Raw genomic sequence first — 128,699 nt, forward strand, 5'->3', positions numbered from 1 at the left:
ATAACATATATAATGATTATCTATATTTCATTTTACTTTTCAAGAATATCCCAAGAAATATTTTATTTCTATAGGAATAAGAATATTCTTAGTATCTTTTGTAATCTTTAATATAGTAATCTTCCTAAATTTTAAAATAATTATAAATAAATAGTTTTAAGGATATCTCAGTAATTTTAATATATAAAAGAGTACTTTCAATTTGTTTTGTCTTTATTTTGGTTTCTAATTAGTTTAATAAAAATGTTTCTTTTCTTATTTTAACAATTTTAAAATCTATTTTTTCGTTTTTATATATAAACCTTTAGTTTATGATTTTATGATGTTAAAATTTTTTCTTTATTTTTTTAAATTTACTTCAACTCAGTACTATCAATTTAAATATGTTTGGCTAATACAAATATCGAAAAATAAGTTTTACTATAGAAGTTTCATATAATTTTCGTCATTTTTCAAAATGTATTTTTTTAAAAATATTTGTCTTCGTGTGTCATTATTCTCCTTCTATATCTTGGGATTTTTTATATTTATTTTTGGAGTGCTTAGCTTTTTTTATATTCTTCTTTCTATAGTCTATATAAGATAAAATTTTATAAAACCGTATTAATTTGTAGTATCAAAATTATAAAAAAAATAATATTATTTTCATTGATCGAAGAATAATTAACGTGGACGGTTTATTTTTGCTTATATATATATATAAAATTTCAAATCAATAAATAAATACAAAATATGTGTTTTTCATATATACACTTACCACTTCAACTATGGTTCAATGACATGACTGTATATCTTAACTTTTAAATGTCAAAGTAAGATAGGTCGATTTGATATAATTGTTAAGTGTGGGTCAATATTTTTAAATAGATGTTGATGCGGATAAGAAATTTCGATCTTAATAATACGTGTTAGAGTTCTATATAGGCTGTTAAGCGGAGTCTTTAATTTGTATATGGTTTTAGATTATTTTTGAATTGACTTAGTTTTAACTATTTTCTTATTATGATATTAAAGTCAGACTCGTCTTCATTTTTAATATACATGATATTTGAGCCCTAATTATATTGTTTATGCTTCACGTGTTCAGTCCTTAGCGTTTATGTCAGAGGGTGTCAAAATCTCACATCGATTGCGAAAGAGCAATCGCTTGATGTCTCGTTATATGGTTTAAGCAATCACACCTTATATATCACCTTTTGAGATTGAATTAAATTTAAACTCTATTTTCTCGTTATAATATTAATTTGATTCAAAATAATTTTAACTTTTGATTTTTTAATATTCGACTTTCATATTATACTACTCACGCTGCTAATAATGGATCCAATAATTTGAGAAAAAGGGGTATCCATAGAGAAATTTCCTAGAAGATGCATGAGTATAGGCTCTATCTAGTGCCACCCTCAAATCATTTTAAAGTAACATTCAACTTTCCAATTGTAGTGGGAATTGAAAATTCTTTTTGATGATTCAATTTTTTTTAGTAAAACGCGGCGTGTTTGAATTTTGATGTCTCATCCTTCCTACGTACTAATTTCTAAATTTGTGTCCCAAATTTTTCTACACAAGAAAACAAATAAACTCACATCATTAAGAGGTAAAAATAAAAATCAAATATATCAAAGTAACATAGAAAAAAAGGAACCACACAACAAAAAATTTTCATATTCTTTTTTGATCATAAAAGGCTAAAATATAAGAAATAAGACAAATTAAAATGTTTTTTCTTCCTTCAGACAAAGCGTTTTTTTTTCTTCTTACATTATAATTTCATAGTAGTATATACGGTTTATTTTCATTGTCCTTTTCGACTTTTATTACTATATGTTATTTTATATATTTTGGTTATCGCATTATTTTATTTGTCATTTTTTTGTGTTATTTTTGGATGTTATGTAATGATTTCTTTATTATTTTTCTCTGTTATTGTTGAGTTATTCCTTTGATACTTATGTTATTGAAGTCGAATTTTTAAAAAAAATATATCTTTACGCGAGATGAATTAAGTCTGATAGCACTCTATTAATCTTTCCAAATCTCGATGGTAAAACTTAACTAGATATATTATTATCATTATTATCTAATATTTGAACTCTCAAATCAATTCTTCTTTCACAATTTGATCGATTCCTAACCAAAAAAAAAAGTTAATAAATAGAATTTGAGAAGGATGGTATGTATAGATATTTATTTAAATAAAATATTTTTGAAAGACTCTATTCAAGTATTAAAAAGTAAGTAAAGTAAACACAATAGAAAAAAAGTCATGTTGAAAATAATTTTTAAAAAATGTGACAATTACAAATGATACGATAACTAAAGAAAAATAGTAACTATATTATGGGAAATTAATATAATCTAAAAAATAATAATAACATAAGAAAAGATTAAGCAGGAAAAAACCATTCTAATTTATATAAGAATCACATAATTAATTAATTAGTCTCTTTTTTTCCTTCTATTAATAAAAAAATTCGTAATTGGTCAAAAAGGTGAAAGTTGTATTATTTTTTGTTTGTTTGTTTCATCAATTTACTAATAAAATAAGGCTGAACAAGTCAAAGAAAAAACAAGTAACTAAATGATTTAAAAAAATTTTACAATAATAAATACATTTTTTATAAAATATTGGTATACTTCATTATCAATTAATTAATATGGTGTATGTAGCAGGTAAAATTCTTTTTTTTTTTAAGTTATTCATCTCATTCTCATAATTAACTTTTGGGTGGCATGATAATTTAATATTATTTTAATTAAATCCCAACCACTTTGCTAAAATAAATCTTTCATAAATCCAAAAGGTCATATTGAGTAGTATTAGTTAATCACTAAAAAGTAACTAGTGTCCAACTTTTCTAATTCACTTTTTGTGATTGACTTTGATTAAACATAATTAATTGACATACATTAATGTGTATTATATCTTTTTTGAAACTAATTAAATTCTTTGAATTTGAAAAAAAATTAATACCACTAATAATTATTGGTTCAATTGAAGATGCAAAAGAGTTAAATCCTTAGTCAACCCAAGGGTCATACATTTTAATAATTTGATACACCACTTGCACTTGCTTCTTGTTAAATAAGCTACTAGATGTCCTCCCCTTGTTCATCTTTTCTTTTTACTCTTATTTAATAATTAGAGGTTTCAGATTTGAGTCTCCTTAAATACAGAGTCATTTTTATGAGACAGTATTTTATTCTCTAATATCAAACTTTAAAATAATTTAAATTTAATTTGACTCTTATACGAATAGAAAATACCGAATCATGTACAATCCTCTCTCAAGCCCCTTCATTCTCTTTTGTATTTTCATTATTCGGTGTTTTCTATTCGTATAAGAGTCAAATTAAATTTAAATTATTTTGAAGTTTGATATGAGAGAATAAAATACTTTCTCATAAAGATGACTTTGTATTTAAGAAGACTCTATTTTTTTAAAAAAAGTTTTGAATAAGCACATTTTTACTTGGTGAAAGGGGTAAATTATGATTCTAAAAAAATGTTTCGCAGAGTCGTAAGACTTTTATTTAAGTATGTAACTGGCAATTTTGTTTTAGATGTGTTTTGATGCTTTATTTCTCTCTTTTTCTCTTCAATTATCAAATATGAAACTTTGTTTACACACCAATTAAAACTTATAAGGAGTTTACCTACATTAACTTGATCATATGATAAAATAAGGAGTTTACCTACATAAACTTGATCATATAATAAAATACAAAATTTTGATTATTCCATAATTAAAAATTCTTTTATAAGGAGTTCATTTACTAGTTTTTCTACCATCTTCATGATGTTGATGCCAAGTTGTTGAGATCTAAGGTTGCCACTTGCCCAATAATCTTTTGTCTTTGAAATAGATAACATCTCAATCATTAGTGCACCTAATTATTACATCCTAATTAGTAATTATCAAAAATAAATTAGGGTTTTGTTTTAGTATTTATTTACTTCACCACTTGGCTATTGTTTGACATATCAACAACATTAATCATCAGTATTTGATTATTTACTAGTTTTCTCTTCGCCTTTTTGAACTTTAATTAGTCATTAACTAATTAATTTTATATTCATTTTTTAAAAAAATTAATTAACTAGTCATTAATTAACTAATTTTTCTCTTTCACTTTTTTGAACTTTACTCATATATGGATAAGAAGAATTGCGTATGTTTGATGTGAACTTTTCATTTTCTTATAAGTGGGGCATGAAATTAATCTCAATTGCTAACCTACTTATTCTTTTAAATAATAATTGAGTTCGCGTTGCTATCCTTCGAGGAGACACATGATAAATCTTGCTTTAACGTAATAGTTCATTAATGGACATGAAAGATACAAATCGTTCACTAGACGATCAAGCTCCGTATGATAAGCTTAGTAAAAAAAAATATTCAGTATATTTTTAATCTATGTCCCTTGTATCTTTTTATTATATCTCTTATGAAATCAGATCTCTTGCTCAATCAATTTGATCGCTGATCGCATATTCAAAGTCATATATCTAAAAAATAATAACAAAACATATTTCCCACCCTTTTGTTGAATTGAGAAGCCAATATGAATAGGGTACGTAAGAAGGAAAAATGGCCCTTTCATATAACTCAATCTCATATTAATATGGATAATGATGTATATACTTATACTATATAAAAATAAATTAAATGTTCTAGTTGTACAAAATTTAAGATTCTTTTGCTTCACTTTTTGGATACATTAAATATGTAAATATGTCCCTACTTGAGAGTTTTATTGTAATTATATATCTCAAAGGATTAAACTAAAATTTACGTGGCATATAGGCTCCATGAAATCTATTTTAAGTTTCTTAATTATGTAAAATAATATATACCTAATATGTTAGCTACCAAAGTATATAATAATGTTTTTTTCTCCTTTTTTTGGGAAATAAAATATGATTTTGGCCATATATATGTTTATTCCTCCTTCATATCGTGGCATGGTCAACAAAATTAGTTATATTGAGTTTATTATTTCCACTTTATTAATTGAATTTTTGCTTTATTTTTTTCAAACTTATAATATATATATATACACACACATTAGTAATATATAAGTATGAATTATATTCTATATATTTATTATTATTATTATTATTATTATTATTATTATTGTTGTTGTTATTATTATTATCCTTGCTTAATCTGCTAGCATTTTTTTCCTTCAAGTTCAAGCAATATATCACATATGGCTTGCAAGTTTCCTTTGGCTTCTTAGTTTGTTAATGCATGCTTAGCAATACATATTACATAAATAATTATTTAATGTACTTTATTATGTAATAATTTAATATGATTGTGACCAGATTAATTCGTATACTGATCACACTCTTCTTTTGATATGCTAAGGGAGGTTATAAAGTCAACTTATTGGTTAATTTGAAAGAAAATGCATAAATATCCTGATTTATATTTGAAATCTTAGACACATTTATATTATACTAAGGTCCTATTATATTCTGAACTTATTTTATAAATAATTTTCTACTCTTTTTCGGCCTACGTGACACTATTTTGTGGGCCCAGCGCATGTTGACATTTTTTCTAAAGCTAGTGTCACGTAGATCGAAAGGGGTAGAAAATTATTTATAAAATAAGTTCAGACGGTAATAGAACGTTAGTATAGTATAAGTGTGTATCTGAAATTTCGGACATAAATTAGAGATACTTATGTATTTTTTCTAATTTGAATATGCACGAAAAGAATAATTGAGTCGATATTCATCCACGAGAACACCCTTTTTATTCAATAATTATGATTATATATAAAATTAAAATAACATTAAACAAGTTATATAAGATATTTTCTTCCACCCTCAACCCACCCACCCACCCTCCCTTTGTACAAGTTTGTTTTGATTATATATTTAGGCTTTTAGAACAATTATATTTTATATTCGATTCTCAATTAATATTTTAAAAAAATACAAGATTACTTACTTTTCAAAAGATTTTATTTCGTAAAAAAACATGATCCATCATAACAAACACCCCTTAAGTAAATACTTGATTCCAAGAAAAAGAATATTCTCTTTGTTTCAATTTATTTAATATTTCATTTTTCGAGAATCAAACAGTTTAAATTTAATTAAAAAAATCACACTACATCTCATTTAAAAAAAATAACGTATATACACATACACAATAAAAAATAACGTATATACACATATATACTACGTAAAAAATACTATAAGTAACCATAATTATCGAACTAAAATATTTAAAAGATATATAAAAAATTTATGATCAAAAATAAATTTATTTAAATCTTGAAATTCAAAATATGTTACATAAAATTAAAACTCAAAATAATTATAAAATATTTAATTGTAAAATTAGTATTATTATTATCATGTCCAATATTAAAACTATTAATTCCTTGCACTTTTTGCCTAATGTATGGACGATGTTGATCCCCTATTGATTGGATGTTAAAGAAAATAAAATATAACATCACTTTTTAAAAGTTTATTTTATGTGGTTTTCTATTTTTCAACACTTAACTTTTTTTTCCCTTTTTTTTTTTTTTTACCTAAAAGGTAATGCTCTTTCTTTTTCTTTGTCTAATTATATTGTCATCATGTTTTAAACACTATGGTGGTCTGGAAAGTGACATTTTTCCACATAAAAATAAAACAAAATGTATATTTATATGGTGTTTTTGTCACCATATTAAAAATGAACTTTGAGAAAATATAGACTTCACACTTGGCATCATGATTACGAGTTATCTTCTAGTCTGATTCTTTTTTTCATTTTGAATGGTTTAAATTCGTGCCTAGATATGATTCCATTGAAATTGTAAAGAGAAAAAAATGGAGTTGAAATTTACGAGTTATTGTTTAGTCTAATTTTTTTTATTTTAAGTAATTTAAATTTGTGTCTAGATATTATTCAGTTGAGATTGTGACGGAGAAGAAAATGTGATTCGAATTGAAACTATATATACCGTTAAAGTCATCTTCTAGTCTGATTTTTTATTTTTCATTTGAGTGGTCTAAATTTGTAATTAACAAAAACAATTATAATCACACAAGTATAAATATAAAATAATTAACAAACTACATCCTCAAAATAAAATAAAAGAAATATAAAATAATTAACAAACTACATTCTCAAAATAAAATAAAAGATCCTACAATATGATTTTTTAATAACCTCTTGCATGTGTGGAGAAGGTTGTGTTATAAGTAAAAAACAAAAATAGATTTTTTTCCTTCTCATATCAACCATCCATGTCATTTTCTAATTAATGAAATATCAACTTTTGTTTTTAATTAGAAATTTCGAGTCTGAGATATGATAATGAAAAAAAGCGTTAAGAAAAAAATTCTTCCTCCTTAATAGCTAGCTAGATAAATTTAAATTAATCGAAATTACAATACGAATCCTAAATAATTGATGACGAAAAACACACGCACAAGGAGTTGTCACTAAAGTAGTTGTTTCCTCCTCAATTTGGTGTATGGTCCATGTTTCTTTGCATGTGTATGCATGACATTTGTCTTGTGAAGAAAATTACCAATAGGGAAATAGATTTAATTTAGGTACACATATATTGATGAGATATTTTTAGATGTCATAATACATAAATATGCCTTTTAACTTTGTTTCGAATCACATATATGTCTTTCAATTTTGAGTTTGCACAAGTAGACATTTAAACTTGTATAAAATTGAATAAATAGACACACACGTCCTACATGTCATCCTTCATGTCATTTTTTGTCCTATGTGGTGTCTACGTGTATTTTGTCATGTAGGACTCATGTGTTTATTTGTTTAAAAGTTGGATAGTTAAAGTGTCTGTCTGTGCATTATGAAAGTTAGAGATCAAAGTTAAAATTTGAAGCCAAGTTTTAGAGTCAAATATATGTATTATGCCTTTTTATATTATTGATGTGTCTACTAGTTTACATGTTACTCGAATCTGGATATGATTCGTTTTGTATGACAGTATTTGAGTACGTATTTAGAGTTTATGAAAGAAATAAAGATCGATTCAACTTTTAAACATGTGACAACATTTTTATGAAAATAAGAACATGTTATTATGGGTGTCTTTTTTTAACTAATTATAAATATATATATATATATATATATATATATATATATATATATATATATATATATTATGGGTGTGATTGATATAAAGAAAAACATTAAAAAAAATTTAAAGTATTTGGTTGTTGAGTAAATGATTTTGCTCTAATTTTGTTGTATGGAGAAAAAAAAAACAATTCGATAAAATATTACAATCACAAGAATATTTTCATGTATATAAGTCACTTGAAAAGTCATTTTTCACAAATTGAAAGAACATATTATAATTAAATTAAATTTGAAAAAATAAGAATAGCGTGAAAAATAAAGAGTATCACGAATGTTACATCAGTCAAATTTTGTGAGTTCCAAAATTTTAAGGAACGAAATTACTTTTTTTCATCTCAAAAATACGTGTCTTATTTCATTTTATGAAAATCAAACTATATTAAATTTAATTGATATCATCATGCGAATGATTTTTTATGAAAGATCATAATAATATTTCATGTACAATTTTTTTATAAAATTTAAATTATTAAATTAATTAACTCCAAAGATTAATTAAACTAACTCACGCAAAGTGAATTATGACCACGAATTATATGAAACAAATGAAGCAGGTATTGATAGTCAAGTTCTAAATATAAATTTTTCTACGTATTTATAATAATTTTTTTAACACAAATAACATAAAATAAACTATATTCACATAATTTAACTAAATTTATATGTCGATTTCTAACTCCCCCAGACCCGTGGTCTATGTGGCTCATGAATGATGTATCAAATTATGAATCATCAAGACAATTTGACTAATAAGACAGCCTTTATCCTCCAAATTAATTGAATTTATTTCGACCATAACATGTTTCTAGGGTTGTCAATTTGTCTATTCACTTCTTTCCTAGTCATTTCTTTAACTTATTAATTGGCCTGAAAATTTCTTTTAGTGGACATGTCACATTATTACTTTTCACTTTTTAAAAAAAAAAAAAATTGGAAGGAAAAAAATGAATTAGATTAATGATTAAGATGTTATTTTTAGATATATACAAACACTAAACAACATTTGCTTGCGTTTAAATTAGATTAAGACATTTATATTTGAGTAAAATATTAATTTTTTTTTAGATTTAATAGCTAAGATTGTTTGATTTTAATATACGAATATGTATATTTATTCATTTTAAAAAATAATAATGTATAATTTAAACAAAAACAATGTAACTAAATATAGGAAAAAATTATAAATTTGATAAAATAAGACGAAACATTTTTGTGGAGATGGTCTTGTACATAGTGGTGGTATATAATTGTGAATTGTGATAGTTGGTGTTAGTGGTTAGAAATGTTACGGGGATAGTTGAGGTGGTTGGTGTTAGTAGATTGTGATGGTGGTGGTGATAACCGTAATGATAGGGTTGTTGATATTGTAATAGACACTGGAATCCGTCGAAAAGATGTTGTGGTGATTGTTGATAGTGATGATTGTTATGATAGAGCGTTAATGGCTAGTAGTTAATTAAGTTGATGTTGGTGGCGGCTAAAGTGTGTGGTGGTTGATAATGATGTTGGTACGATAATTGTTGAAGGAATGGGCATGATGATGAAATGGTTAGTAGTAGGGATTAGTTGTGGTGATGGTAAATATGGTTGATTGTAATGACGACGATAATAATGACGGTGGTGGTAGCACCAATAGATTTAATTATAATGATGAAGATGATAAGTGTGATAACGATAAACAGTAATAGTAATTCATAACAATGATGGTTGACAGTAGTATATTGACTGTGATAACATGGGTGATTAATAATGATAGTTATGGTCGGCGGCAACGGTGATGGTTGATGTAGTGGTGGTAGTATTTGTGATGACACTATTGAATAAGAAAGAACCTGATGATTGAAACATGATAAAAGAATATGTCCAATGAAGCTGACGACTAGAACATGTCCAATGAAGTTTATTAAAGTGTCTACGACAAATGTTGAGTTACAAGCTCCTTATATAGAAGAGAATTGTAGAGCCTAATTAAACTATACTTAGAGTCCTACTACAATACTTATTACTACTGTAATAACAATTATAATGCAATTATAAATAATCTAAATCCTAATTGTACAATAATTCTAATAGTAAGCCTAGTCGCAATATAATTCTAATCAACTTCAACTAGTACAATAAGTAGCAGCCTAGTCGATATAATAGCCAAATCCTGGTGTGACTCAAATTCTATAGCAGTGCTGCAAAATCTTCCGTCAGCTTCCTTCTTCATCAACACTTGTTGTAGACACGTCAGTCAGCTTCGTTGAACTTCAACAGACACTGATACTTAAGTGAAAATTCTTCACACAAAATATATTTTATTGATATCAAGACGTTGCTTAAGATCGTAATAATTAAAATTTGTTCAAATAAAATAAGTGTTTAATCTTAGTATAATTTAAAATTTGAACCATTCTAATCCAAACCTCCTTAAAACGCAAGCAAAATGACAGACAACCACTAATTTTGGGATTGATAAATTATACATATTATTAATTCCCGTATAAAAATAGAATTTGAGCCAAAGTTATTATATAGTAACAAATCCAAAACGTTTGGCATAGAAAAACCCCTCTCAATAACTAGTTTATTAAAATTAATTAATCGTAATAATATTTTATTCTTTCATTCGAAAATTTTCATTGTGAACTCTACAAATAAAACAAAAACTTACAAAGTGCACTTCCACTTTGAGTAGACCTTACACCGCTAACTTTTTATTAATCACATTAAATTCTTGAAAATGATTTGAATATCGAATAAAAAAATAATAATCAAATCTTTCGATGAATAATTGATTGCATTTACACGTCTCAAATTTACATCTACTACACAAAACGATGCACATTTATTTTTCAACTTAACATATATATATATATATATATATATATATATATATAATATTTTTAAAATGCTACCAGCTGGCTAAAATTATATCGCAATCATCACAATGCCCCATCGTGCAATTTAAATTGAGTGTGATAATTAAAAAATTAATTACATTTACCTTTTATATAAATTTCTTCTAAAATTACACAATAATTTAAAAGAATGAATACTTCGATATGACTCACTTAGTCTGGAGGATGTTTATCTATACGGATGACTCGGAATTGATCCCTTTCTATGCATTCTGAGTCAAACTTATCGCACAGAGCTTACCTAATACAATTCACATTTCGTATGTAATTCGCGTGCTATTATACATAGTAAAATTTTATTCTAATACATACAAAATGCTCACCACTTAATACGAAACTTCTTGAATAATTTATTATAATATTAATTTTTTATTGAAAAAGGTTAGAAAAGGAAACTAAAACGAGATCCAAATACATTGGAAGAAAATGGGGATACACATGTGTGTGTTTTCATGCCTTAGACATATCATATGATATATAATTAATAACACAATATATAATTAAATATTACTCTATATGATATCACGTCTGTATGAATAAATTAATTAAAAAAACTATATTGTAATAAGATTTTTACTATTATTAAATTTGGTGAAGAAATCCAGGAACACGTCGCCGAAATCTTTTTCATATTTTCACATCTCTTTTTATTTTTATAATATGAAGCACGACTTTATCATTAAGCAATAAATAAATAACGGAAGTATTTACCTTCTTCGTTGGTCATATTTTTATTATAAATTTAATTTTTGATATAATTTAAATTTAATTAAATTTTTTAATATATATTGAATGAGAATTGAAAGATATTAGATATTTGAAAGAATGAATTTAGATTTTTTATATATATATTCAAACAACATTATATTTTATCCTCTTCAGATTTTATTTGTAAATCTCATTAATATGTTGTTATTGTTATTTTCCACGCCTCTTTTTCAATATTCATTCCATAATTACTAAACAAACCTAACTCCAAGTGGTTCTTTGATTTAATAGAGAAAAAGATAGGATAATGTGAAAGGTATGGTATATATATAAGAGTTCGATATTTTTATTAAAAAATTCAGATATTTAAAGAGAATAATTTATTATAATATAGATTGTAGTTTAAGTGTGAAATTGTTTCATCATTAATTAAAATTGCGAGTTTGAGATGTCTTATTGGAAGCGTTACCTTCAAATGAGCCTTGTAATACATGAATCAGATTTAATCAGTGTTTCAATATAAATTTTGGGTAACATATGGTGCGAAATTTAATTAAAGCCAAAATAATTTAACTACTCAATCATTTAAAAGAATAATAATTAAGCTAGATACCAATATATGAATACTACTACTAGATTATTATAATTTTCAATGCAAATATAATAATCTCTTCTTTTTTTTTCCTACAAATATATCTATCAATACAAGCAATTATTTCCACTCAAAAAATCCTACAATTATAAGTATTTGCTTATAGGCAAAATAAACCAACCACACAAATCATGATTTTTCCAAATGAAACTGAAAACATAAATTTGACAAAAGGATATTATTTTATTATTAATATTACAAAAGTATGGTAGGTGGGGATATTTTCTACATTACAATTTCTAATTTTTTTTTTTACAACGGATACCAAAATCATAACATAAATCTAATTCTAAATATATAGCATGCCAATAACAAAGTAGATACTAGTACTATTTTTTCATTGAAAAATATTCAATAGTTAAATTCGTAGATATTTTAATTGAATTGGTAAAAAAAAATTACATTGTTTTCATAGGAAAAAAAGAAGAAGAAATCTTCCACTATTTCGAATGATAATCTATTTTTAATTAATTCTTATATTTTTCAATCAACCTGATTCAATTGAAAATGAGTGAAATTTTATAGCATAAATTTCTCATTGTTAATGACGAAAAAAAACATTGTTTTTAATAGTGAAAGGTAAATCACACTATCGAAACTCGCTGTAACAAGCTCGATGAAGAAAACATGTACTCGCTCTGTTAAACAGTTTATCTTTGACCGGACATTTACGTATGGAATTTTCAAATTTTTTGAAATGAAATTTACATATTTATAAACTACGTAAAGAGTACTATAAGTTATAAAAGTTGATAATTCAAAATGTTAAAAACATCTATAAAAAGCTTACAATTTGAATTTCGAAATGCGAAAATTATCACATAAAATGAAACAGAAGACGTAGAACATTTTAAACTTAAAATCCGTTATTAAAAGATTATTTATTCAACGAACCCACATTGTTTATTATATAAATTTTTATTTTTGGGGAAGAAAAGGGTGTGGACGGCAGAAAATGAATAGTAGATATTTATATTTTTTAAATAATTTACAAAAAATATTACGCGGAAAAAAGGGCTTGAATAAATCTCAGGCTCGTGATTCACGTGGTAGGGCCAATTAACAGTTGAATAATACCAAAAAAAAGTTTTATATAATTAATTATATATATTTTCTGTTTTATATTATTTGAATAAAAAAAAATATTATGTGTAAAAATATTATTAGAACGAAACAAAATGGCTTCTGAAAATAAATAGTAACAACACATTAATAAAGACATAGAAATTAATGAACAATACATCGAAAGTATTATTTTTAAATATTTTAACACCACAATAATTTCAGTGAAATTTATAAATAGAATATGTAGATAATAAAATAAACATAGTTATTACGATTATCTTATGGAGATAGACAATTATTTTCTAAAGATCCTCGATTTAATTGTTTAAGTGAAACAAATTCACGAAAAATATCAATAAACCTAAACTCAAAAAAAAAAGAGCAAGACTATATTTCACTTTTAAATATTAACCAAAAATTATTGTCAATCATCTAAAAGGTTAGGCAAAGTATTAATCAAGATCTTAAAAAGAGCAAACTTCATATTCTGTTACAATGACATTAAATTTTATCGATATAAATTTTGATGGCATGACTGTCTTTTCTTTTATCTTAATTAAAAAAATTGAATTATAATTTTTTAAAATTAAAATAATTAGTTAAAAAAATTATTTTTAAAATTAAGTCAGATTATTTATAAATAAATTTAATTAATTTTTATACGAATATCAAATATCGAACTCGACCACAATATCAACCACCCCATGTGCCTTCCATTTTTTTTGTGTGGGCAACCATTTCTTCATTAATGTGCTACCTAACATCATTACTTTTTTTCAAGGTACCTGAAAAATATAGATCATTATGTGTAAAATTGTACATATAATTAAAGTAATTTCATTTTTTTACTCATAATTATCAAAATTAGTCCTCGTGTTATCTAACTTAGCATTATTAATTTTTAATTATATCAAGTAAGGGATATTAGTCCTTAAACTTACAGATTCATAAAAAAATTAGCAGAGAGTTCACTGCTAAAAGGGGTAGTTCGGATATTTCCTTTTTAATTCTCTCTCTTTGAAGAACAATCTAAGTCTTCTCTATCTCAATCTAGAAGAACAAGCCCGTCGATTTGAGATACAATTTCAAAAACCAACTTGATAGGCATCAAAAAATTTCTGTTTTCTCAAGCAATTACTTTAAAATATCCGAATTATTCCTTTTAACAATAAACTCTCTGTTAATTTTTTTTTATTCTGTAAATTGAAGGAATAAAATCACTGATGATATAAGAAGTTGATATACTAATTGTGCACAAAACGTGATATCTTAAATTTGATCTATTTTAGATAATTATATTTCATGATAAAAAATATTAAAAGCAAGTTCGAATTTTAATTATATAGGCAATCACAATTATTGTTTTTTCTAGTTATTTATTACTCATGAATATTAATTTTATCATAATACTCCTATAGCTCTTATGCATATATGATTAATGAATATTTGATATTACTAATTATGCACAAAACGTGATATTTTAAATTTACCTGTTTTAGATAATAATATTTTATGATAAAACAAAAGCATTAAAAGCAAATTCTATCCTAATAGTATATTTCATTTAGAGAAAAAACAAAAACATCAAGAATCCTAATTGTAAATCAAAATTATTTCTTTTTTCCAAATTTCAAATTCTTATCCATATTTTTTTTTATCTTCTAGCTAGCTATCATTATAAACGGGAGCGATAATTCATAAATCGATAAATAATTTGAGTTTGAATAAATATTTATCTCCTTTTAATAATTTGCGAGTTATGTATGATTTAATATTTTTATAACTACTAAAAATAGTAGTTCATTTGTGAGAATGATTTTGATTAATTTATTCTTTTTAGTTACAATTAATTATTTTTTTTAATGATTAACATAAATATCTTACTATTATAATCAATATTGAAAAATATTTATAGTTATCCTGCTTATTTAATTGGTGTAACATAATTTTATGTAGAATTTAGGATAATATTTATCATCCATTTGATTGATCAACAGTAAATTATTTTACTAACTTATTTTATTGTTATTTTGAAATATATAATCTTTTAATTTTCGTTGAATTTTTAATTTTCTATATATATAAAACCTGTATATATTCTATTCTATCTTTAATACTATTTAGATTTTTCAAGAGTTATATGCTTCTATCGAAACCAAAATTTAGTAATAAACAGCAAAAAATTGAAAAGAAGTTAATGATTTAAGGATTTTTAATAGTTATATGTTTCCATCTAAGCTAAAATTTAGGTTAATAAATTGTAAAACTGAAATGATGAAAATGATTTAAAATACAATACAAACTTTTAACAATATAATTAAGATACTTTAAAATATGAACAAATTACATAAATCTCATTAGTTTATATATCTATATATAGCTAACGTATTTATAAACACAATTATTTTAATTTATATACCTATCGTATTTACAAACTTCTCGAAAAACATACCAACATAATTATTTTTTCTTGATACCAAACTTATAGAGAGGTTGGTTAATTTAGAAATAATTTTTTTTTTTATACTTCTTCTAAAAGTAAACCAACCAAATAATCTGATGCAAATATAGCTTAAAAACGTGTGATTTTTCTGAATCTCATATTTCTAGCGTAAATTATAATAAAATTAGATTTTTAATTTATAATTTTAAAATTATATCTGACTCAATATCAAAATGTTAAATTGATAAAGATTATGATAAAATTTATTTAAAGATTCAAAATCAATCCCATATAGAAATACCACAACCTATCACATATTTTTCTTTATTTATCAAATAATTTATAGAGTTTAAATTTTAAATTTACGCTAACCGTTAATATAAACAACAAAAATATACTTAAAAGTGGGTTGTGGGGTACAGCCTCCGCGTTTCGTTTGTGTTCACAAATTTGCAAATTGCCAAATAATGTTAATATTAGTAAATTTATCTTAACTTTTTCAATATTAATTATATTTAAAAAAGTTAAATTTAATTATTTATTTCAATTAGTTTGGAAAATAACTACTCAATGATTAAAAATGTCAAAATAAAAAAATAATTTTTTTAATTTAATTTTTGGTGGCAATTAATGAAGTTCATTTAAGGGAGAAAAAACGGAGTAATTAGTGGATAAACAGGGTGGTCCAGACAAAAAGGTGGCCCACTTTATTATTTTTCATTTTATACATAATTTTCTGTCCATTTTAATAATTTGTGCAATATTTATTTTATTATAATTTTATTAAATAATTTAAAATTATTATATCATTCTTCAATTTCCATAAAATCATTATAATGTTTTATTACTTCAAATTATCACATTATTTCACTATCTTTAGTGTTCTTTCTTTTTCTTTATTACTATTTTTTATGAAATTATGAGATAAAATTAAAGTTTTATTTGGACATGTCACATAAAAAATTTTATTTTGTGTATTTTGTTATTAACATAAAAATCTCATAAGTTGTAAAACAATTAAAATAACCTCAATTGTTTATTCAATGTTATCAAATAAATAAAAAATTATAAAATTGCATGATAAATTATTACAGAGTTATTTATTCTCCACTTAAATAATTGTTTCATCTAACTTTAATTCAATTAAAAAAAAATTAAACATAAATTATAATGTACTAATCTTTAATATTAGTCAACAACAGATTGATGTGAATTAATGTGATTATATGTTAGTGAGAATAATAAATTTTAAAAAGTAATCATGTCATCATAAATTTTATTTACGTATAAAATAAAAGTTAATAGATATATTATATTGAGTTGTTTTAACAAAATGTGAAACAATTAATATATTAAAATATCATATCGTGATTCTTGAAGAATATTCAGCGTAAAGTAAAATTACATATTCAAACGTTAATTTCATTTTACGATTTTATATCGTAATATGATATCGCATGACTAAACATCTGCCGAAAGAGCAAGAGAAAGCATATTTGACAGGTGTAAGAGACTATTTTCGATAAATAATATTTTATATTTTATAATATGGTTTATATAATTGTAATTAATTTAAGATGAAGCCAAACAAAATTTGGAAAGTGAGAGATTATGTATCTTCACTTATATATATTAACACAAAACACAGAAGAAGAGGAAACACAAAACCTGCTAATCTTCTTCATCATTCATACTAAAACCAAAAAAAAAAAAAAAAACTCAGAATTTAACAATCTTTTTATTCTCTGTTGAAATTTCAAATTATCATATACCCATTTTCACTAAAAAATTTTTGGTGTCATTTTTGGTAATGGTGTTGGTACAACAGGAAGACGAAATAAGGGTGGGTGCAGGGAAGAAGGGAATGAGGCTAGGGAAATATGAAGTGGGGAAGACACTTGGTGAAGGAAATTTTGGTAAAGTGAAGTATGCTAGACATGTAGAGACTGGTCAATCTTTCGCCATTAAAATTTTGGAGAAGAGTCGGATCCTTGACCTCAAGTCTACTGATCAGGTTTTTTTTTTTTTTTTAAAAAAAATCTCTGTTTCTGTTGTGTTCATGGATGAGTTTTTTTTTTTCAATTTGGGGTTTTTGGGTTCTTCAGAAATGGAAAGAGTTTATCAAAAATAATGTGAATCTCTTCTTCCCCATTTTTCTGGAAAAAAAAAAAAGTGGATCAGTTTTTTCTCTCTACTGTAATTCTAGTTTTGTAACTTCATTTCCATGGTGAAAGTTGATTTTCAGTACCAATTTCCTCTTGAAGGTTTTTTCCATTTGGTGTTTTCGTTATAAAAAAATCTTCTTCCTAATTTCTCCGACCAAGTCCCGTTTCCGGCGAGTTGGACGGAACTACTGTTTAACAACGTATCCGGTATAATTTCACTAGGAAAAGACATTATGTATCTCAATTTGTTCGAGAAGTTTAGATACGTTATTTTCGATAAATCTTAACTCAAAGTAAAATGGGTAGGGATTTTTTTATTTTTTTTTTGGTATTGTGGTATCCAGGTAATTGAGTTGTATCTATTGGGATATAGTTCGGTAGAGATAAAAGATGTGCGTATATTTTATTTTTCTAATAAAATTACTTTAATATGATATTGTTGCTCATCGATAGCTCGAACAAATAAGAAGAAATAACCTAGTAATTTTGTTTTCACTCTACTGATTTTAACATTGAGGCTGGAGCCACCATGATTTTTGGGTTTCTTAATCATGTTATTTTTCACAAATATTATTTTCTGAGCTCATAAAAATTTAGAGATATGGCTAAAAAGTCTTAAAAGTTTGAATCTTCAATTTTATAATTATAGTTGCTTGGTGGTTACTGCTTTTTGGTGAGAATTCGCATCTTCCACTATATTTCCTACTAAATCCTGCAGCTAAAAGTTAAAAGGGTTAGCTAAATTTGGTGGTTCAAATCCTTATTGGATAATGAATCAGTCCAACTTGACAACAACTATTAAATTGTATAGTTGTAAACTGTTTAATAGCACTTTTTTTTCCGAGCGAAGAGTCTAGAGTCTATCGGAAACTACCTCTCTACCCCGCTCGTAGAATTAGAATGAGTATGTTGTTGTTGTTTATCGTTTGATTGAACCGTTGCTACTTTTGTGGAAAGTATTTGTGTTGAAGCTCTTAGTAGATAATCATATAAAAAATTATACTTTTGAAGTTGAAAATTGAAATAACTTAAATAAGCTTATGCAGTTCTTGTGTAATTTCAGATCAAGAGGGAGATTGGAACTTTAAAACTCCTCAAACATCCTAACGTTGTCCGATTATACGAGGTATATACCATCCTTCTCCTTTTCCTTTTGCCTTCTTTCAATAAACTCGGAATATTATCACTTTAATAATATTATTATCTTTTGAACATAAAAAACTCCTAATATACACAAGTTGAGGTATTGAAATGTTTTCCGGATACAAGTTGTGTTTGTAGTGGTGATAAAGTATTTCCACCTAAAGATTCAGTATATAAAGTGGATTATATTATATAATTCGTATTATTCTTCGAAAACAATGAGTAAAAAACATCCTGGAATCTGATTTGGTTTGTGTATAGACAATTAGCCAATTCATTTTTGGTTGAAGTAAAGAACAACAAATGCTCACTCTTTCATGGCTAAAGATTCGTTTTTTTTTTTCTTCCAATTTTCTTGTCTTTATTGTTCAACTAGGCATAAATACATTGCACAGAAAAGTCTACTGAATTTTAAGAATACTTTTCAAAGTATGAACTTAAGGGGATTGTGATGATTCATCTAGTGGTTGTTGAAAAATAATAATTGGTGAGCCATCTCGACCCCCCACATAATTGGATCTTTTTCCCAACTTTTTAAGTTAACAAATGCTGGATAAACCATAAGTTTCATATCATTAATTTTTGTGGTTATGTATTGTATATGAGAAGGGGTCCATTTTGTCTGGGACCATGGAGGAGGAAAGATGGATCTATCCAAAGACTTAAAAACTTAGGTGACAACTTTGTTTTGTCTTTTTTCTTGGACTTATTGGTGCAGCATAAGGAATAGTCTTTTGCTGGAATATTAAGTCATTCTGGCCTGGTAGATCAAGATTTAATTGGTCTTAGTTCAAAATCAGGGATTAACAACTTTAAACCTACTGACGTACTAACTACTCAATCTAAATAAATTACGTTCCCGTCTCAAAAAAGTTGTTTGTTTTCTTCCTTGAGAAGTTTGTCAAGATGTAACGTCCACGATGGCTTCTGTTGCTTGTCAAATGCTGCTTCATGGTGGCAACTGAGTGAATAATATTAATAATAATATTTATCAAACATTTAGATATCCATACATGGGTTTCCTCATTTTAGTAGTATTTCGTTATGATGCATTTCTAACGAGACGATACAATTAAGCAGGTCTTAGCGAGCAAAAGCAAGATTTTCATGGTGCTAGAATACGTGAATGGGGGTGAATTATTCGACAGAATCGTAAGTTGCTTTGACTGTATATTCTGTTTTGTGAATAATAGTATGTCAAATCTTGAATTTTGCCTTGACTATAATCCTTATCCATAGGTTTCCAAAGGAAAACTCTCAGAGGCCCAAGGTAGGAAGCTCTTCCAACAATTGGTTGATGGCGTAAGTTACTGTCACGACAAAGGTGTCTTCCACAGAGATCTCAAGGTAACTAATTATATAGTGTGTAGCATAAATATTATAAGCTGTTATTCAGTCATGTAACATGTGTGGTGTTGAAAATGCAGCTAGAAAACGTCCTCATTGATTTGAGGGGAAACATAAAAATAACGGACTTTGGGCTCAGTGCGTTACCCCAACACTTTAGGGTACGGAATATACCAGCTTCTCTTTGTTGCATATGTGAATTAGTTTCCTAAATCTTATTGAGCTTTTCTGTCTTAACTATAGGATGACGGATTGTTGCACACCACTTGCGGTAGTCCAAACTATGTCGCTCCAGAAATTCTTTCTAACAGAGGATATGATGGCGCGGCATCTGATACCTGGTCATGTGGTGTTATCTTATATGTTATTCTCACTGGTTATTTACCCTTTGATGATAGAAATCTTGCCGTACTTTATCAAAAGGTAAGACAATTTCTTCTTCTGTTTTATGCGTGCGTGCTCATTTTATATGACATTTGGTAAAGCTAATACTTTTAATATTATTTTTGATGAATATAAATCAGATACTTAAGGGGGAAGTTCATATACCAAAATGGCTATCTGCAGGAGCAAAGAACCTCATAAAGAGGATTCTTGATCCCAACCCGCATACTCGTATAACAATGGCACAAATCAAAGAAGATGCATGGTTTAAACAAGACTATACACCTGTAAACACTGATGATGAAGACTTGGAAAGTGATGATCACGTCTGCACCGTGCATGAAACGGATGATCACGTCTGTACCGTGCATGAATTGGTATGGACGTTGGACCCTAGAGTAATTGGTTCATTTCAAGCATTTTAATCCTTTCATCCTTAATGACTGATTGTTTGCTATATCCTTGTCACAGCCACTTGATGCTCAAAGAGATCCCGAATCGCCTTGCCTTATCAATGCCTTTGAACTTATAGGAATGTCATCATGTCTGGATCTTTCTGGATTTTTTGAGAAAGAGGTAACCTTCAATTCAAATTTGTACTGTATTATGCAAGGAACATATCATAAAACATAGACTTATTTCTTCTTGAATAATTCTAGGATGTTTCCGAGAGGAAGATCAGATTTACATCCAGTCTCTCTCCAAAACAGTTGTTGGAGAGGATTGAGAATATGGTGACACAGATGGGATTTCATGTCCAGAAAAGACACGGAAGGGTTAGTATAACTGTTGGCGCATCAATCTGTATATGCGCTGTCACACAAGGAAAATTTAATCTTAAACTAAGTTCCGTATTATGTCTTTGTACATTGCAGTTGAAAGTGATGCAAGAGCAGAAAGGCCACAAAAACCCGGCTAGTCTATTGGTAGTTGCTGAGGTAAGCAATGTTCGCGGCATATGACTCCCTTATTTTCCATAACAAGAAAAAAAAACAAAAGTAATTTTCCCTATGCATCATTTTCAGGTCTTCGAGATTAGCCCATCCTTGTATGTTGTAGAGTTACAAAAGTCTTCAGGGGATTCAACAGTATATAGACAGGTATAGCTCAACATCCTCGTCTACGTTGTTACAACTTAACACATGTTAAACTAACTCAATCACTTTAATCCCACAGATGTGTAATAGGTTATCGAATGATTTGGGAGTCCACCGTAATGAGGAGCTCCTACCTACTGTTTGTTGTGATAGCTAGACCATTTGCAGCGGTGACTGGATACATTCTTTCGTTCTTTTTGTTCCTATTCTCCTGCTCTTGTTGAGTAGTAGCAGGAGTTGTGAGCAGTAAGCACACCCTTCAAGTTGGTTGGTTGATTCATCAGTTTCGCGAGATTAAAGTGTACAGTAAGGAACAACATGGCGGAAATCGCCTTTTAAGTTAGTACATTCAAGTAAATCTGTATCTTATAGTGTCTATTATTTAGTCTCTAGGCAAATATTTTCTTTGGAACATGGCTATAGTAGCCTAGTTGATTTGTAAATTTAGCAAAATTTGTATTCTGTAGTATCAATTATTTGTAACTTGGTCTTTACTTTGAAAGACTCCAAGCAAGATGTCCTTTTTTGAAAAAAAAAAATAATAATAATAATGCTTCATGCAGCTTTATGTAATTAAGAGAAAGTTACTTTTGCACATGGCCTTTACTGACTTGTGAGTTTTGCACTATCTCATATTTTTTATTTAACAATGATTGAGCTCATTGAACTATATAAAAGAAAAAAGTAAAAGATTCCCTTGTTTATATTGAGGCAAAGAGTGTATCGGAAATTCTCTATGAAATAGTGATAAGGTTGTTATTTTTGTTTATATAAAAATCATGCCAGTAATTCTACAGGTGAGATATAGAAAGGACGAAATGTAGGTAGATTTTACCCTATCTTTGTGGGATAGAGAGGCTCCCGTTATAATATTTATTTTTAAGAAATTAATTGTGTTGCAACAGAAAAATACCAACATGGAGGATCATGTGAATTGTGCAGCATCTCTACCAATAATTAACACTGCAAGTTGACAAATTCAACTTTATGATGGGTAGAGAACAATAGTCTTTTTTATCAGAGAAATCGAGCCCTTATCAATAAAATAAAATTTTGAAGAGTCAATCAATTAAACTAATAAAATTTTTATTGAGAAAGTTATATCATTCTTAAATCAATTAAACTAATAAAATTTTTATTGAGAAAGTTATATCATTCTTAAAGTGTCTTTTTTTCAAAATTCAAATTGTTATCCATCTATATTTTTTTTATCTTCTAGCTAGCTACCATTATATATGTGAGCAATAATACATAAATCAATAAATAATTGGAGTTTGACTTAACTTATCTCCCTTAAATAATTTACGAGTTATGTCTTGATTTTCAAGTATTTCTATAATTATTAAAAAATTGTAATTCTTTTGTGAGATTGGTTTTGATTTTTTGTAAGTTATAATTGATTCTTTAAAAAGATTAACATGAACTAATTACTATTATGATCAATATTGAATAAATATCTACATAATTTATTTTCATCTTGCTTATTTAACTGTTGCAACATAATTTTATGTAGAATTTAAGATTAATTTATCATCATAACAGATAAAAAAATCTTTTTTTTTGCAATTGTTGTGTAAATATTGGCACACATAATATAACAATGTATCAAGATTTGGGGAGGATAGGATATGTAGATTTTACGTCTATCTTTATAGTTGCAGAGAGACATATATAATATTATTTGAATTGCTTTAGAATTGAAGCGTAATTGTTGTGGTACAATGTCATTTTTATACAAAAAGGAAATAGAAAATTTGATGCGTAATTATTGTGGTACAATTGTCAAAGTTTGCACAATATTGTATAACAATGTAAATGTATTTATAAATACATTTTTTTACCCATATCATAAACTTTTATGTTGTGTACTATTAATATATAATGTTATATAATCTTTCATATTTCATATTACAAAAACAATTAATCAATATAAATTAATAAAATAATCACGTAATTTTAAAGTTTTGTATTGAATTGTAATAAATTAATTATTAAATTATGATTCATATAGAAATTTGATAATTCAATTCTATATTGTTTAATACGGTTGCAATTACATAGATATATGTTTTGTTTGATTTTGCCATTTCATTTTAGCAATGGTTGCTCCAAGTCCAATTCTATGTTCCATATCTGGTGCCGACGAGCCATATTTCTGGTAAGGATATTCTCTTTTCTTTTCGCGTCTTCTTTCTTTCTCATACTATATTGAGTATTTAAATTTGCATGTCAATTGTTTTTGAGTTAAGGTTAAATCATTTAAAACACCATCAATCTTATCTGGACACTAAATTCACAGTAACTTTTCAGTAAATCAGTAGTTTATACGTAGAATTTGATGTTTAATTTAGTTATTGGAATAGATAATATAATATATCATATTTATTGAATTTTTTTTATATTTTTTCCAATAAATTCTAAATATTGCAATTTATTATAGTTTAATAATTATTTTTCTTTTTCAATTGACAGTATAACACATCTTGTACTATTTGGCAAGACAAAAATAAACATAGATAAATTATTGTACATGTTATTTAAACACAAATATTTAAATCCCTCTTATTGATTATAATTTAGAAAACTTTTTCAGTAGAGCCAATTGTTATATAAACTATCAAGTTATTCTAAAAGTCTTTAAAAATAAAATTAAGACTTCACTTCATTGAATATGTCAAATAAAGTATATTTTTTTTACTGATATAATATTTTGTAATAATTTTAATTACAGAATCCAATATTATAATGATAGTTACTTTTAGAAGACATTCAAACTTAAAAGACAACATTTATTTAAATTTAATTACTTGATAATCTAATTAATTTGATCTTGAAATGTTAAACAAAACATCTTAAAAAATTGAAGACAGACTTAAGAGTCAATATTAAAACATGATAGATACAAAATGAACTAAATTAGAATAATTAAGAAATAGAAAATATCTATAAAATTAATTGTGTACGACTTTCAATTGTAGTTACATCAATAATAAAATTTCAAAACTACTGTTCATTTAGTTGAAAACATATTATCTCAAAATTAGTTATCCTGAAATAATTTATCCAACTATGTAGATGGGATAATCTATCGCATCACTATGATATAAATGGTGAGATAAATTATCCCAAACAAGACAATATTTTCTTATTCAGAGACTATTTATTCTTATAACTCACCCTAGACAATACATTTATCTTATATTAGACTGTCTTACTAAAACACTTGTTACATATTACTATTTACTTGATCACTAGGATTGAATTTACCAAACATTTTTTCCTATATTACCCTACCATTGAAATAACCTTTTGAAAGTTTAAACACAATTTAAAAATATTTGTTATTTAAGAGACTATTTATTATAAAAAAAAAAAAGGACAATATAGTAAAATTAATGGAGAAAATTTTAATTAATAGTAACAATAAATACATATTTTTAAAAAAAAATTCTAGTTAGGGTTTTTTTTTCTTCTTCTTGTTGCTTTAAGTGTGCTTCTCTTTTACATCGCCTTCATCAGGTCTGGTTTTCTCAGGTATGTATCTTCTTCATATTTTGTCTGCTAAGTGCTTTGCTTCTTCGTTTAATCTTGCCCCTTGCTCGAATTTTTCTGCATTTTCGGTATGTTTTCGTGTATTTAAGCTTCTTTTTTGGACTGAATTTTTTTTTTTGCTTTTTTGGAGGATTTTTGGGGCTTTAGGGTTGAGCCACCCGTGGATAGAAATAGGTAGAAAATAAGGAGGTTGTAAAACTCTGCCAGAGGAACTGGATAGTTATAATTTCATAGTTTTTTTTTGCATATAGACTGAATTTAGTTAGGCAGGTTTGTTTTTAGTTATTATGTACTGTGTATGATTGTCGATGATATGACTCTAGATAGGAGGTTGCGTAGAAGGTTAGTAGGTAGTTGAGTATACTTCTATGTATTGTTATTATTAGTTTCCTGTTATCTTACTCTTTTTAGATTTTGGTGTTACTCATTGTGTCCTTTGCTCTGATTATCATATTATCCATTATTTGATATACTTTACTTAAGCCGAGAGTTTATTACTTTCATAAGGTAGGGGTAAGACGGTGGGATTACACTAGGTATCTTGTTGTTGTACTGTGTACGAATTATTTTAGGCCGAAAGTTGTTTATTTATGGAACTATTACAGGTTAGGTTGAAACTTGTGGGTCTGTAGCAATTCAATATGCCTGAAAACAAGCCTGTAATTGGGCTTTCATGGGAACCAAAGTTACCTCAATTATCATTTGGGACCAAAAAGAGCTCCAATGAGGTGCCTGGGGCAAGTGCAGTATACAAACCTAGTTCGGAACTCATGGACGGCCTATTTGTTCCGCCCAATGATCCCAAAAAGGTGAACAAGCTTCTACGAAAACAAATCAAGGATACAACTGGCAAAAATTGGTAATCTCAATTGTAGTTTTTCAAATTCTTGTGTTTTTATTGTAAATTTGTTCCTTTTATGAATATTATTTACTGTTTCTGAAATTTAAATAGGTTTGATATGCCTGCCCCAACGATTACTCCAGAGCTGAAAAGAGATCTCCAGCTGTTAAAGGTGATTCTTTGAATGACAATGTCTCTCACTTTACTTGAACATTTTTACTACGCGATGATCGGCTAATGTGTTTCGTTACGTATGAGAGGTTGCGACTTAGCTAAGCTTTTCTTCACATTATTGTTAAAAGGATACATGGAGGGCCATCTTTTGTTACTATTCCGCTGCTAAAAGTAGATCCCTTGTCTAGGATTTGATCTTGATACTAGTCCATAACAATCACAGTCTGATTTCTAAGATTCTTGGCTCGTCTACCTTAAGAGCCATAGCTTTGTAAGATGTTGAAAATCAATGAATGCCTTTCTTTGAGGAAGAGCAACGAGAGAGAGAACGTAAGAGATAGAACATTTTACACTGCTGCTGATAAATGATCTATTCATCTGAAGATTGTGTCCATGATCAGTAAGATAGGTAGAATTGAAATGTGTATAAGCTTCCTACAAATATTTCTGAAAAATGCAACTCTTCTCATGCTCCACTCTCTAGGTCGTGTTCCCTGGAGTAACTTGCTTATGGTCTTAAAGGAGGGTATAAGGCCTCAATGGTTTCCCTGTTACAAATTCTAGACAAGCTTAGAGTAAAGTGACATATTAATTGAAATTTCTCATTCGTTTGTTATTGTTCGATCTCACTAGTTATAAACAAAAAAATTTAAATTCCATCCAGTGTACACAAATAATAGAATTCTTCAGCACAGTTTGACGTCCCTAGTGAAGATGAACTTTTGAAGACTTAATCATGTCTAATGATCACCTTTTCCTATGATATATTGTTGAGTTTCCTGTATGTATGCCTAATTAAATTGCAATCGTTTCTCTTATGAGTAAGTTCGCAGTTCTAAAAATCTGATTGTTTCAGCTAAGGGGTGCCATGGATCCGAAAAGGCATTACAAGAAGAGTGGCTCAAAATCAAAAACATTACCTAAATATTTCCAGGTAAATATTATTTCTAAATTATTGATGTAGTGGCTGTTTCTTTTTAGTATGATTTGCCATGTTTTCTATAGCATTTTGTCTTGGCTACTTTACTCCTGTTGTTTTCTTTTTTTGAACTGCTTTGTAATGCTTTTACTTGAGCCGAGGTCTATTGGGAACCTCTCTACCTCCCAAGGTAGACGTAAGGTTTGCATACACACTAACCTCTCCAGACCCCAGCTTATGCCTGATAATAACCACTAGCAGGGTTATGCATGATTACCCTGATGATAAGCTTCCCCTATCTCACATGATTAAGCAAAGGAACAGAAAGATTTAAAATCGAAGGAAGATAGAATTGAACAACCGTACAGGCATCTGTTGTTCTGTTGTTGTCATGCACTCTCTTTTATTAACATCTTGTTATCCTGTTGGTTAGAGGTAACATGTAGACGTTTTCGAAATTTGAGCAGGTCGGCACAGTAATAGAGCCAGCATCTGAATACTACTCTGGTAGACTGACTAAGAAGGAGAGAAAGACAACACTTACTGAGGAGCTACTTTCTGACCGTAAACTTGGGGAGTACAGGTACGCCACAAACATGAATAGAAGTAAAGGAACTTTGCAACTACTTTTAACAGGTCTGTTAAGGATCATTCTAAACCTCATATGCTACACAGGAAACGCAAAGTTCGCGAGATTGAAGAACGCAATCGGCCAGGTGGAGTTGACAAGTGGAAGAACAGAGGTCCACAGTCAAGGAAGCGTGCAAAGCAAAGGAGGCATTGAAGCTATAGTGTTCACGAAACGTTTCTTACCAGTTTCCCGTCTGACCAGTCGAAGAGCATTGGAATCTTTAATGAGAGGTGTACCTGCCATTCTGGAAAAACTATTAGGATGTGCCGTAAACAAGGCAAGTTTCACAAAACATCTACAAATCCTTGATGCTAATTACACCGGCATACTTCTAATACGTGTTTCTAGCACTCCAACAGAAATAGTCGTCATCAATTTTGAACTGTGTTACTGATGTTCGTCGTGTATATTTGCCTTCTCATGGCTTATTCTATTCTTATTGTTCTGGTATCAGAATGTTAAGTTGTATTGTTGTTTGTCGATACTTCTAAAAAAATATCACCATCTGAAAATTGATTGGACGTTTGAATGCTAATCTGTGTACACTACATATTTTAGTCAAGATTAAGCTTCAAATTATGAGTAAATCCCACATGAATTATTATTAAAGGACATTTGTTTTTTCCATTTCTCTTCTGCTTCTTGCTGGGGAATACATTACTCTGCATAATTTATGAAGAAAATTAGTTGTAAGCAACTTTACAAGATTTACAAGGATAATATGTATTTATGTTGTGATCATTGAATTACAGCCATTTTCCGTGGGAGCGCTTCCTATCAAGGCATAGTTAAAGGTTGAGGAATAGAGTAAAAAAGTATCTTAAAATTATATAAATTGTACTCAATTTTGAAGTCAAATATGTGGCGTCTGAAGCTTGGCTTATCAAATCTGAGATGATTAAACTTCATTCATGTGTGTGCATGAGCTTTAGGCAGAATGATTGGATTTTTATGTGTCAAAAGTCCAATCATATGAACTTCACACCATATGTTTAAAGTTGTTCCAAAATGAATAGACCTACAAAAATTATACAACTTTGGACAAAACTTAGATAGTGACACCAAAATTGGACATATGTACACTTCCCAGTGATAGATGTCAACACTGTACCCAACTTGTTGATAGCATTTAGTTTTGAGAGGGTAGTTTGTGGGGACTTCCACAATTGCCTAAACTTTGCTTGACCTTGAAAATGAAAACAGCTAATATAACTATATTCTCATCTCATTGACTAATTGCTAGCTACTCTACAAATATTTGAGATATATGTACAAGTTGGCCATTCATTGCCTCCCACCATTCAATATTACACAGATGGGACAATAGAGACAACTTGAAGGAAATCTGAGAATTATCTCTGTATGACCTATATGGTAGGAAAACACAATTGTTGTTGTAAGTTCAATCATGATAGGTCAGTAGCCAAACACAATTCTTGACCTAATCAGCAAAAGAATCATGCCAATGGTGGGAAAAGCCGATTTGTTTTCGACTTATAAACTCAATAGTCTCAGCTTTTATCATAGTGATCATCTCCACTTAACTGATACAAGGATATTCAAGACCTCAAGAATAATATCCATTAAAAGAATAGGCAAAGGCTACTTTCATTAGTACATGTATAAATTTATTCACATTCAATTGAGACCAGTAAAAGAAGGGGGGAAAGCACATTATGTCTGCTATTTACCCAGATAACTACTAGTATAATATCATTTTCAACTCAACAAAACAAATCTCAATCACTGTCATTCCATTTGGTAGCGGCTGCGGCAAAGGAGAGAATCACAAGTTTGATGTTTCACTAGGTGCAGGTCGAGCGTGCAAAAGAGGTTGTAGAGCTTTTACCACAATGCTCATATTTGGCCGAAAATCAGCTTCGTATTGCACACACAAAGCAGCAACAGCAGCCATCTGTTTCAGCAACACAAAATTTGAGAAATAGGAATTGATGAAAAATCAAGAAGAGATGTAAGAAGATGCAGGATTATGATTTTAGTAGTCAAGAATTTTCTGCTCTAGTGACATACCTTTGCAATGGCCTTAGGAGGGTAATCTGTACCGAGTCTAGCGTCAACACATTGCTTCACTTTATCTTCACTAAGTCTCGGTGTTGCCTGATTACACATGGTGCAGAAAGTCAATTCAGAATCAAAATAATCAACTAAAAAATTGGTGCATCAGTTATAGTAATGTCAGTATCTTGAGGGTTATACCCATGTCACAAGACTCTGTTGGCCACGTGGTAATGTATGATCAACAGGTTTACGACCAGTGAGTAGTTCAAGGAGGACAACACCAAAGCTGTAAACATCACTCTTTGAACTCAGCTGACCAGTCATTGCATATCTGCAACATGAGCAAAGTCCATTCAGCATAAAAATGAAGGACCTTTGGGCCCTGAGCTAAAATTGCTTCATTTAAGTGAGTTAACCAAGTTTACAGTCTATTTGTATCAAATATTAAGAAGTGAACTCACTCAGGAGCATGATAACCAAAGGTTCCAAGAACACGTGTGGAGTGAAGGCGTGCTGCCATATCAGGAGCTTGATTTGATAAATCAAAATCCGCAATCTTAGCAACATCATCATCAAAGAGTAGGACATTGCTAGACTTAATATCACGATGGATAATATGTGGTTGTGCTTTTTCATGCAAGTACTCTAGCCCTTTTGCAGCTCCAACGGCAATTTTAACCCGTTGGGCCCATGATAATACTGGACCTGGCTGTGCACCTTTCACACCTTTTCGTCCTGTAATTACAAATTGAAAAGTTATTTGCATTTTACAGATTGGATTAGCAAGATTATGGAATATGAGAAACCCAATTTGACTAACTATTTCAAGAATTACAAATTGATTGTAGCAGCCCCAGGCTACGTGGAATATATTTTTTTATATTTCTTTTGTCATCAAAAAAATAATTTATAATCCAGGTAGCTTGAGGCTGCTACAACCAATTTGAAAAAATAGGTAGTCGGATCAGTTTTCAGCATTAGTATGAGATGACACATTAACTTGGCTGAGACAACCATCACAATCAATAGTTGTTCCAGAAAAGTAAAAAAAATGAGAATGATCAGCCATACATAAAGAAGGAAAACACAACAAAAACTTCCAAATAAAACAGGAATATGTATACACACGCATATGTACAGAGATAGATACCCTCGTAGTCAGAAAATAGTTCAAATAAGGAAAATTGTAAGAGAAAACAAAGGCTTGTTACGGAATTTGCTCTGTTAAATAGAAATACAACATGCTGTCAGCAAATGACAACAATTTTCATTAAACAGCAATTGCACGGCAGAAGTTTTATTTTGCTTAACATAGTGGAAATGGATAGGTAAATACAACCCCAAAACATCACTTTTTGGAGCTGTTCCCATATATTAGAATTTACATATAAGGGAGAGAGAGAGAGGAAGGATGCAATTGATTTGGCAGGATAATGATGGACTTCCAAGATACTAGGATTTTATCCTTTTCTTTTACCTACTAACGGAGCAGTGCCAATCGCTGAAATTAACATGAGAAAAAGGTGGGTTAGACTAAATTTTGAAGAAAAAGAAGAGCATCTTACGCGACTGCAATCAAATTCAATTACATTGGGTCAAAATATATAGGAACAACCATCTCCGTATAAAGCTTCATCAGTATGATGTAGAAACCCACTTCAAGCTCTCTTCCTCTCCCTACTTCCTTGATAGATTATCCTTCCGATATCTGATAAATGAGGTGGGCCAATCGCAATGACCTTAGTGACAGCAGTCTTTCCAAGTTTGGACTATCAAAAGGCTACTAGGGGAATGGAAGCACACTAAAAATAATAATATTCTACCTTCAGATATCCCGTAAACCCTATATCTTAACCCAGTGCACACTTCCTGTCCAATTTTACACGTCCAAAATGTTTAACACAGTCTTGAACCAGATTGGACAGAATTATACATTGAAACCCAATATACCAAAATCTGGATCCAAGTAGGTTAGGTTAAAGCAAGCATGAGTTCAAACCCCTATTGTCATTAGGATTAATAGCTACTCAATCTGAGGAACTTAAAACTTATATGTAGACATTTTCCATTTTAACAACTTATCATTTTCAGAAGTCTGTCCAGTCACCACCAATATAATATGTAGAAAACTTTTTCACTATATGCACAGTCAAGTACGTAACAAATGGAACTTATGAATGAAATATATATTTGAGAAGAGGACAAGAGAAAGAAATGTATATGCACAACAGAGAAGAAAAGGATAAAATCTGAAATTAAGAAGGAGATACTTAAGGGTTTGTCCAATTAGTAGCATAAAATCTGAGGAAGTGTTGGTGCAAGTCTACTCTTGATTAGAGCAACTTTACATGACACTTCCATGACACATGTCAAAAAAGACCCTGGTGAGGTACTTCAAGAAAGGGGATATATTGGGGGAGGAGCTTTGACAACTTCTTGAGGGTGCAGTAGTCAAGTACTTAAAGTGCACACTATAGGGAAGGCGCATGACCGAGTTGGATTTGGATTGCGCAATCATTTCCAAACTCAACGTACCAAGATGGATATAAATTAGAACAACCAAATCTGAATTTCACCGGTATATATAGATTAGAACAACCAAATCATTAATTGGTCAACATGCATAGAATGGATACACAAAGGCTTATAGAAACTAACCATGAAGAATGTCATGGAGAGATCCATTGGGGGCATACTCATAAGCCAGCACACGAAGACCGCCATCCACACTATAACCGAGTAACTCAACCACGTTTTCATGTTTTAGTCTTGATACCATGGAAACCTGAAATGGTAACATCATATCCAAGCAAGGTAAGAGGTTTATGTATAATATAGAATAGTTCAAAGTAGGACAATCCAAACGACCTGACCTGTGCTGAAAATTCTCGATCAGGTTGCTTGCTCGAGTCTAACTTTTTAATGGCTGCAGCCCGCCCACTTTTCAGGACACCATGGTATACCCTTCCATACGATCCCTCACCTATCAAGGCTTTTGTACCAAAGTTGTCTGTGATGTCTTTTAACTCATCAACAGTTATAGAAGGAACAGCAATGGGCAGGATGTTAACATTCTGCGTCTCCCTTTGCGCACTTTCTGTTACACGCTGCCCTGCATTGTAGCCTAAAAAAAGATTTCCAGTTAGTGAAAACCATAAATCGTACAGGTAAAAAAAAGAATTAATAGAATCTCAGCGAGTAAAATCATGACACTATCTAAAGAAAGCATATATTTAGGATAGGCGTAAAGCCAAAGCAATGTACTAAACACTACAACTTTCACCTGACTGTTTCAAAATTTACCAAGGTTAAACTGTAAGATTGAGGTGAAAGACATGTTTGCAGAGCAGGCATATCTCCCATACCAGGTCACAACGACACTAGATTCAAACATCATGATCTCTTAACTTCCAAGATACTTGCACTAATTTACTTATAGACCTGATAGGAAGATTTGCCTATTAGTTCCCAACTCTACTGAGTACTGATAATGTATTATACATCAGTATTCAGTGGTTAAGGTTGAGCTTTAATCCAGGAGATACTAGGATTGAAACCCACTACCCTCTTGCTCCTCTACTGCAGCTGAATTTATTATTTCAAAGAGTCTGAAAATATTATTAATAGCAAATAGTACAAGGAGGAAATTAACCTGCTGCATTGTTGGTCATGAATGGTCCATGATCAGCAGGTTTATGCATGTCATCATCGTCACAACAACCGAAGCAGCTCATAGTTATCCTTCTTATAACCGTGAGATATTCTGAAAAATACTAGTCAAGAAGTTAATAAATTATATTTGGTGTCTCTAGAACAAGGAAACAGGAGCGTCATCAGTGCTATAATACACAATTCAAAAGGATTCTGAAACCAATCCCTTTCCACATCGAAAGTGTTTATCCATTGTCATCATTAATTATCAAAAGGGCTAGGTGAAATATCAATAACAAGAGAAAATGTTTATCTTATGCTTCTACTGACATATATTCAATGTTTGTATGACAAGCATGCAAGAGGGAAGAAATTAAGCACATCAACATCTCATAGAGAAACAGAAGGCCAACATCATAGACTAACCAAGACAAAAATGGAAAATGTTAATAGTTGACCAACAGTATGACTGAACCTAACATGACATGATATATTATATACTCAATTGAACCAGGGTTGTTAAAGAGTTGGCATCGAGAAAGACACGCAACATTCCCATTACTCGATTTTGCCATAGTTATATTTCTTTATTGTGTTCTATAACCAATAGTCACCATATCATTGGATTTCACAAATCACAGTTGCTACCTGAAATAGTCTCACACTCGTGATAAGCATAGATCAAAGACCAAATCTTTGGTATCTTCACTTCAGAAGATATGAAAAAAGAGTCACTTTAGAAGCCTAATGCACCACAAAGATGACTACTTTGAACCCTCCATACAATATTTAGACATATGAAAACAATAGAAAACTCCATAATCGAGTTGCTTTTCATTTCCACAAAGACCTTTTCTTCCTCTCTTTAAGTGACTTCATTATCTATTCACGTTACACCAAAACAATCCTCCTTCCAGAATCTAAAGTGATCCACTTCACATTTCACTAGTCCAGTACAATCTAACCACCCTCAAACCAAAACACAACAACAATAACATCAACCCAAACTGAAAATACAGCAAACTCCTCAGTAATCAAAAAAATCAACCCCTCAAAACTAAGACAGGAAACTAAAATCACAGTAAAACTGCTACACAAATATCAAAAAAATCAAGAACCAAACTTGCTCACAAATCTATTCAACAGATTGAACAACAAAACAGACTAAAACCAGCTACTCAACTCGATTTGCCCTTTTTCAAGCATTTAAACAGAACCCCACAAAACCAAACAACAATAGTATCAAATCCAATACAAAAAACCATGCTAAAAGTCCAAAATCAACACCGATCCCTCAGATTCCCCAACAAAAATAAACTCAAAAAGGGGGCAAAATCAAACCTTGGAAGCAAAAATCGGCAGGAAAAGTAAATACTTTGATGGGGTTTGTTCAGAAAGTTCGTCAAGTGTAAAACAAATGGTGATCTGAAGAAGACTATAAAGGGAGTCAAAATATTGTATTGAATTGAATGAATCAGAGTTTATTGTACAGAGAAAAGTCTTGTTATACTGTAAAGAAATGGAAACAGTATAATACTAGTTGCTTTGTCTTTGTCGCCCACCCAATTGACTTCGTCTTCTTCTTCTTCTTCTTCTTCTCACACACACACAAATACACACAGTAACAAGAACAAATCAAGAATACTCTCATTCACACCTTTCTTCTTATGTACATATATTTTTTTTTTCCCTCTTTTTTCTTACATATATATATATATATATTTGGGTCAATTTACGTACACCTAGACTAACGTCTTATTCAATTAGTAACGGAGTTAGAATACTTAAAATTCTTTGACGGAAAATTTATTCGTGTATATATAGATGTTAAACCTTATTAGATTAGTTTATATATTTATTTCTTCAGATTTTAAATTCAGTCATTGATATTGATGGTCATTACGTATTTTATTAAGTATTTGTTTGAAATATTACGTTTATTTTAATTGTTACTTAAATTGTATTGTATAATTCTATTTAGATTGATCGAGTTATGATAAAAAAAATTATGTAAAAGAATTGATTTAATGGAACTCGTTGTTATTTTAGTATTTTCTTTTCTTTTTATTTTTACTTATTACTTAATATTTCTATTTTGTTTTGTTTTTATGGTAATTTTATTTTGTATCATACTTTTCTAAAGTTTTGTTATTAAAAATTATTGATTTGTGACATGCTATAACAACAATAATAATAATAATAATATTTTAATTTAAATATTATATTTATTGTAATAATGTAATATGATATAATGTTAAATGATATAATAGGATATATAAATTGTTATGACTACATGTATAAAACTTTACTAAGAAAATAAAATTAATTTGATAGTAAGCCTTAAAATATAAAAGTAAAAATTAAGAGTCACTTATTTTTTGTTTTTAAAATAAATGGAAGTCCAAGATAGGTGAGCTATCAAACTACAAAATAAATGTACCTTCTTGTATTGTTTAATCTAAATTCATATTAAAATTATTAATAGTAATTTAAATGAATCCTGAGAGAAAAAAAATTGATATGAAGATAAGATTTTAAAAAATTATGTATAATTTTATAATAAAATATATATAATAAAGTATAAAAGGAAGCTTAGAATATCTTTAATATAGCCTAAAGTATATAATGTATGAAAAAAGATATGGAGGAGCTAATTTTTTTATTTTGATAGCAAAAGCAACAATAGTCTTTATTTGTAGGGTTTAAGATCAAATCGATCACTTTATGCAATATATTAAGTGATTATTTACATTAATTTATATATCAAGGATCAAATAGGATTAAAACTTATATATTAAAGATCATTCATATTATTTTTTGAAATTCTATAAATCGATATTTATTTATTTATATATAAATATATATATATATATATATATATATATAAATATAAAACTAATAATATATGACATGTTAGGTATATGAACTATCACTTACTATACTCAATATTTGTTTATGTTAAGTTTTTATTTTATAAAAAGAAATTATTCTTAGTCAAAAAGTCTTAGATAGTTTTTAAAATAAAATAAATTTTTAATAAATAATGTATTTCCTTTTCAATAAATCTTATTAAACACAAATTCAGATTAATCGCGACTTTAAAATTAATATTCATACTTAGTGAAAAAAATAAAAATTTAGGTGCTAACCTGTAAAAGGCTAAACATGTGTGTCAAAACGAGTTGATTCATGTCTAACCTAGTTTGTTATCAAACCCAACTTTATCAACGAGCTCAATTAAATTTCTATAATCTTGAGCGTAGTTTGTTTCTCATCACTTTCTTATATTATATCGTTTTATATTACACTTACATGATCAAATTGAGTCGAGTTACTCAAAGTTTTTGTCTAATCAAGTTTGATCAAAGCGTTAATCAAATAATTTTAAATCGAGACGGATCAGGCGAGCTCAATATTCAGGCATTTCTTGATCCATTAAAAATTGAAAGTAGAAAGATCACACAAAACATGAAATTTTATTATTTTGTTTCTTATTCGATATCTAGTATTCAATTAGAGATAGTCCTAATTAATCATATAATTTATATTAGGTAAAGCTCGTTTGAGATCAAATTAACTACTCTCCAATAAGTTTTTTTTTATCATATTCAAAAAAAATTATTAACGTTAGAAAAAATTTATATATCCCATTATAAATATTTTAACTATAAACAAAATAAATTGTTTCATAATTATAGGACTAGGTTCAAGAAATGATTACAGACACATAATAATAATAATAATAATTGTGTAGACAGCTAAGTGTAAATAAGATTTTTTTTCTTTTTAATTATTTAATTTTATGTTTTTTCTAATTCATAATATTCCAAGTGAGGCATCACATGGGTGTTTGTTAGCCATAACTCATTTAAATGCTAAACAAATGGAAACACCAATTATTAAAATAAAAACAATATAATAAGTAGTTCTTGTTTTATTAGTTTTGTTTTCTAATAAAATTATTATTATTTTGGTATCTTTACATTTGACTATCTATGATTTATGATTATAATAAAAATAAAGTTATATCTATTTTTTAAAGCAATCTATGCAAAAATATTCCTCTATCATGTGGTTTTTGGCGCTTAGTTAATTTTGGTTATGAATATAAACGGCTGTTAGTCCTCTAATTATTTTTAAAAATAAATCTACCAAATTTCTCCTAATTATTTGAGTTCTTCCTCCGTCTTAAATGAATAACAAATAAAATAATATTGATATCTGTATTAGAATTCGATGAAATTAGAATTCATTATGAAAAGTCCCTCATTAGGGATAAAGCATTCCGAACAAAGATAATTTTATACTCAAAAAATTCTAACTCGAGAATCTAATTAAGATTTAAAAATAATAATTGAGATGAATATTTTATCGAAATATTTATATAAATTGATATTTATTGTTAAGTTTTGAAAAAAAAAATTGATTAATAAGCAATTAACTTGAGGGTAAAACATGAAAAATTATATGTCTTCATCTTTGATATGCTAATAATGAAAATGTATAATTAGTATAATGGATAAGTAAAAGTGCATCGCGAAAAATAAATTTTTATTAAGACTTAATCTCTATTTTAGAAAATGTACAAGTACAACTTCAATGTTAAACTCTAACTTACTTTTTACTCAAATATTTCTCAAATCTCTCTGACAAAACATTTGACTATCGTCTAACATTTATAATAATATGTAGAATTTAAATTGTACAATATAAGGTTTTCTTGAGTTTATAAATTGTAAAGTAACAATAATAACAATATATCCGGTGAAATTCCACAAGTAAATTTGAGAATGTTAGAATGTATGCAGACCTTATCTCTATTGATGGAGGTAGACAGGCTGTCTTCGAAAGATCCTCGATACGTGTGCAAATCAAAGTAGGCATGAAAAAGGAAACACATCAATAAAGAAAATATAGCAACTAATTAACGGAAACAACAACCACCTAAAAATAAGGTGATAACTAAAATACGATATATCAAAAATAGTATGTTGCACGAAAAGGGGTAATACTTATGACAAGCGACATTCAATTGCCTCTAACCTTCCACCTTAATTCGTGACTTCCTCATATTCCTACAATAGCATGATAAATAAAAATATAATAATTTACCAAACAAAAATGTTCCAAAGGTGGATAATCAACGAAAAAATTATGAGCAAACTATATTTTTTTCTCTTCAATTAACATTACAAAATATGGGGAAAATTGTGTATTATATCAAACATTTAGAATATATTAGGTACAATAGCTACGGTTTAAGAAAATATTAATTCGCAACTACAATTTTCTCAATTTTTATTATTTACCTGATTTGTTTAAATCCTAAATTTGTATAATTCAGTTCTTGATCATATAAATACATATCTTTTGTATATGCTTGACCTAGTTATACGATTTATGAAAAAATCATAATAAATTATCTGATTTGTATATTTGTAAGAGAAACATACAAATCGAGCTCTGAAAATTTTCTAAATGTATAAATATAAAATTTCTATATACATACCTTATTTGTATATTTCCAAGCGAAATATATATAAATGGGTAGAAATATACAAGTCGCAGCCTCCATGGCAAATAAAACGATATCTATGGAGCGAAATATTGAAACTATAGCTATATGTTTATTATGTTTTCTATTTCGGAAATTTTCTCATAAATATGGATCCCTATCTAAATAAATAAGTGGGCCAGCGTCCAGTAATAGATCAGTTCAAAGAAGAAAAGGCCCAGTTCCCACAGCAGGCCCATTTTGATAAGAGATCCAGTCCAACGAAGAAAGAAAAAGAATTTTTTAGCCCAGCCTGAATAAACCTGTTGATTTGAGGGGCATTGAGAAATATCGGTAGGTTCACCCTGTGTGCCAATAAAATTTAATTAAAAAATGTGCAACTTTCACATATAGCAAACAAAAAAATCATATCTGTATAATATAGCAAACTTTGCATAATTGCGCTCCATAGCAAACATAAAAACTGTATAATTCGCTATACATATAAAAGTGTATAATTCGCTGGCCTATTTCGCTGCAATTGTATAATTAGCTTTGCATACAGTTGAATCGAATTAAAATGTATGTATATTGCATAATTATAAGTGTATAGCAAGAAGATATATATTTTTCTCGCTTTATACAAAAACAGAAACACAATATATACACTTCTGTTGTATAAAGCTAGAAAAAATTATATTTCACTGCAATTGTATAATTCACAATTATATAATTCTTTGGCCTTTTTCTCTGCAATATTTGAAGTAAAATGTTTGTAAATTATATAATTAAGTGTATAACACGAAGATATACATTTTTGCATGTGTATATACAATTTTCTCTCGCTTTATACAAAACAGAAACAAAAATTATACACTTCTGTGTATAAAGCGAGAGAGGCGAGAATGGGAGAGTGGCGAGCGAGACTTCTGGGAAAGAGACGCCTGGCAAATTTTTGTCAATGTTTGTTATGGAGCACAATTAAATCAAACCCTAGCTATTCAATTTAATTTAGGTTATTAGTTTGCTATTTTATACAATTTTTCCTTAAAAAATATAATATAATATTAAAATTTAAAATTAAAGAGAGTCCAAACTCAAAACAATTAGGTTAATATTTCTATTTAGATATTTATACTTAAAAAACTTAATAATTTTTTTTTAAAAAAAGATGGTAACTTAACTTAATAAATATTTTATAAAGACAATTTTATTTGCAAATTTGATTAACAGGTAGTAACATTAACATCATAAAATATTGTTTTGTCGATATTTATGATAATATTTTTAAATTATAATTTATAATTTCAATAGTAATTAAAAAATATATATAATTTTTTTTAAAAAGTGAGCTGGCCCGGCAAGCCAGTAACCCATGTACTTGTGGGTTGGGCCGACCATTTTCCGACCCACATAAAAAATGAACTAGCCCGGCATGACCCGTAAAATGTCAAAGTCTTTATGGATTAGCCCGGATGGGGTATGCTAGCTCATATTGACAGCTCTATGTATAAGATATACATATTTTTATATCTAAAAACTTTAATAGTGAACACTTTCTCAAATAGAGACAACAAAAAAATATACATTTGACATATACACACCATATTTCAATTATTATTATATGTATACACACGCTAATACTGCTACTTGTGAATTTTTCTTTGTATAATATGACCACATTATTATAATAAAAGTCATTAGTCAAATAATAATTATAATTAATTTATTATAATGTCGAAGATTCTTTCCAATTTCTACTTTGACGTCTATATTTCTATAATTCTATAATATATTAGATAAGACTCAACTGGAACAAAATATAACTGGCCCAACACAATTTGTTCAGGTTACAATTGTTGAATAAATGACATTTAATATGCAAATAAATATTTTTTAAATAACTTAAAATCGTGCTATACACAGTACAACAAAAATAACTTTTAACGGTGTTAACTATTGATATTAATAAAAAGTGCTAAAGCCTTTACCAGCAATAATTAAGTGTCATTTGAATCAATGTCGCTAAAAACTTTAGGGACATATACAAAGAGTGTTAATTGTCGCTAAATATATATATTTAGCTGTCATTAATTTTTAATTACCGCTAATAATTATTTTTGACGTAGTGATAATATTTGATTGTAATTGTATGCGTATATATGTGTGGTTAACTCTTTCTTCATATATATATATGATTTTTTTCATATGTGGTCTCATATCTTTAATTCGAGTAATTTTTTCATAGAAAAAAAGGAGGAATAACGAACCATAGTAAAAGCAAGAATGATAGTCTTTTTATTTTTTTTAATGCTTGCAAGATGAAGGAAGTGTTTATTCGAGAGTATTTTACCTTTTATGTGAAATTTTTATTACATATTTGAATTCAAATTCAATTGAGTCTCAATAAACATATCAAATATCTGAACGTCGATATTTTAATTCAATAATTTGAATTGAGATATTAGAAATAAATAAAAACAAAGAGGCCCATATTTCATTATTGGATCCTTGTCGTGGATCCCTTATGATGTTTGACTAGAATACACTAACATAAAGGATGTCCATGTCCATTTCCATGTGCAACCTCAACCTAAGTCCTCTCATTTTTTAATTATTTTTTAGATCGTGTTAGTTACGAATTTAGATAAATTCAAATTTTTTTATATATATATATGAGATTTATCAAATAGTTATCATGATATCAATATATTGATAAATTTGAGACCGTTATAAGAATTCATAAAGTTTAAATCTTGTTTTTCTCTTTAGACTTCAGATGAATCGAATTGTGAACTTAAGAAATCTAATAAGAAGATCTAGCATAACAGAAATGTAACGCTTGAGATTTGAACCTGCTAAAATAGTTTTAGTTAGCGACCTATACTCGAAAATGTGAAATCTTAAATTGAAACAAAACAAAGAGAGGAGTTCAGATAAATTCGAGTTTATTATATTTTTTTAATCTCGTCTTAATATTTGATGAAGTATAAGATGGAAGGAAATATATTTGTATTCATACACTAAATATAGAATAAAAAGATAGGGTTTAATTGCAATTTTATGAAAACTGTCAATTATATTATTTGATCAGACTCAAAATTAAAATATTAATTATTTTTTAAAATTATTATACAAACTAATTAATCGTACTCCTCTTCACACATAAAGTTCCTTAATAAAAATATTAATAATGAATTGAACTTTTTATTTGTCTCCTCTTTTTATATCTTTCATTTACTATTTAATTATTTATATTTCAAAATACGATCCAACCGTTTTGAGTCACATGTAATTTGTCCATATTAGAAACTTTTCTTTGTATATATAATATATATATACAAACAAGAAAAGAACAAAAAAAAAAAGAAAAACATATTATTATAACACTATAATTTTCAAATAAAACATTTTTCAATTGAAGGGAGATAATTCATGTGGTGAGACCATAAAAGATTATAATTAAAAATCAGAAATTCTATTTAAGTTATATATGAAGTTTTATTTGGTAGAAAATATTTTATTTGTTTAAATAAAAACACGTTACGTGAAAAAAATAAATGAAAAAATTGAAGAATATAAATTTAATTATTTTTAATAAAAATCTACTATATACTATACCAAAATATTTTTTTTTATTCTTGTGGCCTTGAACATATCAGGTAAAAGTTAAATTTAAAATTTGACAAAAAAAAGAAAGAAATATTATTTAATGTTTCGAAAAGAACTAAAAAAAATGAAAAATAAATGAAAAGATAATAATACATATTTATTATTTAAAAAAGCTTACAATAATTTTATTATTACTAAAAAAATTGGGTCTTTTAAATTTGGAAGCTTTAGGTAGATATCTCATTTCAATAACTTAAAGAAAAATGAAGTGAATGAAGTTACTTCTCTTTTAATCGGAGATGATTCGAGCTACGTATATAAATCTTTTTCATTAAGCAGAAAGTACTTTTTAATAAGATGTTATGCTTCAACGCAAATGTTAGATATTAAAAAAATGAAAAAAGAAATAGCACATGGGAATCGCTATCATAGTAAATGTTTGAAATTAATTTTGTTTGGAGAAATAGAACAACTTGTTCTATTATATTATTTTAAGCTATTGTTGCTTTTGTATTTCTTATTCACTTACGCGTTTTACTTTTGAAAATAAAACAATTTTGAATCTTAAATTAAATCACCTTTTTTTTTTAATTACCCAAAAAAATCACCTTTTTTCCCCCTTGTGTACGCATTTGAACATATTTTTAGGTCCGATTTATTTTTAAATTTGTGTCATAAAGTTATATTCTGAAAATAAAACATTCTTTATTAAAGACGATTTTTTTTTCAGTTCGAACCTGAAATCTTTATTTTTTAATAAAATAAATGAGCATAACACTTACTTGTTAGTTATGGATAACTGTGTTGTCTGGAAAACAATATTACTGTTTTTTTTTAAAATTAATATTATAAAAATCATTTTCTTCGTATCAAACACACCCCACGAGATTGGATTTGTGAGCATAGATTATTTTTTTTGGACTATATATTCTACCTAACCACGGGACGCAACTGTAGAGATCGAGCACTGAAAATCTTCTTCTTACAATCAAGTGACTTTCAACTCCTCATTTCTTTAATTCATAGACATAAGGAGGTTAAATTTCACTTATTGTGAGAGTTACTGAATCAATCTATCTTATTTCGATTCAATATCAAAAACAAAAAGTCAAGCTATATAGAATTTAAACTTAAGAGATTAGATTTTAGAGACCCACGTTCTACCAAACTATATATTTTATTACTTTTTTTTAAAAAAAAACAATAAAATAAAATAATTATTATCATTCAAAGTGTTCTAACTTCTATGGAGATGTGTATGTAGATTAGATGTAAGCAAAATGGAAACAATGGAGGGAGCACAAACTTTTGTTCTCCACTCATCCACTTGATAGTACTTGTACTAGTTATTATAATTGATGGCAATTGGTACTACTTCTTTTGATGTACTACTCCTATAATGACTCAACCGTGCGATCGATGAAATTGTTTCTTTTTTAATTAGATTAGAAGTCTTCATAATGATACATCAGATAAAACTGCTTAAATATATTAGAAGTCTTAATTTCGAGCCTTATGTATAAAATATCTTTGATATGAATCATGCATTTTTCTGAATGAATTATATGTAGCACGAATTTACATTAATGAAACTTCAATATCAGTCCGAGTCAATCAAGGAAACACAACAAAAATAAGGGTATTACTTCAATGTCATTTCTACTATTGTCAAGTTGCCATTCAAATGACAATTGGTATTAATTCTTTTGGTTTTAACTATCCAAGTGTACCTAAAGAAAAAAAAAATATACCAAAAAAAAGAGAAAAGAATTATTTGGATGTTCAACTCACTTATTTATTATAATTTCCCCAGTATAATTTAATTTTCAATTTTATTATTAGTGGTAATTGTAATCGCTCAAATTCTTAGTGGTATTGTTCACGTTTAATATAGTTCTGAACGATTTTAAAAGTTATTACACAATTTTAAAACATATTACTAAGGTTTAAAAAAAAATTTATTTCTGAATGTGTCAATTATCCATGTGTTGCCGATGTGATTAATTATTTGGGTTGCCTCATCGACCGTCTTTAAAGAATTTCGGCTAAATTCATTTGAACGCTAAATTTTGCTTTATCACCATTCAAGAATATTGTATATAAAATAACTCTAATATCAGTTATAATAGCTCAACCCATCAATAATATTATATATCTTAAACTTTAGGATCACGCGATTTAAAGTACGTTACTATAAGTTTAAAACTTATTTTCTTATATGAACAAACACTTTTATACTTTATATATGTGCAATTTGCCAATAATATCACAATAACATATATGTAAACAAAAACTTTTTTATAAATACAAATTAGGAATTAAACCTTACACTTGTGTAGGCACACATCCCCTGATATGGAACCTCTTTTACTTTGTTCGCATGTCTTCATCTTAAAGTCTTTAAAAAAAATTATTTATGATAAATATGAAAAAAATATTATTTATGTAAAATGTTTATACTAAATCGATAACAATATGACATTATTCTTTCATATGTATTAATTTTCATTACTTAACCACTATTTAGTGATGTTTTTTTAACTTTAATTATATAATTGTTTTGATCAAATTTTCAAAATATATTTGTTTTTGAAAAATATGTTTTCTTATTTTTTGAGACTTAAAGAGTAAGAAATAGTAAAATATGCTTAATTAATCTATTTGAAAAATACTTTTATTAATGTTAAAATAATACTCTGTGCTTGATCAACATTTCAAAATATTTTTTAAAAAAATTATTTTTTTCTAGCTTTTAAAAGTCGCTTCTACTATTACTTAAAAACACTTTTACTTTTTTCCTTGAAAAGTTGGCCAAATAACTTTTATTTAAAAAATAAATAATATTTTTTGAAATAAAAAACACTTTCAACTTTAGCCAAAATACACTATTGGTCACTTTTAAAGTCAAACAAATTATTGTTCAATTTAATAACTCATTATTAGTACTATATTATCCAAATGTCCTTTCACTCATATCCCACCATTGAGTCTGCAATTTTCTCAAAAAATAATAATAAAAAAATTCAAATATTTCATCTTAAAATAAATATCATTGAAATAAAAAATATTATCCAAAAATAAATAACGTTAGAAATTCAAGATGAAAAATTAGGAGTATATTTTTTTTATTATTCTCCATCTTCTTAAAAATAGTGTTTAATTTTTCATAAACTATATAAACATTTATTAAGATAACACTTATAACAAAAACGAACGAACAACACAATAAATATAAAGACAAATATGTATAACACCAAAAAAAATATCATAATATCATTATGGAGTAAACTTTTCCATCATTTTGGGGGCCTTTTTGTTGAAAAACTTTATCCATAATAATTCATAACAATATTTTGTGGTGCATATTGTGTTATACCCCATCAAACGTACGTAATTTGAAAAAAATTTACAGATGATTTGACAATATCATTACATCTATTCCAATAAGGATCGAACTCGTTTTGATCGATGAATAAGTTATATCAAGATTACACTTTCGTAGATATTTAGTTCAAATATATAAAGTCTGGTATATATAAATAAACTTGACTAAAGAAAATATATCATTTTGTAATTTTAGTTATTAACATTTATAATTATAGTATAAGTAATTTTGAGATTGTTAATTAATAACGAGATAAATAAATGTGGATGACTTGATTTATAGAAAAGATGTGAGCAAATTATAACATTTATTCAAATTACGACATGTTGATTGTGAGATAGACGTAAGTGATAAATTAGGAAAACTTAATATCATATATGGTTTTGAGTATTATTAGATCATATATGTGCGATTCTATCCGATTTAATTTTTATTTTTAACTCTCGAAAAATTTGTTATCGTTATATTTTGAGTGGGTACATATACAGTATCTTGCAAATTACATAGAAAATATAAATCGCACTATGCAAATTAAATTCAAAGTAACGAGCTCGATTGAGAAGCCGTTGACAACGGAAATCAATCACTATTCCATATTAATAACTAAATATAAAATAAAATAATTTAAATATTTTCGATCGAAATTATTATTCTTATTCCATTAATTAAACGATCGAAGTATATACAACAATAATAATGGTCTACCCACGAGTCCAAAGGTATAGGACCAACTCTACTTTTAACTTCATTGTCCTATTGTCCATGGATGGCCTTTGCCATCAATGTGTTTAACTCTTAATTGATGACAATTATTGTACTAATTCATGTGGTTGTAGATAGGGAAATTTACCTTAATCATATGAATTTTATTAATTTTAACGTGTTCAGATATGTCTAAATATATGAGATTAAAATTATATATAATTTTTTTTAGATACACTATATTCAAATGTGTGTCTGATATGGTTCTCATACATTTTATATAAATATAATACATGAATATGTCCTTTAACTTGACTTCAAATTATATTTATGTTCTTCAACTTTTGGTGTACACAAATAGACACTTAAATTTGTATAAAATTTAAATAAATAGATACACGGGTCCTACATGTCATTTTTTATCCTACATGTATTATGCTATGTAAGGACTCATCTGTCTACTTGTTCAACTTTATACAAGTTTAAGCGTCTTTTGTGCATACGAAACATTGAAGGACATAAATATAAAATAAGATAAAATTAAAGAACGTATATATATATAAATATTATATATATATATATATATTTCTTGTTTAAAAGTAAATTTGAAATAGTAATGTTTGTTAGGAAATTGTTTCTTTGCACAAAACCTTTTTGTGAAAAAAAGTATTCACAACAAACACTTTTCAAAAAGTTGGGCAAAAGTTTGTTAGAAGTCCAAATACAAACCAATATGTGAGAGCAAAGGACAATTGATGAGTTTGAGTTTTAGCAATAGAATTACTTTTTAACAGAATATTTTATCTTTAAGTAAGATATTTTCGCATAAAATTTAAATTAATCAGATTTGAACAACACTATTGAATTTGACATAAAAATACATATTAATAGAAAGACGATAGAAGCAAGTCACTAGCTAATGTATGCCACGTTTAAATTGCTCCGCGAATTTCCTTTAAGCTTTGTATTATTAGTTTAGATTTTTTATTTGGTGTTTGATATTTATATCGAAATAAATTATTTTATCACATGTGGTTACCAATTTAAATTCAATAAATAATGTTGGTGCTTAGTTTAAACACATTGTGCATGATTAATGAATAATGCATATATATTTGGACTTAGCATGATGAGGTAACTTTAATGTATCATTTAAGGATGTGATATAGCTGATAATGTTACTTTTTTTTAAAAATTAAATATTTCGATTTTTAGTTATAAATATAATGAATTTCGTTGTAGGGAGTGTTACTCCTAAATGATTCTTATCCGATGTAAATTCAAAATAATTGAACTGTAGTATAAATATCAAACACCTAATAAGAAATAAATTAATTAAAAAGTAAGTTTTAATGAAGGACCAGTTAAATCTTTTTATCACAATTTTTTTATTGTGTAAATGAGATAATATATATATTGTTTTTTTATAAAAGAAAATTTTAGTATAGTGACAAAATGAATTAAAAAAAGAAGAAGATGAACTCTCGTAAATAATCACTATAATAAATTTAATTATGTTTTATAGATATAATTTGTATATTTACGTGCTGTAGCTATCGTTTAAGTTGTCTCGTTTATATAATTTGCAGATTTGTATAAATCACAGGTTTATATGATTCATGGGTACATTTGTATAATTCAATCATTTTTGTATAAATTCGAAACAACGAATTTATGCAATTACAAACATTAAAAGCGTAAAGAGTTATACAAATTACGAATTATACAAAAGTTCTGCAAATTATGTCATACAAATTCTGAAATATACAAACGTGCGAATTGTAAAAAATAAAAAAGGTGAGTCGCATAATTATAACTAAAAGTAGACCACAAATTATAATTAAGACAAATTATAAATATATTAACTAATTAACTAGTATATATTTTCTTATGACATAATTTTTTAAGAAAAAATTACACTAGATAATTGGTCCTATTTAGGTGTGACATTCTCGTACTTTTTTGTTTATAAAAAAAAATCTCATTAAACTACGATAATAATAATTACTAAGTGACACTAGCCTTGTGGAATAAACTTTATTGGTAATTAATAAAGTAAATAACAAGTAAAATCAAATCGAAATGTAAAAGTGAAATTCATATTATAGGAATAATATAAAAATGAAATTGACTTGAAAAAGAGTTACGGAATACAAAGGACATATAACACAAGTTTAGCTTATTGAAAATATGATTTTAGATAGAAGGTTATGGAAATCACATATTAGGATAGTTAATATGTTAAACATCATCTCGTTTGTTCATCTTTACTAATTATGTAGTTTCTTTGTCCTTTTAGTTAAACGGTTGGTTAAGATGAGTTATCCGATTGTCGGTGAATCGGTGATGATTGTCTTCACTTATGCTATTGTCATATCACTGTTTTTTCTTGAGTCGAGGGTCTATCAGAAACAACCTCTACACGTTTAAGACAGTGATAAGATATGCGTATATCCTACTCTTTCAGATCCTATTTCGTGAGATTATAATGTTGGTTTTATTCATATTAAGGATGAATAACATTTTTTAGATAATTAATTTTAAGATAACTTATTTCGAATTTTAATTTTTTAATTTGAAATCATATATATGTAAAGTTATATTTTAAAATATTAATTAAAATACGAAACATGACAAATATTATGTAACGAAGAAAGAAAGAGTATATGACTTGTTCAATTTTACTTTTGTTTTATTGTTACTAAAAATTCACGTGACAAAACAAACAAGCCCTTCATCTCCTCTCACACTATATTTCTATATTTTTTTTAATAATAATAAATCATCTATATTGCCGGCGAAATTTGCCCGGAGATTTTACTGTTTTCCGATCACATCTTCTCAGAGAGATTGTACTGTCAACAGTCTTCTTAATTAGCTCTCTCTTACTTCAAAGTTTTTTGCTGTATACTTGAATTCATCAACAACCCTTTTTACCTTTCAGTTTTTCCGGCTTTTTTTTGGTTTTGGTTTTGTGCTGAAATGAAAATAGTTGATTGGGTGAATTGTAAGAAATGTAGTTGAGCTGAAAAAGGGTGTTTTTTGGTGTGGGGTTTGGTTATTTTTCTGGGTTGTTTTGTTTGCTGTTAATTTAAGCTAAAATATAGCTTGATTTCACTTTTCTGAGTGGAATTTTTGAATAATTTTTGTTCTTGATGTATATTTCATCTTTAATTTGTGAAGGGTGTTTATGAGGGGAGAGTTTTCTGTCGATGGAGGCTCGTAATTTTCATGGTCCAGTTGTGTCAAATATGGAGGTTAGTGGGAAGAAGAGTAGGGAGTGGGATTCGAATGATTGGGTGTGGGATGGTGATAGATTTACTGCTGAACCGTTGAATTCTCTGCCATCAGATTGCAGAAGTAAACAGCTGTTTCCTATAGGATCAGAGATTCCAGAAACTGCTACTGGAATCTTCAATGGTTTTTCATCTGGTGCAGGTGAATTGACATTAGGAAATGATAAAGGGAGGAAGGAACTGGAGAAAAGGAGGCGGACGATTGTAATTGATGATGATGATGAGCAGAATGGTGAAGCTGGATCCCTCAATTTGAAGCTTGGTGAACAGTTGTATCCTGTGATGGAAGAGGAAGTGGAAAAGTGGGAAGGGAAGAATGGTAAAAAGACGAAAATTAGTGGGGTTTCATCGAATCGTGCTGTTTGTCAAGTGCAGGACTGTCGAGCTGATTTGAGCAGTGCTAAAGATTACCATCGACGACATAAAGTGTGTGAGGTGCATTCTAAAGCAGCAAAAGCTTTGGTTGGGAATGTTATGCAGCGTTTCTGTCAGCAGTGTAGTAGGTTAGTTTTCTAGTAAGCATTTTGCATTTTCATGAACTATTTGTGTTGTTATCTCTAGTTTATGAACCAGTTTAAATATACTAATAAAATTAGAACCTTTAGAAACTGGATATATTGCTTTTTCATATGGCGGAAGATTTAGTTAGTTCCTTGTACTCAATTATTGTTATTGTAGTATTGTGAGTAGTTTCTTTTCTGTTACTATCTGTGTTTAGTTCCTTTCTTTTTTATGGATTATTTTTCCTTGAGCCAAGGGTCTCTAGAAACAACCTCTCTACTTCTAAGATAGGGGTGACCTCACCTTGTGAGACTACATTGAGTATAATATTTTAAAATTTTGTGTCCATCTTATCTAATAGGTTAATCTTTTAGAGAGGAGATAAATTTAGTAACATATTCCTGGACAATGATCATGGTTTGGTTGTTATGATTACTTTCGGCAGGTTTCATGTTCTAGAAGAGTTTGATGAGGGGAAGCGGAGCTGTCGTAGGCGTTTAGCTGGTCATAACAAACGAAGAAGGAAAACACATCCAGAAAATGTAGCTAATGGAGCCTCCGTGAATGATGAGGGGGGTAGCAACTACTTATTAATTAGTCTGCTGAGGATACTGGCCAATGTACAGTGTAAGTCCTTATATGTATTCCATGGTTTTCCTGCGATATATTCATTTTGTATGACAAAAGATGTTGGGAAAATTAATAAGGTGGTATCATTTACATAATGATGTGAGTTCTTTCACTGTACGGTAATTGGCTAGAGTGTTATTCTTTATGTGGTGCAAGATGGCTAGAGTGCCATTCTTTATGTGGTGCAAGAGGCTGAGAAAGAAAAGAATGTATAGTTTTCCTTTGCCTGGTATAACTTCGACTTGATGAATACAACGATGTCTATTCCATAACAGCAGTTCGTCTCTGGGAATAACAGTTGTTAAATCTAACTGATATTGGGTATTGCTTTTGGTGGCAGGAGAATTGTTTGCATAAGTTATATTAAGTTTGAATGGCTGAAACATTAGCAAAGGTTCTTACTACCTAGTTTAGCTGTTCTGTTTTATCTAAAGGTTACAGATGACATTGGGCGTTGAGTCATGGACTATGTTGCTCGGACTCTTCAAAAATATTGATGGGTGCGTGTCAGATACACCAAAGTGGTGCATATTTGGAGTATCCAACACAGGTGCAGCAACATTTTTGGAGAGTCCTAGCAACATAGGTCAGGGATTAACAGCTGAGTAATTGATGGCCATTAAAATAATCTTGGTGGAAATTATCTATTGATGCTTCTCTACTGGAACTTTAGCCATCAATACTTTTGGACTAAAACAACTGTTTAGGCATGTTTATTCTCCAACAAGCTTTTGGGCTCCACAAGAATCATGATCATGTATAGGCACATAGATACTTATTTAGAGATTTTGGTTTAAATGAATTGGATGAGTTACTTTATGGCTTTTTCTCATTGTGAAATGCAGTCAATAGCTCGGATCAAACTAAAGACCAGGATCTGTTGTCACATCTGCTAAGAAACTTAGCTAGTCTGGCTGGTGCAGCTAATGAGAGGAACGCATCGGGCTTGTTGCCTGCACCTTCAGATCTGCAAAACCCAGGGACATCTATGGAGGCTCCAAAAGAGGTATCCACTAGATCCAAACATTGAGATTGAACCATTTCTCCCTTCAGCTTCTGATTGGATTAATTTGCAGGACTCTCTTAGGCCTAATGCGAATTGTTTGACTATACCTGCATCAGAAGTGAAAGAGAAGAGAATGGACAGGGGCACGAGCGATGCTGAACGTGGAATTTCACAAAATCTTTGTGCTTTACGGCCTGAGACTCTGTGTTGTAGAAAAGAGAGCTTACCTATCAATGCAAATGCCTCAGTCACCACATCTGCACCGTTGAAGCTAAATATCGATTTGAATAACATCTATGATGATTCTCAAGGTGGCATTCAAAAGTTGCAGAATTCTGATGTCTTTGTAAACCCAGGGGCTGCATCTTCTGGCTGTCCTCTATGGATAAGTCATGACCCTCATAAGTCAAGCTCCACAAGAACAAGTTTGAACTCAGGATCCACCTCATCCCTTTCACCATCTAGTTCAAGTGGAGAGGCTCAGGTATGTGTTTTTTTGTTTTTCTATTGGTGTTTACCATTGTGCTTGTATGCATTTGTTTAGCTAATAGACATGTTTATTTGGAGTGCTGATCTTTAACATCTAATTTGTTCTGGTAGTTCTCAGAATTTTCTCCTGTTTTCTCTCCTTTCTTTATGAAGTATATTTGCAGCTGTAATATCCACATTATTCGTTTTTGTCTGTTGCATGTTTTTTTCTTTGGGTAGGAGAAATGATTTGTTATCTTACTGCACTTAGATAAGTTTTTAGGATTGATTTGTTAACAGAAGGGCCTATGGTGCTATGTCTGAAATTTCTGAGTATCACAATGCTATAAACAAAATTAGTCCAAGGAGGATGTTCTAACATGGTCCAGAATTGAGGGCTGTCACACCCCAAATTTGAAGGAAGGTACCGACACCTGATACCTTAATCTTAGTATTAACCGACTTACCACATTCTATGCATGGACAGAAATCATAACAATATGAACACATTTCACACATCTTGGCACCAATGGCCTAAATGTTTGAAATATCATGGAACACCATAGTCATTCATACATAAGATCTGAGACTTAAATAAAAGACACTAAGCATAAGTTGAACCCACTGCGACTAAACATAAGTTGATTCCACTATGTCTATCGAGCTTCTATGACATCACGTATGAAAGAATGCTCCAAACCCTCCCTCCCCTCCCTCCCAAAGAGATGATAAAAAACTAGCCACCACGATCATGAAGTAGGCCTCACCCAAACACTTACCTGAACTGAACAACCGCCATATGTACATCATGGTGTTCAATCTATGCCTGACCAGCTAAGCCGTCTCACCATAATGCCATATGGTTTCTATGTGGGGGTTTGCTAGCAATACAAAGTAGACACCATTCCATAATGACCATTAGACTACATAACTACACCAGTCAATGTAGTTTCTAGGCATTGAATCCGTATGTTCTAATACCCTGTTTGAATCTTTGGCCCCTTGGTAGCTTTCCTATTTTCTTGTTCCGTAGGTTCCATTAACTCTGATTGCTTTAGACTTCATACAAATAATCTACAAATAATCTACCAATCATATTTCCACCATTTCAATACACTGAACCATTTATATAACAGACAATTTAAGCACAACTTGAGCTTAAGCGTATTCTAAATTTTCTGGAGCGCTACACTCCATATATTCGTACAAAAGGTGGACAACATGTTATAGAATGATAAGTATTTGTGATAGATTCATTTCTTTTTGTTTTGACAGAAAGGTTAGTTTTATTGATGAACCAGCAGTAATATGGTGCTGCAATGTTACATCCAAAAACCAAAAACCAAAGATTCGCTTCGAATTTGCTTTCAAGAAGCCCAAGACATAAATAAGACAAGTTTTGATAAAATATCTTGAAATTGAAAACCATGACTCTAGCAGGCTTCTGTCATTGTTGTTTCCAGTAAGTAAAGTAGTCTAATAAGACTTTCAGCGATCAGCACTTGCACTGTGTCTTCAAAATTGGCTGCCTGTAATCCTAACTAGGATTCATTACTTCCATGAAATATGGTAAGATTGGATGTTGACTTATCCAATCTGACCTGCTGTATAGACACATTCCATAAGATCCTCCAGTGTTGAGCAAACTTTAATCTGTATTTTCCCACCACTACAATGTTCCGTAAGTTTGCTCTTCCGAGCTCTATCAGTCGTCTGTCATACAGGCTGCTAAATTTACCTGTAAGATATACAATTGTCCCGTTTCTTTGTCACGTGAACTGCTGGCAATGAGATATCTGTTTTGCAGTAAAATCCTTTCTCTTTGAGAAATAAATGGCTTGGTTGTATTTTTGGTAAAACTAAAAAGGGGAAAGACTCAAATATGCCTTTGAGAAAAGGTTCATCTATGCCATCTGTTTAAAGTTTGGCTCGTCTATGCAATTTCCGTTTGGGAAAAAGACTCATCCATGCCATTATTTATAAACTAAAAAAAGTTTCAGTTTTGCAAAACCAATGTTTACACGTGGTCAATTATGATTTGGTCACATCATTGATTAAATCATTTATTATAAAGAAAAAGGCTCAAATATGCCATCGAATCTAAAGTTTGGCTCAACTATGCCATTTCAGTGAACAAATAATGTTTTAATGGCATGGATGAGCCTTTACTCAAAACGGAAATGGCATATATGAGCAAACTTTTAACGGATGACATAAATGAGCCTTTTCTCAATGTTAAATGGCATATTTGAGCTTGGAGTTTGAATCAATGTGTTTTTATCATTAGGTTGCTCTAGGCTGTTTGTGTCTGTAGGGCTAGTCAGATACAGAGAAGAAATGTTCAGTGAGTTTGATTGCTAACACTTGATACATCAATGTATATAGATTATTTGTCTCTTAACTACAAGATTGTGACTAATTTTCAGAGTCGAACGGATCGTATTGTCTTTAAACTTTTTGGGAAAGATCCTGGTGAAATTCCCACAGGCTTGCGGAAGCAGGTATTTTTGTACTCTTGCTGTAATATGCTTCTATGGAAGTGTTCTCATATTTCTTTCATCTCAATATTAAATCCAACCTTCTCTATTCCTGGACAATTTGCAGGTTCTTGATTGGCTATCACACAGTCCTACAGATATTGAAAGCTATATTAGACCTGGTTGTATCATACTAACAATATATCTTCGGATGGATAAACCCATATGGGAGGAGGTAGCTTTTTTTTTTCTTAGAAGTCTATCACTTCATTTCCTGAGAGGAAGAATGGAGCAACAAAAGTTCTATCTGGGTTTGTTGTTTCAAAATAAAAGGAAAGGAAAGAGAAATCATGTTGGTCAGAGTGGACAATATTTTGGCTAAATGGAAGCTAAAAATGAGTGTGAGATTAACTTTTATGATACTTGAAATGAGGGTATCGCTTTAGTTGTCCCGTAAAGTTGTGTTTTCTGTAAGCTATCCCTAGTACCTTTTAATGAAATGAAACTAGCAAATTAAACTTACTTAGGCCACACATCTGCTCTTTCCTTTTCCTTATTTGTTTCCTTTACCATTTCCTTGTGTTCTGTTATGCTCTTATTTTAACAAGTGGTGCACCTAATTGTTTTCCCTTTTGCAGCTTTATTCTGATCTTAACTCTAGTTTGAGGAAACTTCTTAATGCATCCGCTGGTTCATTTTGGCGAACTGGATGGGTTTATTCTAGGGTGAAGGATCGAGTGGCATTTTTGTTTAATGGTATATTTGCTTCTGTCATTGTAACCTTTCCTGATCCATGTTCTCTCCTGTCATGTCTTTTATCCACAGTTGCACATCTGATATGAACATCAAGTCTTTGTTTCTGTACCACAGGGCAGGTTGTTCTGGACACTCCCTTGCCAAGCCATAGAAGCTGTGGGATATCAATCATCAAACCTATTGCAGTTTGTGCCTCTGAAAGAGTTCAATTTTTGGTCAAAGGCTTCAACCTATCTCGTCCCACTACAAGGTACCTTTGGTATTCGTATGATCCTAAAGGCATTCTCCTTTTCCTATTGTTCTATGCTTAGCTGGTTGGAGTATCTTGAGCTAGTTAATTGATTCTTGGTTTTTCTCTACCTCTCGTTTAGGTTTCTATGTGCCATGGAAGGAAAATATCTAGTTCAGGGGAATTGTACTGATGTGATGGTAGGAGCTGATTCTTGTATGGACTATAATGAGATCCAGTCTCTTAGTTTTCCTTGTACTGTGCCAAATGCTACTGGAAGAGGATTCATTGAGGTGATTTTTTTTCTTCTTAATGCTTATTTTCCCCCCTATCCCGGAGCAATCCTGTTCGGTTTATTGTGAATGGAATTTGATGCTCGTTGGCTTGCTGATGACTCTCAGTTTTATGTTATACGTAATTCATTGAAGACTCAAGGAGAAGGATCAGCTTTTGGTCTCTATGTGCACAGTAAACCTAGGCTTGGGTTGATAAAATATGAATGTATTTGCCTATCAGGAAAAAAGAAAAAGGAAATCTATTTGTTTTTACCTCATTGCAACATGCAAACTATTATATACTCATTTTTGGTTGGACCCCCTGTTACTACCATGTGTTGCTTTTCATAAGATCACAGATTCTGGTTCATACTTCAGATCACGTCTGTAGTTACCTGATAAAGTAGATTGTCTGAGTAAACGTTATATCTCAATCTCCTTTTTCTGCATAAAATTGACTATATTGGATACACTTTATTCTATTTCTGAAATGTAGGTTCATTATCTTTGACAGATTGAGGACCATGGTCTTAGCAGCAACTTCTTCCCATTTATAGTTGCAGAGAAAGATGTTTGTTCTGAGATTCGTACATTGGAGAGCATTATTGAGGCTGCTAAAATGGACGATGGTTTTCTGCGAGGAACTGAAGAATTTCAAGCCAGAGACCAAGCGCTGGACTTTTTACATGAACTGGGTTGGCTGCTTCATAGATGTCATTTGAAATTTAGAGTGGGTTCTGGTGCCAGCTTGAATCTCTTCCCTTTTCAGAGATTCCATCGGCTTATAGATTTCTCCATTGACCATGACTGGTGTGCTGTAGTAAAGAAACTGTTGGATGTCTTCTTCAATGGCGTTGTAGATGTAGGACAACAGTCATCGCTTGACATTCCATTGCAGGAGGTTGGCATCCTTCATCGAGCTGTGAGGAGAAAGTGCAGATCTATGATAGATGTCCTCTTGAAATATCGTCATCATGGAGCTTTTGACAAATCAGGACTACAAACTCAACAAGATGATCGTGGCTATTTATTTAGACCTGACACAGTGGGTCCTGGGGGTTTGACTCCACTTCATGTTGTTGCTAGTCTTGCTGGCTATGAGAATATTTTGGATGCATTAATTGATGATCCAGGAGAGGTATATTTTTCTTTTTCTATTATGTGCATTTGGCTTTTTTGCAATGGAAACAGACAGTCCTCTCAATCCACCGAAAGGAGGTGTGGTTTTGTGTGTGTGTGGGACTGTGGAGCATGATAAGATCAGCAATAGCCTTCACTCTTTTCCTTGTTATCAGGGTTGGTATATTGGCACTCCCATCCGGGGTGGCCCCTCCCTGACAATATGTACTTTGGTAACTGTAGCGAGACTTGACCACCTGAACCAAGAAACCGCTGCGAAATTCACTGCTTGATGCACCTTTTGGTATGTTTCAACCTCTAAGAAGAAGTATGCATGGCCTTTTATGCTCTTCACTAGCTAATTAGGATGTATGATGTTACCTAATTGGGTTTATCATCATTGCCTTAACAATTGAGGAGCAAAAACACCCCTCATGCAGTTGGGGGTCATTTGGTTGGAGGTATTACGAAAACTGGTACAACTATAAATATGTAGATTGATTAGAGCCAGAAGGGAATAGGAATACGAATATGGTTAGCTGTATAAAAAAGACGTATTAAATAACTAACACGGTGTTTAGTTGATGATATTAAATAATAGGCATCAAGCAATAGTATTATCTATGTATTATTTTATACGAGATTAGAATGTGGAGTAAGAATGCGCTTGTTCGCAATACGAAGACAAAAATGCCCTTAAATTGTGGATGACTCCTAACTCTGTGAATTGTGCTTGCTCGGACTTAGTGCTAGACTATTTTTCCTGTATCAACATAATCACTATTTACCTGTTCAAAGAAAACAAAGATACCTTTAGAGTAGATAATCCTTACAAAGCATTCCAGATATCAATACTCATCATATTACAATCCCTACATTATTATCCACCGTGTAATTATGTATTTATTACTATACTGTACAAACAACTCCTACATTATAATTCCTGCATAACTAGCATGTAAACCAAATGACCCCCTATTAGTACATAAGATATCCTTGCTTTCCCTGAATAAGGGACTTAACTGTATTCTCTTTTCTAAACTATGACTACACTTTGCAGTTAAGAGTATTTTCCCGCACCTGCTCTTTCTTAGGCTTTAGCTTTCTGAGTATATGTCTCTGTATGGTCATGAGTGTTCTTTTTAAATGTTTGACCATCTCATCTATAAGGTTAAACTATTAGAATGAGCACACTTTTATTATTCAATTGTATTCTCAACACGTCCACTCACGTGCGGCGCTGATTCTTGTGGAAATTCTTTTTAATAATGGGTGGTGGTAAGATTCTCAACACGTTCCCTCTAGTGCGGCCGTGATTCTTTTTCATGAGCCAAGCACGTAAAAATTCTTTTTGATGCCGTGTTGAAGTGTGACCTTTTCATCTAAAAGCTTAAGCTATTAGAGAGAGCACACTTTTATAATCTTAATGTATTCTCAACATGTTCAATTACTGAATAAGAGGCACTCTGGTATATTTTATATACACAAGGATGTCTATGTTGTAGATATTTCCTTGTTTTATTTTCTGGTTCCATCGTTTGGAATGAAGTGAGTTAGGCAGGTTTTTCAAGGAGCTGACGAATTATGATTGTTTCTTCAGGTAGGAATTGAAGCTTGGAAAAGTGCCCGTGACAGTACTGGACTGACACCCAATGATTATGCATGCCTTCGAGGCCATTACTCATACGTCCATATGGTCCAGAAGAAAATCAATCAGAAACCAGGTGATGGACATGTTGTTCTTGATATCCCTGGTTCGTTGTTGGATAGCAATCTCAAGCAGAAACTATCAGATGGTCATAGGTCAGTAAAAGTAACTAGCTTTCAAACTGAGAAGTCTTTAGGGAAACCAATTCACCGACAATGCAAACAGTGCAAGCAGAAATTATCTTATGGAAACTCAGGAACATCACTTGTATACAAACCGGCAATGCTTTCAATGGTTGCAATTGCTGCTATATGTGTTTGTGTAGCTTTGCTATTCAAAAGTTCACCGGAGGTTCTTTATTCGTTCAGACCCTTCAGATGGGAGCTGCTGAAGTATGGCTCCATCTAAAATAGGTACAGCCTCCTTATGTTTTAAGAAGATGATATAGGGATGCCATGGCTTGTTTTTTCTTCTGAATTAATATGCCACGATATAATTGGGAGAGCTCCAACTCTGTATATTTATTTTGTCGAATTCATCATAATATACATAAGAAGCTTTAACTGCAAATAGGAAATTTGAACTTTTTATAAGTTGATAGCACTACTTGGATAGGACTGGCCACTGGGATTGTAGTCGTAGACGCCTCGGATCTGTGCCCGATTATGTTGTGTAAGATAAGTAAATTGCTTTGTATTTTAACTATATGCACTGCTAATTGCCTGCATCTATGGTTTTAGAACACATTTTTCTTGCTATATTGATCTTTCTTAGCTTCCATTTAGGTAAAATATGGACTAGTTATTACATTTTTCATCAACATTGGTTCTTTTTAGCTGTTTTGTATAGTTTTTAGATGATTTCTTATTTGTACCTACTTGTTTGAAAATATTTATCCAACAATATTGGAGGAATATCTTTTCAAAATGTCACTTGAAAGTTCTAGTGTTGCTAGTTTTTCATGGTATAAAAGGTTAAGTTGCACGGACTTCTTACTTTTGATGTCATTTGTTGATATTTTTGAAATATAAATTTAAGCAAATTAAACTATAATTGTTTGCCTTCGAAGAAGCAGAACATGATAGCGTAGCGCGTAAAAGGAACTCTTGAATTCCTCTGAATCAAATTATTAAATGGTGAGTTAATGCGAAATAGGTAAAAGGATCTTCACTTTTACTTAAAAGTAGAAGTCGTTTGTTCCACGTCGAAAGAGAAAGTTTGCTCCACCTCGAAAGAGAAGTAGTAAAAAAGTATTAATATAGTAAAAAGGAGAAATAACTAAAATTTTATCAAACATGTATGTTTTCTTTTTAAAAATATTACTAATTTCTAATAAACTTCTATCAAACCTAATGCATTTTTATTTTATTTCCAATATTTCAAAGAACACTTTTTTGCCTCTTTTCCTTTTTTTTTTCTCCCTGCGTTTCATTTTTATTCGAAAAAATAATTTTTTATTTTTAATTATAATTTTTTATAATATTTGAAAAAAAAAACTTACCATTTTCTATTTATTTTCACCATTAAATATTCATTTTAAAAAAAACTCAACTCTAAAGTATACATTAATAACTATTACAAATATTTAATGATAAAGTGCTATTTAAATATTATTTCTTAAATAACTTATAAAATTGCAAAATAAACAATTAAAATTATAAAAAAAAAAGACAAAAACACACGTAAATTATTAGTTTCATTTATTTACAAATGCACTATTCAAATAAAATACTTTCTTAAATCTCGTCAAATTCAAAAGTATTTTTAACACTCTCTCAACGCTTCATTAATAACCATATACTTTTCGTTTTAATATAGTACATAATGAATTATGATACAATTAAATTTAATTAATCAAATAATTTGAGATTTCTCTCTTAAAACTATACCTCAATCAATAATACTCTAAGAAAATCCATGGCGGCGCGGCAAATTCAGAAGCGAATTCTGAGTCTTCTCTCTACCAAAACCTACATCGCTCAAGGTATACTTCCTCTCTAGCTTTTGCACACAGAGAGTTAATGAGCCCCAAATTTGGATTTTGTCTTTTTTGTGGTAAAAATCTAAGCTTTATCATTCTGTATTCAATGTTTACGCAGTAAGTATAAACCCTAAAAGATGCCTTTTTAAATTTTTTTTTCTAAGCTAGTGAGGTATAGAGGCAAAAAGGGTCAAAGATTTTGATTTTGATGTATGTAGTTGGATGGTAGTAAATGAAGTGAGTTATCTCTTACTGTGATCTATTTATAATCTCTGTGTATTATTTGAATTTATGCTTTTTGAGTTTTTATTATTATGTTATTTGAGGTTGTGAATTTGGGGAAGTGAAGAAGGCATATGTCAATTGAATTTCGAGTGTGTTTTGGTATAAAGGAACATAATTTCGTGTTGAAATGTTTCTATATCTAAAATTTGGAAACAATTTCAAATGAAGTATTGGAGATTAACATAAGCGAAGGAAGTAGTTTTGTGAAATGTTTTGGTTGCTAATTATGCCTTATTTTCATACTGAACACATCCGAATATCAGCTTTCTGAAATGGAAGTTATTTGAGAGGGTTGATTTAAGCATAAAGGGATTTGAAATGTCTAGGGTTAAATTCGAAGACAGTGAGTTCCTGGGGTGGTTCGACTACCATGAGTGAGATTCCTATGTGGCTGTTTTAGGGAAGAATGTAAAATCTCGTCGTTGTGACTCTCCGGGCTTGCTGCTCAACCAGCACTTTTATCATTGGTACATTATGTGATGCATTTGTGTGAGTTAACACATTGAAGTAATTCAATAGTTTCATCATTGAAACTATCTAACTTGAATATTGTAGAGAAGTTGTAACTCATTTTGTTTAGATTGTCCATGTTTTAATTCTTACTAAAGCTTTTAAAGGTTGACTCTGAACTCTGAAGTTTGAGTAGTGGTTGTTTCATTGGCTTTGTTATTTCTTTCCCAGTTCCGACCTCGAATCGATATTCAAATCCCAATTTACCCCTCCCTTAAACCTAGGGCAAAATCATCCAATTTCTACCCATAATCCATGATTTAGATGCTAAAGTTAGCGTATAATCGTCTCCTCAACGTTATATGACATTCCTTAGCCAATTCTCTTTCCTGTCCATAACTTCGGTCTCCCAAAACTGTGTTGGAATGTTGAGAATCCTTAATAACAACCACTTCTTACCTAAGCCACTGGCCCTCAAGTGGCTAAGTCCGCAATTACGAGGTCCCTCTTGGAAACGCAGCTGCACCAGAAAAAGTAAAATCTGCAACATGCTTAAATGTGAGATCTTGCCTCAAAATCACCTGAGCTCCTCAAATCCCTAACATCCAGCAGGTCTCAAAATACTATATGGACTTGAAGGAAGTCTCAAATCATGGAATGGGATTCAAATACTCAAAATGAAGGGTGGCTTTCGGACAAACTTCTCTTATTTTAGAAGCAATTGACAATTCAAATAATATGTTTTGTTATTCTCAGCTGTGTGTAATTTCCTTTTGATGTTTTTGTTATAATATTAGTATAAATACTCTGCGTTGTGCGTCTCCACCTGTCTTTTGTGAAGAACTTGTTCCTATGATTCTACCGCGTTTCTTACTTTTTCCAGGATTACCATGGAGTTCTGTTTCTCCTTCAAGGTCATCTTTTGGCATGAACGATATATTTTCAAGACGGTGTCTTCAAACAGTTGCAGGAATCACCAAGCAGGCTGTTGAAGTAGGGGAAACTAATAAAAACTGTGATCCAGATACTAATACCGATTCTGCTGCTGCAGTTGTTTCTAGTATCAAGAAAGAGACCACATACAAGTACACTGTGCAATCTAATCTTAAAACCTCCCCAAGACATGACCTGATGATGATCTTCACTTGCACAGTATGTGAAACCAGAACCATGAAAACAGTTTGTCGCGAGTCATACGAGAAAGGTGTTGTGGTGGCTAGATGTGATGGTTGTAAAAACATACACCTTATTGCTGATCGTCTCGGGTGGTTTGGTGAGCCTGGTAGCGTGGAAGACTTCCTCGCTGCTCGCGGGGAGGAAGTGAAAAAGGGCTGTGTTGATACTTTAGGTTTTACACTCGAAGATCTGGCAGGAAAGAAAACACTGGAAACTATTAGGGGAGAAGTAGAATCCAAATCTGAGATTTAGAAGTCAAATCTGGATATAGAGATTAAACAAGTTGATTTTGTAATGAACATTGAATCTATAGTTGCTTTGGCAATGCTTACAGCATTTATTTGCTTATAGATATACTTATTTATGAAAACCAAATAAGCTTCAACCGCCAGCTAAAGTAAGGAGGATTGTTCAAGTCCTATAGCTCATGTTCACATACCTAGGAGGATTGTTCAAGTCCTATAGCTCATGTTCACATACCTGTGTGATATGGAACATTATCATCAATATAAGTTGTTTATAATATATTGATCATGAAATGATTAAAGTTACTGATATTTATATGTATGCCATATGATTAAACATGTATTTTAGAAGAGCTTTTAAGAAATATCAAATTAGGTTGGAGTGTTAAATTTGACAAGGAAGGATTAGCAAGAAAATATTAATAAGGTTGTGTTTGGTAAAGCGGAATATATATATTTAAATGATCAGTTAAGGACTCTCATGAAGATGATATGTCGGTATACTAGAAGAGATAAGATTAGAAATGAAGATATTTGAGACAAGGTAGGGATGAATTTTATTGTAGATTAAATGAGAGGAGCGAAACTGAAATAATTCAATCATGTGAAGAGAATGGATGTCGATGTCCTAGTGATGATCTATGTCACTGTGTGAGGTTGATTATGGTGAGCTTTAGAAGAAAGTAGAGGTCAGTCGTACATATGACATATTTCTAGCTTATTGAGGACATAGCCTTAGATAAAAAGTTATGGAGATCGGATTAGTAGATAGTTAAGTATCGTCTTATTCTCCTTTCATTCCAATAATATTAACATTATTTTCATAGTTTTTTCTCCCTCGATTTTTGCTGCTACATGTAGTTTATTGCACGTTGACTATTCTTTTGTTTTGTTGTGGTTATTGTTCTTTTCTCTATATGCTTTAGAATGCCTTCAATATTATTGTGTTATATTTATTACTTAGTTTCTCCTTTTTAATTTGCTTTGATATGTGTTATTTGTGTCGAAGATTTTTTCAGACATAATTTCTATGCTTTTGAATAGTAAAAGTAAGATTTAAATATATTTTACACTCTTAAATTCCATTCATAAGTTATGCTCCGAACATATTATTTTTATTAGAATGTAAATATTTTGATTACTTGTCAAATACAAAGAGGAGTAAGAAAATTGTTTACTTCTTTAAAAATATTTTCTTTACTGCCAAACAACCCTCACGTGCATAATTATTATATACTATAACGTAATGGTAAAAAAAAAAACTTTTTGTGCCTTATATAAATGAGATACTAATTGCAAATTAGTGGATGAAAAGTTTGTGAATCTAAAAGGGTATGATTACCTTCACTAAATTGTGAGACAAAAACAAATTTTATCAATACAATAATTGTGAAATATATTATATCTTTTCATTTTAAAGTTATTTTATTGTATTTTTCAACATATTCATAAGGAACTATTTATAAGACAATTTAAAAATCTTTTATCCTTATTTATTCATTAAAAAGTAAATATATTAATCCATTCAACTATAATACTTTTCTTAAAAGGGAAAAGGGCAAGATACCCTTCAACTTTATGATTTACAGCTGATATATCCTTTGTTATAAAAGTGACTCATATATACCCCTACTTGTAAACAAATGACCCACATATACCCTTTTCCTCATATAGTAAATTTAATCCTTGTCAAACATATTTTTTTTGTTTTAATGACTAATTTATAATTATTATTTTGATAATTAAATTTATTTATGTTTCACTAATATTTTTGTAAAACTTATTATAGATGACCAAATTTTTTCTTCGAATACGAAATTAAATTACAATACACACAAAAAAAATAGTTTAAATTTTTTTTCTTTAAACTAAGAAATGAAAGGAAAAACAAAATAAGAATAAGAAACTCAAATAATTATAATAAAAGAAGTCAAAAAATAATTTATGTATGAAAAAAATTAAAATATACCTTTAACTTTGATAAAAGAATCATATATACCCCTAAATAATTTTTTTAAAAAATTAGAAGTAACAAATATAAATTTAAAACTAATTTTTTAATATCCTTTAAATGAAGGGTATATGTGAGCCATTTTATAACGGTAGGGGTATATGTGAGCCGTTTGTATAACGGTAAGGGCATATATAAGCCACTTTTATAACGACCGACAAAATTGAGGGGTTTCCCATTAAATAAATATTAAAATAAATAAAGTATTTTTTTAAAAAAAAATATATAAATAAAATTAAATATCTAATTATTGTATAATCAATAAAAATAAATAATTTGATTTAATATTTAGAAATCACAATAAAGACGGAGACATCAATGATCGATCCGTTTACGTTGATCCCAAGTTAATCTCAGCCGTTGATCTTCCTCTTGTAGTATCAAGTAGTGACCCGTTTGGGGAAATGGGTCAAAAATATGTTGTAACCGAAAAAAGAGCTGAAGAACTCTTATATTTTGTTTTCATCAGCTGAATTAAGCTCTCTCAGCCTGAATTTCATCTGAGCTCCGATCAGTTTTCGCCGCAGTTAAAGGTCAGCTTCCGTTTCTCTTCTCCCCGCCGGTGAAGTTAGTGTATGCTCAATTTTTCGTTTAATTTCTTCAAATTTCATGCATTTCTGTACACGAAGAACATGTATGAATTGGAGTTGTTTTTTTGGGGAAAATATTGAAAACTCATGAGTTTACTTGAGCTGTTAGTTTTATGTCTCTGTAAAATTTCAAAATTGAAATGCAGGTAGTGGAAAATTTAGGCCTTTTGTTTTCTACTGGATTAGGTGAATTGGTTGCATTGGCACATTTAGTGCTTAATTACTGCTAATTTTAAGTGAAATTATAAGATCTTTCTTGTTAAAATGTTTACTTGGTTGGAATTGATTTGGACTAGAATGATTAGTTCATATAATCACTCCTAATTGAGATATGAGTGTACTGGGTTGTACAAAAAGTGGTTTTGGGTATTGAAATAATGAAAAGACAAATGCACTAGCTTGATATTTTGGTATTATTCCACATAGAATAGCTTTACGATTTTCCAGTGAAGATTTAGTTAAGAATAGAGTTTAATTTGTTTTATAAATTAAAAATAGCTTTTTCCAATTTGCTCTATAAATCTGGGCTGTAGTGTTTGCTTTGAATACAGCAAGGACTACACCTCAAGCATAAGTAAGTTGGGGTTCAGTGTTTGCTTTGAATACAATAAGGACTACACCTTGAGCCTATGTAAGTCGGGGTTCGCTATATGATCCTTATAATGTTTGCTTTGAGCGATTCAGTAATTTTTGGTTGCAGGATGATATGCTGATTCTCTATCCCTGTGTTTCTATTTATCGATATTACTTTTCCATGCTGCAACAGGCTCAAGGAAAGCACTGTTTTATGCTTTTGCTGTGGCACATAAGAGACAATTCTCTAGCTTCGCCCTGTCCAATTTCACATTAAAATGGTATACATATGAAAATTTTAATATGTCTGATGCTATTATGTTGCTTCATTCTTAATTATTCTTTGTTTTACTCTAGCGTGAATATCCAGATAGTGAAAACTCTTCAAAGCCTGAAGGTGTGAGTGGAATCATGCCTAAAGTTGAAGATCCATATTCCGAATTTCCATCTCTGTACACATATACAATGCCTATGGGGGTAAGGAAAGAAAAATGCATTTAGCTGAGTTTTCAACTCCTTGGTAATATGGTTTTACTGTCAGGTGGTAGCATTAATATTCATCACCTCTGTAATCATCATTTTTTGTGACGCTAATGCATCTGTAGGACAATATTGCAAGCTCATCAGGCAGCAATGTGAGGTCATCTCTTCTGACCATGGGTTTTAAGGCATCACTTGTTGATAAAGCAATTGAGGAAAAGGGTATGTAGTGAGCAGTAACTTCTGTTTTAATCTATTACGAGATTGTGTTGGCAAATAGTTTTCTACTGAATTTTGGAGAATTAGCACCAAGTATACCACCTTAAAAAAGAAAAAAGAAAAGAAGACCAACTCATAGATTTTCTTCAAAAGTTTTGGTTGTTATTACAGTTCGATAATTTTTGAAGGGATATTTTCTTTTCAATCTAGGTGAAGACAACATTGACTTGTTACTGGAGACTCTTTTTGCAAAATCTGTAAGTAACTATTTATAATGTATGGTACTTATTTGATTCTGCTCGTTTCTTGCCTGAAATAACGTGTTGATGCAAAGTGTTGCTCCTCTTTGTCTATTTAGCACCCTCAAGACCTTTTAACCGCTGGCAACTTTAAACTTCTTATCACAATTTCTCTTTTCGGTGTTTATTTCCTGGAAAAGAATGAACGATAACTTAATGAATGAACGATAACTTAATCTATTAAGAAGTTAGATAAATAAGCACACACAAAAGGTAACGGCTGCCCTTGTCATCAAGAAAAAAAAGTTAGAAAAGTAAAATCACTACTTCTTGGGTCCTCATCATCTAGTTAGGTAGCTATTAAGTGCCCCTCTACAAATGTTTGCTTATGGTAAAGTGAGCAGTACTTCCGCAAAATGTCAGCAATATTTCTGAGTTTTAGGTTATCTACAATGCAATTGTTTTGCAGATCATAAACGAAAAAAATTAGGTATGTTGGTCTATCTCCCTTATCAAATATGTATCTTTCCCTTTGGTTTTCCCCATAATGCTGTCCAATCTTTAAAAGTTCAAGATATATACACACTAAGAAGGACCTACTTTTTGTCTTTTCAATGCAATTTTTCTCAGCTCTCTACTTTAGTTTGTCAAAAAACAAAGACGATAAAAGTATTTCTGTTGTAACTTGTACCACATGTTCACCAAGCAAATAAATGGTTCACTTTTCAGTTTTTTCTCTTAAAGACACCACCCTGAGTCAAACTTAGCTTAGCTCCTGCTATTTTCTATAATTTCTATAGTTTGAGGTTCTTTGCTTTTGGTATTGAGTTATTTTATGCATCTGTACAACTTCTTTTCATGTTTTCATAGGACAGCTTCTGCTTCACATAGTTGGATGATTTTCTTGAGTTTCTTCCATTTTCCTCTATTTAAGTTTCTTGTTCTGTTAGGTTTGACATTAGAAACAAAAGGTAGTAGATTCGATGTGTTCAATAGAAATGAAGTTTCACTTCACTAATTGTGCTAATCATGGATGCAGAATGTTGTGCCACTCAGTTCCTGATTTGCCTCAGAATAACCAGAATTGATTGTGGTTTGCGTGTTTAACAGGATCCTCCTAGAGCAGAATCATCAGATTCTCTGGATAGTTTGTTTTGTGATGACGAGGACATAAACAGTTCTGCCAAGTATGATGGAGATGCACATATAAAAGAGGTAAAGGAATATGGCTCTCTGTGGTGTGAGTTATGTACTTCCTATAAATGTTGGTTGATACGTACTGGTTGAAATGAATAGTAGTTTGTACTAATTATTTTTTGAAATTAGTAATGTTGTATTCCTTAGCATTAAGGATATCCTGGTGACCTCCAAAAATTCATACATACAGGGGCTAGGAAGGCTAATTACGAAGATCCTAGCATATCTACTAGTTGCAGTACCTCCTCTATACATTCCTGCTTACACCAAAAATACAAATATGCAATACAATTTTCTTTAACTTTCTGTATGGAGTTTGATTTGTTCTCATAGCATCTTCGATTTATTTCCTTCCATATTGACCACCTTATGCAAGCTGGAATAATTCTCCACCACTTTTTTTTGGCTTTTACTTCCTCCTCTTTGATCCAGCAACTCAACAGGTCAGCAGTATCAATATCAATGTGTACCCCTACTTTTCACACTGATGGGTATTGCTATTTCATACTAGACGTGGAAAAAATTGTGGACTTCAGACTTGTGCATATCACTTTTCACTCTGTATGCCACTTATATATATAGGAATAAAAGCCACACAATGGATCCCACGAATTACATGCTTGGGGCTCTTAGCCTATTTTTTGTGATTATATTAGAATTAAGAAGGATAATGACGAATTCCGCTTGGGCTGTCTCCACCTTTTTCTGTTGCAGGAGCCTGATCCCTGTATTGGAGTTTGTGATGACAAGAGAGTTTCTTTGTTGGCAATGAGTTTCTCTTTGGACGAAGTTGAATTTGCAATTAGTAAACTTGGTATGTGAAATAGCTGTAGGTTTTTGTATTTTTTAAAATGCTCTTGGAATTGTGTTGTAGTATCACGGGTTCTCATCTCTTCTTTTTTAGGAAAAGTAAGCAAGCATTAATCTTTTTTTTTTTTGAAACTGGTAACTTTTAGCATTAAATTAAATTAAAAACAAAGCAGCCTGGCACTAAGCAGAATCCTCCTAACTGTGCTCCATAGATGATAGTGAAGTCTGAGCATGAGTAATTCTGCTTGTATTTGTCAATGTTCTAGTCACAGAGAAATGTTGTTTACTGTACTAGTTTTCCTAGATTTTGGAACATTGGTCTATCCAGCTCCCCAGGCAATGCAACCATAAAACAGAAAAAAAGAGAAAATGGTAGCGGAAAATCCCGAAAGGTTTCTAAATATGCAATTTAGTCCTTGAAGTATGATTTTCTTTTTAGTCCTTGCATTTCTATTATGCTTATCGTGATTCTTAAAGTAATTTTATTTGCATTTTCTGGCCGGTCAAGTATGAATTGTGTTACTTCTAGGAAGCAAAACTTGAAAGTGTAAAGAACTCAACAATCTTAATGTTTTGGATAAATTTCTTGTTCTTTCCTCTTAATTCTCTCAAGGCAGTCCTGCATCTCTCCTTCTATTGCTCTTCCACCCTATAAGCCGAAACCCATATTAGCCCTCACTGCTCTGAGACGTCTCGTCTCTCAATTATCATGTTACTTCCCAGTCTACTCCTACTTGTTCTCTCCGTCCCTGGCCACATCACCTCTGAATTTCTGTCTTCTGAGAGAGTTAGCAGCACTTTTATCTCTCCTTCTTTACCTTTGCTCCCTAGTGTCTCCCTGTCCTGAGCCTGTTGCAGCTCCTCTTCACTCTACTCCACTACCCACCACTCTTGCTCTTTGCAGCACAGTTGCTTCCTCAAACTGATGTCCCAGCTGTTTGACCATTAGTCAGTCCAGGAAAAGTTAAAGTACTAAATAATCTGTCATTTTCCCATCTCTGAAGTTGTGCCATACAGTCAATCCCATCATTTTTGATGTTTTTATGCGCCCGTTGTGTAAAAGTTTCATGTGACATTTAGCAGAACCAAATTCAGATATTTTGTTACTCTTGTGGCCTAGAAAACCTTGTTCTTTTCTAATCCCATCTTTAGAGCCTGTGGAAAATTGTCAGTGTCAATGATATGCAAGGAGAGAAGTCCAGAAAATTCTTGGGTCTTTCTCCCTGCTCCTTGTTTCTGTTTCTCTCTCCTTAACCTGTGAAGGAATATGGAAGATAACATTGAGAAATATTGCAGTATATGTCTGATGGTCCTAGTAAAGCTTCTGAATGTAGGAAGAAGTTTCAATGGACTAATATTACCTATCTTGACATAAATTTTTCTAAATTGTAGATTTTGATGTTTTTAGTACTTAAGCTGATCCAATCATGAAAAGCTAAAATAAGAGCAAATAATACTAGGTTCTAAAAAAATGCAATATAGACCCTAAAAAATGGTTGTACTCTTTTAGACCCCTCTACTTGTATTTCTTCTAATCATTTGGATTTCACGGTACTGGAGCTTACATATTCATCCATAGCATAACGTGACACACATGTTGCTTTAACAAGTGCAAACCCAGAGTGCTTCACCATACTCTTTTTCTCTCTGTGCACACCCACCAGTCCAGCTGCCTATTGACAACTCCTGCTGGGCCCTACCTGAAAGCAACATTCTAGCTTCCATCACTTATGTATTATCCTGAACATCTGACCTGCCCAGGCACCCATCATTTATCCATCCCTCAGGTTCCATCAACATCTCCTAAGCTGCAGTTATTATATGCCCCTCTTCCTCCAGCCCGTTACAGGATGCCTTAGCTCTCTTGCACCAACCAATCACAGCCTTTTCTTCTCTCTTCTCCTCGTAAGTTTCAAACTATCCAATGCCTCAGCTCCACTTGAACAGTTTCCCTTATTCCCATCCTATTGTTCCCCAACCCAAGCCTTGTTCTTCTTTCCTAATTTTCTCATTTCAAAATTTATGCAATATTTCTTCAAATGGACTTGTGTTCTCTCTCTATCACACACGCGCGCACACGCACATGCATGCACACTCATATTTCCTTTTTCATTTCTAGGTTTTGAGTTTTAAATAGGTTCGTCAGTGGCATATGACTTATGATAGTTAAAAGTTCTCTCTTCGGCATATAGAAGTGAAGGACTAGTGAAAAAAGAGATTATGAGAAATATAGGAAAAAAATATTATTGAATTGTTGTTGTATACATTATTACATTGAAACACTATTTATAGACACCAGAATATAATCCTTTGCCAAGTAGGATGCTATTTACAATTCCTATTTTTGTTTCTATTCCTATTCTATTCTATATAGGATTCTATAAACCTACCTATTCTACTAGGATTCTATAAACCTATTCATATTCTAACACTCCCCCTCAATCTAGTGCATACGATTCATGTACCTAGCTTGTTACAAATGTAATAAACACGGGGACCGATGAGGGCTTGGTGAGATATTTGCAGACTTCACAAAATTGACGGTCAATCTCAATGTGCTTGTCTTCTCATTAAATATTGGATTTGCTGCATAATGTCAGTCAATCTCATTGTGCTTAATCTTCTCATGAAATACTGAATTTGATGCATAATGTTGGTGTTGAACTTCCCAAACCAAGCTTGAGAAAAATTGTTCTAGACCACAGAGTGATCTGCACGCGCGATGCACAATCGACATACAAGGTTACTAAACTCCCCCTAGCAACAAATTGCTCAATTCTAATATAAAGTATATGGATCGTGTTGGAATTAATAGATGAGTTGATATTAAATAAGAAAGTCACCAAAAAATTTATCCGAACATGCTCATATGCCGGAGTATTAGATTTGATGGCTAAAAGTGGTCATAATGTAAGAAATAAAATTATATGGGTATGGTCGGAATGATGTCACGACCCAACTAGTAAATAGAAATTATATAGGATAGTTCGAATTGATGGAACGACCCTATTGAAAAAGAGAAATAATATGGATAGGGTTGGAATGATGGCATAACCCTATGCAAATCAGATTTGAGGAGTCACCGGAAAGACGAATGGAACGATGCAAATCAAATCTAAGTCACTAAAAAGACACATAATGTTATGCAACTCAAATATGAGAAAATAGTTCGGACTACACAAATTAAATATGAAAAGTAGTTCAGGAGATGCACAGTGCTATGCAAATCATACATGCAAAAAAAAAGGTAGTCACCCGAAAGATGGAACGGTGCTACACAAATTATATATGAAAAAGTAGTCACGGGAATGATGGCTCAGTGCTACACAAATTAAGTATGAAAAAGAAGTCACCGGAATGATGGCACGGTGCTACAAAAATTAAATATGAATAGTCACCGGAATGATGGCACGTGCTACATCAATTAGATATAAGAAAGTAGTCACCGCAAAAATGCATCGGTGACCCAACTTTTGCTAACATAATCATTAGTCGGACGGGCGGCATATATGGATAATAGCCGCCGCCGGTAGCGGAAGCTCTTTGATTGTTTACCAAGATCGTAAAAGCTCTGATACCATGTGAGAAATATAGGAAAAGAATATTATCGAATTGTTGTTGTATACATTATTTCATTGAAACCCTATTTATAGACACTAGAATACAATTCTTTACTAAGTGATACTATTTACTATTCCTATTTTTGTTTCTATTCCTATTCTATTCTAAATAAGATTGCATAAACCTATTCCTATTCTACTAGAATTGTATAAACCTATTCCTATTCTAATAGGATTGCATAAACCTATTCATATTCTTACATAATGGTTGAAGGACTACAGTGAGAAAAACCATGCATTAACGACTACATGACCCTATTCATTTCTTTTGGAGAAAATGGCCAAATGACCCCCCCCCCTCCCCCCAAAGTCTATTAGTGGATTCTCAACTACACTTATATTTTAGGAGGGTCTTATTACCACTTGAACTATTTTATAGAAGAATTATTTGCCCCCTTATGCTGAGTTGGCAAAGAGAGTGTAATACACTTTCTCAAAGAGAGTGAGATACAAACTTTCTTATTTTTCTTTTTCATATTAATTTTCTGATATTTTTAATAATTATGATCGCATGTTTTTACTTTTCCTTTCTTCTTATTTTAAAGGATTTCGACTTTGCTTGAAAAATTAGGAGAATACAAGATCAAATTCATATCTCATTCAAATATACTTCATTTTTTAGCTTCCCTAACTCGGACTATATTCTCATCGGAGAACACCCATTAAATACCAAACTCAAATATTCAAGATTGGCCTGTATGAGAAAATTAAGAACTTCTCTGAAAATAATTCAAACAAGGATTAAAGAAACTAAAAATTTTGAGGTTTTAGAAATGGAACTAGGAATTTCCACTTTAATGGCAGAAAATTTGTAGTCAAAGAAATGAAAAAGAAAAGAAGAATGGGCTGAAATAGAAAAGAAAACAAATATAAAAGGAAGATAGAATAAAAAAGTAGAATAATAATATTTTAATTAAAAAAGTACAAAAATTTATGTGGCATCGCGCGTGCAGCCCACCACTTACCACAAATCTAGGTGTGACCTTTTAAGGGGCAATATATTCCACTTTTAAAATGTCTAGGTGGGTAATAGGACCCCCTGTAAAGTATAATTGTGTACTCGAGAATTGACTAATAGATTAGGGGGTCATTTGACAATTTTCTCTCTTTTGCATAATTTCATATCTAAGAATTACTGGGAACATCCTTATATTGGTGAATTTTTCTCTACTGGCGTCATTCATTGTTCTTTTAAAAGAAGAAAAAGGGAGGACACAGACACATGGAACCTCCTTCCTTGAATTTTGAAACCGAAGTCATTGTGGAGTACTTTTTCCTTCTATGGACAGTTGCTTCATTCAATCATTTTTTTTTTCTGTTGGTATGACATACAAAAACTTGTATTTCTATATTAAACAAAACTAATGCGGTCCATTGAGTACCCAGAGCTCTCAACTATGTTATTTGGAGAACTTCTACTTCTGGACATCTTTTTTTCGGACGCGCGCCTCTCTGTGTATGTGTGTGTGTGTGTTTGGCGGGGGGGTGGGACATAGTGCTGTACTTCCAAAAGGAGGCAGACTTTTTTTACTAGAAGAAGGGGAGGCCCCTTTGTGAAAATTATCGCAGTGAGAAATTAATAAAATTTTCTGATAACTGAATTAATAAAATTCATATGCTGTCCCCATCATATGTAGTTTCCTATTTACTCCAAAGTGCCAAGAACCCTAACCATTTGTTCCTCAAAATGTACATGCCAGTAGCTTTGCCTTCAAACCTTTGAAACCTTCCCTTCCACAATGCCAAGCATATACAAACACCTTTTTTGCATTTCTGTTTTACTCTCCTGAGCATTTTCGGTTTTGAGGTCTGAGCTGAAATTGGAACAAGTCAGAGAAGTTTGGTGAACAGTTAGCTGTCATTGTGTCCATAATGAAGGATAAAATATTTCAATAAGAGCATATCACAATCCATAGAGACTAATAACTCCAACTGGAAGGGTGGAAGTTAGAATCGTAAAGCAGATAATTTAGCATTAGCTGGTGCGGCAGACCTTATGCTGAACCCAACTACTTTTGGATAAAGGCATAATAGTAGTAGTTGTTACTTGTTATTGTGTTTCTCTATGTCTAAATTGCCTCGTTATAGTAAAAGCATATTTTTTGTATAACATAAATATACATGTGATAATTCATAGTTTGCCACTGAAGATTCTTTTCGTTTCTTAGATTTATTCTCTTTCTTTTTGCTTTAAATGGACAATCATCTAAACTAAGTACTCCTCATGCTGTATACAGGTGAAGCTGCTCCTGTCAATGAACTAGTGGATGTAATCTTTGCAGCTCGAATCGCTGGGAATTACAAAAAAGATGATGATGATGATGTTTCTGTTGTTGAGATTAAAGAAAGGAACAAGGTTAGTGATTTATGTGAACTCTTTTTTTTTGAGTTTTTGATAAGAAAGAGAACTATGAAACATATGAAGAGTTAGAAAGCAGACAAGCTACCCTTTCAAGAATATGCAGAAGCTACATTAACTGATATTTGGCGTGTTTGAAGAGAAAGGAATTGCATATGTTTTGATGTGGCATAAACTCCTCCCCCGCACTTAGGGCTACATGTCTTTGGCAATATTTAGCCCTTATATATTGCCTATTAACTAGTTGGATTTTGTCAGCTCATTTGCTTTAGCTTAACCCTTTTTGGTATCAAAACTGACTCTTTTCCCCACTTCTGTACTTCTTGCATCTTCTTTTATGCCTATGTAGAACTTCTTACTTCAAAGAAAAAAGAAGAGAAAAGAAGGTCACATTGACTGAACAGATCACCCAATTATGTTGGGTTTCGTCCCTATACCTTGAAGAGATGGACCGGAACCTGGTGCCTTAACTCCAACCGAGCTAACCAACCTTAGCATGATTAGTTAACATAGCTCATGAATGAATTTAAAAACGTAAAGCTTTCATAAAACACTTTCTTTTCAAAACTTGTAAAACTATATATACAAAATAGTTATTCATACATGTCATATAAGACCTCAATAGAATGTCAAAAAGATATAACATGAGTCGTTGTACCTATGGAGCCTCAATGAGAATATGAATAGAGAATTGTTGGTGACAAGGCGCCGGATATAGCCAAAAGAATTCTAATCTTTATATTATCAAAAGAATGTCCCGAACATAGAATGGGGCTCATCAAAAACGGGAGGATGAGGGTGGTGCCTAGCGAGAGCCCATGTCATTCAAAGATCAGCACTTGCATCCACGAAAGAGATGCATAACCCCGCGAAGGGACGTGAGTACACAACAAGAAGTTGTTGACTGTCTCCTCAACTCCTTCATCACATAAAATGGGACAAGACAGTTAAAGAAAAACATGAAGAGGTAATATGTAATTCAAACAATATTATTTCATTTCAACGTTCGAGTGTAACTTTAAACAGCCTTAAGTTCCATTAGTCACTGACATATTCATTGAACCACTATGTATACGGCATGGAGTCCAATCTCAGCATTGGCTAAGCAATTTCTTTGCTAGCATTTCATTAATCCCAAACAAGGGAGACTATCTAGTTGCCCAAACCAATGGCTACGACCCTAGTCTTACATTGGCACATGTAGCTTCGGGTATTTGACATTTCCAAATACCTTCTCATTTATTTATTTTTTTGAGACAGTAACAACTTGTATTCTATTCCAAAACAAAAACCAGAACCTGCCACAATAAGTTACAGATTCCTAATTACAATTGTGGAGAGTACCAGGAAGATCTTTAATCCTATAGTAAAATTTACAAGGAACCTAAAACATCTTTAATTGATTCTAGATCTACCATGTACTCCTGTTTATACCAAAAAAGAAACAAAACTAAGCAATTCATCTTAATCTTCTGGATGGAATTGCTCTTGATTTGGAAGCATCTGAGATTTCTTTCTTTCCACACGGACCACCAGATGCAAGCTGGAATAATTTTCCATCTTTCTTTATGCCTGGAAATGCTTGCATAACTGCTCCATAACTTCAGGGTCTGCGTAACTTTCCTAGGCATAACCCATTTCATGTCCTGCTGATTGATAGAGACATTTCACAAATGTTGGTTATTCTACAGTACAGGAAGAGATGGTTGACAGTCTCTACTTCTTCTTCACCACATAGAAGGCACCTAGGACTCAGTCGAATATTTCTTTTCATGAGATTTTCCTGGGTCAAAACTGCCTGCTTAGCAAGGAGCCAAGTAAAACAAGACACCTTGTAGGGGATTTTAGTTTTTCATATCAACTTCCATGGCCACCCATTCCCCTGACTGTTATAAGGATTACATTTTTTGTACGCTCTGCTAACACTGAAATTGTCCCGGTTGTGATCCTGCCATACCAAATGATCTTGTGCATCAATAGTTCCTTTGAACTGTCCTAGAACCTTGTAAAACTCCACCAACCTTTGGATCTCACAATCATTTAGAGGTCTTCTAAAGCTCAGATTCCACCCTTGGTTTGACCACATCTCTGCTACAGTGGCTCTTTGCTGCTGGTTTAGGGTGAAAATATCTGGGAACAAGTTTTTAAAGATCCTTGTTCTAGCCTTCTATCTTCTCAAAAAGAAGTTTTCCTTCCATTTCCCAATTTAATACTGCAGTTTTCTCTGAGCCTTGACCAATGGTTTCTGATGGCTCTCCAATGGCTTGATCCATAAGTGCTAGTGACCGTCTTAGTTATCCAGAGATCCTTCATTTCATATTTAGCCTGTATTACGTCTTTCCACAGAGCTTGCTCTCTGGAAGCAAATCTCCATAGCCACTTCATCATAAGGCACTGATTTTGAATTTTTTAATTCCGTAGCCCTATCCCCCCTGCCTGTTTACTCTTAATCAGAGTATCCCATTTTACCAAATGGAATTTCTTGGTTTCACTATTTCCTTCCCACAGGAAATTCCTCCTCAAAGCATCAAGTCTGTCAATAACACCATCAGGAATAGGGAAAAGTGACATCATATATGCAGGCATAGAATCTAAAACACTATTGATGATTGTTAATCTTCCTCCTAAAGAAAGGTATTGGCTCTTCCAATTTACCAGCCTTTTTTCACATTTTTCAATCACCCCATTCCAAATGCCTATAGATTTGCTTTTGGCTCCCATTGGCATCCCCAAATATGTAGTTGGTAGAACTCCCGTCCTTCCTCCCAAAATCCTAGCCAGAGAGGGTAAATCAGGAACTTCATTTACTGGATACAAGAAACTCTTGTTCCAGTTGATGTGAAGCCAAGAGATAGCTTAAAAAAGAATGGAAATTACCCTTAAAATCTTGAGTTGGTTCTGGTTAGCATCACAGAACTCAGAAGACAAGAGTGTCATCTGCATATTGTAAGTGAGTAATCTCCAGATCAGCTCCCACTCTACTGGATACCCTAAAACCTCTCAGCCACGACTTTTCTTGAGCAATTTTCAACATATCATTTAGTCCCTCCATAGCTATAATAAAAAGAAAGGGAGATAATGGATCTCCTTGCCTTAAACCTCTCTGTGAAGAGAAAAAACCTGTAGGAGAGCCATTTATTAGAACAGAGAATTTCACAGTGCTGATGCAAAACTTCATCCATCTTAACCATCTACCTCCAAAACCTCTTTTAGAAAGAGTCTCCAACAGATACTTCCAATTGAGATGGTCATAAGCTTTTTGAATGTCTAGCTTACAAAGGATGCCCGGAGCCTTGCTTCTAGTTCTAGCATCAACACACTCATTTGCCATAAGAATGGCATCCATTATTTGTCTCCCTTTTATAAAGGCCAACTGTTGGGGGTCCACCAGTTTGTGCATAACCATTTTGATTCTTTCGGTGAGAATTTTTGAGATGATCTTGTTCACGCTACCAATTAGGCTAATGGGTCTGAAGTCAGTGAGCTCCTTAGCACCAATTTTTTTTGGAATTAAAGCCACATAGGTAGAGTTGAAGCTTTTCTCAAAGACGCACCTCTCATGAAAGTTCTTGATTGTAGCAATCACATCTTTTCCAATAGCCTCCCAACAATGGGTATAGAAGACCATGGTAAAACCATCAGGACCAGGAGCTTTATCACTAGCACAGAGTTTGACACAATCCCATATCTCTTGATCCTCAAATTCCTTCTGAAGCATGTAGTTATCTTCGGCATTAATTTTGTGATTCATTCTGCACCCACCTGAAGGTCTTCAAGGAGACTCCTGAAACATTTCATTTTATTTGGAGCCTTTGGCCCTTTTTCATTAAACAATAAGCTTAAGCTCATTAGCCATATATCTTTCTTGTACCATCTCATAACTGTTTACCTTTAACATTTGAAAAAACCATAAGGTCATTTGAAAAACTTGAATATCATAATAATTCTCATTTAAACCTCGACACAGTCATGGTCATGTGAAGCATAGCATTTGAAACCTTAACATAAGAGGAAAACATGGATAGTGCATAATTACTTGTCAGCCACAATTATACACTTGAGAATTAAGAAGCCAATAGTCATATAGCGACAGTAGAAGACATGTAGTCTTGTAGAACGATTCTATGGAAGGGTTCATCTCAACATACCTCGAGTGTCCCGAAGCCAGCATAGCTCCTTGCACTCCAATTGACTTAAACAAACATTAATCACCCAATTTCATCATTTATCTATATCCATTCAGTTACCTTTATCAAAAACAAAAAAAGAATTATCTCTACCCATTACTATCTATCACAAATCCTAGTTCATAAGATCCATTCAAGAACTTGGATGTCTTCTTATCTAAATGGTGATCCTCAACCAATTACATCCTGCAAATATTTATCTCATACTTGAATTTGAACATGGGGTAAAGATTTTACCTTTTGGGTTCAATATCCTAGCTCAGGTTCCTTGTAGATATATATTATTGAAATCCCCCCCCCCCTCCCTCACATGCGCACTGGGGTTCTCGGCTAGCATGTGTGTCAACCTCGCGCGTCTCACACCCTGCCGCGTGCTTCCCTCACCTGTGTGTGGCGTGGAGCTACCTGGGACGATTCAAGCTGGAACTTGGGTCCTCTTCTTTCCTTCGCACTTGCGCACTAACACTTCAGCACACATCTTGGTTTGTTCAATCACCCTCATAACCTTGTTACCATCGTGTGGGTCCCAATTTTTTTCCAGGTTTGCTCTGCAATAAAATTTTAAGCCTGCTATAGCTTAAATCAAAAAAATAAAATACGGGGCTTAGACTGTAGATCTATAAAGAGATGTATTGAATTATTCATGTAGATCACAATATGGAAAATTAGGTTCTTTGAATCAACTGTCTTTGGAATTCATTATAGAAGGCCTTTTTTCATGTACCTGGAGTGAATATCATACTTGCAAAGATAAACTGCTTCATGTAACTGTTTTGTTGTCCTTCCTGACTTGAGTGTAATTTAAGAGTGGAATTTTTTTTATGACTAACCTGCTCTATATTATATGAGCCCAAATATCTTAGTTCCTGGTTAGAATACCATTAATTAAGAGTTTATGCACTTTGCTTAATACCAATTTTGTTTTCTAGGAATGCACAACTGAGTCTCTGTTTGGAACCATGGAGAAGACATTGAAATTGCTTGAAATGGGCTTCTCTGAGAATGAAGTTTCCACAGTTATTGAGAAGTTTGGTGAGCAAATTATGTTCTTTGCTAGTGTCTATTCCTCCAGTAACTGTTTGCATATTGAAATCTCAATATTGTTACTGCAGCCTTTCTGATTTGGTAAAATATGCCATTAATGTCTTCATGTTCTCTTTTTCAGTCAAGTTTTTTTTTTAATTGGATGCTTCATTTAGCTTTTATGTTCTGCCTTTTAGGTTCTGAAGTTCCTCTCGAAGAGCTTGCAAATCTGATTATAGATCCTAGTAGTAGAAGAAGAATGGACAAGGTAATTAGTTACATGTCCCCTTTTTTGTTGTCGTGATGTCATAAAACTCACAATTTTAGTAAATCCTTATTCAGTTGATTAGATAGCTTGCTTCAATTAGTTTTCTACCAAAAATAAGACAGTAACATATCAAAGAGGTTTCAGGCAATTGCAATAACTACTCACAGCTTTGCCTGTGTGGAACTCTATGGTGGTGTGCTTGCAGCTGTAGTTCAAAATCAACTATTAGGAAGAGAGTGATTCTTCTTTGATTATTTGCATGAAGCTTTGTTTTAGAATTCATACATGGACTACAGTTTTGCTCATCATGTATTGACATGCTCTGCTCTATGCAACTCTGATGCTTAAAGTTGTGTAGAAACTAGAGTATGACTAGATTAATTTAAATAAACTATTGTATTTTTTTCAAATGACTTGCAGATGTTTTAATACTTATTGTTATCTGAGATTTCATTTTCCTTGTGGTATGCTGTTTGTGAATCCCGTTTTTAATTTATTTTGTTTTATTCATCTGCTTGCTTTGCAGCATCTCTTAAACTCTCTCGGCAGGAATGTTTCAATTGGTTTTAATCCAGTAGCTGTTAAGAAAGAGGAATATAGTGTGGATACCTCTGAATCTAGAGAACTTGACCTACTGGAAAAGCTTAAAGGGAAACGGCCAAAGGAGAATTACATTGATGAGATAGACACTAAGAGACCGAAATCAGAGTATGATGAAGCCTTTAACAATTCCCTTGGTCCTTCATGGCAAGAAATATTAGGCATCAATACCACCAGGCCTTATAAAGTTCATCGAAGAGCGATTCACCAAAGACCAAGAGTTCTGGATTGCCATGACACACAGAAATTATCTATGCCGAATTCATGCAGGAGCCTTGATAAGATGGTGGCTAAGGCTCCCTATTTCTTTTATGGGAATGTAATGAACTTATCTCATGACTCTTGGGTAAGAATATCACAGTTTTTGTATGCCATTGAGCCAGAATTTGTTCATACTCAACTTTTCTCAGCTCTGAGTCGTAAAGAAGGTTATGTACATAATCTTCCTAGTGAAAATCGATTTCACATTGTTCCGAAACCACCAATGACGATTCAAGAAGCAGTTCCCAGTAGCAAAAAATGGTGGCCATCATGGGATACAAGGAAACACTTGAACGGCATCAATTCTGAGACATCTGTTGTATCTCAGCTATGTGATAGGCTTGAAAGAACAGTGAGTGATGCCCAGGGGTTTCCTTCAGTTGACAGACAGAGAGATATCCTCAACCAGTCCCAGATATTTAATCTAGTCTGGGTTGGCCGCTACAAATTGGCAGCTGTAGGGCCAGAACAAATAGAACGTATTCTGGGCTACCCAGAAAATCACACTCGAGTTGCTGCATTTAGCTTGATGGAAAGACTTCTATCTCTGAAACATTGCTTCCAGGTAGATACATTGGCTTATTGTCTCTCTGGATTGAAGCATTTGTACCCTGGAGGGTTGACTGTGTTGTCAATCTATAGTGGTATTGGTGGAGCAGAAGTTGCATTGCATCGCCTTGGTATTCGCTTAAAAGCTGTTGTCTCAATAGAGGCTTCTGAGAAAAACCGGAGAATTCTCAAGCAATGGTGGAGTAGTTCAGGACAAACAGGAGAACTCGTGCAGATGGAAGACATCCACAAGTTGGCCAGTAACAAGGTAGAGGTCTTGATTAACAACTTTGGTGGTTTTGATTTCATCATATGCCAGAACCCATGTACATACTCTTCTAAAGGTAATTTAGCTGCAGATATGGATAGTCATGCAAGTTTAGATTTCATGTTGTTTCATGAGTTTGTTCGTGTCCTCCAACGTGTAAGAAGCACAATGGGGCGGAATTAGCAAGTTCCTTAGCTTTAATCTGTAGGCACTTAGTGAACTGAGCTTAATGTTATGTTGTCCTGGATTATGACTTCTACTTTGTAATATATTAAGCTTATATTGTGAATGGTTCCCATTACATTATTTTAAAGCGGAGGGTCTGTCGGAAACAACCTATATACCCCACAGAAGTAGAAGTAGGGGGTAAGGTTTGTGTACATTCTATCCTCCTCAGACTCCACTTGTGGTACTACACAGGTATGTTGTTGTTGACTTAGATCAAAGACTATTCCTCAGAAGAGTCGTTAATATTCTGTTTTCTTTTTTTTAAAGAACTCTTTGCAAAAATTATTAACTTTATTTACCATCATTTGGATTTTGAAGGAAAGAAGTAAGATATATTGATGTAGGAGAAATGCAAAATGGGGTCTTTGATTATGTATTTTGTAGTTTTTTTCTCCAATATATGAAGAGGAGTCTGGAGAAAAAGGGCAAACATAGTGTGTACAATTCACACTATTCACTATATGTATTCATTAATTTTTATTTTCACTCATTCATTTTAAACATTTGAAAATAAAAATTGTTTTTTCATGGTTACTCTTAACATTAGTTGTTAATTTTTTTAAAATATTAAAAATAGTTAGTTATAATAAGAAAATATACAATTCATTTTTCTAATGTTAATCTTTTACCTTCATAAAATTCTACTTGTGAGATCAATCTATTTTGTTGTTGTTGTAATTTGGTGTTTTCAATGTGTAATCTATTTCTATTGTGTGTAATTCCTATTGTGCTTGCTATTGAAAATAAATTTGCTATCTTTTAAAGTAAGGATTAAAGTGTGTATTTATCATTCTTCTCTAAATTTAATTAGTGAAATTAGAGGTGTCAATCGAGCGGATTGAGTTGAAATTGGAGTTTAGTACTAGTAATAAGTATTCTTAAATACGTTATTTATTAATACTACTCTAAAAAGAAAATGAATTAAAAAATAGAAATCAGGTTAGGTTCTGACCAAATCAAGTTTACATTGAGCTTAAATGAATTGGACTCAAATGAGCTAAAAATTAGTTGGGTCATGACTCACCCAATTCGATCGGTTTAATCTCAGTAACTTTTTCATATTGTTATTCAATTTTTGTAATCACAATTTGAAATTTAACTCACTAAAATAAAATAAAAATTACTAAATAAAAGATAAATCTTATATTATATAAAATAAATTAAATAAATAATTAAGGATAAGCCCTAAAATAAAATTGGACATGCATACACAGGATCACCCTATTACCCACCATGTCTCAATAGTTAATTAAGCTTTATCCATTTATCAAAAAAAATTATTCTATATGTTTATTTTTAAAACAATAAGAATAATGTGTCGAGTTCAACTATTATAACAAATATATTTTTTAATATTTGGACCATAACAATTAAAAATAGTTGATATATTTTTAATAGCGAGTTCGTATAATTTTTTTTAATTAAATTAATTTAAAATATATATAGTAAAAAATTTGGAGTTCAACCAAAAAAAACTCTTTGGAGTTTACAATGCGTCGTCGTTTTGTTTCAACAGAGGGCCTTCTACTGAATTCTTGTTCATAGCTCTGAGCTAAGCTGAATGAAGAAGAAGTAGTGTTGTAGAAAAGTATAAACTCTCAAATACCAAATTCCCAAATTCAAATTCAGCTCAATTTATCAGTGGAAATCAATAAAGTTTTGTTTTTTTTACTCTGTGCAGATCCAGAGGTTTGGTTAATTTTAGTGATGATTGTTCTGTTTCTTGATCTTTTACTAGTGTTTGTTTTTTTCCCATTTTCTTGAAAAAAAAAGTGAACTTTTTTACTTTGTGAGGTTCATTTTACTGTAAAAGAGAGAAGTATAGAAGAAAGAGAGGCAGAAAGTTGATTTTTTTTAATTTTCAAGAATGTTGAAATCTGCATATATTAGCTGAGGTGTGTGAAGATTTTAGTGATGGGGTTAGGTGCAAAACTGAAAATTCAAGTTTTTCAGTTCTTGGGTGTTAAAAACTAAGGATTTGATTCACTGTGGTGGAACACTAGTTTTTGTGTTTTTGTGTCATATTGGGGCTTTAATTTTGATTCACGTCGACAAAGAAGTCTCGCATTAGGGGGTAAAGTGTTCCTTTACTAAGGGGACTTCATACCGAGGGCTTGAACACGAGACCTTCGGTTAAGTATAAGCTGAGGTATAGTGTGAATGAAGAAGTATTTGTTTATTAGAAAAGTGGGAAGGAAGAGATGGGCTGGATGCCTACTTATTATTGGTCTTGCAATGGTCTTGGTGATTCGATATAGTAGTGTAGAAAAATCATACAGCATTGTAGAAAAGTCAGACAGCAGTGTGGAAGAATCTCCGAAAAAGCAATCAGTTTATGGGTTTTTCAATGACCATCCAGATATTAATGAAGGTTCGAAGGATGAAAATGCCAAGTCGTCTGATCTGTATCCAATAGAGCTAGTAACTTTTAAGGAAAAACCACATCTTATTGATGTCGAAGGGCTTAATGATCTATACAACATGAACAATTTTTCGACAGAAGAGTCTAACGCATTGCTAGCATGGGGCAAGATGAGATTGTTGTTGTCTAGATCAGATGGTTTGAATGGAACTGCTCAAGGAGTTAAGGAGGCTGCCATATCATGGAAAGATTTAGTGTCGTTCATTGAGAAAAGCAAAGCTCAAGATGAGAAGGAAAATGAGGATTGTCCTTATTCTGTGACTGCATTCAATCCCGCGATGTCGAAGGACGGGAGCAGTCTTAGGATCCCTTGTGGCTTAGTTGAGGATTCATCTATTACTGTGATAGGCATACCTGATGCAAAACAAGAAGGTTTTCAAATTGAGCTTGTAGGTTCGAAACTTCTAGAGGAAACAAAGCCTCCTATAGTTTTGAATTATAAAGTAATTTTGCCGGGGGAGAATTTGACAAAGGATCCCCTTATCACCCAAAATTCATGGACTAATGAATCCGGGTGGGGTAAGGTGGAAAAGTGCCCCGATCATGGCTCTACCGACATGATAAAAGGTAAATCACTAACTCATACAAAAAACTTACTTAGAGCATCTTTTCATCTTCTAATTTGTGTTCATTCTGGGAAAAACAGTTATATGTAATCTTGTATATCTTTGTTAGAGATAGTTTTCTACCTTAAATGTCATTTTACTAGCTAGTTGCTACAAGGATGCTTTTTAGAGAAAGATTCTTTCTATTTGGGTGGGTCTTTATAGGCTGTATTGATTGGATTCCGCAACCCTTTTCTGAAAATCTACGTTGCTCGGACTCTTCAAAAATGTTAGCATGTGTGCATCGGAATCATCAAAAGTAGTGTATTGAAGAATCTAACACGGGTGTGGCATTGAAAGTGAAGAGTCCGCGCAACTTAGCTGAAAATTATCTGATGTTGCAAGCTCTTCAAACAGATAGTAATAGAATTTTATGTAATGATTTATGACCAGCTTCCGGTCAAAGCAAGAGAGGTATAGATGTGTTGCTCTTACATCATCACAAAGTAGTGGGTTCGACCATGTGACATGATGAAGAAAGTTGTCATTTCGTGAATTAAGTTACAAATGTTAAGTCTTTGATAAGCTTGTTATTATGAGCTCAACCATTCAATGAGTCACCAACTCAGCATCTGCTTGAAAAAGAATTGTTCCTATCATGCTCTTTGATAAGTCATATCACCATTTACATATTGAAGAAAGCCATATGGACTTGTAGTTCAATTTTCCAGTAAACAAATTGCCGATTTTTTGAAATTTATTTTATGATACCAAGCTTATTGGATAGCATGTACTTTGGCCAAGATTATCATGACGTATGTCACTTTATTCTGTCAGATCTCTAAGTTCTGTGTTCTTACCAGTGCAAATAGGACGGTAGCCTTATAAACTAGGACTTCAATTGTTGACTGTAGTGAAGTGATGATCTATCCTTCTTCAGTGACCAATATTTTAAATAAACATCCAGGAGTAGTTAGCACCTTATTGTTTCCATTGCTCCTAGTAATCTTGTAATCTGACATATTCTTACTACATATATCAGTTGATGGATTAGTCAAATGCAATGCCAAAATTTTCCGATATAATATAGAAGAAACTGCAAATATGACCAATACCAGCCATCCAAAGTCTTCAGATGTATCAAATTCTAGTGCCTACGGTACTGCCAATTACCCTTTTCTTGAAGGTAATCCATTTACTGCAACACTATGGGCTGGTATAGAGGGGTTCCATATGACAGTAAACGGAAGACACGAGACGTCTTTTGCATATAGAGAGGTTAGTGTTTGTAGTTTCAGCCAGATCACTGAGCTTTATTATCTTTGGAACTGTTGCGTGAATTTTACGGATAACTCCTTTTATATTGCGGTGTTTCTACAAATGCAGAAACTCGAACCTTGGTTGGTTAGTGGAGTCAATGTGATAGGTGGTGTGGACACCATATCGATCTTAGCGAAAGGATTACCTGTTTCCAATGATTTTAACTTGGGTTATGATGTTGAGCAACTCAAAGCTCCATTAACTCCTAAAAAGAGACTTGTCATGTTAATTGGAGTTTTCTCTACTGGAAACAATTTTGAGAGACGTATGGCGCTAAGGAAATCATGGATGCAATATGAAGCTGTGCGGTCAGGAGAAGTAGCTGTCCGATTTTTTATTGGTCTTGTAAGTGAGACTTTCAGCTGAAACTTGAAAGTAGTTATTGTAGACACTAATTTTCATATTCTCTATCTATTTCAAATGCTCCCTCCGTTTCAATTTGTTTGTCTTACTTTCCTTTTTAGTTCGTTTAAAAAGAATGTCTCTTTCCTTTTTTGGCAACTCTGTAATTCTGACTTTCGACCTGACATGTTTCAGATCACAAGATTAAAGGGAATTATGGTACATCATTCTCCATATCTTTAGTTTACAACCACAAGATTCAAAAGTCTTATTTACTTTCTTAAACTTCGTGCCAACCAATCAAACAAATTGAAATGAAGGGGTTCATATTATAGTAAGGTTGCTACAGTCCTCCTTTGATTGTTTTTTTGGTGGCTTGTTAGTTGGTCCTTCTCATGGTCTAGATTTTTGGAATTCTCTCACTGCACCTACTGTGATTTTGCTTTGTGTCTTCTATTTTGGCCTTTGCGATTGAGACCTTCCCAACTCTTTTTTCATGTTATACTTCTATTGTAGTGCTCTTATTTGTAATTGCTCAGTTTATGATCTTGCAATTTATCGTGAGTTTACCTCTTAAGATATTGTTGTTTAGCCTTTGTTGCTCAATTACTTTGTCTAATATTTTTCGTTGCTCTACTAGGAATTGATCATTACTTATACGTCCTTTTGAAAACAAATGCAGGACAAAAATAGGCAGGTCAATTTTGAGCTATGGAAGGAAGCACAAGCCTATGGAGATATCCAACTATTGCCTTTTGTTGATTACTACAGCCTGCTCACTGTGAAGACCATAGCAATTTGCATTATGGGTGTAAGGACTTTCAAGTATTCATGAGTAAAAATTGAATTTAATTATCAGTTACAAATTAGAGTCTTTTTTTACTTATAATTGCTGGAGGATAGTGTTACATACACTCCAAGAAATGCTTTATAAAGTCTTCCCACACAATTGACAAGTGAGGCTAGTTCTTGTAGTTGAATATCTCCAATATCAACTGGTCGGTTGAAGGTTCGAGTCACACTGGAGAATAATCGGGAACACTATTGATCCTCCCAATTGGAGTGGAGTGGGAAAAAGTCCTACTACAGAATTCATTTTGGAGAATATGTAGTGTATGAAGGTTTTTTGATTTCGTACATAGGTTTCTGGTATCTGTATAACTGTATAAAGTATCAGTTTCCTTAAACTAAGATGCGATTTACGGATTATTACAACTCGTCAAACTAAAGTATCAGGATTATAGACACTCTCTATATATTGAATTTCTCATCTGACAAGATGAAACATATCCAATTGGAATATTATTTGACTGCATTTACATGCTCATTTGAAAGTTTGATAGATCATTTGGCTAAAGCATCGTGTGCTTAAATTGCAGGTTAAAATTCTGCCTGCCAAATATGTTATGAAGACGGACGATGATGCTTTTGTAAGGATTGATGAAGTTCTATCTAGTCTCAAGGGAAAGGATCCTAATGGTCTATTATATGGTGGGATATCTTTTGAATCAACACCCCACAGAGATAAAGAAAACAAGTGGTATATCAGTCCTGAGGTATTTATTTCTAAACTCGTGTCTTCGTATAGCAATATTACAAACTCCTTAATCACGGTTCCCTTCTGCAGGAATATCCGCCTGCTTTCTATCCCCCATGGGCACATGGACCAGGTTATATTATTTCTCGAGATATAGCTAAGTTCATTGTTCAGGGCCATCAAGAAATGGAACTGATGGTAATACTCCTCCTTATTGTCTGGAAAAAAAAATCATTTTTCCGTCTTCTTACCAGCCATGAATTACTACTACTAAGATAGTTTCAAGGAGTAGATTAATAGTTGAACTATTTAATTTGATCTTATATGATTTGAGATAAAATGGTACACATAATCAACTGACTGAAAGTATCTAATATGTATCTTCAATAGAAAGAAGCAAAATACAACAAGTACGCTTCAGTGTTAAACAAGTTGGGGACGGCTATATGTATCTTGACTTTTTCATTTATGCTCATTTCATATCATCATCATCAGACTAAATAGAACGAAGCAGAGTGTTAGATGTTATGGAAGCACAACAACTAGGAATTATCTAGTATAGAGAAACTACGGATGTTATCATCATTCTCTGTTATATACAATCGTCTTATCGCTTGAACCACAAAATGATAAGAGAAGGAACACGTGAGACGGATTTCCCAAGTTGAAACTCTAATCAATATGCTAAATTTGTTTTGTTTGTGTATCTTTTTGCCAGCTTTTTAAACTTGAGGATGTTGCTGTGGGCATTTGGGTTGAGGAATTCAGGAGGAAGGGTCACAAAGTACAGTATGTTAATGATGAAAGATTTTACAATGCCGGTTGTGATTCAGGATATGTTCTTGCTCATTATCAGAATCCGAGGATGGTACTATGTCTGTGGGAGAAACTGCAGAAAGAGCACGAACCAAACTGCTGCGAGTGATCGTGCTGTAATCCTGAACGTTGCAAATCGACTAGTGAGTACAATCTTTTTGCAGATACAATGGTTCTGTTTGTTTGTTCTTTGACAAAGGTCATCAAACTGCAACTGTATATTGTTTCATTGGCATTATATTGTTGTTATTCATGTAATCTATGTGCCTTCTTATGTTGTCTTGGTAAGCTGATGTTGAATGTTGAAAAAGGAGTAATAGAACTGAAGATATTTATACATATACTATGACAATATACCCGGTATGATCCCACGAGTGAGGTTCGGTAGAGTGATGTGAACATAGATCTTACCCTTGTTTGTGGGGGTTAGAGTGGTTGTTTCCTATTAACACTAAGCTCAGAAAAAACATTTTTCAAAATAGGTTCAACATGAAAATATCAAAAAAAGGACGTTAAAAATAGTAAAGATAATTAAATTAAATGAAACAGCAAATAAGAGGTGCTCGGGGGTGTGCATTGGTCGGTACGGTTTTATGTGTTATCGGTTCGGTTTATCAGTTTTCAGTTTTTAAATACGTTAAATCAATAACCAAACTAATAAGAGATCTTTTATCAGTTTTCAATTTATCGGTTTTGGTCCTTGACTATTTGGTTTTCGATTTTAGCAATAAGAAAATATTTATAAAATAAATATATGACTTCTCTAATAAATTTGACGTGACAAAACAATATGGAATGATAAAACTATACAAGTGTAACACGAAGAAAAATCTTACTTGTTTTTTGACGTTTGGTATAATGTGAAGTTGTGAATTAAAAGTTACTTTGAAGTATAAGTTGAAGGCTAAAGGATAAAGACAGTAACTAGTAAAGTATTGAGATCAATATATAATATTTATGTACAGTTGTAAATTACTAGTCTTAATGGTCATCGATTTACCTAGTAACTCAATATTAAAAATCAATACCGAATTGATGACTATAATTTTTCTTTTATAAAATCATTAATCTAATAATGATAAATCAATAACACACTTTTTTTTTAAATTTGATTTATCAGTCGGTTCGATTTTTACACGCTCCAAACTAGAACCTCCTCTTCCATCAAAAGAGAAACAACTAACATTCTACTCTACTCCTCTACATCTATGTTCTTCTATTAGGAATCATGCATTCGATAAGCTAAAAATATATCTTGAACTTATTCTCAATTCTTTTTCGATCTACCTCTGCCTTTTCGAGAATTACTATATAATATTATTTTTATAAAAGTTTGAAGTCCAATACTAAATACAATTATCCATTACCTGTTGAAGTTGAACTATTTGACATCTTTTTTTAAGTGCTTGGTCCTACTAGAGTTTAGTGTTTTGACTTTTTATACCTTTGTTTACGTGTCACTTTACCTACCAATCTTAATGTGGTTAGTGTTCGTTTTGGACTTAGACGCGCTCTTGTTTGAGTTTGATCGTTATCATATATTCAAATTTTTTTTGAATTTTTTATTTCACTTATAATAGTTACGTTAAAATTTTTATTAAAAGAATTTAAAATATGTTACGTGTTACTAAAATTAATATTATAGATAAAAAAAAGTTAGTGTAATCTTATATGTATGATATAATTTTCTACAATTGGATGGACCTTGATAGTTGCTTGTTCTAGTTTTCCTTTTCTTTGTCTTTGTACAATTTTAATTTAATGAAAACTAATGTATTATAAGTTTAAAATTAATGGAAAAAAATACAGAGTATTATTATTTATTAAAGTCAACGTAGACTTAAACTTGAAAATAATAAATATTTCTCCATTTGTTATACTTAACGAATAAATATATTATTAACGTGTCTAGTGACGTTTTAATTTGGATTGAAGAATTTTGATATATATATATATATATATTTGTCGAACTATCTAGAAAGAAAAGGATACTTCTTGACCCTAGCCATTGTTTCAACAAAAGAAAGTGACTTAGTTTGTTTGTATTATTGAATAAACACGTAATGAGAATTTTAACGTAATTGATAAAGTTATTGTTATTTAACTAGAAAGTCATGTTTTTGAGTTGTAAAAATATAGAGTAAGATCATGTAGTATAATAAGTCTATTCTTTTTTGATTGTCATGCCTAATGAAAGTTTAATATATCAAGTTGTATGAATAGACATAATTTTGATATAATCTACCTTTAGTTATGATAAAAACAATACTTAATTAAGGTTATCGTACGAAGTGGAAAATATAGGTGTGACTTGTTTGGTTTAATATGAACATATCATATATTACTTTATTTTTGTTAAATTCGTTTTCGTTATGTTTATATTTGAATCAATTTGTATATTTGTCATTTTTACGCATGAGCGATTACTGATTAAGTAGAAAATACGTCAAACAATTGAAATTTCAAAATAACTTAGATCACTGATGTTACTGATACAACGTATATATATTGATTGTGATACAAATACTTTTTGACTAATCATGATTAAGTGATAAAATTCTACTAGCAAATCGAGTACATTTTTAATAACATTACCATACTTGTAATTATTCTCTATTAGTGGATTAGGTACCTAAATAAAGAATAAAAATAAATTAAAATGCCTTTTAGATTAGGAATCCAATATGAACATATTAATTAGCAAAAATAACCCCATTATCTTATTTAAGATTATTCCTTTCCTTTCCACCTCTTAATTAGATTTTTAAAAAAATAAGATCTCTCGTAATAATAGCATTAAATTTAATTTTTAAAATTTTCCTACTTAAAAAGTCAATCAACCTTTCGTGTATAATAAGAAATTAATATATTATCAAGTTAAATTTTATCGTTTTTTGTCATTTTAAAAATTTATTAGAGATTATAAATTATGTTGTTATATTTTATATTTATAAATATAAATAAAATAAATTAGTTAAATATAAATTATTTTCTTTTTATAAATTTTTGTGTATGTGAATACTCGATATTTTGCGTGACGCGTTACTCCTATTTAATCCGAGTAAATACTAAGCCGACTCTTAATCTATAAATTTCTTCAAGAACCCAACTTGCTTTTGCTTCTATTTCAGCGATTAATTAAACCCTAATCTGTTTTTAACAAACAAATTTTATACATAAAATCTCTCGTAATCCAAATTATTGTTCAATTTTGGATTAAACTCATTTGATGATTGTGAAGAATTCGACGGCGGCGGCGAAGATGGTGGTAGTAGATGCGGAGATTTTGTGTCAACCGAATGTTTCCGTTGAGTACATCGGAGTTTCAACGGCGGCGCCGGTGGTCGGGGATGAGGATTTGGACTTCTTTGATGTTTCGGCTACTGCTACGTCTTCTTCTCTTACAAAATCTCGTGAATTTCGCTCGGCTGATTTGGTTTCTGTTGATATTTCTCTGTCTGACTCGGTAAAGTTTCAGATTTGATTTCCCGTTTTGTCTTCCTTCTGTATTTGGTAACTCTTTGAGTTTGTTTGTGCGCAATTTTGTGTGTTTTGAAGAATTTACCTAATTTTGTGATTTGTGATTCGAATAGGGGATCTCAAAGTTGTTACTCCAGCTGAATCTAGGTTATCTCCTTTTCAGGGAAATTATTTTCTGTAGCACCTTGTTTTACTTTGTGTATTTTGTTTGCTGTGAAGAATTGGATCTGCCTAGAGGTTCTGATATAGTATTATTTAGGGTTAGGAGTTGAAAAAAAGTTCATCTGATAGATATTATTGCAATGAATAAGGGTTTTAAAAACTCAATTCTGCTATTTTGAGTTGTTTTCAATTCTGGTATTGAGTGAGGGGCTTTTTCGAAAACAGCCTTAACGTAGTGGTAACGTCTGCATACACTCTGCTAATCCCCCACACTAAAAGATAGAAATCTATGTAACCTTGGATCTTAGCAGCAGTTTCCGGATAGACTAGTTGCCTTTATTCCTTACATCAACAGGGAATCCCGCATCCTTCCTTCTCAGACTCTACTTGTGGGATTTTATTGTGTATGTTGTTGTTGTTGTTCGATTCTGGGATTGTACGTATGTAAACTTTGCACAAGTATAACAGGTCCAAGTAGAAAGAATGAGGGTCTGCCAAGTTTAGGGTCTGTGTCAGAAAAGTGTAACTAAGAATACTTCTCTGAGGACTCATATATCTGAGTGAACTAAGCGGGATTTAGTTGAATGATTTTTCCATTTCTAAAGAAATGGATTTTAACTTTCAAACTCTTATTTGGGTTTTTGCTGTTGCTTGTTGATTTGTTGAGTTATTTGACTATACTATCTCATTTCTTTTGTGGACTGTGGTTATGATTGAATAAGTTTTGTTTTCTTAATGATTGTTGATACTGGTTGTATGAATATGTGGTTGAAATGCAATGTACCCGTGGTTTGATCTGACCTCATTTATTTTGCAATTAGCAGGGTGTGAGATGCTCAACTAATACTCAGACAACTATAATTGATTCAGCTAGAAGCAGTAATGTTATCCCAGCTATTCGTTCGGGTAGCTATACTGATATTGGACCTCGTAGATCCAATGAAGATGAGCATATTCGTGTTGATGATCTTTCAGCTCAGTTAGGATCTCTATACAATTGGCCTCTTCCAGGTGCCTTCTATGCTGTGTTTGATGGTCATGGAGGTTCTGATGCAGCTGCTTATGTCAGGACTAATGCAATGAGATTTTTCTTTGAAGATGCTAATTTGCCGCAAACATCTATTGTTGATCAAGCATTCTTGGAAGAATTGGAGAGTTCCCATTTTAGAGCATTTTTAATTGCTGACCAGGCCTTAGCTGATGAATGTAGTGTTGATGCTTATTGTGGGACAACAGCAATAACTGCGCTGGTCCTAGGAAGACATCTGGTTATTGCTAATGCTGGCGACTGTCGTGCTGTTCTTTGTAGGAAAGGTGTTGCAGTTCAGTTGTCTCAAGATCACAGGCCAACTTGTCTGGCGGAACGACAAAGAGTTGAGAAATTGGGCGGTATTATTGAATATGGTTGCTTAAATGGTGATCTTGCTATTACTCGAGCCCTTGGAGATTGGTATATGAAGCTTCCATTTGGGTCTGCATCTCCTCTTACTGCAGAACCAGAAGTTCAGCAATTGTTGTTGACCGAGGATGATGAGTTCATGATACTTGGTTGCGATGGCATCTGGGATGTGATGTCTAACCAAGATGCAGTGAATGTCGTTCGCCATGAGCTTAGGCTGCACAATGACCCACAGCAGTCTGCCAGAGAACTTGTGAATCAAGCTTTATGTAAAGACACAGACGACAATCTCACTGCAATTGTTGTATGCTTTACTTCACCTGATCACCGAACTTCCGTTCCATCACAGAGACCAAGATTCAGGTGTTGCAATTTGTCCGAGGACGCAAGGAAGAAGCTGCAAAGTTTGTTAGGAAGCAATTGAGTGTAAACTAGCATTATTTCATGACCATTACTAATATAATTTTTCCTACAATGTGTATAAAGAATTGTTTTATTTCTGGTTTCATGTCTGTTTGAGGCTGCTTCAGGGTAGTGAGAAAAAGCAGCCAACAGTTTTGTAAGGCTATTGCATTGTAGGTGCTGTCAACTTTTTTTAATGAAAAAGATACAACTTGTGGTGTGATATGTTGTGTTATTTCTGAAATTAATTGCACTCGTAGACCCAAGTGTTCATTATTCATATTGAATTACTGGCACGAAATTAACTTGAGTTTGAAGGATTTAACAAGCACATGATAATAATTTTGAAGAGCGTAAGCGACTTAATTGTCAAATTTATGTGGCTTAATGTTTAGCTGCTTGTTTTTTTTAAAACACACTTAATGAGTGGCTTTCAATTGTGAAGAAGAGTGGGCTAACCTCATCTAGATTGGGGAGGCTTTGTAATCTATTTTGGGCCAAGAATGAAGGTTAAATAAGAGGTAGGGTTTGTGAGGACATTATTTTTCTTGTGGCAAAGGCTATTTATTTTATTATTATTACTATATTTCCTAACTTATGCTAAATATCTCAAATCTTTTCTTATCTCTTTATCTTTTGGTGTTTTCCTTAAAAAAAAAAAATTATAATCATTTTTTCATAGTAAAATTAGCTTTAGATAAACAATGAAATGGATATAACTCTTTTACATTATTGTTCAAAATTTGAACCAAGACAAACAAAAAACTATGTCATTTTTATTCTATGCCTAAATTTTGATTAGTGAAATACTAATATTTAGTGTATATTTAATGAAATAATTGAAGTGTATGTAAATTGATACAATGTCAATTTTACAAGACAAAATAAGTTATATGAATTACGATTTTATAGTTGTAAAAGCTTCAATAATGGTCGAGTTGGTTAAATAAATAATCTGTCAAAATATAATTTTCTGATTTAAGATTTCCTTCATATTTTATCACGCATGAATGGTTAACTGTAATTTACTTATCCAAAAAAATTTACAAATTATTATACGTTTGTGAATTTCTTTATCAATAAAAAAAACACTCTTGTTATATTTTTCTCTTACTATTACAGAGGTTCGTTTGAAAAAAAAATTCGAAAATATTATTTTGTGCTTCCTTCTTTGACTAGCATAGTGTTAAAAGAATAAGATTTAAAAACTTGTTGCTATTTGTTACTATAATTCACCTTATTAAAGATAATCACAAATTTAATTTACAAACACTTTTTTTAAAAATTGAATAATAGATGATTACTCTTATATTATTTTAATTTTCCATGTATTATTACAAATTATTTATTTTTATTTTTGTCATTTTTTTATCACTCGTAATAATAAAAATAAAATTAAAACCGCATAAACTCTACGCGATCCTTTTTTTTTTTTTATATTAATATAAAAATAAATAAACGCCACCACATTAATAAATGAAATAATAAATCAGCACACCTCCGCCACTATACATTATATTTTTCTATAAATATATAATAAGAAAAACTCAGCGAAAAATTGTTCAATTTTTTCAGAGGTGAAAATTGAAGCCGGAAAAAATGGCGATTGGGAGCTTAGCTAGACGAAAGGCTTCAACAATTTTATCTTCTAGATATCTCAAGTATTCATTTTCTCTTAGCAGAGGTTTCGCTTCGGGATCCGATGAGAACGACGTCGTTGTTATTGGTGGTGGACCTGGCGGATATGTGGCGGCGATCAAAGCGGCGCAGTTAGGTCTCAAAACTACCTGTATTGAGAAGCGTGGTACTCTTGGCGGTACTTGTCTCAATGTTGGCTGTATTCCTTCTAAGGTGATTTTTTTTTTTTTTAGATTTAACAAAGTTTCGCATCTTCATAGATCTAGTGATTTTTGCTATTGTACTACTGTTTATTATGCGATAGTATGTGACGATTATGTTGATTAAGAGTATTCTGCTATTGAGTATTGAGCTAAAAAATTGCGTTATCTGTGGTGTTCATTTGGTTAACTTTATGATGATTTTGATTTGAGAGACGGTTGACAGATATCAGTTTTATATTTTAGAGTTCAAATAAATCTATAGTAGGTTATTCTGTAATGTGAGTTCTGTGAGAAAATTGAAAATTTTGTGTTTGGTGTGATGGAAAATGATCTTCCATAGAAGATGTTCTTTTTCAGCATTTCAGTTAGTGACTGAAATTTTCTGGAAAAATATGTGCTAAGATTAGTAATTATGTTCGCAAATTGGAGTGTTATGACGATTTATCTTTTTTTTTTTTTTTGAAGATTAATAGTAATAATGTCTTTTTAGTATTAGTTGGGAGCAAGTAGGATGAAGTTAAAAAATTAAGATAGTGACAATGAACTTCAAACCTATAAATGAGCCATGAGGTTCATTTTCCACCCTTTGATGGAAATGTATTTCTTTGATGGAAATGTATTCCTTTATTTTTTGGTAACCAAATACCAGGAAACAGAATTTTTGACAAGTGACCGTCGTCACACCAAACACACTTCTCTAAAAGATTCTGAAGTTGCTCTGAAATTCCAAAGAGGGATGTAGTTAACATAAGAATACACTTTTAAGCAATTCTTAAATATGTAGTCTTGGTTTGTGACCGGTATTATTTAAAGGAATAATGTGTGTTAATTTTGCGGTAGTACTAAAACTTTTTGGTTGTTATGTTTAATCCATGTATACAAATTTTTTGCATTAAGAGAAGTTGTCATCAACATCTTTTATTTTTCAACCTGATTGCATGCTAAAATCTTGTTTAGTTATTCATCTCTTATTATCTCTCATTTGCTTCTAATAATTTTTATAGGATTAGCTTTAGGATTATTGGAAGTATCACACATACAACTTTCATTTGCTATGTTGACACTTCAAATCAAGTATCAACACCCTTGCAGAAAAAGGAAAAATAGGAAAGACCAAAAAACAGTACTCCTTACGTCCCATTTTATGTGGTTGTTGGCTATTCTTGAATTAAACCTGAGCCTCATGACCCTTTCTAAAAAGGATTGTAGTAATTCTGGTTTGACACTATTTGCAATGGCTCTCTCATATTGAGAAATTCTGTCTAGTGGCATTCGATCACAGAATCCATTGACAGCTGCATAAATGACTAGTACCATTTGACTTCACACGGTATTTAAGAAATAAACGAAGACTTTTGAAACTTGTTGTCTAAAACAACCCTTAGATATTTATGTGGCTATAAATCATTTCATTGAGGGAAAAGGGGGGATTTTAAAGTTATATTGTTTCTAATCATATAGTAAGGTGACATTCTTTTTGGGACAGATTAAAAAGGAAAGAGTGTCACATAAAATAGGATTAGGGAGTATGCAATTTCTGACTATCCAGCTGTGACTTGTGAAGTTGATTATGTTTTTTTTGGATGATAAAAGATGAAGGAAATTACAATCGTCTCTGCTGATTTCAATAGCAGATATATGCTATATAATGAATGATATGTTCTTTTTTAATTTTTTTCTATTCGAAATTTCGAATTAGAATTGAGTAATTTTATCCAAAGTGACAAATAAAATAGAAGGTGCTTTCTCTAAGTAAAATAAAATATAGACCTAATTTTTGAGTTATATGAAACTACTGGAAGGAGATCGTAGACATTCTAATTTCCAATTGATGAGTTAATCTATGACTTACATATATATGTACAGACATCTGGCATAATCAACAGTCACATTCTTTTAGTTGCTGAGTGATGGTGGTCAGTTGTGGTTCCAATTGACAGTTGACTTGTATCTTCCATATACAATTAGGAACCTGTTTCCTTTTTCTTTTTTTTTTTGTGCTTCAGCTTCTTCCTTTTTTCCTGAAGTTGAACTTTAACATTTATTGGTTCTCCTTTCAATAATTTTACCTAAGCTAGTTAAAGACAAAAAGATCTGGATGGCTCAATCTTCCACCCTTAAATGAGGCGTTCTATCTTGATATAGATTTTAATCATGATGAAAGTTTTCTTGCGAATATTTAGTGGGTTTTCCTTTGTTCTATTTTTTTCGTCAAAAGTTCTGAAGGTTAAATACTTTTCTCATGGTTGTGCATTTTTTCCTTGGTTTGGCTTCTTAGCAAGGTATATATTTATTCTTACGTTATAATTTGCATTGAAGTATATATTCCCAACTTTCCCTATTCTATGTTAAAATAGAGGTGGTTTTAAAAAAATATATTATATTGATATAGGATACTCATATTGATAAATAATTTTACCGCTTATTGTAAATTGTAAAGATGGCGATTTTACCCCCTTAATCTAATGCTGAATCGACGACATATTCTAAGTAAAGAGCTTTTTGGATTTGAAAAAGAAAACAACTTTACTGACAATTGCATGAATTTTATTTTGTCTGAGGAGTCCTCAGAATATTTCGGTCTTAGTTAGTTTCGATATATTTGTGGAATATAAACAAGAAGAGAAGATAAGCTGAACGTATATGGCTGACTTGGTTTCATGCCCTTAAAATGTGACATGCCTGAGGGTTCTCTTGTTGGAATCAAGACGTAACTTCACTGAGAGGCCATTTTCGTTGGTATCTAACCTAGTGCCTACCTTACCCAATGCTGTCCATAGGGCATAGGGTGCATATGTTCTTTTGACCTCCACTTATCTTGTAATAACCCTCAGCTATAGATTTCTGCTCTAGAAATTTGCTAACTGGCATTCTGTTTATGTGACATCATGAACTTAAGTTTATTCTTCGGCATAGTAAAATTAACAATGGTGCCCTTCAAATATACTTGGCAGAGTAGTGCACAGGTTTATGCCCATCTTTCTTGTTGATGATTGTGCTTGGAGCTCTGTAGTCAGCTTTTGAGGTCTGATTCTTCATGTTTAATGTTTCTGCTTTTTGTGTGTAGGCACTTCTTCATTCCTCTCACATGTATCATGAAGCTCAACATTCTTTTGCTAGTCATGGTGTGAAGTTCTCTTCTGTTGAGGTAGATCTTCCTGCTATGATGGCCCAGAAAGATAAGGCTGTGGCTGGTCTAACACGGGGTATTGAGGGTCTATTTAAGAAGAACAAAGTGAACTATGTTAAGGGCTATGGTAAATTCCTCTCCCCTTCCGAAGTTTCTGTTGACACCGTGGAAGGTGGTAATACTATTGTTAAGGGGAAGAATATCATAATTGCGACTGGTTCTGATGTCAAAAGTCTACCTGGGTTAACCATTGATGAAAAGAGAATTGTATCATCTACTGGAGCTTTAGCTTTAACTGAAATCCCTAAAAAACTGGTTGTTATTGGTGCTGGCTACATAGGCCTCGAAATGGGATCTGTCTGGGGCCGCCTTGGCTCAGAGGTGACTGTTGTTGAATTTGCATCTGATATTGTTCCAACCATGGATGGTGAAGTTCGCAAGCAATTCCAACGTTCTCTTGAGAAGCAAAAGATGAAGTTCATGCTTAAAACTAAGGTGGTGTCAGTTGACACTGTTGGCGATAGTGTGAAGTTGACCCTTGAACCTGCCGCGGGTGGTGAGCAGACTACTCTTGAGGCTGATGTTGTTCTTGTTTCTGCTGGTAGGGTTCCCTTCACTTCAGGACTTGGACTGGACAAGATAGGTGTTGAAACTGACAAGGCTGGTAGGATCTTGGTCAATGAACGTTTTGCCAGTAATGTCCCAGGGGTATATGCAATTGGTGATGTCATTCCGGGGCCAATGCTTGCTCACAAGGCAGAGGAGGATGGTGTTGCTTGTGTGGAATTTATTGCAGGCAAGGAAGGTCATGTGGACTACGATTTGGTTCCTGGTGTTTGCTACACTCACCCAGAGGTGGCTTCCGTTGGGAAAACTGAAGAACAGGTTAAGGCCCTTGGAGTTGATTATCGCGTAGGCAAATTTCCATTCCTTGCAAACAGTAGGGCCAAGGCAATTGACGATGCTGAAGGTATTGTAAAGGTAATTGCTGAGAAGGGAACCGACAAAATCTTGGGCGTCCATATTATGTCATCCAATGCAGGTGAGCTTATTCACGAAGCAGTCCTGGCTTTGAATTATGGAGCATCGAGTGAAGACATTGCTCGTACATGCCACGCACATCCTACAATGAGCGAGGCTCTGAAAGAAGCTGCCATGGCCACTTATGACAAGCCCATTCACATGTAGAGGTAGCGTCAGTCATATCATTGTTTTTTATTTTCCTTCGAGTATCTCAAATACTTGAAGCAGATTTTCTAATTGCCATATCAAGTATATCTGGAACACAAGTTTCTTCCCCCTCTCCTCTCTTAATTGGGTACACTCAAAACCACCTCAAAGTTCATGTTTCTCTTCTGCATATTCATTACTGTAATAAAGATACAAGTTGCATGTCGAGTTTAAATGCCATCAATGGTGAGTTTCATTGACTTTTCTTTTAGCCCCACCCCATCTTTGATCAGCATTTAAAGATTTTGCTTCATTGGAATTTATGAGTCTTTGCTTTCAAACTTCTCCTCTACGAGGTAACGGTAAGGTCTCTGTACTGCATTTTTTGGACTTTGCTCGTGGAATTTCATTTAGTATGTTTTTGTACTTCTCTCTTAATCGTATTCGCCCTCGAGCGCTGCATGACTGTGATACTGGCAAAGGTTGTGTAAGTCATGCATATATCATATAAATCGTTTTCTTTGGTAAACTTGGGAGTTTTTGGACTTAAAAAGTATACCCCAAATCTAAAGTATCATTCTTAGCATGTATTTAAAAGTGAAAATTTTTTCACTCTTCTACTAACAGATCCACAAAAATAAAGTCATCCCTTTCGAATTATTATTCTTAGATACGTCAAAAATGCTATCGTGGACTTTTTTGATAATTGAGTTTAGCATTATACAAAATCTTTTAATTAGACTGTTTTTAAATTTATTTTCTTATAATTTGATATTAAAAATATTATTAATTAAGATATGTTTCCTTTACAATTGAATATGCTAGAAGCGACATTTGGGGGAGAATTTGCTTCTAATAATATAGAATGAAACTCAAATGCGAGACATAATCAATATTTTGATTACTTCAATATTAGATTGACCCAAATATTTATTGATTCAAATTACATTTTTGCTATGAAAAAGGTAAGATAATTAAGCTCTAGTTTCTTTCCGTTACTAGAAAAGGAGCAGATCATGTACCTACTCTCACAACTTTCAAATGTTTTTCTTTTGTTTCCATAAGTATTAATGTCTAAGATTTTTTTAAAAAAAATTCAAGAACTTTTTAAAGCAAGTAATGAAACTAAGCAGGAAAACTTTTGTTGATAGTCACGCAAATTGCTCATGATTTTTTAGAATTCCTTAGCTTTTTGACGATATCTAACATGAGAAAAGAATGAAAAATTGTTCACTTTTAAATATTTAGAGGATATTTTCTGCTAATTATAATACTTTAAAGATGTAATTTAACTTTGGGGTAAATTTAAAGAATATTTTTGACCAAAAACTCGTAAACTTACCGATGGATATAGTCATAGTAATCATCCTATTCAACTACATCTCATATCTATTTTTGGCATTCAAGGATTCTATCATTTTTGTATGATTCTTTGCTAATATTCTTGTTATTGACCAATCTCATTGACATCAAAACTACAGAAATGTAAGTTCAATGCTTCATTGGCCATTTTTTTTCCTTGTTCTTTTTGTCTTTCAACTGTTAATATGCATTATCACAATGAAAATATATTGTGTCACATAACAATCGATAAATTTGCTCAGTAAAATGTTTAAAAAAAGGAGGTAAAGGAAACACAAATTTGAGTTTATTGATACACTTACAACATGTTGTTCATCATTCATTCATCCTGGGAAGAGATGAACGAAAAACATTCTCCCTCGAGTTTAAAAACAGCACAAGCTGACCAAAACTAACTCGCATTAGCGTCTATAAAATGAATACAGTAATAGTAAACAAGCAAAACACACACTTCAGAAAAGTTTGTGTTCTTATTGAATTTCAAGTAAAAACAGATATATCGATTACTATAAGTGCATCAATTTGAGAATTCAGTTTAGGGACTGAGTTACTGTGGTTTGTAGTCGACGATAAGGAATTTCTCCAGCTGAGGAAGCAATGTATTTGCATATTCAACATGAACAGGATGAGCTATATACTCTGCAACACCTTCTAAACTGTCAAACGTAGACTCGAAAACATGAGTGAAACCTTGATGAAGATTTTCTATGCTCACATCCTTACCCCTGCAATAATGACATACAAATTACTACATTTTCAATACTTGTATGAACATACCCAATGTAATCCTACAGAGTTAGATCTAAGGAGGGTAAGTATACGCAGATCTTACCAAAAGGGCACAGAGAGTGTTTCGGATAAAACCTCCTCAGCTCAACTTACCAAAATAACACACTAATGAAAATCAAGAATGATAAAGTTTTTATTTTTATCTTTCTATTCATAAGAACCAAGAATGTCAACTTCAAAATCAGATACACATATAAAAAGGGGGTTGCTCCAATACTCAAGTAAAAAGAGACAAACCATCCACAGATAAGGTAAAAACTGGGGGGGGGGGGGGGGGGGAAGGGGTTCAACAGACAGCATAGAAAAAATTGAAGATTTGTGGAGGAGACAAGAAAGAGGGGCACTAATGAAAATCAAGAATCTTAAAGTTTTGCTTTTTATGTTTTCCAATCATAAGATTGTCAACATTGAACCTCAAAATGAAGCTCACACATAAAAAGGGGTTGCTTTAATACTCAACTAAAATTAGAAATCAACCATAGATAAGGTCAAAAGCAGGAGAAAAAGGAAAAAGGGGCTGAGCAAGATTGAAGATTTATGGAAGAGAAAAGAAAGAGGGTGCCAATAGAAAAGCCTTCATGGGTTCAACAAGATCCTGAATATTCTTTCACTTTATCACATTAACCCTTTTAACTTACCAAATGATAAGCATATTCAATGTAATCTCACAAAGTGATGTCTGAGGAGAGTAACTATAAGCAGAGCTTACCCCAAAGGTAGAAATTTTGTTTCTGAACCCCCAATTCAACTTACCAAACTACCACACTAATGAAAATCAAGAATGCTAAAAGTTTCTATCTTTATGTTTCCTATCAACACTGAACCTCAAAATCTTAAACATAAATGAAAATCAAGAATCTTAAAGTTTTGCTTTTTATATATTCCAACCATAAGAATGTCAACATTGAACCTCAAAATCAAGCACACACATCAAAAGGGGTTGCTTTAATACTCAACTAAAATGAGAAATCAACCATAGATAAGGTGAAAAACAGGAGAAAAGGGGTTGATGAGAAGAGCAAGATTGAAGATTTATGGAAGAGAAAAGAAAGAGGGTACCATTGAAAAGCCTTCATGGGTTCAACAAGATTGACAAGATTAGCATACTGCTTAATGAGTTGATCAATCTGTTCAGGTGGGATCCCATCTTTGAACTTTGCTAGCAAAATGTGCTTCACAACTCCTCCTTTGCCACCCTCCATTTCTATTTTCTCACTCTTCTTCTTTGACTAGACAAGCAAAAAATGTGGAGAGGAAAGGGTCCTTTGCTTGATTATATAGTAGTAATCAATCCACCTGTCCCAACTCATCCCAAACTCTCTCTCTCTCTTTGTACTAATTTTAAAGAATCTGACATTTTTCAAAAATCTGATTATTATAATTATTTAAAAAAATTCAATTAAGTATTTTTTTAAAAAAAATGTATTATCATATTCGTTAGTTGAATTATTATTTAGAACTGTTTGATATATTTTTAGAGATTACTTCAGAATTTGGAGAAAACATGTGTGGAATTAAAATTTTCTTGAAAATATTAGTTTTGGTACACATAATTGCTTTATTTGATAGTTTTAAAAAATAAAAAAGTTGTTTATCATTATAATCAATGAGTATATAATTTAAATAAATTTCAACTATAAATTTCTATATAGTACACATGACATGAATCTATAAGGTTATTGAACAGTACTTGACCTAATTATACTTGTCTGAATCTTTATTCAGTTATTAAATGATTGAACATGTGGGACTAATTTCCTTACCTAATTAGTTGACATTTATAAAAGAAAAAACTTACGCGATTAAGTAAATTTATATTATTATTTAATTATTTATTATAACTATAATTTGTTATAACTATGACTTGCGACTAACACTAATCACTAGTTATGTGGGCTAACTTTGAGTTTATATAATTAGTTACGTTTGTACAATTCGCACCATATTTGTATAGTTCACAACTAACAATTCTTCATTTGATTTATAATTGTATACGATAATTTGTATTTGTATATGACGATGATTTCCTTTAATTTTTCAATTTAATTTGTTATCATATATATTCAATTTTTTTGTTTATGACTTTTTAAAGTTTGTATAAACATGTAGTTCTCGGATTTTATAATATAATTTATATAATGTACAGTTTGTATAATTGTTTAAAGTTAATATATATATGTTTGTATCAATTTGTTATTTTGAGTTTTACCATATTTGTACAATTCAAGACTTTGTATTACTTTATTATACAAATGTACTAGTGAATATAGAGTTATTGCCCCTCTCTCGCTCGCGTCTCTCCTCCCTCGCCAAATCTCGCTTGTCTCTCTCCACCCTCTTCCAATTTCGCTCGCCTCTCTCCGACATCTCCGAATTTCGCTCGCTAGAATATACAAATACATATGTATATATGTATAACATACAATTATCTAACCAATATACATATACAATTCACTTGTCTCCCCACTCTCTGCCTTTTCTCGCTCACATCTCTCCTCCCTTTCCCAATCTCACTCGTCACTCTCATCCCTATAACATATGGCTATGAATCTTAATTAGCAAATAGCTATGAAGCGTAATTAGACTATTTTTGAGTGGATACATGTGAAAGATCTTTTTTTATAAAAACACTAAAAAAGGGAAGCAGGTGCAGGATCATCGTTTTTTCAAATTGGAAAATTACTTGGATGACTACCCTTTAATAAATAATTACTAATTTTAGCGATACTTTTTATTTATTACCATTTATAGTAGTACATTGCAATAATATGTTAAATATGCAATCTATATTAAAAGTGAATTATGTATTCAATATATATGTATTATAACTATTTTTTAAAAATATTTATGTTGGTTGGTAAGAAATAGACACATTGTATTAACTGTATTAAAATGTAGAATAAATGTATTATCCAACAATAAAATTTGTATTATATGTGAATAATAAATTGTTCTTTGTAATATGTATTAAAATTATATTATAAATATATAAAAAGTGAGATCAAGTAAAAAAAATATATTATTACTATAAATGGTAAATAATTTTTTAATATAATATATTTATGTAAATTTTTCTTTGAAATTCGCAATGTTTGTCATGATACTTTTAATTTTTTATATTTGTTTTTTGTAATAATAATATAATATTAACTATTTAGCATTAATATTCGAAACAAAAGGTAAAATATAGATAAAAAGATGAACAAATAAATCAAAATTTTAATATATAACATTGTAGATATCTGCTACACTTAATTAAGTAGTATTTATTTGATATGTTTTTACGGTAAAAGAATCATTTATATAGTTCAAATTTAAAATTAACAATTTTTTTTTATATAAAATAAACTATGAAATAATTAAGTTATGAATATGAAATATATTTTTCTTAAAATGGAAGACTTAAAAACATTACGCTAAGCAACTCAATATGAGAATAAACACACAACTGAAACTGACATGTTAACAATCAACGATATTGCTTATTCCCCTTTCTTATATAGTATACGTGAATTATGAGTTAAATCTTACTTATTTAACGAAAAGACTAATATTTTTTTAGTGATAAACATTATCACATGTATATGTGTATTTAAAAATCCTAATCGCCTTTTATCTCATACAATCAAATAACACATACATTTATGACATATACATGATATTTTATTTAGATATATGTATTTTGCTATGTTTTAAAATTAAAATATCATTAATAGCGTTAATTTATGATATTTTTATTTTTTTTAAAAAAAAATTATCATAGTATTAATTTTTTCTAAAAAAATAATAATATAATTGGTAGGTTTAGCGACCATTTTGGCATCAATTGCAGCGCCGAAAGCCGCCCATAAAATACAAAAGTAATTTTCTACATTCATATTTGAGTTTCCCATTTAGAAGAAGAACTCTCAAATTCATGGTGAAAATTGAAGTTTCAAAATGTCACTGAGATTATTCGACATCGGAAAATTCGATCGGAAAACAAGTTTTACTCTATGGAAAATCAAAATGCACGCCGTCCTTGTGCAAAACAGTTTACATAAACCTTTAACCGGAGAAAAACCGATCGACATGAAAGCCGATCAATGGAAGGAGATCGATGAACAAGCTCGATCTCTAATTTATTTATACCTCGCAGATGAAATTTTGCGCCAAGTAATTGAAGAGAAAACAGCAAAACAAGTTTGGGATAAATTAGAAGCGCTGCATTTGGAGAACATTCGAGTAAACAAGCTGCTTAAAAAGCATTGTTTGTATTCTCTTCGAATGAAAAAAGGTACTACTACTGCTTCTGTTACTTCTCATATCAATGATTTTGAATCGATCGTAACAGATCTGGAAAATTTAGATGAGAAAATTGACGATGAGACGAAAGCGTTGTTGTTATTGCGTACTTTACCTTGTTCGTATGAAGATTTTGTTGATGAAATTGTAGATGGTAAAGATGCTATTTCATTTGATGAAGTTAAATCTTCATTGTTGAAGATTTCTTCAACTGAAAGTTCATCTAGATCCAGAAATGGAGATGTAGTGTGTTGGAATTGTGGTAAAATTGGTCATGTTAGTAGAAATTGTGATTATTCAAATTCGAAAACGGATTCATGATTTGAAGTTTGATCAATTTTTAGTATGATAATAATTGAGTTTGGATCTAAATATTTGTGTGAATTATTACCGTAATAAAAGCTATTGAATTTTCGTAGTGTTTACCCGTTCTTTTGATGGCTATAAGTTGTAACGTATGTTTTATGAGATATGTATGGTTGATTATAACGAAAGTATTTTTTTGATAAATATAATATTTAAATAGTTCAATACTATTTTATTATTTTAATCAAATTTCCTAAATAACAAGTTATGAATTTTTAATTTTTGTCAAAACTCTATAATTACGGGTCGTGTGTTTTGCTCTTCTAACGTGTTAGATGATCAACTATTGTTCATGTTCTAGGAATTTGTTCAATATCTATTATTCCATTAAAGTTATATCTTAATGCTCATCTAAAATAAAATAAAAAAGTTCTTTTTAAAATAGATCGTATCGTATTAGGTCTATCATGTATGTAAATTATATATCCTACTACTTTCCATGATCAATTATGCACTTAATCCATTGAAATATTTTGATATCCTTGACAAAGTCATACTTCAAAAAAAAAAAATGTTTAAAGTTTTATGAATTTTGTAATTTCATCGCTTCCATCTGAATTATTACAAAAGGAATGAATTTATATTTTTTCTTAATTTTTTTTTGGTTAAATTTTGTATAATAGCAAACTATTAATTCAAATTAAATGATATAAACATACTTTAATTTAACTGTACCACATAATAAATTGTTACTATTTCGTCTCTATTCAGGTGAATCTCATTCACCACTCTCGTTTTCTCCCTTCCCTCTCTCGCTTTTATACAAAAGCAAATGTATACAATGCGTTGTGTTTGTATAAAGCGAGAGAAATTTTATATATATATATATATATATATATATATATATTTTATTTTTTTTTCATTTCTCTCCCATATCTCACTTGCCACTCTCACCTTTTCCTCTCTCGCTAATACAAACAAAAATGTATAAATTGTGTTTCTATTTATATAAAGCGAGAGAAAGTTGTATATACACATGCAAATACATATATTTTTTGTATATACAAACACAAATTTTACAATTGATCTTTTGTATATGTATTCAGAAACAGAAACAAATTATATACATTTATATACATATTTATGTTTGCTACGGAACCCATTATGCAAATTATAGCAAATAAGGTGTTTGTTATATATGAAAGTTATCCAAGTTTAAATAAGTCCCAAATAAGGTGTTTGTTCCCTGGGCCCAAAATAACCCAAGCTTAGCTAAAAAAGTCCACATAATCATAAAGCCCAAATACATTTTGACCAACATCTAAGAAATGAACATTGATAGTCCCAGCCCATTTCAATTCTGAATTCTCTTGAAACTTCAAAATTGCTCTTATAATTCGGGCACTAGATATGAAAGGGGTCCGATTAAATTCGGAGCTAGTTTTAGAAATGGAATCGAACAATTAAGAGATATAAATGAGAGATTTGGAGCTTTTATAGCATCAACATCTTATTCTTTAATAGCAAGCGCAACAACAAGTACACTGCAAGATCCATTGTTAGGAACAACACTTCTAACATGATTTTTACCATTTCAGAACCCAAAACATATGATCACCGATGAAGTTATCTCAATCATCCATCACATTCAATGTTAGTTTACGTATATTATATAATCTCTTTTTATTTTTATATGTCAATTATTTTAAAAGTAGATTCACTTTTGTTTGTCACTTCTAATGTATCAAGAACAGATAAATCAATTGAAAGTGAACGAAGAGAATATATTTATCGCTTCCATGGGAAAGATAAACTATTTCAAAATATAAGAGTGAACAATAACAATAACATATTCAGTGAAACCTCACTAAGTGATCAGGACTGAGAAGAATATAATATAGGCAGACTTTACTAATGCCTCGAGAAGGTAGAGAAGAGTGGACAATGAATTTTAGAAACATATTCTATAGGAAGGTACGTGGGATATACACATATTTTACTTTCACCTCCTAGAAGTAGAGGAACTGTTTCTAGTAAATCTTCGATCCTCTCAAGTAAAATTATTATTCAACGCATTAGGTATTAACTCCTATATTCGGATTAGCAAACCAGAAACAATAGACACAAGTAAAATGTTATGATGAAATACTGACAATAAACTGAATCTTTTATAATGGTTTCTGGTAAAATTTGAAAAGAAAAATAATTCATTGACAATAAAAAAGAATTAGAATTTTTAACTAGACTTGACCATCTTTGAAATGATATTAATTCTTTTAACATTAGAAGCATCTGTAATGGAAGTAGATATATGTCCACTCAATTATTAATTATTTGCTTATAATTTTCACCACAATTATACAAATTACACTTAATTAGGTCTTTTTACAATTGATACACTTTTGTTTTTTTTTCTTTCCCTTTGACTCTTTAACATTGAGTTAGATATTTTGCAGATTAACTAGAGTGTATAATATCTTTTCTTTCTCTAGAAATTAAATTCTAGTAATAGTATTTAGTAATTGCGTATTTTTTTAAATTTGTTTTTGTGTTTTTTGATATTTGTTGTTTAATTTTACTCTATATTTCGATATTTTTTTTCTTGCAAACTTTTCTCGAATAGTTTCTCTTTTTCGAGTCGTGTAATTTTTAGAAATAACTTATCTACTCCTTAAAGATAAAAGTAAGATTATGTACTTACTACACTGTTCAAATTTCACTTATTACACTGAGTATGTTATAATTATTTTAAACTCAATCTAATGTGTATTAGTGTATATACTTGTATTGTATTTATCAATATAATTCAAATTAAGTTTCTTATTATATAATAATGTTTTTATGATAAGAGTAAGATTATGTACTTATTACACTGTTCAAATTTCACTTATTACACTAAATATGTTATAATTATTTTAAGCTTGATCTGATGTGTATTAGTGTATATACTTGTATTATATTTATCAATATAATTCAAATTATGTTTCTTATAATATAATGTTTTTATGATATAGTTTATTTTTATCTTCACTTCTTTAAATACATCTAATTGATACCATTCACAAAAAAAAATAAAAACAAAAAATCTAAGTAAGAGTTAAATCCAAATCAAATGGTCAACTCTTACTAATTTCCATTTTGTCTTTTGAATAGTGAGCTATTAATTAGCTTTTGTTGCATAGGTAGAGGTGACAAGCTAAGTTCATGTACCTTGAAAAGGCTTTTAAAATTAACAATAGTGATTAATTATTTTGATTTATTTACTTTTAATATTTATCGAAAATAATCATTCGATCATTATAAAATAAGGATAAAATTGTATATATATTAGTATCTATTAGGATATTTCAATTATAAAAGGGAAAATACCCAAGTACCCCCTCAATCTATGCCCGAAATTCCAGAGACATACTTATACTATACTAAGGTCCTATTACCCCCTGCACTTATTTTATATGTAATTTTGTACCCCTTTTTAGCCTACGTGGCACTAGTTCAAAAAAAAAAGTCAACCATCGTTGTGCCCACAAGATAGTGCCACGTAAGCTAAAAGGGGGTAAAACATTATTAATAAAATAAGTTCAAGGGGGTAATAGGACCTTAGTATAGTATAAGTGTGTCTCTGAGATTTTGGGCATAGGTTGAGGGGGTACTTGGGCATTATCCCATTATAAAATTATACTGAATATATTATTATTATTGATTAATTAATTAATTTCAAGAAACCAACATTGATCTCTTTTTAATTAACTAAAACGAATTTAATTAACTCGAAGATTAGAAATATAATCCTTTGTTGACAATGTCTTTGACTATATATGTTGACAACTAGATCATATTTAGGTTTAAACCTAGGATAAGAACAAAGAAAAAAAATTAGAAATTAAATAATATGCTGTGTTTAGTGGGATATAATAATAATAATAAGTGAATTGAAAATTTTCAACAAATATAGTGCTTTAAATAAACAATTAGGGCTGTAGTTTATTGGATTATTATTGGTTTATCAAACATTGAGAAAATATTTACACAAATCGGATTAATTATTTATAAAGTACATATTCAATGTGAATTGTTAGTTGTATCTGAACTCATAATTTTCTAAAGGTGACATATATATATATATATATATGTAAAATCTGATTAAAATGTTTAGAAATATTATATTTGAACTCATAAATTTATAATACATAAAGATTAGCTAAATATTTTAAATAAGTTTTCAAGTCGATCGTTCTCATATTAATATAATGAAAAAGGATAAAAAATTTACAATATCGATTAAAGTTCATACTGTTTAACTTTTAAAAAGCAAAACATGATAAGTAAAAATGAATAATGAAAATATTAAAATCTACTTAATCCTTAGAAACTATAAAGCTAGACAAGAAGTATATATGTAAGATAAAAATTTAATTCATATAACACTAATGATTAATTATGTTAATGTTGAAACTTTTTAGAAACTGAATATTAGTTAAAGTTAGATTAAAAGTAATACTATATTTATATTAAAGTTGAATATTTTGTGCTCTGCTAATGACAGGCATGTCGTGTTCATACTTGACAAAATTTTGTTCCCTAACTTTTACTGTTTTACATAATAAAGTCACAAATTAACTTATTTTTTTATTACAATATATATTTATACATCATATTTTTTATTGTAACAATTTTTTTTAAAAAAAATTTAAATATTGATAGTGATGTATATATTGGACTATTCATGAAGAACACGCATCTTAACATGTGATTTTGGAGTTTTTTTTGGTCATAGATGACCATGATGCAAGTGGCTCGAGGATCGAGGAGAGTTAGAAGCACGATTACGAGTTTTTTTAAAGATCTTTTATTATAAATTTTTTAAAAAGATTGAAGTAGAAAACGAAAATACGAATTTATTTAAGTTAATTTATACCATGTGAAATTAAACACATTTTATCATATTATATCGTGTATGTTCAGAGGCGAATCTAGAGTGATGGGAGTAGATTTTCGAAAACTCAGTAACTTTCATCCATATTATTCTGTATTTATCTTTGATTTTTTTTAAAAAAAAAAATTAATAACAAAGTAACCTCTTGATTCAAAAAATAAAACTTGTTTAAGGTTTATTACTTATTCCTCTTGGTAATAAAATAAGTCATAAATTTTAAACTTATAATGTGCCTATATGTGTATCTTTCTTTTATACTACAAATAAATCAAACATCTAAAATAGAATATACTCACTAAATAGTTTTATTATTTTTAATTTTAATCTAATATAACTTGTTCACAAATCAAACAAAGACTCGATAAATATACACGCTTAGTTGGTTGTCATTTTTGGCAATATTTGAAAGATTTTATCATTTTATATTGGAGGATTACACGTTTATCATATTAATATAAAGTATAAAATATGAATTATCCTTGATTCTTTTAGCTCCTTTGAATCTATAATAATTAGAGTTAGGTCTAATAGGAAATAAACTTTCCTTTTTTGGTTATGTCATATATATGAACTTTGACTCATATCTCAAAATATAGCATATATGGTTAATCGATACGTAATTAGAATTTAAAATTTATAAATTTAAGTTAATAATTGATAATGTTTAATTATTATTTTAATAATAATCACAAAATTTGGATCTAAATTATTAAGTTCAGTTGAATCTATATAAGGAAGCTAGCGATCTTGCTGCGTTTGAATATCCGTGGCGGAGCTAAAATATTGTAAAACATATATTCATATCATGTTTATAAGAAAATATTTTTTTTTTTTGTATTTATTTTGAATTCCTATTATAAGGTATTGGCTCCACCACAGTTGAACATTGATGCTTAACTAAGTAAAATTCTTGAAATAAAGTTTAGTTGACTGTCATTTAAAGTAAGGTTTTTTCGAAATAGACATATATCTAGATTATACTTTTTTCCCAAGAATTATATGGTTGAAAACGTGTGATAATTTTAGATTGAATAGTATATCTCGAGAAATGTCTCATTAACTATTTATCAACAATAATTCGTAAGAGTTGCTGAGTTGAGACACAATATAAGATATTTCATAAGGATGGTCAGGAATTGATTATATTATTTATATCGTTAACATTTTTTCATTCAAGCTCGTCAGACTAACCTTTTTTAGTTCATGTTATATTTTATGTGATTTTCGAGATATTTTATACAAAACAATTATACTATATATATATATAAAAAATAACGACTATAAATCTTTTAAACGATTCCAACAAAAACACTAATCAATATAGGGTGGTGGATCACAATTCACACATTTTTTTCTTGGGAAGTTACTTGTCCTCTCTCTCACACATACACATCATGTGAGTTATTTTCAAATGTCAATTTTTTTTTTCTTGTTTTTTCACTAGCTTTTATTTCAAATACATTGTATTTAATTTCCAAAAAGGAACCAATATATATTGGACCACAAAACTTTTTGTATAGTTTTGGTATGGTGAAGTAGAAAAGACATAAAAATGTGTGGCATCATACTATATTGTCACAAATGACATCATACTATTGTTGTGGAATGATGTATGATTGTAGCACATGATCAAGCATAAAGAAAATTCAATAATATCAAAATTTGACGAGGTTCGTTCAATTTAACTCTGAGTTTTTTGGAATTGGATTGTAATAAGGATCCATTAGACACATAGTTAATACATGTTTCAATAGTTTAACGCACCCTCAAAACTTATACTAATACTTCTCCGTTTATCTTTTTTATTTCTAATCATATATCGTCAAGAGTGAAATCATATGAACTGAAAAACTTTGTTCAATATTTTAAGATGTAATTTTTCATTATATTAATAGGTGAATGATTTATATTGTTTTTCAATATCTAGATTTTAAATTTTGAATAAAACTGATTTAACTTAACTTTGAAAATTGATCAAATATAACTCTCGTAACATCAAACATGATAGGTAAAAACGAAAAGAGAGAATAAATAATATCTTTTACCCTTTGCAAGATTTCTTGACTATTTATAAATTAAATAATAGAAAATAACCTTTTAAAAACCATATATGAAATGAAGATCTTTTGAATTTTAAAATAAAGATATATTATTAAAAAAATTAAAATTTAAAACTACTCCTTTCGTCCGATATTATTTGTCATGATTTTTATTTTTAGAGTCAAATTATAAAAACTTTGACTAACATTTTAAAATACATTTTTTAATAATATTAATATGGCAAAAATTGTAATTTATAGTACTTTTCATATAGTTTTAGAATATCTAATTTTTTTGTTTAAAATATCGAATTAATGTGATTTAATTACTGTTCTATGTATATTATATCTTAATATACAAAAATAAATAAAAAATTACTTACTATTAATGGATGATTATTTTTGTTTCTTGAATCAATGACGAGTCGTTTAAAGTAACGTTTTATACCTTGAAAAATTGGAAAAAAAAATATTAGTTGCAATTAATTTTAATTGTCGCTAATGTGTAATTTTGGTGTCAATTAGCATTTTTTGTATTTATCTTTAAAGTCTTTACGGATATAGATTTTAATGACACTTAACTAATGTTAATAAAGACTTTAATCCTTTTTATTAATGTTAATATTTAATGCCGCTAAAAGTTATTTTTATTGTAGTGATATAATGACACTGCTTCAGATTTCTATTATTCTTGTTTATTTGCAAAAACTAACATTGATTCTAGAGGAAGTTACACAGTGATCGCTCGATCAAAATTATTTATATATTGTGTTATTTTGATTGGCAACTATTTAAGTCAATTTCCTTTTAATTTTTTTTATGTAACAATATCGACCTTTTGTTGCTAAAAGTTTAATTCTTAAAGTTATGAAAATATGGCTAGACTTTTTAGTCAAAATTTTGTGCAAAATTTGCATAATATATCATTATATTCATAAAAAGTAAAACTTCATAGAGTTAGATAAATTAAAAGAATATAATCTTCAAGATATAGCAATAAGCAAATTCAACATCTTAAAGTATAGTGCATAAAATTGAGCAAAATAATAATATTCGCTAGGTAATGTCTATATAAAAAATATGTATACTATTTTAATTATGTATATCATATATTAATATAAAAAAAATTACCGTTATTGTTTATCATTTTGATGAATAACTATTTATTTTGATTATTCTCTAATTTCTATACCACTTGGGGGGGAGGGGGGTTAATTTAGAATTTAATGGGGGAAAAAAGTCTACGTAGCTATTGCTAGATAGATAGATAGTGTAATGAGTATAAATAATTAATTCACATAAAATAAGATGTATGGATAACCCAGTAGTTTGAGCTTGGAACTTCCATATTGGAGGTCTTAAATTCGAAATTCCTTGTCATCAAAAGCAAGGGATTGGGCTTCTAGGTCGAGCTCGTCGCACTATGTTTACTTAGTGCGGGTTACCTCCTCTATGTGATATTCGAATTATTATATAGAAAGGAGAATTTTACCTTGTGTGTATCCAAAAAATAGTGACTGTGAATTTTCGTTGTCATAAAAAAAATATATTTAGAGTATAATTTGGGTTGGCCTAGCAATCCTTTTTGAATTCTAAGTTGTTTGTTGTTTATACAATTACAAGTGATTTTATAACAATTTAAATGTTAGTCATAAAATATTAATTTTTCTACACTTAAATCTGACTTTTATTAATGTAGCATCCCCAATACTCTTATACTTTTATTAATGAAAATATACATTAATTAATTCATTAAAAGTTGAAAATTGTTGGCGCAAAGTATCCTTGATATTACATTTGTTATTAGTGTGGTCGACTATTTTATTTTTTATATTAGTAGGAGCCATCCCCTATATATATATTTATATATTAGCAATTAATATAAATATATAGAAAGAAATAGTCATTAAATTTAAGGCACAACTCAAATAAATGTAAAGAATTTTCAACGAAAAATCAATCGAAAACATTATCAATGAATTTCATCGAAAATTAGCAATTTTTAATAGTGAACAAAACTTGACAAGGATGTGAGCATCATCACATCATTAAGTGGTGGATACAATAGGATGTATCTACGAGTTCATCGAAAATCAATAACGTACACGTAATCAATAAATTTATTAAATATTCAATAGTGAATTCAATTTTTACTATATATTAATTTGAGATCGTTATAAGAATTAATAAGCTTCAAGTTTAGGATTTTCTTATACTTCAAATCTTTTCAAATTTCTTGATAATTTTTTAAAATCAAATTCGAGATATAATTTCTTTTTTGTTCTTTTTAGAAGGGCATAAAGTTGATCAACTTACACATTTTTATTTTAGTAACTATATGTATTTACATTTTAAAGTCCTATTTTATTGATATTTTACTTCTTGCTCATGATCATTAGTTCTAAGGCCTAGACTAGAATAATTTGGGGTCACACTATGAATAGTGTGGGATTTAATTAATTTAATGAACTATAAATATTCCACACTGGAAGGGGGATAAAGTACATTATTTTTGAGTACTTAAATTAATTTCCAAAATATTTAGACTTCAATAGTATATGCCTATGCAGATATCTCTTTTATTATATAATATAATATAAATTAATTAATAATTATGAGGGTACACAAATGATAGTGGGCTAAAAAATTTAAGTTCATTAATTAAAAAAAAAATAGTAAATAGTTCATTAAATTATCAGCCATTTTGTGTTTTATGTAAATTATGCTCATGCATCTCCAATTTAGTTCATACTTCATTGAGAAAATCATAGTTATATTATTTAAAAGTTTGTAATGAAATATGTTATGAAAAAAAGAAAAAGAAAATTCATATTTGCTGAAAAAAAAATGTAATATAAAATGTCCTCAACTGTATCTAGATATATCAAGTTGTTCAATTACCCTTCTGAACTTATTTTATAAGCAATTTTCTATCATTTTTCGGCCTTTGTGACACTAGCTTAAAAAAAGAGTCAACCAACATCGGGCCCACAAGATAGTACCACATAGGCCGAAAAGGGGTAGAAAATTATTAATAAAAATAAGTTCAAGGATAATAGGACATTGATATAGTATAAGTGCGTCTATAAAATTTCGCACATAGATTAAGAGGATACTTGTTCATTATCCCTAATTAAATAATATTTTTTATTTAATTAATGTGATTTGTCGATTTTATTTATATATATATATATATATATATAGAAAACTCAGTTATTTATAGAAAGGTAAATTTGGAAATGATTAATTAATACCTTTTAAATTATTTTAAAACCATTTAATTTGAACTAAATACAAAGATTAAAACACCTTATAATTAATATGAACCTGAGGTGGGTATAAGTTATAATATCTTATGTTGTTAACTAATAACATAAATATAATATGAGGAAAAACAATGCTCTTAATTTGTTAACACAAGAAGTAAAATACTCATTTTCACTTGTTCAATATTTCAAAAATAATTTTATTTTTACTTGTTAATTTTAACATATTTAAAAAAATATAATTATTTTCTTAACGTTTTATCGTCTATATTATTTAAATCTTTGTTAACTTACTTCCCAAACTTAATACTATACAACATAATATTGTGATAATATTATATTAAAAATACTTATACCAATTCATTTTTTAAAAAAAGTGTAATTTTTTTTTAAATAAACAAATAAAAAATAAACGAATAAAATATTAAATACGTCGATGAAGTAGAAAAGAAGAAAGTCAATATTAAAGTGCTTTAATCGAACTATAGAATTAAAAAGTTGAAAATTAAAGTTTTTCTCCTTATTGCGGCTTTGTGGGATACATAGTATTATTATTACAACTATAGACTTTTTTTTTTTTTTTATATAACTTCTAAATTCTTCTTTCCATCACATGCCACTTTTATTTTCTAACACAATTTTTTCAAACTTCTCCCCACCTTTTATTTTTAATTTATTTTTTAAAATCTTTATAAAGTCCCATCAACTTCTATGTCCTCATATACTAATCCAATATTCATTTCTCTTCTTATATTATATCATATAAAATTTCTCTCTCTTTTTTCTCTATTTGTACATTTTTGTAACATTCAATTAGTTTCTTCATTTTGAGTAAGCAAAAACAAAAAAAAAAGAAGTTTAGATGGATTATCATGGTCAGAAAATTGAAGTTATATCGGGACGAGGACGAGAAGGAGGACGAGGAGATAGTAAGGAAGAAATTAAGGAGGAAGAAATTGTTATGGATCTTCGAAGGGGTCCATGGACCGTTGAAGAAGACTTTACACTTATCAATTTTATTGCACATCATGGTGAAGGTCGTTGGAATTCTCTTGCACGTTGTGCTGGTAATTATATATCTTTATTCTTTTTGTTATTGTAGATCGTAGAATTTACTAAAAACCTTTTACATTTGATTACTCATGAGAAGTTGAACATACTTGTGTAAGGCATGTTAAGGAATAAGTGTTTACTACTATGAATTTTTATTATTAAAAGTTTGAATCCTGAATTTCTGGTTAATAAATCATGGTTATCGAGTTTGTTGAATTAGTAATCTTTCTTCGAGAAACCATTTTTTCTTTATTGCAACATGTATTTCTTTTTCTTTTCTTTTTGTATAATAAGACAATATCTTCACATAGATAAATATTCGAATGGATATGTTGTTGTATAATTTTATTTCTTTCTTTACAATTAGGTAATTTAAAGTGTTTCTTTTGGGTGGGGTGTAGAAGTAGTAGTTTTAAAGTAAGTATTTGTGTGTTTCAAAGGTAAAATATTTTGTGCATCATATTGTCTTTTATTAATACTTTGTTTTTGAAATATGCTTTTAACTTTAACTTTGGCAAAATTAGTCATGAGAAGTTTATTATAATTAATAAATCGTTGTGGTTCAATTAATTAAACAGGTTTGAAGAGAACAGGGAAAAGTTGTAGATTACGATGGCTTAATTATCTTCGACCAGATGTTCGACGTGGTAATATTACTGTTGAAGAACAACTCTTGATTCTTGAATTGCATTCTCGATGGGGCAATCGGTATGTTCACTCTCAAACTTGTGTATAATTACGAATTAATTTCACGTATAATCATTACACTATATTCGTAATAGTACCACATTAAAATAACTATGAAACTATGTGTTATTTGCTACTAATAGTAACTTAACTATAATAGTGTTTAATATGATTTTCTTTTCTTTTATGTAGTTGGTCAAAAATCGCTCAACATCTCCCTGGAAGAACAGACAATGAGATAAAAAATTACTGGCGAACTCGGGTACAAAAGCATGCAAAACAACTCAAATGTGACGTGAATAGTAAGCAATTCAAAGATACCATGAAGTATCTTTGGATGCCTAGGTTAGCCGAAAGAATACAAGCCGCCGCGGCTACTTCCAACCCAACGGCAGCTTCTTCCTCCGGCCCCACCACCACATACATCCAAAGTCAAGAAATTCAACATCTACTACCAAACATGAACCATCATGTACCCGAATACTTACCTATCCAACTGATGAATATCGAAAAAACAAACAGTCTTAATTATTCAGCAACTTCAACGTCATCGGATAATTACTCATCCGACCTCACTGATGGTTGCTACAATTTCTCAATTAATCAAAGCAATAATCAAGATCATTCTCATGTTAATCAAAGTACTAATCAATTGCTCTATGAAGAATCAACAATTAATCCCACAAGTTATAATTTTCACCCTGGATTTCAAGGATTCCAAGAAGTGGATCAACAAAACAATACACAATGGATGGAAAATCCATGGAATATTGAAGATATGTGCTTCTTACAACAATTGAACAATGACATGTGATAAAAAAAAAAAAAAATATATATATATATATATATATATATACTATCCAAGAGCACCTCAAGAGGTTGGAGATTCATATAGAGAAATATTTTCATCATTAATCACACCATAAAAGCATCTAATTTTTTTAAAAATTCTTATGCAACACATTTGTAGCTTTTATGTACCAAATTTCAATCAATTTCTTAGTTTTATGTTTTTTTTAAATAAAAATACAATATATGTGTACATTTATTTTAGATTTACTTTTATCGATGAGTTTCTTAAAATATATATATGTGCTAGTAGAAAATGTAGAACTTCTAATGCTAAATTAAAGAAACTTTTTTTTTATAATATTGAGATGAGAGGATTGTGTGTTAGAGTCAACGCCAATTGTAGATGGGGTCTTCGATTGATTTATATAATTTTTGGATGATTCTCATCTCATGAGCTAGCTGTTTTCGAAGTTATATATGTTAGATTATGATATTAGAGTTAGTTAGACTCATTTCGACTTCTATTTTATTCGATGTTAGATTTCATATTATATTTTTCATGTTCTAGATTTTCAACTCTCTAAGTGTGAATTACAGTCCGGGCTTACGTCGATTATGGATGGGGTCTTTGGTCTATTTTAACTTAATTTTAAATAACTCTTATTTCATGAACTAACTTCTAAAATTGAATTAGATTCAAAATTCGTTTCTTATATATATATATATATATATATATATATATATATATATATATATATATATAAGTCATACAAATCTTAACCATTGATTGTCTTACATTGTTAACGCTTCAGATGTTTGATTGTAATTGTGTAAATATCGCGTTAAACTCCTACATCAATAGTGAATGAAGTTTTTAATCTCTTTATATAATCTCAGATTATTATCTTCATTTTATGAACAGACTTTTAAAATTAAGCTAAGCTTATAAAGTCCCTTTCTCATCACACAATACTAAAAATTCAAATACAATTGGACACAAATCCTTTTTTTCTATATTTGGAGTTATTAATTTAATATACTTAGGATGGAATATTCTAAAAGGGGATAATATTATTTTTTTGTATATAATAAGAGAGAGTGCATAATTAATTGGCTCTACTATTTTTAACAGTAAAACGTCTTTGTTGCTTGTTAATATAAATATTAATAATCTTAGACCAAAGTCATGGAATTTTAAGAAAACAGTCTATGGGGTCTGAACCAAATTAAAAGACCTTAGTCTTCATTCTAGATTAATTAAAGTGAAAAAAAAATAAAATACGTGGTATATTCTTAGCTACATGATTTTGTATATAATTTAAACCTAGTTGCTGCAAATAATCATATAATAAAAAAAATATCTCAAAAAATGCATCTATATGAAGTTTTCTTAATTTTTCTTCGGTGAAAGGTCGTAAATAAATTTTATTTTTTACTTTTAATAATAGGCGATATTGATCATTCTAAATTTAACGAAAAAAAACTTAAATAAGCGCGATACAAATTGATAAAAAGACATGAATAAGATAGTTAAATCGATAATCTATGATATACAAGTCATAATAAATAGTAAAAATGAACAAAGATCTTAGGACAACTTTTATTTGAATCTTGTTTTGACCACAGAAAAAAAAAAGGTGTATGTGATACACAACATACTTTACGAATCTTATAAAATACCTTTAATTTTGTTAAATATTCTTTTTAAAACGAACAAATTAAAACGAAGGAATAGAATATCGCGGTGTGATAAAGAGCCATCACAAGTGGTCCAAAAGTTATAAGTGTGTTAGTTAGCTTCCATGTGTCCCTTTGAAAGTTGTAAGTATTAGACTATTTAGTAGTAGTTTTGTAGACTTCTTAGACTTGGAGTAATCCAAAGACTTATAAATTTAAGTATATGTAATTATATTAAGAGTATCTCTTTTTGTCGAAAAATTATTATTAGGGTTAATAATTTGACAAGACGAGTATACAGATATATCAGTTGTATAATTGTGTTGATTATGAGAATTAGTTTTTTTTTTTCACTCAGTGTCTGATGTTCACATGACATTTGATTAAATTTAAATTTGCACTAAAATATATCACATTAAGAATAAAACGCTTCATAACAAATGCGATTCAGTAGGCAAGGTATATAAATTACAATTGAGAACGAGGGTATACATATTTCAGATTTGCTTTGAATATCTTTTCTTTCGACTATCTTACGTCGTATATTTTCTGGACGAGCATTTTGTGAGATAATATTATGTATATTTTTATTATTGTTGCTGATATATTTTAAATGATTAATTTATCTATGGAATGAGTATTTGAGATTATATATAAAAAAAAATCTTAAATATAACGTGAGAGTTTTTTTACTATTACTAACTAACTTGTGTTAAATTTAATTTCGTTAACTCACTTAATTATAGTAAATTTACGTAATTTTAATTTACGTACTACTCGATGCGAATAAATATTTACTAGTCCCTCCTAAACAGTAGCAAGTTGTAGTAATCCACCATCTAGCAGGACCACGTAGCTGTAATGAATTTATTTTTTAAAATAAAAAATTCAATATTTTTTGCTGTAGACTTTTCTACAAATTGAATAGTTGTATTTTTTTTTAAAAAATAAAATAATTTTTTTTTATCATTTATATCGTATTGGGAGAGGAATCAATAAAATTTATGTAAAAGCTAAAAAGGTAATTAACTCTTTAATCTTATTTTTTTTCAAATTGATATGCAAAATTGACAAGTAAAAAATAAATATCTATTTTTAGTATTATGAATAAATAATAATAAAAATGAAAAATTATTTATTGAATTTGTATAGATTTTTTTTGTTTCCGTATTCTATTTCAAATGAGGTTATCATAAAATCATTACGTGAAGGTATTTGTTAATTAAAAGATGGGTTAATTCGTTAAACATTAATTAATTGTTATTAAAATTCTCTAATCCCTAAATTTGTCATTATATTCGAATTTAGGAAACTTTTATAGCCACTACTATTCAACAGAAAATACTTTTCCAACACGTAATAAAGAGAAGAAAAAAAAAGAATAGATGATTATCCTTGTACCCAACATTTTATTATCAATAAAACAAAATTATAAACTATTTTGTGTTATTTGAGCACTAATAACTATTATCTCGATTTATTTTTTACTTGTTTAATATATTGAATATAGATATTTATTTTCATTTATTCAATATGAAAATTAGAAAATTATATATTATTTTATATCAATTTTATCCTTATTATTAAGTTGTTGTTCGATAATAATTAAAGGTGATAAAATAAATATCTTTTTTATTATTTTTTAAAGATTATGGTAACTTAAATATAAACAAGTAGATAATCGAGGGTGTATAAATATTTGCACATAAAAAGTAAAATGATGCAACTTATTTACCTATTCCGTCCGTTTTCAAAATAAGTAATATTTTAATTTTTTTCATTATATTTCAAAAACTAAGGTGGTATCCTAGGGTTTCGAGAACGAATTGATCTTATTTTTCCAAAATTATCCTTGTTTAGATGACCAAGAACCATTTATTAACATCTCTTTGATGAGGGGTAAGTTAGTAAATACACTCGTTATTTCCGGAAGAGGGAAAGTATTAAAGGAACTATTGATTGTGTATACACTATAACAAAAATAATTTTTATTGGCAATAAATATATATATTTATAAACGATATAGTACATATATTGGATCCTAAACTTGACTTCAAATTTTAACTTTGACCTCCAACTTTTATAACGCACAAACAAGCACTTTAACTATCCAACTTTTAAATAAATAAACACATGAGTCCTATATGACACAATACACGTAGGTTACCACATAAGACAAAAAAATAACATGTAAGACATGTGTGTCTATTTATTTAACTTTATACAAGTTTAAGTTTCTACATGTGCACACTGAAAGTTGAAGGACATAAATGTTATTCGAAGTCAAGTTAAAACGCATATTTATGTACTAAGCCTTAATGAAGAGTGCTAAAACTTTTATCGACATTAATAATTGGATTCACTTTAGCTTATATGCTTTAGAAACATTTACAAAAAGCACTAACCACCAATCCACCACTAAACATATATATTTTGCGGTAATTAAATTATAATCGTTAATTAATTATCACCAATAGAACAAGGGTTCGCTCCGCAGCAGGTCTACAAGCAAGGTAAGTAGGTTTGCTCTCTACCTTCTCACGGTGGGATGGAAACAAGAGAGGTCAACTGGAGTGGAAGCCAAAAGACGGGGCCGAGAATCTGTGATCGATCCGAAGAACCACTAAATAGTAATAACTATATAGTGTAAGTTGTAACTATTTTTTAAATGGTCCGACAATATACATAATATTGATTGGTAACTTTGATAAATAATGACAAGTAACACCTTTTAATAAGTTAAATTAAAACGTAGTATATATATATATACTAATTATGCCTTAAGGTTGATGCTTATCACTATACGTCATTTGGTGCCTCAAAAAGAAATGCCATTTAAAGCACTTTATAATTGAAAAAACAAATCGAAAAAAGAAAATCAAATCAATTTATTTTTTTTCAAATTAAAAAGAACTTTTTCAAAATTAAAAAATTAATTAATATAAAATTAAATTGAAAAATCTAATGATCACCAAATTATGAAGTGGTATTACATATTGTTAGCTAACTAATTGGAAATTAAAATGAAATTAGGGTTGTGCTTGGCATTAAGAAAAAAATATTATACAAAAATAAGTGTGTTATTTGTTTATCTTTTTACGTTTGGTAGGTAGTAAGAAAATATTATTCTAAAAATATTCTATATAATCAAGATAAATATTATGCGGAGTGAAGAGATGTGGGATCATGGGCATAGCGTTAAAACTTATTCTTTAATTTTTTAGGATAATGCACAAGTACCCCCTCAATCTATGTCCGGAATTTCAGAGACACACTTATGTTATATAAAGGTCTTATTACCCTCTGAACTTATTTTATTAATAATTTTCTACCTATATTCATCCTACGTGACACCATCTTGTGGGCTCAACGCTAGTTGACTTTTTTTTCAAGCTAGTGTCACGTTGTCACGACCCAAATCGGGCCGCGACTCAAAATAGAAATCAATATATATCAAGTAATATCATAAAAGCAACTATGATACTCAACATGTAGCAACAACAAGTACTATATCATTAACAATTACCGTCAAGTTCACAATGAGGACTCAAGCCTCAATACCATACTCATTTGGGAATTATGTTCGTTAGATTGAGTATATTAACATCTTTCAAGATTCATTATCTTTATTTCTCTTGTGTCGGTACGTGACGCTCCGATCCCCCTAATTCTACGTGTCGGTTCGTGACACCCGTCCCACTAATTCTATGTGTCGGTTCGTGACACCCGATCCACTAATTCTATGTGTCGGTTCGTGACACCCGTCCCACTAATTCTACGTGTCGGTTCGTGACACCCGATCCACTAATTCTATGTGTCGATTCGTGAACCCGTCCCACTAATTCTATATGTCGGTTCGTGACACCCGATCCACTAATTCTATGTGTCGGTTCGTGACACCCGTCCTACTAATTCTATGTGTCGGTTCGTGACACCCGATCCACTAATTCTATGTGTCGGTTCGTGACACCCGATCCACTAATTCTATGTGTCGGTTCGTGATGTGTCGGTTCGTGACACCCGATCCACTAATTCTATGTGTCGGTTCGTGACACCCGTCCCACTAATTCTACGTGTCGGTTTGTGACACCCGATCCACTAATTCTATGTGTCGGTTCGTGACACTCGTCCCACTAATTCTATGTGTCGGTTCGTGACACCCGATCCACTAATTCTATGTGTCAGTTCGTGACACCCATCCCACTAATTCTATGTGTCGGTTCGTGAGACCTGATCCACTAATTCTATGTGTCGGTTCGTGACACCCGATCCACTAATTCTATGTGTCGGTTCGTGACACCCGATCCACTAATCTCATCACTTTAGTTCATCAAGCCTTCTTTCTTACCAAGGCATCATCAATCTCATTACTTTAGTTCATCACGCCTTCTTTTATACCAAGGCCTCATCATTAACAAAGAGATTAGGGATTTTCAAAATTTGGGATTCAATAACTTCATCATGCTTATATAATCACAATTATATAATTACATTCATGCAAGCATACAATTAAGCACATAGCAGGGTTTACAATATACATATCATTCGCTATTAAGAGTTTACTACGAGTATCGTAAGAGAAACCATAACCTACCTCCACCGAAGACTAGTGATCAAGCAAGAATTTCCCAAAGCCTTGTGTTTTTCCTCTTCGTTCGTCTCTCTCTATCGATTCTCCTTCTCTCTCTTTCTGTTCTTTTTCTTTTTCTTATTCAAACCCTCTTTCTTTTACTCTAATTAGCATATAATTAAGAATAAAAGATGGAAATAATAACCCACTAATTTACTCAAGGTTACCTCTTTTAACCCCCAAGTAATTAGACTTATTAACATAAACCCACTAACTTTATAATTAAAGTAGGAATAGTCCAAAACGTCCCTTAAAACGTGTAAAGAAATTCGACCCAGACTGGGATTACGCAACCTGTGACGGCCCATCGTGCCTGCGACGGTCCGTCCTGCAGGTCGTCGAAAGGCTCAGAGACTCAATTTCCACCAAAGAGTCTGTGATGGTCCGTCACGCCCGAGACGGTCCATCCTGCCATTCCGTTACGAAGTTCAGAGAGTCGATTTTTAGTACCCAATTTCAGAATTTCTAAGTGTTTTGAAACGAGACTCCTCGACGGTTCGTCGTGCTCATGACGGTCCGTCGTGGGTTCCGTCGTCTCAGCCTGTTTTTCCAGAAATAAAATCTGCTGCTCAAAACGACTAAACAGGTCGTTACATTAGATACCAATTTACCCATCGTTCGTCCCCGAACGATCACAAGAAGGAAAACAAGGGAGAGAAGGAGTACCTGAATCTGTAAACAAGTGTGGGTATGTTTCTCGCATATCAGCCTCTTTCTCCCAAGTGGCTTCTTCGACTGGTCGATTCTTCCATTGAACTTTGATGGATGCAATCTCCCTTGATCTCAACTTGCGAATTTCTCTATCTAAAATAGCAACAGGCTCCTCCTGATAAGACAAATTCTCATCAAGCAAAACGGAATCCCAACGGATGATGTAGTTTCCATCCCCATGGTATCTTTTCAACATCGACACATGGAATACCGGATGTACTCCGGACAGCCCTGGAGGCAAGGATAACTCATAAGCCACCTCCCCTACTCGCTTAAGTACTTCAAAGGGATCAATATACCTTGGACTTAGTTTACCTCTTTTACAAAACCGCATTACCCCTTTTATGGGTGAAACCTTCAGCAAGACTTGCTCACCCTCCATGAACTCTAAGTCTCTAACCTTTCAATTTGCATATTCTTTTTGCCTACTTTGCGCCGCTAGAAGCTTTTCTTGAATAGATTTCACTTTATCTAACGATTCCCTCAGAAGGTCAGTACCCCAAGGTCTAACCTCGAATGCATCAAACCAACCAATGGGGGACCTACATCTCC

At 30.7% G+C, this 128,699-nt stretch overlaps 11 protein-coding genes across 18 annotated transcripts; 9 read left to right on the forward strand and 2 right to left on the reverse strand.

Annotated features, from left to right (window-relative positions):
• The first annotated feature begins 17,627 nt into the window (after positions 1-17,627).
• Positions 17,628-22,582, forward strand: LOC101243894 (CBL-interacting serine/threonine-protein kinase 1). Its single transcript, NM_001309899.1, has 12 exons — positions 17,628-17,923; positions 19,138-19,200; positions 20,298-20,369; positions 20,457-20,564; positions 20,645-20,725; positions 20,808-20,987; positions 21,089-21,325; positions 21,420-21,524; positions 21,608-21,724; positions 21,824-21,886; positions 21,974-22,048; positions 22,125-22,582. Exons 1-12 carry the CDS (start codon positions 17,720-17,722, stop codon positions 22,200-22,202), a joined length of 1,383 nt encoding a protein of 460 aa, NP_001296828.1. The 5' UTR covers positions 17,628-17,719; the 3' UTR covers positions 22,203-22,582.
• A 2,839-nt stretch (positions 22,583-25,421) lies between these two features.
• On the forward strand, positions 25,422-28,697 carry LOC101268685 (rRNA-processing protein fcf2). 2 transcript variants are annotated; one of them, XM_004239844.5, is made up of 6 exons: positions 25,422-25,579; positions 26,203-26,456; positions 26,550-26,610; positions 27,469-27,546; positions 27,999-28,114; positions 28,207-28,697. In XM_004239844.5, the coding sequence occupies exons 2-6, from the start codon at positions 26,239-26,241 to the stop codon at positions 28,313-28,315; spliced, it is 582 nt and encodes a 193-aa protein (XP_004239892.1). In that variant the 5' UTR covers positions 25,422-25,579; positions 26,203-26,238; the 3' UTR covers positions 28,316-28,697. The 2 variants fall into 2 exon arrangements, with proteins under 2 accessions (XP_004239892.1, XP_069154581.1); XM_069298480.1 differs by lacking the exon at positions 25,422-25,579 and adding an exon at positions 25,583-25,665.
• A 1,023-nt stretch (positions 28,698-29,720) lies between these two features.
• Positions 29,721-35,680, reverse strand: LOC101268186 (pto-interacting protein 1). 6 transcript variants are annotated; one of them, XM_004239842.5, is made up of 9 exons: positions 35,370-35,614; positions 35,174-35,267; positions 33,834-33,944; positions 33,055-33,305; positions 32,840-32,966; positions 30,643-30,916; positions 30,380-30,512; positions 30,194-30,280; positions 29,721-30,077 (listed from the first exon to the last, which is right to left on the reverse strand). In XM_004239842.5, exons 3-9 carry the CDS (start codon positions 33,913-33,915, stop codon positions 29,949-29,951), a joined length of 1,083 nt encoding a protein of 360 aa, XP_004239890.1. In that variant the 5' UTR covers positions 33,916-33,944; positions 35,174-35,267; positions 35,370-35,614; the 3' UTR covers positions 29,721-29,948. The 6 variants fall into 6 exon arrangements, with proteins under 6 accessions (XP_004239890.1, XP_025887042.1, XP_010321417.1 ...); XM_026031257.2 differs by having other exon boundaries at positions 33,834-33,954; positions 35,370-35,507; XM_010323115.4 differs by lacking the exon at positions 35,174-35,267 and having other exon boundaries at positions 33,834-33,954; positions 35,370-35,680.
• A 14,016-nt stretch (positions 35,681-49,696) lies between these two features.
• LOC101267894 (squamosa promoter-binding-like protein 1) lies at positions 49,697-60,188 on the forward strand. The gene is made up of 11 exons (XM_004239841.5): positions 49,697-50,824; positions 51,268-51,449; positions 52,298-52,458; positions 52,529-52,942; positions 55,353-55,427; positions 55,531-55,638; positions 56,042-56,159; positions 56,274-56,409; positions 56,531-56,681; positions 57,178-57,801; positions 59,383-60,188. Exons 1-11 carry the CDS (start codon positions 50,238-50,240, stop codon positions 59,836-59,838), a joined length of 3,012 nt encoding a protein of 1,003 aa, XP_004239889.1. The 5' UTR covers positions 49,697-50,237; the 3' UTR covers positions 59,839-60,188.
• A 987-nt stretch (positions 60,189-61,175) lies between these two features.
• Positions 61,176-63,847, forward strand: LOC101267608 (uncharacterized). The gene is made up of 2 exons (XM_004239840.5): positions 61,176-61,414; positions 63,030-63,847. The coding sequence occupies exons 1-2, from the start codon at positions 61,348-61,350 to the stop codon at positions 63,572-63,574; spliced, it is 612 nt and encodes a 203-aa protein (XP_004239888.1). The 5' UTR covers positions 61,176-61,347; the 3' UTR covers positions 63,575-63,847.
• Positions 63,848-66,023: 2,176 nt separating this feature from the next.
• Positions 66,024-83,110, forward strand: DRM8 (DNA (cytosine-5)-methyltransferase). Of its 2 annotated transcripts, XM_010323113.4 has the most exons (12): positions 66,024-66,111; positions 66,720-66,799; positions 66,935-67,022; positions 67,099-67,218; positions 67,347-67,443; positions 67,651-67,697; positions 68,790-68,894; positions 69,591-69,690; positions 75,544-75,662; positions 80,782-80,884; positions 81,073-81,143; positions 81,670-83,110. In XM_010323113.4, exons 3-12 carry the CDS (start codon positions 67,020-67,022, stop codon positions 83,002-83,004), a joined length of 2,100 nt encoding a protein of 699 aa, XP_010321415.1. In that variant the 5' UTR covers positions 66,024-66,111; positions 66,720-66,799; positions 66,935-67,019; the 3' UTR covers positions 83,005-83,110. The 2 variants fall into 2 exon arrangements, with proteins under 2 accessions (XP_010321415.1, NP_001353599.1); NM_001366670.1 differs by lacking the exon at positions 66,720-66,799 and having other exon boundaries at positions 66,030-66,111.
• Positions 83,111-84,399: 1,289 nt separating this feature from the next.
• LOC101267025 (hydroxyproline O-galactosyltransferase GALT3) lies at positions 84,400-90,305 on the forward strand. The gene is made up of 7 exons (XM_004239838.5): positions 84,400-86,038; positions 87,059-87,294; positions 87,403-87,681; positions 88,361-88,489; positions 89,058-89,234; positions 89,306-89,413; positions 89,934-90,305. Exons 1-7 carry the CDS (start codon positions 85,210-85,212, stop codon positions 90,138-90,140), a joined length of 1,965 nt encoding a protein of 654 aa, XP_004239886.1. The 5' UTR covers positions 84,400-85,209; the 3' UTR covers positions 90,141-90,305.
• A 2,678-nt stretch (positions 90,306-92,983) lies between these two features.
• Positions 92,984-95,697, forward strand: LOC101266726 (probable protein phosphatase 2C 49). Its single transcript, XM_004239837.5, has 2 exons — positions 92,984-93,497; positions 94,498-95,697. The coding sequence occupies exons 1-2, from the start codon at positions 93,261-93,263 to the stop codon at positions 95,494-95,496; spliced, it is 1,236 nt and encodes a 411-aa protein (XP_004239885.1). The 5' UTR covers positions 92,984-93,260; the 3' UTR covers positions 95,497-95,697.
• A 1,356-nt stretch (positions 95,698-97,053) lies between these two features.
• LOC544237 (dihydrolipoamide dehydrogenase precursor) lies at positions 97,054-101,875 on the forward strand. The gene is made up of 2 exons (NM_001247841.1): positions 97,054-97,325; positions 100,383-101,875. The coding sequence occupies exons 1-2, from the start codon at positions 97,074-97,076 to the stop codon at positions 101,631-101,633; spliced, it is 1,503 nt and encodes a 500-aa protein (NP_001234770.1). The 5' UTR covers positions 97,054-97,073; the 3' UTR covers positions 101,634-101,875.
• A 1,366-nt stretch (positions 101,876-103,241) lies between these two features.
• On the reverse strand, positions 103,242-105,112 carry LOC101266335 (stress-response A/B barrel domain-containing protein HS1). Its single transcript, XM_004239836.5, has 2 exons — positions 104,826-105,112; positions 103,242-103,702 (listed from the first exon to the last, which is right to left on the reverse strand). The coding sequence occupies exons 1-2, from the start codon at positions 104,966-104,968 to the stop codon at positions 103,525-103,527; spliced, it is 321 nt and encodes a 106-aa protein (XP_004239884.1). The 5' UTR covers positions 104,969-105,112; the 3' UTR covers positions 103,242-103,524.
• A 14,098-nt stretch (positions 105,113-119,210) lies between these two features.
• Positions 119,211-121,390, forward strand: LOC101265734 (transcription factor MYB78-like). The gene is made up of 3 exons (XM_004239834.5): positions 119,211-119,664; positions 120,229-120,358; positions 120,530-121,390. Exons 1-3 carry the CDS (start codon positions 119,460-119,462, stop codon positions 121,149-121,151), a joined length of 957 nt encoding a protein of 318 aa, XP_004239882.1. The 5' UTR covers positions 119,211-119,459; the 3' UTR covers positions 121,152-121,390.
• Positions 121,391-128,699: the final 7,309 nt, after the last annotated feature.

The sequence above is a fragment of the Solanum lycopersicum genome, chromosome 5 (assembly GCF_036512215.1).
Source record: "Solanum lycopersicum chromosome 5, SLM_r2.1".
NCBI classification, from domain to species: domain Eukaryota; kingdom Viridiplantae; phylum Streptophyta; class Magnoliopsida; order Solanales; family Solanaceae; genus Solanum; species Solanum lycopersicum.

Excerpts from the sequence above, each read along its gene's own strand:
- LOC101268685 (XM_004239844.5), top strand. The coding sequence starts at position 26,239 with ATGCCTGAAAACAAGCCTGTAATTGGGCTTTCATGGGAACCAAAGTTA. Across the intron at positions 26,457-26,549 it reads GATACAACTGGCAAAAATTG|GTTTGATATGCCTGCCCCAA; the intron begins GTAATCTCAATT and ends AAATTTAAATAG. Across the intron at positions 26,611-27,468 it reads GAGATCTCCAGCTGTTAAAG|CTAAGGGGTGCCATGGATCC; the intron begins GTGATTCTTTGA and ends TGATTGTTTCAG.
- LOC101266726 (XM_004239837.5), top strand. The coding sequence starts at position 93,261 with ATGATTGTGAAGAATTCGACGGCGGCGGCGAAGATGGTGGTAGTAGAT. Across the intron at positions 93,498-94,497 it reads ATATTTCTCTGTCTGACTCG|GGTGTGAGATGCTCAACTAA; the intron begins GTAAAGTTTCAG and ends TGCAATTAGCAG.
- LOC101266335 (XM_004239836.5), bottom strand. The coding sequence starts at position 104,968 with ATGGAGGGTGGCAAAGGAGGAGTTGTGAAGCACATTTTGCTAGCAAAG. Across the intron at positions 103,703-104,825 it reads CCCATGAAGGCTTTTCAATG|GGGTAAGGATGTGAGCATAG; the intron begins GTACCCTCTTTC and ends TCATTATTGCAG.
- LOC101243894 (NM_001309899.1), top strand. The coding sequence starts at position 17,720 with ATGGTGTTGGTACAACAGGAAGACGAAATAAGGGTGGGTGCAGGGAAG. Across the intron at positions 20,726-20,807 it reads CGTTACCCCAACACTTTAGG|GATGACGGATTGTTGCACAC; the intron begins GTACGGAATATA and ends TCTTAACTATAG. Across the intron at positions 21,525-21,607 it reads CTGGATTTTTTGAGAAAGAG|GATGTTTCCGAGAGGAAGAT; the intron begins GTAACCTTCAAT and ends GAATAATTCTAG.
- LOC544237 (NM_001247841.1), top strand. The coding sequence starts at position 97,074 with ATGGCGATTGGGAGCTTAGCTAGACGAAAGGCTTCAACAATTTTATCT. Across the intron at positions 97,326-100,382 it reads TTGGCTGTATTCCTTCTAAG|GCACTTCTTCATTCCTCTCA; the intron begins GTGATTTTTTTT and ends TTTTGTGTGTAG.
- LOC101267025 (XM_004239838.5), top strand. The coding sequence starts at position 85,210 with ATGAAGAAGTATTTGTTTATTAGAAAAGTGGGAAGGAAGAGATGGGCT. Across the intron at positions 87,295-87,402 it reads CGTCTTTTGCATATAGAGAG|AAACTCGAACCTTGGTTGGT; the intron begins GTTAGTGTTTGT and ends CTACAAATGCAG. Across the intron at positions 88,490-89,057 it reads TAGCAATTTGCATTATGGGT|GTTAAAATTCTGCCTGCCAA; the intron begins GTAAGGACTTTC and ends CTTAAATTGCAG.
- DRM8 (XM_010323113.4), top strand. Across the intron at positions 67,444-67,650 it reads TAAAGCAATTGAGGAAAAGG|GTGAAGACAACATTGACTTG; the intron begins GTATGTAGTGAG and ends TTTTCAATCTAG. Across the intron at positions 75,663-80,781 it reads AGATTAAAGAAAGGAACAAG|GAATGCACAACTGAGTCTCT; the intron begins GTTAGTGATTTA and ends TTTGTTTTCTAG.
- LOC101268186 (XM_010323115.4), bottom strand. The coding sequence starts at position 35,483 with ATGAGAGTATTCTTGATTTGTTCTTGTTACTGTGTGTATTTGTGTGTG. Across the intron at positions 33,306-33,833 it reads CATGACCAACAATGCAGCAG|GCTACAATGCAGGGCAGCGT; the intron begins GTTAATTTCCTC and ends ATCTTTTTTTAG. Across the intron at positions 30,513-30,642 it reads TTTGGTTATCATGCTCCTGA|ATATGCAATGACTGGTCAGC; the intron begins GTGAGTTCACTT and ends CTCATGTTGCAG.
- LOC101267608 (XM_004239840.5), top strand. The coding sequence starts at position 61,348 with ATGGCGGCGCGGCAAATTCAGAAGCGAATTCTGAGTCTTCTCTCTACC. Across the intron at positions 61,415-63,029 it reads CAAAACCTACATCGCTCAAG|GATTACCATGGAGTTCTGTT; the intron begins GTATACTTCCTC and ends TACTTTTTCCAG.
- LOC101267894 (XM_004239841.5), top strand. The coding sequence starts at position 50,238 with ATGGAGGCTCGTAATTTTCATGGTCCAGTTGTGTCAAATATGGAGGTT. Across the intron at positions 52,943-55,352 it reads GTTCAAGTGGAGAGGCTCAG|AGTCGAACGGATCGTATTGT; the intron begins GTATGTGTTTTT and ends ACTAATTTTCAG. Across the intron at positions 57,802-59,382 it reads TAATTGATGATCCAGGAGAG|GTAGGAATTGAAGCTTGGAA; the intron begins GTATATTTTTCT and ends TTGTTTCTTCAG.
- LOC101265734 (XM_004239834.5), top strand. The coding sequence starts at position 119,460 with ATGGATTATCATGGTCAGAAAATTGAAGTTATATCGGGACGAGGACGA. Across the intron at positions 119,665-120,228 it reads TTCTCTTGCACGTTGTGCTG|GTTTGAAGAGAACAGGGAAA; the intron begins GTAATTATATAT and ends TTAATTAAACAG. Across the intron at positions 120,359-120,529 it reads CATTCTCGATGGGGCAATCG|TTGGTCAAAAATCGCTCAAC; the intron begins GTATGTTCACTC and ends TCTTTTATGTAG.